Source organism: Neltuma alba, unplaced genomic scaffold (assembly GCF_004799145.2).
Source record: "Neltuma alba isolate B1F8T4 unplaced genomic scaffold, ASM479914v2 tig00004508_pilon, whole genome shotgun sequence".
NCBI lineage: Eukaryota > Viridiplantae > Streptophyta > Magnoliopsida > Fabales > Fabaceae > Neltuma > Neltuma alba.
Window position 1 is genome coordinate 144,180 of NW_021633738.1, and position 104,294 is coordinate 248,473.

Here is a 104,294-nt window from a genome sequence, read left to right on the forward strand (position 1 = left end):
CTTATGCTCACAATTTTGAGAAATTTAAAAACTTTAAAGCATAAAAAAAAATCATCAGTGTCATATGAAATTTAGGCATAATTTTATAAATCATAAATCGCATCGATTCTCCTAAATTGAGTCAATTTCTATTCCATAAATCTTAAGCCTTATGCAACTTTTCATTCATTTAACTCATTTACTGATTTCAACCCTATTTAAATATTAAGAATAAATATAATTTCTAAAAAAATATTTAAATTATTGTGAGGACAGTTTATAAAATATAAATTAAAAAATTCATGTCATACAAAAAATAAAATACATATAAAAATTATTCTCTTTCTCCATATATATATATAATATCTTTTTAGGCTTGAGTAAAGCAAATAAATATTCATTTTAATTGGAAGAAATTAACTAAAAAGAAGTTGAATTTTTAATTTTTTGTCAGATCAAAAAATTTAATAACTAATTATCTCATTCTTAATAGGCGAGTTGCGCTAAGGCGGCTGATTGAACCATTAATTTACACCATAAATTGAGGAGAATGACTTTATTGGTTTATTAATTTTTTAATTAAAAAAATAATTTCTTCATGCTGGCTAGATCTTGGCAAATATCTCTGACCACGTGAAAAAAGGACGAACACAATTTAAAAAAAGAACTAAAGTAAACCAACAGAAATCAACAGGAAGCAAACCTACCCAAAAAATAAAAACCGACCCATATGATCTTTTTGGCATTTTTATGTGCTTTTGAATAAATTTATAATTTATAATTATAATACAAAATGCCTCATGTCTGGTAAATAATATTATGATATTCACTGTATTCTACGACAAACAAAGGAATCTAAATCACCACGCAAAGTGACAAACCAGGCATATTCTCTCAATAATAAAGTTTTTGAGAAATTATATATTCTAATGTTGTTTTTGGTTCAAATAAAGTTTAACCCTAGTTATTATGGCCCTTATTAATTATATGGTAATACGATGATTAAGCCCTTTACTGTATTGATAAGGATGTTCGTGGTCCGGCTAATTCCACTTTAATCAAGTTGGATTAGTTCAAACAAAAAAATATTTTAATTAAAGGTAAGTTAGGTGGAAGGTTGATTCTGATATAAATAATGTTAATTGAACCCAATCATTTTTTTTCTTTAATTTTAAAAGTTATCAAAATTTATATGAAAAGGTTTATTTTTGTACGTACAAATCAAATATAATTTTATAAAGACTGATTTTTTAAAATGTCAGCAATCAACATCGATATATATACATATATCCCAATATTTTATGCCCCCTACATGACCCAACTAAGATTTTTCCCTTTTGTATATATAAAATATGAAAATACGTACAAATTGGAAATGCCATATCATCCTTAAGTACTTTTGTTGCATAAATAGATTTAATATCCGTATATATTTTTTTAAAAAAGGACTGAATTAAAAAAATTAAATGAATTTCAGAGGAATATAAATTTTCCCTATTTTTGATCTCTGTTAATCCTTCCAAGCGGTGAACTTCCCCTAATCTGAAAGAGATTGTTTGAAGTCGGCCAAATAACAAAAGAGATAATTTGGGGAAATTTTCCTTGATTGGGCCGAAAAGTGACACTTAAATTTGATTCTTCCAAATTAAAGAAGGTATATTCTGAATTTATAAATGACTTATATAAAGCAAGAATTGGTTCTGGGGCCAAGTTAGTTCATGAATTAATACTATTTCAAGAAATGATATATATTGTCAGTATCTTCAATCTTTTTAACTTTTACGTCGTCTTTATCGGCATATATTAATCACCATTATTATCAGTTATTACTATTAATGATCCCAACAAGATTAATTTCCCTGTTTCTTGTGATTCAATTTGTTGTCCTTTATCATAATTAATTACGTCTACAAACGTTATCTTTATCAAATTATGGTCTATACATTATCATTCTATTTTGTCCTATTTTGCTACTTTTTGAAAAATTATAAACATTATTGTTGGGCATGGGACAGTATTATATATAGATTTGACATCCTATTTTAAGTTCAAATAATCTTAATTTATTAGAGTTATTAGTCTCTTTTAATCACATATATATTTTTTATAACTCAACTTTTTATCTAATACACACAAAAGTTCTTTTCTTATCAGCTAACACGTCACCCCCAACAATTACATGTTAACATTTTTCTTATTTGAATACATGAATGAAAATGAGATGGTGTTAAAGCCAACCTGGGCTGATCACACCAGTGAATTGGTGCTAGTTTTCTAACTACTCGAATCAAGAGTTTTGAACAGAGTTGATTGGGTTGGATATTTTATACTCCTCTGATTTTTAATATAAGACTTAATTGTTAAGTAGATTTTAGTCCTAAATATAAGACTTATTTATCATATTTATCAACTTTTCCTAAATTACTTCCATGGATCTCCCTCAACTATAATCAAGTAGAAGAGGGAGAGAGGATATTAAGGAAAATGATTGTGGTGTTTTAGAAAAAAACACGTCATATTTCTTATAATTAACTAACTTACCTAATTTTTTTAATCTAATCAAATTAGTTAAATAGGTTTTATATTAAAGACCGATGAGTACCTTTTTTCCGATCTTCTTATTATTGAATTTAAAACATCGTTGATTTAAGGGCGGAGGAGAAGTTTAAGAAGAAAAGGAGAAAGAGGATCATAAGAGGAACTGATTTGCTAATAACCTGTTCAAAATAACCAAACATAAGTAACTAGTAGTATATGGTACTCTCTCCGGTCTTAAATATAAGACCCATTTTATAGTGTAAATATGTCTTATATTTAGGACTGAAGAAGTATATGATATGAAGATGCATTGATTATAATTTATAAATATAAATTTTACATGTTATATCAATATATTGATTTTAATTTTTCTCTTCAATTAGTTTTTGGATGTTGGTGTTAGGGAAAATTAACTATTTATTGATTCGCCTAACGACTTGCACTGCTAGTGATTTTACTCACCCAGGGGCTAATCAATTGACAAGTGATATGCTTAGACCAACTTACAAACTGAACTACTTTTCCCATAATGAAAACAAATTAAACTACAGTTTATCATCACTGTGTGAATTTTTTTGTCCAAATTCAATTTATCTTTTTATAGCGCATGCAAAGTCATGTACAACACCAATAATGCATGATCTTTTAACTCATTTGAAATCAACTTTGCCTTTATTTTGATTTTAGTCCATGACATTTTAAATTTGATAGGTTTTGATCCTTCAAGTTTCTTTTTATTTAAAATAGTGGTCCTCATAATTTAATAAAAATATGGACTATTTTGTTTCTTGAGGGATCAAAACCTATAGTTTAAAATTTAAAAGACGTTTTTGTTTTTGCGTTGTTTTTCTGTAGTTCCTTCCTGTTGTCCTGTTTCATTCAAAAAAAAAAATTTAAAAGACTAAAACCAAAATGAGGACAAACTTAAATAACCAAAAATTACATTAACCCCAAAAGAAAAGCACATTTGAATTGAAACCGGCATGATTAGATCTAATGAATGAGCTAGGCCTTCATGATGCGATGAACCAATAGGAGAACATACGCCTTTGAGCAAAGGAAAAAACAGCACATTTGTGTCACAGGTACATAGAAAATATTAATTTTTTTATTTGAATTTGGACTGTTTATATTATTTTGTAGTTTGACCTTATTAATACTTTATAAAATAAAAAGATATGTTCAATTTCAAATACAAATATCCTTAAATTTAATAAAAATAACCACACAGATACTTTTTTTGCCAGATTAATCCATGTAAATATTGAAAAATGATTTGTTTCTGAATTCTTGCTATTAAAAGTGACATAAGTAAATCTCAATAATACTCTCAAGTCTCGAAAGGCCATTAAATTGTTTGATGTATAGGTGAGATACATTTCATTACTGTATAAATTATTTATTATTAGCACATCCAAAATTAAAATTAAGAATGAAAGTAATGAAACTTCACAATAATATCAATTCGCCAGTAAAAAAAAAGAAGAAGAGAAATTCAATATGAAAATAATAAATTAATTAAAGAGAAACGTTAATTTGAATCTAATTTATATGTTTTCACGTTTATATGGATACGGAGCATTTTTCACTAGCAACTATCTCAGATAATAAAAAGCAAACAAAGATATTCCTTTTAAGTAGGCTTGCTCCATTCACAAGTATTTAGGAATCAATTGTCCCAATTATCGCGTATATATATATATGATTAAATGATTAAATAAAAAATTATTTTGGTCAAAACATCACAATACCTTTGGTCTTTCATATAAAAGTTCATTTGACATTTCATTTGATCCTAATTATAAGATCATAATCCATTTTTCCCCTCATATTTATCCATTTTTTCAAGGTAATCCTTGTAGTAGTTGCACATTTTAAATGTTTTATCAAATAGTAGTTATAACTAATATATATGATTAGCAAATATATTTTAGAAAAAAATAACACTAATTTATTATAAATAATTAACTTAACTAATTTTTTAATCTATTCAAATTAGTCAATTAGCTCTTATATTAAGATCTGTAATTAATATACTCCTCCGGTCCTAAATATAATAAGGGTCTTATATTTAGGATCAGATGAGTATTATAATTAAAACAAATCCTCTGAGCAGGTGATTATAAAAACAGGAAAAAAATGGTGGGCATTGTCATCGTCAAAGCTTCAAATTGGCGCAGAGAAAACTGGCAAAAGCGGACCACGACCTAAAAGCAAAAGAAAATAGCCACAAAGAAAGAGATGTGAGGTAATGAAGTGAAAGAGATGTGAGGTAATGATGACGTGGATGCCTGAAAGTAATTATCTGAGGGTAGACAATGAATTAAAAATAATTAAAGAAAAGGTTTATATATGGGTTTGGATATTACTATTTGACTATTTTGCGATGGATGGATGGATGGATGAAAATTTATTTTAAATAAAGAAGTATTTTTTGAATTTATGCTTTTTTTAATAATAAAAAAGGATAATTTGTTGGAATATAATAGAGCACATATAAATAACCACTGTTTTGTTAAAACTTAAAAATAATAAAATTATGAAACAAAACTTCGCTTTTTTGAATGGGCAATAAACTACGCTCAGATGGAAAAAATAATATTTCTAATAACTCATACCCCCAGTAGTATTAGATATAATCATATAAAGGCTTCTTAATTAATTTGTCAAAATAAAAAAAAGCTTGTTATTTATAACTAATATGTGACACTTTTAGAAATATATCCGTGCCATTTAATGAGTAAAATTTAATACGGACAGAAAAAATCCCAATAAATTGGGGGATTATCAAAATGAAAATTTTAATATAGGAGATAAGAGGAAATGAAACTTTATAGTTAAGATCGAATCAAAATCCTCAGATAATCAACCTCATAGTTAGCATCAAAGGAAGTAAGTACCAAGTATATTTATGAGTTTAATTCACACTAGTTAAAAGATATTAATATTTATAAATGATTTATTAATTTTAATTTAGAAAATCATAAGTAATAATACGATTTATTTTTCAAACATTAATATAATGCATAAAACCCAACTTGATCATGTAGCCAGCAACCTAGTACTGCTTCATCTTGTTTGCCCAAAGTGACTCTGATAATGGTGGCATCTTCCCTCATCCAATATAGGAGAAACATAAACAATGTGTTTTTCTTTTGGTCAATTTTTATTTCATTAAACTAACAACACTTAGGGTAGGTGGCCTAATATTTAAAAATAATTAATTAGAAGTTATAATTTAAAATATCGAGATACCTTCAAATTAAAAGCATCAAAATAACCACTGAATGTTGATAAATAATATAGTAGTACTCCCTTGTCTCTGGAATATAAATAGCTAATGGCTAATAAGTACACATGTAACAAGAAAATAACTACAGTAATTAAATTTGTACCAAACAAAGTATAGTTAATTGCTTTCAAGATTTATCCTTAAATAAGTACATGACCCATCTCACACGGTAAATTAAATTAATCCAATGCCTTTTCTAATTTATCTCTCATGGTTTCATGAATCCCAGATATCACTGAGGCGTACTTAAGGGGGAAAAAAATTAGTTACCTAGATGATTTAGAAAAATAAATTATTTTGGATTAAGAAAACTTTCCAATAAATTAATTATATTTGAGATCATGACAACAACAAAATACATACTCCTCCAGTCCTATTTATAAGGCACTTCCAATATTTTTCACACAGACTAAAGAAAACCTTAAACTGTATTAACTCTTCGTTAAAATATAGCAACTTTCTAACTTTAACCCTATTTAATATATACACCTCTAAAAAAAACCATCTACACTATAAAATGTAAGGGACAAAATAGTATATTTATGGTGAAAATTTAATGAAGTGACTTATAAATAAGATCCCAAAAAAACTTTTCTCTCTATCTTATAAATAGGATCAGAGGAGTAAACCACAACGTTAGTTGAAATCAAGGGCAATTGATATGTAAAAAACAGTAAGAGTTAGTTAGAGACTGGATTTGGTCATAAATATAATATTTTTTCAGTTCTAAATATAAGACCCATTTTGTAGTGTAATCCACTTTGACTTTCAAATTTATAATATTTTTTCTAAAATACCCCTATTGATTTTAAGGAGCTCCAACCAAGAAATAGTTCCAATGCATATGATTAAAAAGAATACATAGTTTAGGAAAGTGAGCACATATTTGTTACAATTAATTACTCCTCTAGTCCTATTTATAGGACAGAGAGAGAAGGTTTTTTTCATCCTATTTATAAGTCACTTCATAAAATTTCAGTATGAATATATTATTTTGTCCTTCATTTATTATAGTGTGGATAGTTATCTCTTTTGAAAAGGCATATATTAAATATGAGTAAAGTTAAAAAATTATTATATTTTAATGAAGAGTTAATGCATTTTAAAGTTTTTTTTTAGTCTATGTGAAATATGCTGGAAGTGCTTTATAATAGAACCAGAAAAGTAACTAAGCTAATTAATTTTTTAATTTTCTCAAATTAGTTATCTAGGATCAGATGTGGTTTAAGATCGGAGAGAGTATTTGTTTAAGCAAGCAAGACACTATATTACGCATGGGATCTGATTGATCTGATCCTACATGGGATTTCAATCTCATCCTATTATGCGCATGGAATCTATCGTCATGTTACTTTGAAAATCGTCATACTTGATTAATGAGCAGCTCATAGGTCAGGCTAATTGGTTGATTAATGATTATAAATGCCACCTAATCCTACATTAATCATGTGATTGTTGATGAGATTTTTGCATCCCAAGACGTTTTGAAAGCTTTGAAGATGGATCTGAGGTTGTTTTCACATGCACACAGACACACAAATAATCCGACGTAGATTCGATTCACACACACAAACACACAAACATTAAAAGCAGTCCCACGTTAAAAATTAGTTTCACACACAAAGCAATCCAAAGTTGATTATATTCGGCCCTAACCATTGGCTTCACATGTCATGCTTAACAATGACTTCAATTAATAATTCATATAGTACATTACTCCCACCACCTCCATCTCTTATCACAAGACTCAAATTTTTGAATTACTTCGTGCTTTTTCGTAAAATTCATTTTGACCTGTCTAAACGTTAATGTATTTTTATTTATTTTATCTTAATTAATAATTCCCTATCATTATTCTCTCCCATACATTCTCTCTCATCTTTCTTCTTACTCTTACCTACCCCCTGATAAATAAAGGCATATTTGAGGAAAAAATTATATACCTCCGGTTCTTAATATAAGAGTTTGTTTGACTTTTATTTTAATCCTAAATATAAGATTCCAATATATTTTGTATTTTATATTTATCTATTTTTTCTAAACTAGTCCTTGTAATAATATTTCTAATTAATACACTTGATTAGCAAGAATATTTTAAGAAGGACAACACTTATTTATTACAAATAACTAACTTAACTAATTTTCTTAATCTATTCAAATTAATCGACTAACTATTATATTCCGGATCTATTTCTTATATAGTTTTTAGCTAATTTTAATTTTTTTAATCACATAATTTGATTATTTGGATCTTATAATAAGGCAGAGAGGGCGTATTAATAATTCTCTGTACATTGTTTATTCAAGTACATAGGTTGTTCTATTCAGAAATTGAAAATTATCTAATTCATAAGGCATAAAATTGTTTATATTAATCTGGATCTACTTCTTGCTACAGAACAATCATTGAAATCTATATAACACGCTATGGTACATAGGCCGCTGTTGTTAGCGCTGAGGGAAATCAATTCTTTTTTATTACACAATAATCGGCGGAATATTTATTACTCTGCTGATCTTTAATATAAGACTCATTTAACTAATTTTAGATTAAGAAGTTAGGTAAGTTAGTTAATTATAAGAAAAGTGACACATTTTCCTAAAATACCATAATCATCTTTCTTAATACCCCCTCTCCCTCTTTCACTTGATTATGGTTGAGATAGTATTTATAGAAGTAATTTAGAGAAAATTGATAAATATGAAAAATGAGTCTTATATTTAGGACCAAAATCAACTCAAGAATTATGTCCTATATTAAGGACCGGAGGAGTATATTTATATAAGCACTACTTAACAATAATAATTTTAATTCAATACCTTTTTACATTACATTCTATTCCATGGGCTAAACATTAATCATGAAGTGTGCAAGAATAAACTATGACAATAAAAATTATTTTAGCTTGGACAAAATTTAAAATGATCGTGTCAATGAGATTAAAAAAAAAATGAAACTTTAAATAATGCAGTGATTATCTGTGAATATTGTCTCCAGGCGACATCATTAATTTTAATATAAAACCACTTAAATCATAGGGAGCCATCCAATTATGAAAGTATGTGAATAATTCAACGAATATGTTTTTGGTATACCATGGTTTTGCTCCAAAACAATGGATGGATTAGCATTTTTCATTTAATTACAAATAACTTATCTTCTGGGCCAATACTAGGAACTATTATTTGTGACTTTATTTACATAACTATACTAAATTGCAATGATTTTAGCCATTCACCTAGTACAAAAGTAGAAACTGCTGAGGAATCATTTTATTGCTAGAAATAGTACGAATTATGTTTAGTGACTAGGGAATAAAATAAAGAAATAAAGATACGTACGTCAATGTGAAATTCTGATGGGAGAAAGGGGAAATTACAGAAAAATAACTTTAAATCACCAAAATCCCACCATGATGGGTTGAATTTGTATATTCTCACTCAAGTGCTGTGTTGGCTTATCTAAGTGGGATTTTGAAATTCTCTGAAAAAGGCGAAAATTAGCTTAGTCACCCGCGTGGGGGTGACCCCCATCGGTGTCCCGCGGCCAACCACTTACATTTGTCGAGTTTTTGTGGCAAAGTGAGATTCAATCCCACCATCTATTGAATCCCCAGAAACTTTATGACAATTGAGCCATCAAACCATTTTCTTAAAATAGTGTGAAATAATATATGTAATGAATCACGAAGACTCACATTGATAAAATATTTAATATGTGTAACTACTATAAAGGTTATCTTTAAAAAAAATAAACAAATATAAAAGATAAAATAGATTGAGATTTTATATTTAGAATGAAACTGAAAGTCACACTAGTTTTTATATTAAAAACCAGAGATAATATTTTTATAATATCTGGTCAAACAAAATTTTAGGAAAGTTTATAGATGTTTTCAAAATAGAGATGATACTTTTATAGTTTAAGTAAAATAGAAGGATGTTAATGTAATTTCTCATTTTCTTGTGTCTTATAGGTTCTCTTTTTGATGTTTCATTGGGTCAAATACCAATCGCTTCCCAATCCCAGGTTTCATATTGCTTGAGAAAATCCTGGGCTAATGTTGGCCCAAAAAGGGCTGGGCTGATGAATGTATTCAACCAGCTAGTGGTCTGTTTTTCGTATTGTGCCTTCAATGTTTTCAAGCCTCACAGTGGGCCTCATACACAAAGAGAGATTGTTAGGTTTCTACTTGGCCCGTTGCCTTCTTTATTCGTTGCTTTTTTGGGGAATAAAACGTAGCTCAAAAGACCAATGAAAATTAGTTGTAGTAAAAAAAACTAGTCTCTCACAACATAGTAAACAAAGGTTTGAATTCTTACTGAGAGAGGCGCTTATATTTAGTGCCCGACACTACTTCAATAAGATTACCTCCAATAAAAAGATACTTATGTTTTAGTAAAAAAAAAAAATGTAGCTCAAAAGTAACCAAGAATGTATTACCAAAGAAAAAGGATAACCAAGAATCACGTCAGCATTCTCCACGGTTTTCTACGAAACCTGGAAAGTAATAATTAAATAGTGTTATCGTCAACCGCCCAATAAACAAATGAAAATGCCTTCTCTTTATCATCAAAGAAAGACACTGGTTTAACCAACAAAGGTTTCCTCAATCAACTCTTTATCTATGAGGTTGAGTTCAAATCATAGTGTTAATATAAAAACTTTATTAGCAAGTATTCCTCCGGTCCTTGATATAGGATCCAATTCTTGAGTTGGTTTTGGTTCTAAATATAAGACCCATTTCTTATATTTATCAATTTTTTCTAAATTACCCTTATGGATACTCAATCATAATCAAATAGAAGAGAGAGAGAGGAATATTAAAAAAGATGATTATGGTGTTTTAGAAAAAATATGTCACTTTTCTTATAATTAACTAACTTACCTAACTTTTTTAATTTAATCAAATTAGTTAAATAGCTCTTATAGTAAAGACTGGAGGAGTAATATGTAAATATCTCTATGAATGTTTTTTTGAGTATAAAAGCATATTCTGGTTCTGATGAGTCCTGAAGCACAATTTATCTGATTTTTTTTTAATCCACAAAAAAGAAAGGCTCTGACTTGGAAGCTTCTTATTCATAATTTAATGTTCTTAATTACTTTTTCTCTTTTGTTTTGGGGGGATAGGGGAGAGATTAGACTGAGGCAGCATGAGGCAGTTGGCAAGGATGAGATCCTGCGACGGAATCTCCGAATCTGTGATAATTGCGTTAGCACAAAAAGAGTACGTGTCGCAAGGATAAGCAAGACACGACATTGTATGAGTCATCGTATTTGGGACCGACCTCAACGGGCAATTTACAATTCTATCTCAATACAGGTAAGCTACTACGTCCACACGTGGTCCAATCACCTTCTTCCATGTGCATTCAACTCATTTGATGTGCCTGTTTGTAAGTTTGAGAACAATTAGGAAAATCTATCCTTCCAAAAAGTGAACCCAAAGGCATATCTTTCTTTGCCAGCAACATATCTTCTACGTACCCTCTCCTCATGGGCCTATTAAAATATTTTTTGATCTTATTTATAGGATATTAAAAAAAAATTTCATATAGATGTACAATTTTACTTTTTATTTACTATTATGTTAACTTTGTTTACATGAGGTATAATACATATTAAATAGGGATAAAGTTAAAAGTTGTTGAATTTTAAATAGAGTTAATGAAGTATAAGACTTTTCTTAGTTTGTAAACATATTAAAAGTGACTCACAAATAGGATCAAAGAGTACATGCGTTTGTGTGTGTATATATGTGCAGTAAAAAGACAAAAGTAATAATGTAATTAGACAATAATACAAATTGAATTTGACTTAAAAACATATTCAAATGTTTTTTTTAATCTAAAAATTAGTGTGAGTTGGTCCCCAAAATTTATTAGCGTCAATATATCTCCCCAGCTCAAATAACACTTTAAAAGGTTTTTTTATAGATCGTCCGTGAATAAAGCCCTCACATTTGCAGTAAGATTAATTTGAACTCATGATTTTGTGAACTTTGAGTCAACTCATTATTAATTAAGTCAATTTTTGTTGGGGTATTGAAATGTTATTAACTAACATTAAGGAAAGCAGTAATGGGAGGCACAAGAGACGTCTCACTTTTGTCTCGAAAAAGTGTATCCCAAAAGGCGTATACCGTTGCCAGCAACACATCTACTGCGTTCCTATCCCTCCACATGACCCTATTTAAGGCCTCCTTCTCCTTCTTTTCCCTGTTCAAAGCCTCCATAACTGCTGATTATTATCAAGTCCAAGCAACATGAAGCCTCTCGTCCTCCTCCTCCTCCTCCTGATCGACCCCCTTCCCTGGCCTCCGGCCGGCGGAGTTTTTGTGAGCGCTGGCAGGCCCATCACAATGAAACCACTCAATGCTGCAGATTACAGGTACACGAAGTTGAAGCCTGATATAGGCCATGAGAACGGCAGGAAAGGAGGTGTGGAAGCTTGTTTGCCAAAAGGGTATCGACCCTCTTCAGGTCCAAGCCGATACATTAATTATCAACCTCTTGGTCTTGGATCGACCACTACTACTTGTTATTCAGGAAAGGTCGTCGTCAAGAACGCTCCTTGAAGAACCAACAAGTTACTGATCAGCAAACACTATATTATAGACACACACACACACGTAGAGGCATATACTATAGTAATATAATGAATGATGAATATGTTGCGTTTGGTATATGTAATATAATATCAACCAGTTTGTTTGTTAAGGATTATGGGACGATATAAAAAGGAGTGGCAGTATCTGTTTAAAGCGTGAAGCTTTGAGCTATATGTGATCTGGGTCTGATATTATCAATATCTACTAGTTTTATTAAAGGATTAATATAATTTTTAATCCTTTAAATTTGTCTTCATTCTGGTTTTAGGTTCCTCAAGTGCAAACTATAGGTTTTAATTCTTCAAGAGGCAAAATAATCTAGTTTTTATTACATTATAGGGACCAATGTTATAAAAAAAAAATTTAGAGAATCAAAACCAAAATGAAAATAAACCTGAATAACTAAAAATTGTATTAACTCTGTTTGATTTTGATCTCTCGAGTTTCAGACCATTAGTTTTAATCCCTAAATAAACAATTTTTATTAGATTATAAAGACCAATGTTATGAATAAAAAAAAATTAAAAAATCAAAATCAAAATAAGAACAAAATTAAAAAACAAAAGATTATATTTACTCTATTAAATGCAAGTGTGAATAATAAAAAAATTTGGTAAGATCCACCGAAGTGGGTTGCCTTAACCGTAAGTGTGGTAACAGGAAAGCCCGAAGGCTGTTCCCGTCCCTGTCAGGGGAGATGCCAACCATCTCTCCTTTCAAAGAACACGAACGCTGCCCCGTGCATTTGAAATATAAATACTGCGACAAATAGTTTCTGCTCGATGTGGGACTAAAAGTGGGTTCACTGGGCCACCGCAATGCAAATTGGCCCAAATGAAAAATAACACCTGCGAACATTATATAAGGAAATAAAAGCATTTGAGGAGCACTGGAAGTGCCATGTCATTTAATTTTTTTTAAAAATTAAATCCAATTGGTTAATAATAATTTTATTTGCACCCTCCCTGTCTGGTCTAAGGGAGTTACATGCTCCAAGAATTCTAAGTCGCACGCTCCCCCTAATAACAACAATGCATATTTGAAAACTGAATATGAGAGGAAGGCCTTTTCCCTCTATGACGAAGAGAGAGAACATATTGCATTAAAATTTAAAAAAACAAAAAAACAGAGAGTTAAACTATACATGATTCTCATAAACTTTGAATTATATACACATGACTTTCTTAAATTCAATATCTTTTAGATGAGATTGAGAATTTAAATCTCTAGAATACTACTTCTAGTTATAAATATAAAATCTAGCTTCTATTACAAATTACGTTACAATCCATATCTTATATTTAAAACGGGAAGTAATATTAAAACTATTCTTTATTTGAGCACAATAATACCTATGACAGTTCCCTTAAAGCCCCTTATTTTCTCCTTGATATTCTTATTATATCTTCTCTCTAACTTTTACTGGCTATTTGATTAAAATGGGATCAAATTATACACAACACTTCTGAACTTTGAACAGCATACAAATAATCTACTAATAATATAGAAAATTAATTGTATAACAGTTATTTGCATGAATATTAAAGTCTAGAGAATTCTTTTTCAAATTTTAAAAGTAAAAAAGATTGGGGGTTATGTTTTTTTTTTAATGGTTAAAAAGGATATTGGACATACCACAAAATACTTTAAGATACTAGATGTACTTGAAAAAATATTTTGGGATATCGACGTACTTTAGCCTTACCTTTTTTTTGGCCAAAAAGATTTATACATACATTCAAATTTCATATTTTTAAGCACACCTTAATTCTGGCAAATAAAAAACACCTGTTAACAAATTCTTAAATTTTGTAAATGAAATAGGTATGTTATAAAAATATAATTAATTATTTAGCCTACGACAAAATATTAAACCTTTATATTTTATGAGAAACTCATTTCAATTTTTATCTCAGTTTTGAAAATGATAATTAATAATTCCATTAGCGAAGCATACGTATTTTAGTATTATTTTATATATTAGTGTTATATTAACTACATCAAATTTCTTATATTCATTATGTAAATTTTTTTAATCACATGTGACCATGTATCCTATTTTTAAAATATAATCATTCAATTTTAAACTCAGATGAAAAAATAGAACACATCAACATGAGTGATTTGGAATCTTGACATGATTATATTAATATGAGTAACCGGACCTAAGTACTACCTCTATTTTTTAATATAAAAGCTCATTTGGTTTTTATCTCGGTCATAAATATAACACCACAATTTATTTTGTCTCTTATATTTATTCATTTTTCTCAAGATAGTCCTTAAAATAATAGTTGTTTTAGTCAATACAATTAATTAGTAAATATATTTTAGAAAAAACAACACTTATTTATTACAAATAACTAATTTAATTAGTTTTTTAAATTTACTCAAATTAGTCAACTAACTGTTATATTAAGGACTAAAGGTAGTATAAGTATTACCTCCATTCCTTAATATAATAGCTTGTTTGACTTTTATTTTGGTTCTAAATATAAAACTGCAATATACTTTGTCTCTCATATTTATTTATATTTTTTCAAAAAAATCTATCCAATAATGATAGTCTAGCCAATAAATTCGATTGGCAATGATATTTTAGGAAAAACAACACATATTTATTACAAATAACCAACTTAACTTATTTTTCTAATCTATTCAAATTAGTCAATTAACTCTTATATTTAGGATCGGAATTAGTATTAAATACAACATATCTAGAAGTACTAGGGAGGATTTTTGTCGATTTTTTTCATATAAATAAGCATACACACGTAATTTCTAAATATTCTAAGGAACATGTATTGTACGATGGAGTGCACACGCTTTGGCACTCTAATTAATATGTCCATATATATTCTCTCAAATAATCACACATGCTCCGGAAAAAAAGAAAGGTCATGCCCTATTCTCTTGCAACTAAATTCATGATTTATGTTAGACCCCAAAAACATATTACTCCTTATAATCTTAAATATAAAAATTAATTGAGATGTTTATTTTAATCTTAAATATAAAAAATATACTCATCTGATCCTTAATATAAGACCTATTTAATTAATTTAATTAAATTAAGAAAGTGAGATAAATTAGTTAATTATAATATATATGACATGCTTTTCCTAAAACACCATAATCATATTTCTTGATATCCTCTCTCCCTCCCTCTTCTACTTGATTATGGTTAAGGAAATATCCATAAGAGTAATTTAGAAAAATTGATAAATATGAGAAACAAATCTTATATTTGAGATCAAAATTAACTTAACAATTAGGTCTCATATATAGGACTGGAGCAGTAAAATTTTAGTCTACCTTATCTTTTAATTTATAATTTTTTTTAAAATTATCCATATTTATTGCATATAATACTATATTTGAAAACAACAATATGGCATTTGCTCAAAAAAAAAAAAGCACTAAAGGAGGTTTATGTGGGATGGGATATTTTAGGAAAGTTAATATATAATTATTACAAATAATAAATTTAATTAATTTTTAAAAACATATTTTTAAATTAGTCTTTTTAGCTCCTATATTTAGTATTATTTTGTGTTCTTAATATAAGAGTTAGTTTAACATTCAATTTGATCTTAAATATAAAATAATAATTTATTTTATCTTTCATACTTATCTATTTTTTTTAAAAATAGTTCTTATAGTAGTTACACATATTAAATATTTCATTAAATAATAGTTCAAATTAATATACTTGTTTAGCAAGGGTATTTTTAAAAAAACAATACCTATTTATTATAAATAATTAACTTAACTAATGTTTTTAATCTTCTCAAATTACTTAATTAGCTTTTATATTAATCAGCAAAGGTATAGCGTCAAGGAAAAGTATATCTAATTAAATCATATTACCTGGAGATTCTTTTGTTAATATCAATTATTGATATTCTCTACCCACGGACGCGGACGCACCCAAAGAAAAGAAAGAATCGACTTGTAAAATTGGGTTAAAGTTAAACGCGTGAATCATACGAACAGAAGATAGCAAACCTTTACAAAGAAAGTTGGAAAAAAAAAATTTGAACAAATTTATGCAATAACTTACAAGTTACGTAGAAACTGAAGCTCATAGTAAATCAAATTATTTGCAAATTATGGCTTATTCTTTAACACCTTTTTGTCCTTTGGGCTTGGGCACGCGTACTTTGCAAGTTAAGGTTAAATTAACTTTTAATATTATATTATGTTCAATTATTAATATAAGAGTTCGTTAAAAATTCAATTTGATTATATAGAACTCTAATTCATTATGTCTCTACTATTTATCCATTTTGTTCTTATGTAATCATTATAATAATTGTACATATTAAGGAGTTTCTGTTAAAGGATAATTCAGCACCTAATTAATAAGGATATTCTAAGAAAACAACATCATTTATTATAAATAATTAACTTAAACTATTTTTCTATATATTTATTAATTAGTTATTTAACTCTTATATTAAGCATAGAACTAGTATAGTATTTGATATGATAATATTTAACATAATATAGTGTATAAGATAACAATAATTTGATAATGGAGAAGCAAAATTGTTCTAATTTCTAGACTTCGGCAATAAGAATTTTAGAATGACCAATACTCTTGAACAAAATAGCATATAGCCCATAAAATTAAAAAAGGAAAATTTCAATTAAGGACCACAGTAGACAATTTATTTCAAACAGCTCCAAAACATTCTGAAATATCATTATAAGACCAAAGGAGCAAACTGAAATTAATTTAGAAAAAAAAAAACATTTTTACCCCCCAAAACTTTGTGACCCTGAAGGTCTTCCCTCTCTCTCTGTGGAAATATTCGATAGTTCCAACTCTTCTCTTTCTCACTCTCTAAAAAATATGCTGTTGTGTTGAGAGAGATCATTCACCATCGTCGTCATTTCGGTAAGGAGAGCATTCATCATCATTGCTATTCTAGTATGGAGTGCCTTTGCTGTCGATGCTGTTTTGTAACAAGAGTTTCGCTGTCATCATAGTCTCTCTCTCTCTCTGTATGTGATCTCTTTCACTTCCTTTCCTTTCAAATTTTTTGTATATAATACTACAAATTCTTCTCTATTTCTTCTATTGTAGATTTTATGGGTATAGTTTGGGCTGTCATGAAGTTCTAAATCAGTGAGAATTTTTTTTACTACTTAGATCTGAGATAAAATTATACTATGGTTTGATTTTAGATTTACACCGTTGCGTGTTGAGAGTAATCTTTTCAGTTTCTATTATGAATTGTATTATGAATTTGCAGATTCTATTTCTCCAGAAAATTGGTGATTTGGTATTGTGAAAACTCATTTTTGTTGTGAATTCGCAAATTCCCGTTGTGAACGTATAGTGTGTTTAATTATTGAAAATTAATCATATATGGCTAGAGGCAATGGAATTAAATATTTATAAATTCATTGATTATTTTGAATTTTTATTATTATACCTGTGCGAATATATTGATGGTTCTTATCCTTGTGCCATAGGAACAACACACTGTACTAAAATCTAAGTTGTTGTGGTGTTTCATTATTTACAGAAAAAATACAAAGTCAGGCGTTGTTGCGAAACTGTTTCAACGGATAAAGACACAACAACAAAAAAGACGATGACATAGTAATTGTTATATTTCTATCCAAGATGTCATTTAAACTACTTTAGAATGTGTTCAAATTTGTGCATAGAGAATTTGTACAATTTCAGTTTCAAGAAATATATATTATGAGTATGTTTCATATCAATTAATTCTAATCTTATGCTTATCCCACTAGCTTACAAGTACATGATGTACTATTGACATATGAAGTTAGGGAATTGGCAATAAGGATACATTGTTTTACACGGTCATGTTTTGCAAATGTGGCTGTCATATTGACAACTAAAATTAAAAAATTTGCAAAAAAGACACGTATATTAATAACAAGAACATGTCCATTTGTATGTGAACTAGTTGAATTGAAGAAGATGAACATGATAATTTACAAGTTTAGGAGGGACTGTTTACAAGTGGAATTAGGCAATTTTCAACATGGATATGCCTATTAATAATAGAAATATGTCTTTTTGTAAGTAAATTTATTTAATTCATGAACACAACAATTCACAAGTCAGGAAATGATAGTTCACAAGTGGAATTAGAAAATTTGTGACACAATTACATCCATTAACAACGTAAATACGTCTATTTGCAAGTGGATTTATTTCATTCATAAAGTTGAGCAGAACAATTCACAAGTTTGAGAGCGAGAGTTCACAAGTAAGATTAGGACATTTGCAACACAGATACGCTCATTAACAACATAAATACGTCCATTTATAAGTGGACTTATTTCATTCATAAAGTTAAACAAAACAATTCGCAAATCTAAGACCAATGGTTTACAAGTGAAATTAGGACATTTGCAACACAGATATGCCCACTGACAATATAAATATATCCATTTGCAAGTAGATTTATTTCATTTATAAAGTGAAACAAAACAGTTCACAACTCTGGGAGTGATAGCTCAAAAGTAGAATTAAGATATTTGCAATATGGATACTCTTATTAACTACATAAATACATCTATTTGCAAGTGGATTAATTTGTTCTGCATTTACATAGTTGCCAGCCAATTTCAATACAGTACTTCATCTATCATTTTGCTTTCTAAGGTATTCACATATTTGCTTCCCACATGGAAGATGCAAAATAATTGTTTTCCATTGCCGCTAGCCATATATAATATGTTGCTGCACATGATTCAAGTATTAACTTCAATCAATTTTCAATAATTAAATACAGTATACGTTCACAATAGGAATTTGCGAATTCACAACAAAAATACGAGTTTTCACAACACTAAATCACTGTTCTTCTGGAGAAGTGGAATTTGCAAATTCATAATACAATTCATGATAGGAATTGAAAAGATTACTCTCAACACTCAATGGTGTGAATCTAAAATCAACCACTAGTATAATTTCATCTCAAATCTGACTAGTAAAAAAAATTCTCGTTGATTTAGAACTTTACAAGATCCCAAACCAAACTCATAAAATCTACAATAGAAGAAATGGAGAAGGATTTGCAGTATTATATGTAGAAAATTTTGAAGGGAAATGAAATGAAAGAGGTCACATACACAGAGAGAGAGAGACTATGATGATAGTGAAGGCTCTTGTTGCAAAATAGCATTGATACAAAGGCACTCCATACTAGAATAGTAGTGACGATGAAGGCTCTTACCGGAATGATGATGACGGCAAATGATCTCTTTCAATGCAACAGCAGATTTTTCAAAGAGGGAGAGAGAGAAGAGCTGGAACTATCAAATATTTTTAGAGAGAGGGGGAGCTTCAGAATCACAGATTTTTGGGGGCTAAAAAGTCTTTTCTTTTTCTAAATTAATTTCAGTTTACTCCTTAGATCTTGCAGTGATATTTCAAAATGTTTTGGAGCTATTTGAAATAAATTGTCTACTATAGTCCTTCATTAAAATTTTCCCAATTAAAAATTGTAATAAACAAATATTTAAGTTTCAGGTAAACTCCATACGACACATATAGAATTGTGACTTATTTTACTTTATTTTATACAACTAAACACACCATGCACAGTGTATAAACATGTCAATATTAAGTTTAAACCTGAGACCTTATTTAAACATGACTGAGTAATACTAGCACTAATTCAATTTGCCATTTACACGTAAAATTGTGACTAATACTCATTAGAATATTTATAGGTACATGATATTTTTGTCGATTGTATATTTATATATATTGATAATATTCCCTATGATTTGTGGGGGTTCACACTTGGGAGGTCAAATTAGAAGATAGATATGGCCTATAATTGGAATCTGTGCGGCCGTTGAGGCGACCTCTACTTTATGGTGTTCTCATGAAACAGGAGTTTGAATCCATTGCTAATTCATTCCACTGAACCAAAATTAAAAACTTAACGCGTGAGAGAGACATGCAGAATCACAAACGGATGGTATCAGATTCTGCCTAACTGAAGGCTGAGGCACCAAATATTCCCATCAATCAGCCGACCAACTACACTTAATTTAATTGCCTCGGAAATTTGTTTTTAAAAAAAAATTACTGAAAAATTCTTAGAGAAAAATACATTTTGGGCCGGTATTATTTTTCTTTAATTATGTGCAACACATCCTCAATTTCATGTAAATATTCTTTAATTTACATATAATTAAAAATATGTTGACACGTCTATCAATATGTATTGCAATGAGAAATTTTTCAATAATTTTTCCAAAACATAGAGTGAATTTATTATTGCTGGGTACGTTGGTACAAAAAAAGAAATAAAGAAACAATAAAATTAACCTACAATTCTTATTTGGGATTTTAACATTTTAATTTGTTTACTACTTTAATTAATCTTTATGACCTTGTCGATATCAATCTAAATTAATATATCAATATAAAACACAAAATATATAATGATTTGTATTGATTGTATGAGCTATAAATTGTACAACTGTTTCAATATTTAAAACAATTCAATCCATATAATTATAAAGTTATATTTTCATTTTTTTGGCCAATAAGTTATATTTTCATTTTCATTTTATTAATTATATCAATTGATGTATATTATACTCCTCCGGTCCTTAATATAGGACCCAATTCTTAAGTTGGTTTTGGTCCTAAATATAAGACCCATTTTTCATATTTATAAATTTTTTCTAAATTATCCCTATGGTTACTCTCTCAACTATAATTAAGTAGAAGAAGAAGATAGGGTATTAAAAAAGATAATTATGATATTTTAGAAAAAACATGTTATATTTTTTATAATTAACTAACTTACCCAACTTTCTTAATCTAATCAAATTTGTTAAATGGGTCTTATATTAAGGATAGGAAGAGTATTATTTTCTCCGATAAATGACAACCAGTCCAATAACTTAAACACAAATTATATAACTACAGATGACTTGACTTGAATGCTCAATATTCAATATTATTGACTCCAAAAACAATGTTATGTTTTTTTTGGCTGTTGAAAATAAACATTGGGGAAATCCAACTTATAAAACCTAGCCAAAGCATCTCTCTTCACCGTCGCTAAACTCGTAGGAATATCTCTTTATATATCTCTCCACCTCCCAAATCCTCCCTTGTTCCTCAACCACTCTTTATTCAAGTTGAAACAGCTTTTCCGTTTCTATCAGCGAGTTCGTCGATCAAATCCATTAGCGAGCGAATCGATCTTGAGGAGAATTTCTCGACGACGATGAAGCAAGAACAGAGCACTGGATTCCGCAACCAGAATTCTCCTCTCCGATCCTTCCGCCGGCGATGCAGTTTGCTGGTAAAGGAGCAGAGAGCCAGGTTCTATATCCTCCGCCGATGCGTCACAATGCTTGTTTGCTGGCAAGATTCCGCCGATTACTAAAACTATATATATATATATATATATATATATATATAGCCAGAGAGAGAGACAGATAGAGCTCTGTGCTCTGTATTAATGTAAGAGTATAGTAGAGGAAGAATTTGAAGGAAGGTCATCACTAATCGCGCTGTCTTTTAAATACAGGCATAGTGGAAGTGATCGGAACTCGATCTGGTTAGGTTTATTTTAGAGTTTCAATAGATATCGATTTAGGAACTTTGATGATAAGTTTGAGAGGTATAAATGGTGTTGCCTCGGAAATCTTGAGAGGCTTTGATTATCATGAATGTATAGTTAGAGAGTGATAATCCAGGTATGTATAAGAAAATGAAAGAGTCTTCTTCTTCTTCTTCCTCTTCTTCCAATGGAGTTTCTGTCCCTGTTCCTGCCCTTTCTTTTTTTTTTAGTTGCCCAGAGTATCCTCCCACCCGAACGGTAAGAGACTAATCTCTCGGGTACTGTCAGGTGCCGTAGCGGGGACTTTTCCCAACAATGTTTTTTCTATACACACCGTCCTAAAGATCGAACCCAGGACATGATGTTTAAGGGGCCCAAGTCCCTTCCACTTGGACCAACACTTGTTGATGCCCTTTCTTTTGATTAAGGGGCTAGTGATGAGTAGTAGATTTGGTCCATTTTATGTTGTTGCCTCTCTAAGTCTCACTGGTTTTGCAAGTTCCAATGAATTAAGTGCATGTTTGGTTAGTATCAATAATTTCTAACATGCAACTAAACAAATGGGCGGATGGGCTTCTTCTTTTTGTCAATTTCTATAATTTTTTTTTGTCTTTATTTTGGGTAAATATGACATGTTCCATGTTTATAAAACAAGATGAGGAGATTTGGCTCTGTTCAGTGTTCATTCATGATTTTCTCATGGGAAGCCATGGTTTCTTATTGTTCGGAGTTATTTATGGTTAAGATTCTTAATGGAAAAAAAATGACGATTTTAATTCCCTTCATTTATTTCACATAGTCAGACGTCAAAGTAAATTCTCAGATTGTGATGAAAAATATTTAAAAAATATGTTTAACTTGTTTATAGATATGAAATATATGTCAATATATTCACAACACCCCCCTCTCTCACACACACACATTTTATGAACCTAGGAGTGCAATTTTCTCCCCTACCCCCCCCCCCCACCTCATAATGAAAATTACATAAAGCATATGCTAATTTCTCCATCCAAACATAATGTTAATTTCGTATTCTCTCATCTTTTAAACATAAGATCTGGTTAGTCAATGATATTTGGTTTTAAGATAACATCTTTGATTCACTTTATCTCCCTCATTTAATATTTTTTCCCCCACACTACGTCTCATCATTCAATATCACAATTTTTGTCACTGTTTATTCTTCCACATTTAACACTCTCATTTAAAAGGCGGGTATTTCCCCCTTAAAATGACACATTTTTTACATGATAGTGATAAATAATAAACTTAACTAATTTTATTAATTTCTATAAATTAATATTTTTTCTTTAATATAAAAGTTAGATAACTAATTTATGAATATAAAAAAATTTGTTAAATTAATTATTTATAATAAATAAGTATTATCTTCTTTAAAATATCATTGTTAATCATGTATATTAGAAATAGAACACTCTTGATAGAAACCCTTTAACACGTAAAATTACCATAAAAATTACTCGAAGACACAATCGTTAAATATAGGAGACAAAATCAATTAAGATCTTATATTTAAAATCATATTAAATTTATAAGTAGTTTTTATATTAAAAACCGAAAGTAGGAATTAAATATATGTTTTATTCTTTGTATCAGCATGTGTGTGTCTCTGCCTCTCTCTATAATTTATATGCTTAGGCTGCTTATTTTGGGCTCAAGGAATGCCTAGACAGTAGTTTTGCAGTTACAGTTCTTGGTGACTGAATTCATACTTCACTGCTGCATTTGTCATGACGAGTTTTGGTAGATGTCTTTTGAAGGAAATAGCAGATAGTCTTGAGTACAAAGTATACTAACTATATATTTGAGTAACTTCAAAAAAATACATTATCTCAGTTTCAAGTCTAGTCTACGTGTTCTTGTTTCAGTGCATTGATTTGTCATTATATTATTTGGAAGAGTTATATTACCGTCGGTTTTAATTATAAGAACTAGTTGACTAATTTGAAGAGATTAAGAAAATAAGTTAAGTTAGTTATTTGTAATGAATATATGTTATCTTTTTTAAAATATCCTTATCGATCAAGTGTAGTCTTTTGTGCTTTGTGCTGTAATAAGAAAGATGTTGCTATTCTATGATGTGGCGTTCCAGAAAGACTCACTTATTTCTCATTCACACCGACCAGCTGGTGTGCTGTCACTTGGTATCGGATCTTTTCTAAATTATGAATTTGTCCTATTAGCTAGAACTACCATTATTAAAAGGATTTTCTTGAAAAAAATGTATAAATATGATAGATAAAATGGATTAAGGTCTTATATTTAGGATCAAAATAAAAATCAAATAAGACTTTATATTAAGAATAGGAAGTAGTATATTAGAATATAGAAATAAAGGAGAGAAGATGGTATTGTTCACAAACCAAAGGCCTACGTTCGTTCCTTAAAAAAGAAAGATTACATGTTTCTTAGCTTTTTATGCAAAAACTTGTGATACGGAAGTAATGGACCATTTAATCTAAAAATCAAACTTCTCTTTTAATGGGCACTATGATCTTATCTTTCAAACTTTTACGTTGATTTGCGACAGAGAAGTGAGAACACAATAAATTTTTTAATTATTTTTCAAACACATTATTCACAATATGGAATTTTCATTCACCCCCGTAATGTATTACTACCTCCGGTTTTAATTATATAATTTTGTTTATAGTCTATAAATAAGTTCTTATAATTAGAACAGGAAGTAGTAGTTTCTTTTAATATGGTATCTGATTTATAATGTTATCATGTGAAATTTAAATATTGTCAAACCTTAAATCTTCTAAGCATTAATGTAGTATTATTTTCGGTTCTTAATATAAAAACTAGTTTGGCTTTTAATTTAGTCCTAGATGTGAGACTCCGATTTATTTTGTCTCTTATATTTATCTTTTTTTTCCTCTCAAAGTAGTCATTGTAATAATTGCATATGTTAAATATTTTATCAAATAGTAGTCACAGCTAATACACATTATTAGTAAGCGTATTTTAAGGAAGATAAAACCTATTTATTACAAATAGCTAATTTAACAAACTCCTTAATCTACTTAAATTAGTCATCTAAATTTTATATTAAGGATATGAGTGCAATATAATTTTTATTCTTTTATTTTATATTTTTATCTATATTAAATACATTATATGCTCCCAGACGCTACGAATTTTACCCAATTTTTTTTTTAAACGTTGTAATATTACCATTGTCGTTTAAAGGAAACAAACGCCCGTTAACTACTAGTACTACCTCCGATCTTTAATATAAGATCCTATTTGATTTTTATTTTGGTCCTCAATCCCAATTCACTTTGTTTCTAATATTTATACATTTTTTTTCAAAGTAGTCCTTCTAATAATAAAAGTTCTAGTCAATATATTTGATTAGTAAGGATATTTTAGGAAAGACAATACCTATTTAGGACAAATAATTAACTCAACTTACTTCTTTAATCTCCTCAAATTAGTCAACTAGCTTTTATAATTAGGACCGGAAGTACTACATGGTATGAGAGGGACCGCGGGAGCCAAATAGGCAAATATAACAAAACTACATGGTATGAGAGGCACATATATGTCAATCTTTCTTTGTTTGGATGAACTTAAAAGAACACCTTTACACTGTATGAGTTAAATACGTGAGGGACCTTTATTTGGTAAAACACAAAAGTAATTATTTTAAGGATTTCATATTACCATTTGATAATTTAGAGCATGATTAAGGTGTAAATTTGTTCTGAAAATTTTATCAGAAGTGCTAGGCATTTAAAATTTTTTTGTGCAAATTTATCTTAAAAATTTAAAATCATAGTGATACTGTTATAAATACTAACAATCAATGTCATTATTTAAATGTTAATGTTGATATTTTAACAGTAGAGAATAATATTGTTATGATTTTAAATTTTTGGGACAGATATGCATAAAAAAAAAAAACTTTCAGATAACCTATACTCCTAAATAAAAACTTTTATGATAAAATTACACTTTAACCCTTAACTTTTTAGAATACCCAAGGCTCCAATAAGTGAAGGATAAAAAAACGTTTTTTTTTTGGGTGCGGAAAAAAAATTGGGTTAGTTGGATGCTCACGTGAGCGGACGGGAAGAATTTTTTATTCCTGCACACTTGTTTTAGGTCCCCCAAGTCCACTGAAATCAAGTCCACAACTTTTAACATATTGTGGGCACGCACCCGTGCTGCAAAAAATCTTTGGGCCTTTTTAATTTTGAGAATAAGTCAATTGAAATCTATGTTTTTATTCACCATTATTACTTACATAAAAATATTATTTTTTTCTACCAAAAAATCTGATCTTTTGTAAAGTTTAGTACTTTTCATTATTCTTTCCAGTGAAATCAACAGTAATTTTTCATTTTTATACTACTTATGTTCACTTTTTTAATTTTTTTTGGCTCTGTATTTCCCTTTTCTTCTTTTTTTTCCTTTTCTTTCTGCCATTTTTGTTTTTAAATTATAGGAATAAATAGTAATAATTTTATGTTATAAATAGGATTGAATCTATGGTCTCTCACTTGCAGGAAACATTCATACTACTGCTTCCAATCCTAAAGAGTTAGTTAACTAATCTGAGTAAATTAAGAAAATAAGTTAAATTAGTTATTTGTAATAAATATGTGTTATCTTTCTTAAAATATCCTTATTAATTAAGTTTGTTAGCTAGAACTACCATTATTAGAAGGGCTATCTTGAAAAAAAATAATATGAGAGATAAAGTAGATTGTGGTCTTATATTTAAGACCAAAATAAAAGTCAAATGAGGTCTTATACTCCTCTGGTACTTAATATAGAATCTAATTGTTGAGTTGGTTTTCGTCTTAAATATAAGACTTATTTCTCATATTTATCAATTTTTTCTAAATTACTCCTATGGATATTCTTTCAACCATAATTAAATAGAAGAGAGAGAGGGGGTATTAAGAAAGATGATTATGGTATTTTAGGAAAAACATATCATATTTCTTATGATTAACCAACTTACTTAACTTTTTTAATCTAATCAAATTAGTTAAATGGGTTTTATATTAAGAACCGGAAGACTATTAAACTATGAGATGATTGGCTCTTTTTATCCATTTTGTTGTTCACCTCCACATCCTTTTAAGTGTTTGAAACTTTTTTTTGCCACCATTTTGAGCTTTTTTTTTTTTTTACCCCGACAGTAGTATTTTTTCTCAGGGAAACAAGATCATTTTATATTTTATCCTTGGTTAGTGTTTAAAACCCCTTATGAGTCTCTAATTAATTAGGGGCATTTTCAGGAGTTTGCATTTGAGGAGAGAAAATACATTTTAATAATCGAAAGAATGACATCACGGAGTTTATGGAACATTAGCATGAATGGTAGGTCGCAGAGAAGTGAGTCAAAACCATGTAGTCTGACAGCTCTTATAATTTGTTGGCAAATAAAAAAAAAGACAACTCTTATAATTTCTTAAAAAATATTTTTACTGTAAGTCAAGAAATTTTTTTCCTTGTATTCTTATACTTATTTTATATACCATAAAATTACTTTTAAAATGAAAAGTCTTCCATGTTATTTTTCTCTCCTTATATTTTAAAATGTTTGTTGCTTTTTTTAAAAAATAATAATCACATGTTTGATAGTTTAAAGTTTGTTATTCTTGTCATTTTCTTCTCTATCTATCTTTTTCCAATGAATAAGAAAGAAAAGTCTATAAGATAGTTTTTTTTTTTTTAAATTAGATTAGCGTGAGAGCATTTTTAGTAAAATTTTATTACATTTGAGGGTGATATTGGTGACATAAATTTTTTTTCAGATACTCACATTTTCTTCGTAAATATTATTATTCCCAAGATTAAAATGATCTATAATACTCCTCGTGTTCTTAATATAAGACCAGTTTAATTAATTTGATTAAATTAAAGATGTTAGATAAGTTAGTTAATTATAAAAAAATTTGACATATTTTTCCTAAAACACCATAATTATCTTCCTTAATATCTCTTGTCCTTCTTCTACTTGATTATGGTTGAGAGAGTATTTATAAGATAATTTAAAAAATTATAAATATGATAAATAAGTCTTATATTTAGATTAAAATTAACTCAATAATTAATTTTTATATTAAGGAGGTTAAGCACAGGAGGAGTATTTTTTTTTTTGGTCAAAGAATCTATAATGCTGAGAGATTAGTTTATTATTCCTCATTTTTTATAATGAAATAATTTAATCAGGACGAACAAGAATGAAAAGGTGCATCTCAAGTCATCAGCCATTAATTTAATATAAAGCATGATTGTAGACAACGTAATGGATTTCTCAAAAGTTTCCAAGAACATAGGTTCAATTCTACCAGATTGTGCTTCTAGTGTAGAGCAAGGTAGTCCAAAATTGAAGTCAGCGCATCTGCCACTAAACATCCTAATTCCACCCCGAGAAGGCGGGCATTGAGATCCTTTTCTGCTTCAATTTTTATTTTTTCACTGTACTCGTATTTTTGTTTGCACTCCGAAAGTCTCGGCTCGCTATGGGTTGCTCTTCATCCGTTCCTGGTAAATTTCTTGTTTATTTTTATATCTATGCATCTAAGTATACTTGATCATCTCATCCAATTCTTTTTCCTTCCTGGAAACGGACGAAATTATCCTGCAATTTACGAAATTTGATTTTGTGAGCTGAACAACTGTACTTTTGTTTGATTGTGGGGTTCGATTGCTGATTTTATGGTTTTCATTTGATAGGGTTTGGTCCTTTGTGCATTAGCTGTTCATCTAAAGCTGTTGTCGGTTTGTGGTTTTGATTGAACTTTGGGTATATTGATTCTTTGTTTTACAGAGAGGAGCTCCAATCAACTGGGTCGAGCGAATTCGGAGAATGGTGGAGGGCAGGACGCAAAGAATCTACGTGTTAAGGTACTTATGGGCAAATTTTGGCTTTCTTCATTTTCACGAACATGGAACCCTGACCTTTTGCAAAGAGTTTTTATCATCTTATGTTTTGTAATTTAAAATTCATTGTTGACTGAGGAAGTCAAAGTGAGGAGAGGAACAATGCTGATCTGGTGATCTTTCGTGCATAATTAGGAAATATCCGTATCCTGGCTTTCCATTCAGTTAGTTCTGGTTTAATTGGAATTATTTTCATTGCTATTTCAGTCATTAAAATTATAAAATCGCTTGTCCTGTACCGTTTCAAACTTTTCCTCTATAGGGCAGACTCTATTTTCGGGGTGGTTAGCTCTGATTTGATTTGGAATTTGGATGCAATCATTCATTTCCCAAGATTGAAAAATACAACCCCCCCCCCCAAAAAAAAAAAGGAAAAAAAACTACTGTTAATTTTAATCCTTCGAATTGAAATATTTTGTACGCTTACTTTGCTGACTCCAACATGCCCTGTTAGGCTTTAAGAATGTATTGCTGTTGCTAATAGTAATGTGGCCTTTGAAAAATAAAATAATAGAAATATGATAACAGATGAAAATGAATTATCCCTTATAACTATTGTAACTTCATTTCTGGCTGAAACCATGAAGGCACGTAAGTACTTGGTTATGTACAAGTGCTGGCCTGCTGGGTGCATGCTGCTAAAACACATCGCATTCATGGGTCAGTAACTTCCACCCTATAGGAAACCACTCCCTCAGTTTGAATATGAGAGGTCATTGGTTGGAGACCACTAAGTGCTTCTTAATAATATTGAGAAAGAGAGATGCAAGGGTTTCATAACTACATGCATTACAGTCTCTGCATGTGGGATGGTGTTTAGCCATATATCAATTACTTAAGTGGTTCCTTATAAATTACTTATATAAATAGTATAATAGCACCAATATAACAATATTTAACTTTCCAAGGACCCAACAACTAACCTTTAATGTCACTGAATACAGCTTGTTTTGTTAGGTGATTCTGGTGTTGGTAAGAGCTGCATTGTTCTACGATTTGTCCGTGGTCAGTTTGACCCCACATCCAAGGTAAAGGATATTTTACTTTTCTTACTGACTGTTTATGTCATTTTGAATGATATGAAGTAATTCTTTTGTGCTGCTTTATAAGGTTACTTTGGTTCATTCATTTGTATGGAGATATGCTTATTTTTTCTGGTTTATATCAGGTAACTGTTGGGGCTTCATTTTTGTCTCAAACAATAGCTTTGCAAGACTCTACCACGGTCAAGTTCGAAATATGGGATACTGCGGGTCAAGAGAGGTTTTTTCTCTTATTAATTATCCCGTCCCTCCTTATTTGAATGACAGGGATAATTGAAGTTGATTAAAACTATGCTGCACAGGTATGCGTCACTGGCACCATTGTATTATAGAGGTGCAGCTGTTGCTGTTGTTGTCTATGACATAACCAGTCCAGAATCTTTCAACAAAGCACAGTACTGGGTCAAGGTATATTTTCAGCTATCACAAGGTGTTTATATCACTCTTTATTTTGTTAGCAGTTATTTCTCTGGTATGGGGACAATTTACTGGGTTGCAGTCTGGGCACTGAAAGTGTTCAGCATATTATAGAGTACATTTATTCGTTGATCCACTTGCTTGGTTTCTAATTGTCACAGATGGAATCCGTGAGTCACTTAATACCTGACTACTTGGAAACCTATGAAGGGGTTTGATTTCTGTGAACTGATTAACTGAATAAGGAAAGGATCTAACTGTTCTGTCTCTAACCATGCTTTGGATGATTACTTGTGCTGAGGAGAGTGCTAGGATATGTAGGCCCTCGCTGCCTGCTTATGGTATGATAGGGTATGATAAGATAATTCATTCAGAGGGATATGACATGTGAAAGAGAACCAGACTAAGCTTTGTGAACCTATCATATGTGATTTAGAAAGTGTGGACTGTGAAACGCTAATGGAGGCTGAAACAAACTTTGTAATAACCATAGAAAATGTTAAAGAACAGCAGAAAATATAAACTTATTGCAGGTATATATGAGCGTAAAAGGTGGAAGTCAATTGTTATACAATAAACTGATGATAACTTGATGCAAAGGGCCAATATATATGAAACAATTGCTAGCTAGATCTGTTTTATAGTCCACATCTCGCCTGTTATTTAGTAAAGTGAAACAGTATCAATTTCTTTCTTTTCCCGCACTTGTGACTTGTGTGTTCTGTAATGATTTACCAGCCACTTACAGAGATTAAAAAACGTGCACTTCTTCCCTTTTGACATAGTGCCTTTGTTGGCCTTTGTGGGCCATTATAGGTGATAGTGTTGCCAAAGGAATGAAAAAAAAAAGATCCCTGATAATTTGATTCATGGAACTTACAACAGCCATGAATATCCAATATGGTTTCAATGCTCACCTGCTTTTATGCACCATGCCTGTCGGGTCTTGCTATGACTTTTTTCCTTCTATCAGGAGGATCACTTATGCCAAAAACTGTTTTGATTGGCTCAAAACTAGGGATAAAACAATTTACCTCCTTGCCATTTGTAACTTCTTCTTTCAGTGTAAGATTCAAATTCTTGTTCCTCATACACATCAAAGAATTGAAAAGGGAAAAAAAAGCTTCTGCTGCTCCATCAAAAATGATGTTTCTTATTGGTTAGATATAATCACAGTTATTGAAATAGTTTTTATATTTGTTAAATAAGTGCTTGACTGCGCAACAACATGGCTAAAGCTAAACAGTCCTAGGTTCCTACTTTTTCTGTGAAATATTATTACTTTGATATTTTTAGCAGATGATATGTTCACCATTTGCAGGAGCTGCAAAAGCATGGAAGTTCTGATATAGTTTTGGCATTAGTGGGTAATAAAGCTGATCTTCATGAGCAGCGGGAAGTGCCTGTTCAGGTAGTACGGTGTTTTCTCAATATTTTGACTTGTCGAATGAGATAAAAGTTAACACTTGTTATCCCACGTATTGTGCTTGTGTATTTTTCGTACAGGATGGCATTGACTATGCCGAGAAGAATGGAATGTTCTTTATTGAGACCTCTGCGAAGACAGCAGATAATATAAATGAATTGTTCGAGGTACTGTTGACATTTATCTGCTTCCAATTAAAGTTCAATGTCAGAATGAATTATGAAATGCGATGCTATGCTGCAAATCAGCATGTTGTTAAAAATTATGCTTCAGTAAGTGGTTATTATGATCATTTAGCAATGGCTATGTTTGCACTTCTTCATAATATCACCATTATTAGGGACTATATTAGCAAATTCTTTGTTTGCGTCAGAATATTTGTTGCTAGACTTTCACTAATTATATGGTCAGGGATTCTCAAGGGTTTGTTTGGCTTGAGAAAATTGGAGGAGATGAGAAGGAAAAGGAAAATTTAAAACTGGACATTTTTCTTGATTTAGATTTAAATAATTAAATCTAACATTCTTTTGTTGGTATGTTTGAATTGAGGACACTGGATGAGAAAGTATATAAAAATAGATTTTCTGAATCACAGGAAAAGTTTAATTTTTTCCCCTTTCCATGTCCTTTTCCATGAGCCAAACATCAGCTGATGCATCTATGAAATCAATGTTCAAAGGTGATGAATTTGGAAATTCTAACTAGCTTTAGAAAACTAACAAGTTGCTCCTTTCTTACAGGAAATTGCCAAAAGGCTGCCTCGTCCATCCACTAATTGAAGCGGCCCGAACTGTGCTAAAAGATATGCTTTGGCTTTGGGACCTTCTAAGTACAATAAAATGAGTTGTGTAAATTCTGATATGCTATTTTCTGGTTTCATATGCGTTGTGTTAAGTTGAAGCAGTACAATCACGAAGAAATTATACATTAGATTCTAGCAGACTGAGTCTCGTCACGAGAACCTCGTGAGACCCTCAAATGCTATGTTTTTTCAATTAACTTTTTTGTCTTTTCTTTTTTGGGTTGGTGCTGAGATTGTAAAGTGGGGCACAATGTAGCAGTTATGTGAGAAAATGAGTCCAAGATTTTTGTCATGCTCAGCTAACCCGGTTTCCTGAATATTTCATGCACTCAGAGTTGAACTCCGAATAGTTTATAAAGGAAAGTTAAGAATAATGAGAGGTTCAAGACGTGGTAGTTTTTATTAGGGAGAATTACAATTAGAATAAAAAAAGAATTCAATGACCTTAAATGGGTTTGGGTCTAATATACCATAATTAACCCATATTCCAACAATAATCATCAATAATAGGACAAGGTAGAAAGAGAGATGGGAAGTAATTTTGAAAACTAGTCACATTTAAGTTATTGATAAGTTTAATAAAATTATCTCATTTTAGCTAAATTTCTTTTCTAATTAAAATGAGATATGTGTAAAGTGGTTAAATCCCGAGTCCACAATCGATGAGCACCTAATGTTCAGCATTGAAACGGCGCCGTTGCGCCTCATTTTACCATTCATGTGGCCCCCCACTCCCCCTGCGGTGGTCCCACTTCCGCATTTCTCCATTCTTTTCTTCAATCTTTCAATTTCCTATTTTAAGCATCTTGTTTTTCTCCAACTATTTCATCTTTATAATTAAAAAATAAACATTGCATTTTTTTCTTTTATAAATAATCATATATTCCTCTAATGATTATATATAAGGGAGAAAAATTTTATCATCTTAATTATAAATGACATTATTAAATTTTTTTACATAAATATCAAATTTATCCTTAATTTTTTATTATGTAGACTTTATATTGTTGGGATAAAGTGTATATTGAACCAGATAAAAATTATTATACATTTCTTTTGTCCTATTTGTGAGTTACTTTAACATGTTTTACTAAGAAGAAAAAAACTGTAAATCATTAAAATTTTCATGTAAATGTGTAATTTTACTATATTACAGGATAATACTTAATCAAGTTCTCTATATCTGGTATGTCAAGTTTTCCAATCACATATTAACATATGTCATATTTTTTTAAATATTAGCATTTAGTTACAAAGTCATATGAGACAAAAAAAAGAAGAAGCACAAGACTATGTATAATTAGAGAACTTGACATAATAGATAGAAGAAACTTGTCTTAAGTTTTTGGAAAAATGACAAATAAAGACTCTTGAATTACCAAAATTACAAGAAGGTCACCTAAATAAGCCAAATTGCCATGAGGGACCCAATCTTAAATTGCAAATAGCAAATATTGGTGAAAAGACAAAATTGCCTCTTAGTAATTTGAACAAACTGAAACCGCGACATGTAGTCCCTGCACTATTGATAACTTCCCACTCTTCTCTACATTCCCCCCACTCTCTCCATTTTCGTGCACTTGCTTACCGCCATTTTGCCATAAGAGTAATGTGGAGAGGAGTGTTGTAATCGCAAAGTGCATATTTACTGTGACAGAGGTGAACAGAGTAGTGGTTTATCAGCATTGTGGAAGGGTTTAGAGAAGGCGAAGGCATCATTGAACAATGGGGCAACAATCGTTTTTGGTGACAGAGTTAGCAACTACATTAGACGACTGATTGTGGGAAGTTTGATGGCTAATTTTGTTTTGGTTGGTTGCTGCAAGAATCTGTGAATCATTGGCGAGAGGAAAAGAGTTTAGGGTAGGAAAGTAGAAGTACCCAATTGTGATTGAGTGATGAAGAATGTTTTACTATGAAAAATATATGTTTTTTCTATTAAATAACTTGTGGGAATGGTGTTTGTGTGGGGAGGGAATGACAATATCAGTTTTGTAGATGACAATAATAGTTGGGGAAAAAACGACACAAGATTGGGTAAAGTGTAAATTGAATTGAAGAGGTACTAAGTGTGTTTTGTTGTAAATGAAAGATGGACAGTGGGATTTGACAAGTTTAGTTATAAAAATAACAACTTGAGAATAGTAAGTGACAAGTTATTGATTAATTAGGAATAAGAAGATGTCAATGCGAAATTGACAAGTTGGTAATAGGAAATAACAAGTTTATAATAGTGAATAACAAGATTGCTATGTGGAATTTAGAAGTTGATAATAGGAAATGAATTATTTGAATAACAAAGCTGAGTATGACAATTTGATAAGTTTATCATTTCAAATGATTAGTGTATGATTAGAAATAACAATTATGATAAGTAAGTGGGAATAACAAGTTGAGTTTAAAGGTTTAACAACTTTTGTGGAGAAAATAACAAGTTTATCATAGGCGCTTGATTGACAGAACGAGTGACAACTTCAATATGCCAAATAACAACTTCGGATAAGTAATATATGAAGTTCATTTTTTCTATTGAAATGAAACTATTTCCACTTATCTTTAATGAGTGACAACTTCAATTTGCCAAATAACAACTTCTGAAGTGGAATTGATGAAATTCATTTTTTTCCTGTTAAAATGACACTATTTCTACTTTTCTTTAATGAGTGACAACTTCAGTTTGTCAAATAACAACTTTCAAAGTGGAATTGATGAAGTTCATTTTTTTCCTGTTCAAATGATACTATTTTCACTTTTCTTTAACAAGTAACAATTTCAGTATGCCAAATAACAACTACGGTTAAGCAATATATCAAGTTTATTTTTTTTCTATTGAAATGATACTATTTTTACTTTTCTTTAATGAGTGACAACTTCAATTTGTTAAATAACAACTTTTGAAGTGGAATTGATGAAGTTTATTTTTTCCTGTTAAAATGACACTTCTTCCACTTTTCTTTAAGGAGTGACAGCTTTAGTTTACCAAATAACAACTTTCAAAGTGGAATTAATGAAGTTCATTTTTTCCTATTCAAATGACACTATTTCCACTTTTGTTTAACGAGTGACAACTTCAACTTATCAAAAAACAACTTTGGTTAACCAATTGGCAATATCAGTATGCCAACAAACCACAAACCACAAACCACAAGTGGTTTGATAGCAACCTGATTTTACTAACATAAAAATAAGTAGTGTGTATTTACAACATAAACAAGAAAATTTACAGCAATACTATGTCAATTAACCACAAACCATAAGTGGTTTGATAGCAACCTGATTTTATTAACATAAAAGTAAGCAGTGTGCATTTACAATACAACTAAGGGAATTTACAACAACACTATGTCAATTAACCACAAACCACAAGGGGTTTGATAGTAATCTGATTTTGTTGACATCAAAGTAAGCAATCTACATTTACAATACAACCAAAGGAATTTACAGTAATACTATGTCAATTAACAAAAAGTCAAAGGTCCGTTTACAACAATCAGAGTTTGCAATAGTCAATGACAAAAGGACATTAACAATACCTATAGACTTCATTTTCTCTTGTCACCAAACATATTACTTGTAAAAATAGCTGTATAGCTATGCAAATTTAACAATGCCCTTCTCCTAAAAAAATTAAGAAGGGTGGAGCATATATACACAAAAAAAATTGTTATCTCTTGTAGAAATTAATTTCAAGATGGGTTAGGATTTTTGCAAGCCCTCCTTGTGTGTCCAAGTTGGTGGCATCTAGTGCAATAGTAGACTTTTTTGTTTTGAAATTGTGATTCTCGTTGTTTAGTTCCTGGTCTTCCAGGAGGCCTAGTTATGTTTAGTGATAAAAACAGGATTTGTTCACCAAGATTCTCAAACATATAGTCATTTGGGTTAGGCATATTGATTGTCACCATTGGAACCATGCTCATGCCATATATTTTCTCCTGTGCTGAAATTCTGTAACAGTATTCAACATATTCATATACATTCCCCCCCACAGTCTTAATGGCTGCACAAGCATAGCAGCATGGAAATTCCTGACATTTGCCAACCAAGACAACTACATTATTGTAGATCAAGGTCTAGTTTTTGGTCTCCACGAGATGTATGTATACACAGTCTTCTGCCTCCATAATTGTCACAGCTCACATACCTACTGAAATACACATTCTCTAGAACCTTTGACTCGGTTTTTGGCCCAACACAATTCCTCCACTTAGTCATTGCCACATATGATACATTCATCTTCCTTGCTACTTTCTTCCGATGCTCATGGATCATTTGGACCACATTATGCTTTCTCTCCTTCACCATTCAAGCATTGAAAGACTCAGTTATATTGGTTGTTATGTTATCCCATCTTTTAAATGGGAACTTGCTCATTGCTCACCTATTCACATCACCCTGATTGATAACCCATTCATGTAACTCGGGAGACATAGTTCTCAGCCCTACCATTGTATGATCAAATTCATTGTCAACCCTCACATAAGCTACTCTATTAAGAACCTTTAATGCATCTTTTTTTTGAACATTGGCTTATCCTTTTACCTCTGTTTACTTTCACTTGTTCAGCACTGAAGTTTTCCTTCAAATGCCTATAACAATACGTATACCTTTCACCTCTAAATATTGCTTAAACATCTCCTATTATGGAATTGTGTCGGTCTGATACAATCGTCAATTGCACCAAACCAATGATTTGTTTAATTTTGTACAGAAACCAAGTCTAGTCATTAAGATTCTCTGATTTCACCACTGTTATTGCAAAAAGGAACAAGTCATTATCTGCATTATATCCCGATGCTGAGAGTAGTGTCCCCTTATATAGACCACTTAAATGAGTTTCATGAACATATAATATAGCCCTTGCACCATTCAAAACACCCTCAATACATGAACTGTATGCAATGAAAACCTGCTCAAATGTATTACCAACGGTAACCCATTCAATACTGTTTTATCATCAGTTTCCTTCAATCTTTGGCATATTCATGGTATGAACATATAGGATTCTTTTGCTTTCTCATATATGTGTTCCATAGCCTCTTCCTTTGCTTCATAAGCTTGAGCATATGTTAGCCTCACACCATACTCCATTTCCAGTGTCTTCCTTATTTTAGTAGGACGCTTTTCGGTATGGTTTCTTATCTCCTCAAGTCTTATTGATGACATCAATGTAGCATTGCCAGCATAAGTGATATCCAAATTGTCTGGCGCTGAATGAATGTAGTCATGCGTAATAAAAGAGTATCCCTCCTAACAGCATTTGCACAAATCTTTAATGAACACCCTTCCACTTTACACTTCACATTCATCTTCTCCCTACTGTTTCTCCCTCATGTTGTTGCAATCTTCTGTGCAATACTAAATCTATACACAACCTCCTTAAAAGCTTGGGCATGTGGAATATATTGTCCCACTCCTGCAAAAAAACTCCAACCTATTTCATGCAATTCAAAGTACCCCTCAATGTCCCTTTACTCTCTGAACCGTTACACAAGTTTGTTTGACTTAAACCCCCCTTCTCCATACGTTAGGCATTCACCATCATTGTCAACATTGAGTGGCTCATAGTTATTACCAAGGTTCACCGCATCTTTAGTCATTTCTTCTGACAGCCCAAACAAATTCTTAGTCCTACACCCATAATAACAACATTCAAATGGAAATTAGTAATAACTCATTGGGAAATAACAACTTCCTACTACAACAGACTTAAGCATAATAACAACATCTGTATGAGAAATAGCAATAATTCACTACCAAATAACAACTTTCTACTGTAACAAAGTTAGCAGAACAACAAGATTTGTATGGAAATACTAACAATTCATTACCTAATAACAACTTCATACTATAATAGAATAAGCATAATAACAAGATTTGTATGGGAAATATCAAGAATTCAACTTACTACTACAACAGACTAAGCAGTATAACAAGATTTGTATAGAAATTAACAACAACTCATTACCAAATTACAACTTCAAACTGCAACTTCATTACCTTAATAACAAGATTTATATACATATTAACAACAATTCATTACCAAATAATAACTTTATACTGCTACACAATATGTAACATAAAAAATAAAAAAAAGTCAAAAATTAATTATTAAATTAAATAAAGTAATAATATTATATTATTATTAAATTAAAAAAAAGAAACAGCTTTCCACTACATTTGGTGGAAAGCTGGGGCAATTGACTTAAGGAAAGATTTTTGGGAGAGGGTAATAAATGAGAGAAGAAAACAGAGGAGGGGTAATAAATGAAGGGGAAAAAAAAGAAAGAGGAAAGGACAAATGGAGGAGTAGTAAAGGAAGTTGAAAAACAATGGAAAGCATTAATTGAAGAATGAAAAGAAGGGATGACGTAGATTAAAAAAAGGGGGGCATATAGGTTGAAGAAAAAGGAAGGGAAGAAGTAAATGCTAGTATTTTAAATACCTTGGAGAGGTAGAGAAAGAAAAAGAGAATGAGCAGAGGAGGAGAGAGTGAGAAGCAGAGAGGAAAAAGAGCGAGAAGTTGAGTTGCACAGTACATGGTCTAACGTTTATGATAAGAATTGGAGATAATTTAGGTACACAAATATACTTCTTATTATCAAATTTTCTTTATGAGTATTTCCTATATATTTAGAGCTTTATATTATTAGCTTCATTATAATGTTTAGAGAAAATTTTATCGTTTGGGTATGAAGTATAAATATAGAGTTTTGACAATATATGACCATGAAAATTTGAAGATATATTATTAAGAAATTTTAATCAGTTTATATTTGTTTAATGATTGTTTTGAGAATTTTAAATTAAGATTTTAGTTGAAAATTTTGTTATTCAAAGATGTAGGATGTTTTTACCTACTAAATTTAAGTTAAACATTTTATTTGAGTTATTTAATATATTATTGAGGTTTTAATTGGTTTGAACATTGAATAAGTTAAAGATCTATTGTTGAAATAATTTTTAAAAGCTTGAAAAATTGTAAATCGAGAATTTTATGAAATTAAATAAAGTTACAATTTATTTATAATTCAAAAGAGTTATTTGGTTAGAGAAAAATTTGAAATGAGACTATAATAAATAATTGAGATTTTGATATGAAATATTTAGATTTTTGGGTAATAAAAATATATTTACCTAAGTTATTAAATTTAAATAGTCTTACATGTAAATTGTATTTTCAAAATAATATTATATCCATTATAAATAACAAAATTTGGGAGAGTTAATATATTTATGTAATTTTAGTTTAAAGGGTTGTCTTAGAATTTTAGAATAGTTTTGGAGTAGTTTTAAGTTTATATTAATAAATATTTGTGTGCAATATTATAGACTCTTGAGAATTTTGAAGTAATCTTTATGTGAATATTTGTATGCTAAAGAATATTAGATAACTCTGAAAATTTTTTCTTGTACACGTGAATTGTGTATGATTATAGTGTGGATTTACTAATTTCTATATCATACTGAAATATAATATTATGATTTTTCAAATAAATATTTTGATATGTTACTTGATTTTGTTAAATTTATTGCTATTAATTATGATCAATATTTAAATATATTGATAGCTATGGAATTATCTTGAGTAGCTGTTAAATGACATAAAATTTTTATTGCTATCTTATTTTTAATAATATATTTGAGGACATATTTATGATGTAATATTTTTTGCATCTGGCATATACATTGTTAGGTTAAGAATAGAAAGGGATTTGTATAGATGTAAATTACCATGTGGTATGCTATCATTCGATGTACAGTGAATAGAACTTGTCAGAGCTCCTTCTTTCATGTTTTCCTTTGGCTAGGAATTTATTGGAGTCGTGAGACATATGACACCTCCTTATTTTATTTACAAAGGAAGGGAGCCATAGTCTGAACTTGAGCTCTATATCTTTGACCAGATATATCTCTAGTATAGGTGAGTTTAGAATAATTTAGTAAAATGGATTAGTTCCTATTAGACTATATGTTAGCTTATGGCTCCAGTTAGTGGTACAAGAGTGGACAGTGATATAAGGGAGGCTGCATATTGCATTATTTTTAGATATATTGAAAAAATGATGTTGTTACAAAAATGAATTTAAGTTGAATGTATAAATTCGTGATTTTCATACATAAAAAATACACACACACAGACAAATGAATTTTTGTTTATCATATATGGTTTGCTTGTACATGTTAGAATTTCAGTAGTTACTGAGACATTTGATCTCATCCCTTATATTAACATTTTCAGGTAAAGGATCTATTAGGAATCAAGGGAAGGCAACGATGGAGTGAGCCATAAAGGCTTCTGTGCTCTTCAAGTACATGCTATATTATATTTTTATTTGCTATGACTATAAGACTTCAATATTCTATTTTGTTATGTCATGTTAAAAATATTTTGAAATTATGACTTGTTGAAGTGTTAGAAATACGTGTGGACTTCTAAATGAAGTATTTTATCGTGTATGTAGATATAATTATATGAGGTGTTACCAATACACATAATAACAATATTTCTTTGGATATTAACAATAATCCATTACCGAATAGTAAGTATCAACTGCAAAACTTTAACCACTTACATTTCTCCATCATTCATTGCTCCACCTTCTTTCTGGTTCCCTTTCGATGCTACATACAAATGAGCACTACTATCATTATATCCAAACATATTGCAAATATCACCTTCATGATAAAGATTAGTAAGTGTGCTCTCAGCAAACTTAATCGTGTCCTTAATATCCCACCTTTTAGTATCATTGTGTATCCACTATGATATTGTCCCCATTAATTCCTCCAGCGTTATCCCTTCTTTTATGCTGCTTGCTGTCACACTCCCTCCAGCATATTTAACTTCACCTTCATTGTTTCTTTCAAAATACCCACCAACATGGAAAAAACAAAACAAATCCTTCCTAAAGCTTGACCCATTATTACAATTCATTTTCTCATGCTAATCTGGAACAACAATTTACATATAATAAATATATCAGCTTCAATATACTTTTATTCAATCAAACGAATCGTTTGCATTTAGAAATCAAGGCTAACTACCTCTTCTTTTCCCCACTTGACATTAGGCTTTTACAAGTTTGACATTCTAAATAACAAGATTTTCATTCCCCTCCCCCCACCGCACCACATTAAACTTTACACTCAAACTAACAATTATTACCTCCTTCCATTTCTCCTCCCCCACTCTCCTATTTGTGACATTCCTAACACAGATCAGTGGCAACTTGCCTCGTAAAAGTCACAGGTCAACAATCTGACTATAAAGACAAAAATTTTAAAGCTGAACCCAACTGAAACCTCTTCAAACAATATTATTCCATGATCAACTCCCCCTCTCATTCCCTCCATACCTATCACCCAACAACCCATAACGCCACTCACCACATTCAAGAACAACATAACATTCCTCAGTCTTAGTGGGTAGAGAAGAAGAGTTTACTTAAAAACATTAGAAACATTACTTACTTGATTCTCAAGCTTGTGTAGCACCAATCTTCTCCTTCAAGCACTCCATCGATTATATTGTTTGTCTCAGCCTTCATTAATGAAGCTGATTTACTGAGGGGTAATTTCATCTTTTCACCAATATTTGCTATTTGCAATTTGAAATCGGGTCCCTAATGACAATTTGGCTTATTTAGATGACATCCTTGTAATTTTGGTAATTCAGGGGTCTTTATTTGTCATTTTTCCTAAGTTTTTTCATATATTAAATAGAAGTAAAATTAAAAAGTTATGAAATATTAAGATAGGGTCGACAAGTTTTAAGGCTTTTTTTCTTTTATATGAAACATGTTAAAAGTAACTTATAAATATGACTAAAGAAGTATATAACAATTTTTAACTAGTTCAATATACACTTTATTCCAACAGTACAAAGTCTACAAAATAATAAATTAAAGATAAAATTGATATTTATATAAGACAATTTGATAATGTGATTTATACTTAAGACAAAAAATTTTCTCTATCTTATAAACAGAGTACAAAAAACCGGACCAGACTAGCTGGTTCAAACTGGAAATTGACGAACTAGACCTTAGTTCGGTCTGATTCAATGGGTAAATCGGCTCTTAATCAGCCCGTAATAAAGCGAGACAAACCGGTTAAAATCAGAAAAACCAGACAACCCACTGGTTTAGGTGGGTTGCTAGTTGTTTACCTAGCCTATCTTTCTCCCTTGCTACTCACTGGAGAAGCTCGTGCTCTGCTCATGGAAGACTGGAGACAGGAAGGTAAGGAGAAAGAAGGGGGAGAGAGAGAGAGATGGATGAGCCGATGAGGCATAGAGAGAAGTGAGGAAGAAAGAGATATGAGAAGGCTTAGAGGTAGGGCTGCACATGGGCAGGGTTGGGCAGGGCAAGCCCCTTGCCCGATGCCCAGCTTGAAAGATGAGCGGTCTGCATTTTGCCATTTTGCAGCCCGCTGCCCGGCTTTGCCCAGTAGAAGCCCTAACTATTTTGGGCAGGACAAGGGCAAGCTGGGTAGGGCAGGCTTTTCTGCCCAGCATAATGACACCCTGCCCTATATCATATGTAGAAAAAAATTCAATTATCGTGTTTTGAGACAAATGAAAGGAAAAAAATTATCACGAATGAGTCTATCACTCATACATATATAAGGCTTATGTAGTCTTATTCTTTAGCTTTCGATTTCTTATGGGAGGTAAAAAAATATATTTAATAATTAGAACAAATTAATAATTAAGCTAAATCAATAGTTCAATTCCTTAGTTTATTCATATAGTTGGCGGATTCTTATAATCATATGAAAGCGCAAAATTTGAAAGGTGGTTTTATTTTTCTTTTTTTTTTGTTTTAAAAAATTGGATGTAAGAGAAAAAGAAGGAAATTTGACTTGCAGTAATTTAGCATATTGAATCTTATATTTTGATATTTAGCTCTTTTATATAATTATAATTTTTATGTTCTTTTCATTTTTTCTAATTTTACCTAATTTTTTTAACCAAAATAAAAGAGATAATTGCTTAAAATAATATTATCTTATATATATAATTATATATATTTTCAGGCAAGCCAAATGGGCAGGGCAGCATATCCTGCTCGCGGCCCTACCCTGCCCGTGAATCAGCCCAACCAAAATATGCCCATTTTTGCTTGGATAACTTTTTACTGGGCACTTTTCTTGCGGGCTTGAGTGGGCTTATGGGGCATGCAGGCCTTATGCACACCCATACTTAGAGGAATGAATGAGGTGTGTTCAAGGAGGAAATATTAGTTGTGTTCAGTATTAAAAGTAGGAAAGAGAAAAAACAAAAAAACTAATGGGAATGACCGAATGGGAGTGCTCACATGGGTAGAAAAAAACACAAAGAGAGAGGAAAATGAAAAATAATTTAAAAAAATTATTGGGTCAGGTGAAAAAAAAGAAAAAAATAAAAAAAAAATTCATAGCATAAATATTTTCTAGATGAGTGCTCATTAAAAATTATATAATATTTTTATAATTAAAATATGAATATTTTTATTCATTTTAATTAAGTTATATTGTTTTAATTATTGCCTATTTGATTCCGAGTTGACTCTAGTCTGACCCATTGAATCTTGAACCAGTATCTCAACCGGTTTACTGACTGATATAATTTTTTGAACCTTACTTATAAATAATATTAGAGAAGTACTCCTCCGTCCTAATTATAAGACCAATTGACTTATTTGAGGAGATTAAGGAAGTAAGTTAAGTTGGTTATTTATAATAAATAAGTCCTAAAATATCCTTGCTAATTAAATATATTGACTAAAACTATCATTATTAAACGGATTATCTTGGACAAAAATGCATAAATATAAAAGAAAATGGATTGGGTCTTATAATTAGGACCAAATAAAAAGTCAAATTGGGTCTTATAATAAGGACCGGAAGAGTATATGATTATTTATAAATAAAACTGCAATGCTTAGCTTTTAATTATAAAGATGAAATAGTTGGCAAAAACCAAGATGCTTAAAATAATAGAAATGGAAGATTGAAGAAGAGAAATGGAGAGATGAGGAAGTGGGACCAACTGATGGGGAGGATGCATTTTCACCAGAAATTCTTAGGTACTGTATAAGCACCATGTCACTTGAATACTGTCCACTAAAAACACACCATCTCAATCAATTGCAAGCCTACTTGTCATGGGTTTTTTTAATAGAAAATATTCTTCTAGTATTAGATATAAAATCTCTTTTTACAATATAATTTATACTATAAAAAATTTTATATTTAGGATCAGAATAATATTTTATAAAAAAAAACTAATGCTACAATTGTTTCTCTCTCCTCTTGTTTAATACGCGTCTCTCAAATTTTCTCTTTCTTTTGCGCTTCTCCTCCTCAACTTTCCCATCTCCTTTCTCCTTTTCATCTTCTTTCTCATCATCCTTCCCTAGTGTCTTCCTCCTCTTTCCGGCATTCCTATCCTAACAGTCCATTTGGCCCTTCCTTTTTTCCCCCCTTCTAAAAGCCCTCTTACTCAGCTTCTCCCACTTTCACCATCTCTCCACCGCCACAATGCCCTGCGCCGCCGTTGGCATTATGTTAGCCAAGGTTAGCTCGTGCTCAGGCCATTTGAAGGGTGCCATTACTTCCCGGACAGCATCTTATCCATGAGCACTCCATGAATCTTGAGATTATGAGAGCTATTTTTGCTAGCCCAAGCTTCAGCTCCTTCAACAAATTTAGCAGCCGCAAAATGGAGCCAGAGGGGTTTTAAAAATTTTGTGCAAGTGCTGTACTTACATCTGGACTCAGCTCTTTATTTTTCAGCAAAACTTGAACTCCGTTGTGCTTAGGAGCTTAGCGTGCCACAATGCAATTTTTCATCTAAAAAAAAAAAATTGGTGAAAAGAAGAATGTGGGAGAGAGAAACCGGTAAAGAATAATAAGAAAGAAGATGAAAAGGAAGGAAAAAGAGAGTCAGTAAAGACAGGTAAAGTAGGAGAAGACAGAAAAGTTCAGAAAAGTATTTCCATTAAAAAAAGCCACATATGCTGACGAGCAGACCTACAATTCACTGAGTTAGTGCTTTTTTTTTAGGTGTACTCCCAGAGCTAAGTAGCTCGCCACACAAACCCACACAACACCAGTCAACGCCGCCTTGAGTCGGCTAATAATTCCTCGATTGTGACTCGTCTAATAATTAATTAGTTAAAGATAATGGCTCACAGTTTCATATTGATGATCCACTTCTCTTCTGCTCTACACAGTTCAAATTCCACTTCCCTTCCATGGCTCTAGAACTTGTCGGTGCTCCTTTCATGAGCGCCATTTTCAACGTGCTGCTTGAAAGGATAGCTTCTTCCGAAATAGCTGACTCCTTCAGGAAGAATAGCTCCGTCAAGTTGCTCAGAAGTTGAAGATAACCTTGTTGTCTGTTAATGCCGTACTTAACAATGCGGAAGAGAAGCAGTTGAGAAATTCAGCGGTGAAGGAGTGGCTCGATGAGCTTAAAGATGTCGCATTTGATGCTGATGATCTCCTGGATGAGATTTACACCGATTCAAAATCCAACGCGAACGAGGTAAACGCCCTAGAGTCTGCTACTACGAAGTTTTTTGATAGAATAGAGGTTGAACGGAAACTGGAAGATATTCTTGAAAGATTAGAATTCGTCATAAAACAGAAAGAAACCCTTGATCTAAAAGCTGGTAGAGAAGCCCAAATGGGCCAGAAGACACCAACTTCGTCTGTAATAGAGGCATGTGATGTGTACGGAAGGGACACTGATAAAGACGTCTTGGTTAAGTTGTTGTCGTCACATGATAGTGATGATGAAACTGTGGGTGTCATTCCCATAGTGGGAATGGGAGGAGCTGGGAAAACCACTTTAGCTCAACTGGTATACAATGATGAAAGAGTACAGAAGGAATTTGACCTCAAAGCATGGATTTATGTGTCTGAAGAATTTGATATCTGCAAGATTACCAAAAACCTTTTGGAGACTATCACTTCTTATAGCTGTGGTTTTGAAGACTTGAATTCACTCCAGCGCAATTTAAAAAGTTTTTTGATGAAGAAAAAGTTTTTGTTTGTGTTTGATGACGTTTGGAATGAGAATTATGATAACTGGGAAAAGTTTAGCAGACCATTTAAACACACAGGTGCCCAAGGAAGTAAGATTATTGTAACTACACGAAGTGGTTATGTTGCATCCATCATGCAAACTGTTCCGGCTTATAATGTCAGTGTGTTGTCAAATGAAGATTCTTGGCATCTTTTTGCAAAACATGCATTTGGTTACAGAGATTCAAATATCAATCATAGTGTGGAGAAAGTAGGTAAAGAAATAGTTAGAAAGTGCAAAGGATTGCCTTTGGCAGTGAAGACACTTGCGGGGCTTTTGAGAGCTAAAAGTGATAAGCAGGAATGGTTGAAAGTATTAAGAAGTGAGATATGGGATCTGCAAGACCATGAGAGTAATATTCTTCCAGCTTTGAGACTAAGTTATCATTATCTCCCCGCACATTTGAAAAGATGTTTTGCTTACTGTTCAATTTTTCCAAAAGATTATGAGTTTGAGAAGGAGACATTAACTTTGTTGTGGATGGCAGAAGGTTTGCTGCAGCAATCAAAACGACATAAAAGGGTTGAAGAAGCTGGGTATGAATACTTTTTGGAATTAGCATCTAGATCTTTTTTCCAGCAATCAAGACGTGATAAGACATGCTTTGTAATGCATCATCTTGTAAATGATTTAGCAAAATTTGCATCAGGAACCTTTTCTGTCAGAATTGAAGATACCAATTATAATGAAATTGGAGAAAGAACTCGTCATTTGTCACATATTATTGCAGATAGTTCCTCAAATCTAAACATGAATGATGTTTGCAAAGCAAATCGCCTTCGCACATTTCTGCAAATACAGTTGTTTTCTACATCCATTGACTTGTTCAACAACATGCCAAATGATATGTTGATGAAGCTAAGCCGCTTAAGGGTGTTAACCTTGGTAGGTGGGTATTTGTACAATTTGCCAGATTCAATTGGTGAGCTAAAGCATCTTCGGTATCTAAAAGTATCTGACACCAAGGTTATCAGGTTACCAAAATCCGTCTGCAGCTTGTACAACTTACAAACACTGAAGTTAATTCGATGCTGTAGTCTCATGGAACTGCCTACAAGATTACATGATCTTGTTAACTTGCGTTACCTGGATATCAGTGGCACCTGTTTGGAATGGATGCCATTGCACATGAGCAAGTTAAGAAACCTCCAAAAGTTGAGTGACTTCTTTCTTGGAAATCAATGCGGATCTATCATTGGTGAATTGGGTGGACTAAATGATTTACATGGATCATTGTTCATTCATGGCTTAGAACATGTTGTTGACGACAAGGATTCTGAAAAAGCAAAGTTGAAGGAAAAGAGCTGTCTTGACAGATTAGCTTTCAAGTGGTGCGGGAGTGGTGATACTGATGATTCACAGCTTGAGAAAAGAATACTGACCAGCCTACAACCAAATACAAATTTGAAGGAGCTTGTTATCCGTGGTTATCCAGGCACAGAATTTCCCAAATGGTTGGGGGACAATTCCTTCTTCAACATGGTGTCTTTACAACTAAAGGGTTGTAAATATTGCTGCAAGTTGCCAGCACTTGGACAGCTCCCATCGTTGAAAGAGCTTCGAATCAGTAGATTTGATGGATTAGTCAGCATTGGCCCTGAGTTTTTTGGCAATCCTGCTGGAGCTATAAGCTTCCCTGCCCTTGAAATTCTAAGATTTGAGCATATGTCAGCATGGGAGAATTGGAGTCCTGAGGCTAACACTGGTTGCAAGGCTCTCAGTCAACTTCGAGAACTTCATATAGAGAGTTGTGCCAAGCTGACGGGGGATTTACCTAGTAACCTTCCATCTTTGAAGCTACTCATAATCAGAGACTGCCATCAGCTCCTTTGTTCACTTCCCACTGCCCCTGATTTGCGTGTATTGAACATTCAGAGTTGTGGGAATTTAGAATTCCCAGTTCATGGTCCTCAGTGCTACGGGTTACTCACATCCATGTACTTACTTGATAGCTTTGATTCACTCAAGTTCTTGCCATTAGATCTCTTCCACAACCTCAAGTCTTTAGATATAAGGGGTTGTAACAATCTGGAAGCTCTGACAGTTTCTGAATCAGGTGCAACTCCTCCGAATCTCCCATCACTCAGATCCTTGAGCATTAGACATTGTCCAAAATTTGCATCTTTTACCAAGGGAGGATTATCAGCCCCAAAACTCACTTTGTTGACAATCAACTACTGCCAGAAGTTGAAGTCTCTACCCGAGCAAATTCACAATCTGATGCCGAGTTTGAAGGAAGTCCAGCTTCGAGGTTGTCCACAAATGGAGTCATTTGAGATGAGACCCCTCAGAGTTCGGATTTGTAATAAATTGAGAGAGGAGAAACAGAACCTATCTGATCCTGTATTTGCTAGTTTTGAGGGACTTTCCTCTATTTGTAGCCCCTCATCAAGGTAGACAACTTGAAAGAGTCAAAGCTTTCCCTGGTCAGCAATACAGTTAACATACGTGACTTTATAATTGGCATGTAATGATGTTTTGATTATGTGCTGTCATTGCTGCCCTATTGCTATGTACATCGCATCTGTCATTTAATGGCTTTTAAATTTATAGGCTTTCTGTGATATGGTCAGTGATGGTATCATTTTTCTTTTCAAGAAGTTGACAGAGTAGACAAACCATGGAAGCCCCCGTTCTTGCTTTCTGAGAAGCAGGGTTTACTTGTAAGGAGTGAAATGCCTTTGGTTTATGTTTTTTTTTTCCTTCTGATGAGCAAAATGACGTTTTTTTTTTGTTGGTTATATGTAGCAATTTTTATTTGCTTCTACGGAAGTTGGCATTAATTATGGTGAAGAATGGATTGTTCTTTATGGAAATAATTGCAAAAATAACAAAAATGGGGAACTTAGGAGCGCATAATTATCTGAAGTTCCCCCCCCCCTGCCAACAATTATCTGAATTCCGTTAATAACGTTATTGCATGTCAACAGGATATTGAAGTAGAATGTAAATTAAAATTTCATGATATTTTTTAAAGAAATTTTGATGACAGGCTCCATTGTCATCGTGATTTAAAATGTTCTTGTGTTTTGGCCCCAAAGAAATATGAGTTCTTGGGCCTGAGCCAATTCAATTTGACCGTTTTGCTGGCCAAAAAAATCAAGCAGATCGATTTTTTCGGTAGATGTGATTAATCAATTTTAATTCTGGAAAAAACCTCAATGAAAATTGTTATAGACTTATAGGTATCGTCAATAATATTTCATAAAAGTGATTTAATTTTGTATTAAAAAAGGATCCATTTTACTCCAAAACAGCAGACGGGCAGACTTCGGTTAACATCCACCTAGTTTATGGACACCATCAATGAAAATTGGTTCACAAATAATATGGAAATTAAAAAAAACACTTTTGACTATAAGTTAAATAAAAAATTAAAAAAAATTAGTTAAACTAGTTATTTATAATAAAGAGACGTTATCTTTCTTAAAAGATTCTTATTAGTTACTCCTCCGTCCTTAAAAAGACCCAATTGACTTATTTGAGGAGATTAAGGAAGTAAGTAATAAGTTGGTTATTTATAATAAATAAGTGTTGTCATTCCTAAAATATCCTTGCTAATTAAGTATATTGGCTAAAACTATCATTATTAGAAGGATTATCTTGAAAAAAAATGCATAAATATAAGAAACAAAATGGATTGGATCTTATAATTAGGACCAAATAAAAAGTCAAATTGGGTCTTATAATAAGGACCGGAGGAGTATATGTATTAAATTTTTTTTTTGTGAAAACTTCTTACCAATGTTTTAAAAGCCGGACCGGAAGTTGAGCCGGAAAGATCAACGGGTCATGGTTCAATCGGTCGGATCGGTCGGACCGTTTGGTCAGACCGGTGATGCAATAATTAATTTAAAACAATATTATATACATATAATTAGTATATATGAAAAATATCAAATTATTAAATAATTTAGAAATTCATTTAAATAATCTAAAATTATAATGAAATCATTGAAAATGGACTAAAACCTTATATTTAAATTTATGTATGTTTAAAATATTTAATGATATTACAAATTATCAATTCATTCAAATCAAAATATTTTTTTAAACGATAGACCAAATATCAAAACAAAAAGACTAGCGACTTACGATTTTAACACCACAATATATGAAATTTTCAATGAAATAATACTCTATGGTTATAAATAGTCTAAAAATATATTAGGATACTTAAGGGGATCAATTTTTTTATTTTCTTCTATTTTTTTTAAATTTTTAGTATTTTTCAGTCAGGCTAAAAAACCGTCCGGTTTTCTAAAAACCGTTCCGGTTCCCGTCCAACTCCGGCTTCCGGCTTAATAACGGCTCAACTCCGGTTCATCCGGCTCAACTATATGAACGGTTTTTTAGTCCAAACCGAGCCGTTAACGAGTCCGGGTCACGGTTCAACCGGTTCGACCGTCCGGTCCGGTCCGGTTCTTAAAACATTGCTTCTTACAATAGACAAAATAGATAAATAATAAAAATAAAGTAGATTGAAGTATTTCCGTTCCTTTTTATGAGAAATAATCCCTCTTATAGTAATATCCCTAAATACAAGATACAAATCCTCTTTGTCTGAAATTTTAAACCAGTATTTTCACTCTTCCCCACAGTAAATATAATTCGCTTATTATTTTGGAAAAATTGGGGATAAATACCCCATTGAAAAATCTATTGGCAAATGGGACCTAAGGATTTTGTGCAAATGAACTTTTGTTGGGTGCAAGTGATCTTCTGTTTTTGTGCAACTGATCTTTCATGTGTGTGCAATTGATTTTCCCTCTACATGCAACTGATTTTTCATGGTGTGCAACCAATCTTCCGTATGTGCAACTGATCTTTCTAGGCCCCATTTGTCAATTTATTTCTCAATGGGGTATTTATCCCCAATTTTTCCTATTATTTTTACATCTATTATCTCTCGTACTCTCTTTACAAATAAGGCTATAATTAAAAAAATATGTATCTATCTTATACATTTATTGTTTTAAATCAATTAAGCAAATATTTTCAACAATGTGATTTTAGTAGTTGTTTTTTGTAACAATGAAGGAAGGGAGTATTATGCTTAGTAGTTAGTACACCCTCCAGTTCCATCTATAACCTTCAAAATTAGAAATGTGTATAGTCTATTTTATAAGTTTCAATTTAGATTTGTCTTAATATTTAATACATTTTAATGTTATCTTTAATTATTTTCTCTTATCACAATTTCTTACACATTATCTTTTATCTTTTATATTTATTATAAGGATATATTTAAAATAAAAATATTTATAACCTATTTGTTATTTTGAATTAATTGTAATTAATTATTTAAAACTTATAATAAAAATACAGGAGAGTACCAAATTAAGTCACAAAATATTCAAAGGCAAAAAAGTCTGGCAGTAATCCAAGCGCTGGGGCGCCAAGTCGACAAGGTCAAAATCGAAGTGCTCTGTATGCGAGAGTCATGATTTCACTGTCGCCGCATTACGCTTCCGATTAGGGCTCCGTCGCAAGTTTTGGTTGAGATCAGAAAATGGCAACCTGCATCTCCAAGGTACTTTATTTGCAGGGTAATTTGGTCTTTTTGTATGGCTTTCCCAGTGGGAAGAGCAGTGGAAAAAAAACTCATTTCCCCTTCCTCCGAACGGGACCTGTTATGCTGTTTGTCAATTATCAATATCATTGATTCTCAATGCAATGTGTTATTATGCAGGTAGGGAAAAAATATCCTGCAAGCCGCAGCCTTCTTTAAGGAAAAGGTCCAACCTTGCGTTTAAACTTAAAACCACGGAAGAGTGAACGAAAACGCCGTTGTTTCTTTGCCGTATCGCACTCTTCCTCCATTTAGGGTTTCAGATAATTTTGCCTTCATTTCTTCAAATTTACCTTTCTCACTCCTGTCTATTCGTTCATCTGAGCCCAATATAATGCGATTCTTCCGCTCTTATCTCCACATCCAATGTGGCAGCAGGATATCGCATTTCCTCCTTTCCTTTTGGTGACTCTCGAAACCGAAATTTGAATCGAGCTATTTGATGTGCAGACCGTATTGTTGGGTGAGTAGAATCAAATTCTAAATTAAAAACAAGTATAGGTTGAACTCCTCTTTCCAATTTTTTTTTTCATTTGTTTCTTTTTTTTTTGGTTGGGGGGGGGGGGTGGGGTGTAGGTGGACTTGATGCATGACGGCGTATATTAACTGGGCAGGAAGCTATAGTGGAGCTCTCAGTGTAGGGGTGAACTTCGGGTATATAGCCATTAGTCCTTTTTCATGCTTACGTTGGCTAACACTAAAAGAAATTTTATCCTTGATCTAATTTGATTACTTGTGTTTGGTTAGAATTAGAATGGTCACTCTGTCAATAGTAATCGGTTGCTATTGCTGGTTGTATCATTTGCTGAACATTTAAGTTGGTTGGCAATGCATTGTATCGATGTGAATGGAAGTTAAAAAAAATTAATTTTATCGTACTGTAAACTGGCTTTTACTTTGGATTGGAACGAGACATAAGCAGATAATACTTCCCTGGACTAGCTGTCGATGTAATTTATTAGTTTGCAATTCTATTTTTTGGTTCCCTTTGGTTCCTATATTTGTTGACTGCAGTGTGTAAAGAATTATCTGTTAATGATACTTTGCTTGCTCTTCAGTTATTCTTGTTTGCTTAATGGGAATTTTTTCACAGCCAAGTTTGGAATGAATGAAATGATGGTCCCGGCAACAAGCAATTCCTGCACCTTTAGATTACCTAGCGTTCTCCACAAGGCATTTACATTACCATTAGAAAGGAGAACATGTGCAAAAGGAGCTTTACGAAAATTTTCCACATATGCGTCGCCTATGATCTCTTCAACAGCTGCTCCCATGCATCGGCCACCATCATCTATGGTATTAGCTTCCCAGCTTTCACAGTCTGATGTTCCACAGAGATCAGAAGAGTGGTTTGCCCTTCGTAAGGACAGGCTGACTACAAGCACCTTCAGTACTGCATTAGGATTTTGGAGTGGGAACCGTCGTCTTGATCTGTGGAATGAGAAAGTATTTGCATCAGAAGCGCAAATCTTGGAATCTTCTAAGAAAGGTGCCATGGATTGGGGTGTGCTGAATGAAGCAGCAGCTATAGATCAGTACAGGCAAATCACAGGTCGTGAGGTGAGCTCAATGGGTTTTGCTGTTCATCCAAAAGAGCGGTTTGATTGGCTTGGGGCCTCCCCGGATGGTCTTCTTGGTTGCATCCCTGGAGGTGGGATACTTGAAGTCAAGTGTCCTTACAACAAGGGCAAGCCTGAAACTGCCTTGCCTTGGTCTGCCATGCCTTTCTATTACATGCCTCAGGTGCAAGGTCAAATGGAAATATTGGATCGTGATTGGGTTGATTTATATTGCTGGACGCCAAATGGAAGTGTGATATTTCGCGTGTGCAGGGACCGTGAGTATTGGAACTTGATATACGGGGTTTTACGTGAATTTTGGTGGGAAAATGTGATTCCTGCTAGAGAAGCTGTGCTATTAGGGAGGGAAGAAGAGGCCAAGTCATATGAGCCTCAATCTAAACACAAACTGAGAGGGTTAGTAATTTCTAAAAGCATAAAGTTAGCTAGTGCATCAAAGCTGTTGTGTAGAGAGATTGCAGGTCATGTTGAATTTTACAGCTGACAAGAGGTCACAAGAAAGGTCAAGCAAATGGCTTGATGGTGTAATCCTTATCTTTACATTTGTAATCCATTGTTTCCATGTATTCTTTAATTGCCTTTTAATTCCAATCCCTTTGCTTCTATTTTAAATATAAACAGAACTTCTGCCATCTATGCTACATGCACATGACCCAATCAGAGATTTTGATTGGTCAGCATCACGGGCAAGTGCAGTATATTAGCTTATTTTCGTACATAGATATTTATATTTTATACTCGCAGTCCATCCAGTTTATCTCAAACAAGGCCTATGGTTCCCTGAGCCTTCTGGTTTGGGTTTGTTAGTTAATTGAATCAAGATGGACAAGCGCTTGCGATGTAGAGAGGTTCAAGAGTAGGCACCTTCTTGCTTTTTGAAATCATATAATGCAATTCAGTTGTGAACCATAAGCGTATTGTGATGACCCTAATTAAACGATCCATATATTTACTAGAAGTTTAATTTAAAGCAAAACCATAAATGATTATCAAGCTAAAATAAGCATAGAAAAGACGGAAAAAGAAACATTATATATACACGCATAAAGAAAACTCTTGTACAATGAGATAGCTTGTTGGATAAATTTATTTATAATTTATATAATATGCTAAAGATTATAATATACTTCTTTGATTGATATTTGTTTTGATTTATGATTATTTATAATCTATTTGTTATGTTTCAAAGTAAATGTTTTTATTTCCATATATTTATAAACTAGAAAATAATAATTATGATATAAATATTGTAACAAAATAATAAAGAAGTCTAAATAAAGAGATAAAGATGTATTTATTAACTTATAATTAGCTCCCCTCTTCTTTTCTCTTGAACCAAACAAGAAACCTCCCATTTACTCCGTTCTCCTCCAACCAACTAATACTCATGACCTCCCATCTCCTCTTTTTCCCTCCCCTTAATTAACCTCCTCTCCTGTCCCCTCTATTGAACCAAACAAAGCCTAAGATATTACTCCTCTAGATTTAAATATAGGATTTATTTTGTAGTGTAAATTATATCACAAAATTTCCTATATTTAGGATGGGAGGAATACTATATCTTTTAATCATTGATGATGAAAATTTTCTCTTAATTTTTAATTTGGTACATGTTTTTTAAATAAAATAAATCATTTAATTTTACTTTTTTAGTAGCATTAACTCTTATCATTTTGTTTTATTAGTATTTTTAGTCTTTATACAAGGATTAGCGATGATAATATAGCGACATTAAAAATTTAATTAAGAGAAAAAAATACATAGGTACCAAAATAAAAATTGGAAACAAAATGTAAGTACCTCCAAAATAATATTTCCAAAATATTATCAATATGGCATATGCATTGTATAAAAAATTAACTATAAGAGCGATTTGAGAACAAATAACAAATGAGGGATGAATAAGATTATTATTATATTTTCAACTAGGAGAGATAAAGGAGATTTATCTTACATTTAGTATAAAATATAATTAAGGCATGGTGTTATTCTACTAGTTTTTTATATACTCCTTTAGTCTTTAATACTTTATGTACGAGATTTTTTTAATACAATAAATATAGAAGTTATTTTAGATATATGTTTAAGATTTCAATATCTTTTTTTTTTACCCAAAATAAAAAAAGATTTCAATATCTTTTCAATGTCGTAAAAAGACATCAATATCCTTTGACTCCTATATTTATGATAATAATTTTCTAAAGTAAATAATTGACGGGAGAGATATAAAATCAGCATAAATGCTTTTACAAATAAGTTATTTAATTTTCTTAATATACATGAATTAGATATTAGGGAGTGTATTACTAGTTTTCGTTTTCTTTAGAAGCTTCCACGTTGCTGCCGACTTGCAGGCATTAATTATCCCCCCCCCCCTCCCCTAAATACGTTGATTTATGATAGTACTCATCAATAACATGGACAAAATGGAAATAGGGATGAAAAGTAATTTTGAAACCAATGACATTCAAATTATTTATAAATGTAATAAAATTATCTCATTTTAACTAAATTTCTTAGTTACGTGTAAAGTGGTTAAATTACCATGCAAATTGCAATACAATATATTACCTCTCGTTTTTAATATAAGAGTTTAACTTTCGATTTAATCCTAAATATAAGACTCTAATATTTTTTGTCGCTTATATTTATTTATTTTTTTTATAGTAATCCGTATACTAGTTACACATATTAAAAGTTCAATTAAATGGTAGTCCTTATACTAGTTGTACATGTTAAAAGTTCAATCAAATGGTAGTTTTTATACTAGTTGCATATGTTAAAAGTTCAATTAAATGGTAGTTTTAGCTAATATATTATTAACAAGGGTATTTTAGAAAAGATAATACCTAATTATTATAAAGAACTAACTTAATGAACTTTTTAAATTTTCTTAAATTAGTCAACTAAATTTTCATATTAAGGATATAATAGTATAAGATTATATCCCGTCCTTAATATAAGAGCTAGTTGACTAATTTGAGTAGATTAAAGAAATTAGTTAAATTAGTTATTTGTAATAAATACGTATTATCTTTCTTAAAATATCCTTACTAATTAAGAGTATTGGCTAAAACTACCATTATTACAAGAACTATTTTAAAATAAATAAATAAATACAAAAAATAAAATAAATCAGGATCAAGATTAAAATAGAAGTCAGACCATCGACCGCAGGCAGTAAACGCGAAGGTATGTGCTATGCATGTTGATGGCATACAGCTATACAAATTAACACAACAGCGGTCAAAGGCGCACAGCTTCATATTGATGAATGATGATCCAGTTCTCTTATATGCTTCTTGTTAGGCTCTCATTATTCTTCCACATTTCACCTTCCACTTCCTTTATCCATGGCTCTAGAACTTATCGGCGGACCTTTCATGAGCGCCATTTTCAACGTTCTGCTTGAAAGGATAGCTTCTTCTGAAATAGCTGACTCCTTCAGGAATAATAGCTCCTTCAAGTTGCTGAAAAGGTTGAAGATAACATTGTTGTCTGTTAATGCCGTACTTAACGATGCGGAAGAGAAGCAAGTGAGAAATTCAGCTGTGAAGGAGTGGCTCGATGAGCTTAAAGATGTCGCGTTTGATGCTGATGATCTACTGGATGAGATTTACACTGATGCAAAATCCAATGCGAACAAGGTAAAAACACTTGAATCCGCTCCTATGAAGTTTTTTGATAGAATAGAGGCAGAACAGAAACTGGAAGACGTTCTGCAGCTTGTACAACTTACAAACACTGAAGTTAATTGGATGCTATAGTCTCAGGGAACTGCCCAAAAGATTGCATGATCTTGTTAACTTGCGTTACTTAGATATTACTGGCACTTGTTTGAAATGGATGCCATTGCACATGAGCAAGTTAAGACACCTCCAAAAGTTGAGTGACTTCTTTCAAGGAGATCAATGCGAATCTGTCATTGGTGAATTGGGAGAACTAAATGATTTACATGGATCATTGCTTATTCATGGCTTAGAACATATTGTTGACCACAATGATTCTGAAAAAGCAAAATTGAAGGAAAAGAGTTGTCTTGACAAGTTATCTTTGGATTGTTGGGGGAGTGGTGATACTGATGATTCACAGCTTGAGAAAAAAATACTGGCCAGCCTACAACCAAACACAAATTTGAAGGACCTTGTTATCCACGGCTATCCAGGCACAGAATTTCCTAATTGGTTGGGGAACAATGCCTTCTTCAACATGGTGTCTTTCCAACTTAAGGGGTGTAAATATTGCTGTAAGTTGCCAGCACTTGGGCAACTCCCATCATTGAAAGAGCTTCGAATCAGTAGATTTGACGGATTGGTCAGCATTGGCTGTGAGTTTTTTGGCAGTGAAACTCGTTATTCTGCTGTAACTAAAAGCTTCCCTGCACTTGAAATTCTAAAATTTGAGCACATGTCATCATGAGAGAAATGGAGTCCTGAAGCCAACACTGGCTGCAAAGCCTTCAGTCAACTTCGAGAACTTCATGTAGAGGGTTGTGCCAAGCTGACAGGGGATTTACCTGGTAACCTTCCATCTTTGAAGCTACTCAAAATCACAGACTGCAATCAGCTCCTTTGTTCACTTCCCACTGCTCCTGATTTGCGGGTATTGAACATTCAGAATTGTGGGAATTTAGAATTCCCAGTTCATGGTCCTCAGTGCTACCAGTTACTCACATCCATGTACTTACTTGATAGCTTTGATTCACTCAAGTTCTTGCCATTAGATCTCTTCCACAACCTCAAATCTTTAGATATCTGGGGCTGTAAGAATCTGGAAGCTCTAACAGTTCCTGAATCAGATGCTCCCCCTCCAAATCTCCCATCACCCAGATCCTTAAGCATAAGACATTGTCCTAAATTTGCATCTTTTAGCAAGGGAGGATTATCAGCCCCCAAACTCACTTTGTTGACAGTCAACTACTGCGAGAGGTTGAAGTCTCTACCTGAGCAAATGCACAATCTGATGCCGAGTTTGAAGGAAGTCCAGCTTCGAGGTTGTCCACAAATGGAGTCATCTGAGATGAGACCCCTCAGGATTCGGATTTGCGATAAATTGAGAGAGGAGAAACAGAACCTATCTGATCCTATATTTGCTAGGTTTGAGGGACTTTCCTCTATTTGTAGCCCCTCATCAAGGTAGACAACTTGTAAGAGTCAAAGCTTTCCCTGGTAAGCAATATAGCTAACATATATGAACTTATAATTGGCATGTAATGTTTTGATTATGTGCTGTCATTGCTCCCCTGCTGCTATGTAAGTCGTATTTGTCATTTGATTGCTTTTGAATTTATAGGCTTTATGTGATATGATGGTACTCCTCCACTCCTTAATATAAAACTTATTTAACTCATTTGATTAGATTACGGAAGTTAGGTAAGTTAGTTAACTGTAATATGACAAGTTTTTTCTAAAATACATTAATCATCTTCATTATATCCTCCCTCCCTCTCATATTTGATTATGATTGAGGGAGCATCAACATGGGTGATTTGGAAAAAAATTGATAGATATAAGAAATAGGTCTATTTAGGACTAAAATTAACTCTACAATTAGGTCCTATATTAAGGACCGGAGGAGTATCATTTTTCTTTTCAAGAAGTTGACATATGGTAGACAAACCATAGAAGCCCAAATTCTTGCCTCTAGTTTATGTTCTTTCCCCTTCTTATGAGCAAAATAACGTTTTTTTTTGGGAAAACTAAGGAGAAGGACCTAAAAAAATTAGTAATTATTAAGAGGGATCTTAAAAATTGTAATTAATTTGAAAGACCAAAAATTAAAATAAAATTTTACAATTACCAAATTATCCCTTATCAAATCCCTACATTATCTCCAACACCCTCCTATCTCAATTTGACGGTTAGTTATCAATTGAAATTGATTTCTCTCTCTCTGTGGAGCTTTTTTTGATGCACGCAAAGTTTTCATCAATAGCAATTGTCTTTTTGTAAATCCAGAACAAAGAAGACAAATTAAAAGGAACCAACTATTTATTGGACCGTACATGTATTCTGAATATTATTTTCCCTCCTTTAGTTTGTTTGTACTGAATGTTTTTTTTTTCTCGTGGCCTCTATCCCACTGTTCAATATGTGAACTGTAAACATCAGTAATATACTTACACTATTTATATGTATATGTTTCGCACCCAATTTTATTACAATATATTGTATGCAAATCTGGATGAATACCCACTAATGATAATGATAAGGTAGGTAGTGTCATGGAATTCAGGCAGATATGATAGATATTTAGTTCATTAATAACATAAGCTCTTGACTGAAGTCAATATTATTGTGCTATATATGCATAGATATTCTAGTTTGCATTATGATAAGCTATTTGATTTGCTCACGGTATTTTGTGCAATTATATATCTAGGTTCAAATTGAGTTTTATGGTGATGGAGACAATGTAGAAGACAAGATTCTAGGTAGCTTCAATGGTTGGCATCGTTCATAGGATATATTCTTTGCTAAAGTGAAATTTTAACTTTTTAATGTTTTCTTAGTTGCTTGATTTACTTGATATTAACCACATATCTTTGAAACCTATAACCTTTGAGCATCAGTTGATGTCATAATATTCGGTTCAACTTTCCTTAGTAATGCAATGATATTGTTCAAATTTCTTTATTAAGTTAATGAGGAGTTATAATTACTTAAATTTTAATTCTTTAGCATCTTGGTTTGCTAATATTTGATTAAAAGCATCCCATATAAAGACTTCTTGGATGAATATAAAAGTATATATTTGTAGCTTCATTCAATCCCAACTTACGTATGAACACAATCGCACTACCTATACAAAGCTTCTTAGATAAATAAAAATATAGTTATTTCTATTAACCAAAATATGAAAATCAAGTAAACATTACTCCTTTGTAACCTAAGCTTTACTAATAATTTTTTTAACCACATCAAAATGAAAGAGAAAATGGCAATCGTGCAAGCTGAAAATTTGTCCAACCATATTGGAATAAAAGACTAATAGCTGCTGATATGAATGGCTGAAAAATAAGACTCTATTTTTTTTTGGGTTAATTGCTGTATTCAATTTTAATTTTACATGGGTGGCAATTTTATAAATTTATATTCCAATTCATAACTAACAGTAGATAGGTGTTGGAAATAATGTAAGGATTTGGCCAGAGATAATTTCATAATTGTAAATTCATATTTTAATTTTTGATCTTTCAAATTAATTACAATTTTTAAGATCCCTCTTAATAAATACTAATTTTTTAGGTCCTTCTCCTTAATTTTCCCTTTTTTTTCCCTTTGCTGTTATATGTAGCATTTTTTTAATTTGCTTCTATGGAAGTTGGCATTGATCATGGTGAAGAATGGATTGTTCATTATGGAAATAATTGCAAAAATAACAAAAATGGGGAACCTAGGAGCGTGTACTTATCTGAAGTTTATTAATAACGTTATTGCATGTCAACAGGATCTTGAAGTAGAAGACTAGAAGGTAAATCAAAATCTGATGATATTTCCTTAAAAATTCTGATGACAAGCTCCATTGGCATCGTGATTTAAATATATGTTCTTATGTTTCGGCCCCAAAAGAAATATGAGTTCTCGTGTGACATGAGCCAATTCAATTAGACCGTTTTGCTGGCCAAAAAAATTCAACCAGATCGATTTTTTTTGGTAGATGTGGTTAATCAATTTTAATTTTGAAAAAAGCCTCAGTGAAAATTGTTATAGGCATCATCAACAATATTTCACAAGTGGACCACGTGTTAAAAAAAAAAAAAATTCTAAAGATGTACTCAACATCTCAAAACACTACCTCCTATCTTTAATATAACAGCTTATTTGACTTTTAGTTTGGTTCTAAATATAAGACCTTAATCTACTCTGTTTTTCGTATTTATTCTTTTTTTTAAGATAATTTTTATAATAATAGCAGTTCCAACTAATGTACTTGATTAGCACAGATATTTTAACAAAAATAATATCTATTCATTACAAATAACTAACTCAACTATTTTTTTAATCTATTTAAATTAATCAATTAGCTCTTATATTAAGGATAATAAGTAGTATTTTGTGATTTAATTTTGTTCTTAATGTACTAATAAAGGATCACTTCTACTCCAAAACAACAGACCCACAAGCGTCGGTTAAAATCCACCTGGTTTACGGGCATCATCATTGAAAATTGGTTCACAAATAATATGGAAATTAAAAGAACACATTTCTCTAAAATTAAACAAAAAATAGTGAACCAATAAAAAACAATGTTATGGCTTATTTTTCTCAACAAATTTGGAGTCATGGAGGTCAGAACTGCATAGACAGGAAAGGTCACGTTATAAACAGGAAAGGTCACGTTGTAGAAGTACGCAGTGCATGGGAAAAGTGTAAGCAGAGGACAAATAGATTCACTTTTTTAAGGTGTATTTCACTGAATTCGTTTAGGTCAAGAATAAGTTTTATTTTGTGAGGTAGTTCTTACTAAACTTGTTCTCGGTTTGAATGAGTTTTGTTGTTTTGTGATGTGAATCCTACTGAACTCTTTTTCGATCTAAACAAGTTTTGTATAAATTTAAATCCCATCACAGTCTAAATGATTTTTAAGTATAATATCTCAGTAAATATTTTTGATCTTATTATACCAGAGTAAATTTTTTTTAAAAACTTTTTATCATATTTGGGTGAAAAGCCCCAAAATGTCTGGTCATCTTAACACTGGGCGCCAAGTTGAGGGGGTGAAAACTCAAAATCCAATTGCTATGCATGCGAGAGTCATGATTTCATTGTCGCCGCATTACGGTTTCCATTAGGGCTCCGTCGCAAGCTTTGGTAAGAGATCAGAAAGTGGCATCCTGCATCTCCGAGGTACCTTACTTGCAGGGTAATTTGGTCTTTTTGTATGATGGGAAGTGCAATGGAAAAGAAACTCATTTCCCTTTCCTCCGAACGGGACCTGTTATGCTGTTTATCATTACCAATGATTCAATGCAATGTATTAGTATTATCCAGGCAAGGAAAATAGTATTCTGCAAGCCGCAACCTTCTTTTGAGAAAAAGGTCCAACCTTTTGTTTAAACTTAAAACCACAGAAGAGTGAACGAAACGCCATTGTTTCTTTGCCGTATCGCCCTCTTCCTCCATTTCTCCATTTATTCAGATAATTTTGCCTTCATTTCTTCAAATTTTCCATTCTCATATGAGCCCAATATAATGCCAGTCTTCCACTCTTATTTCCACAGCCGATGTTACAGTAGGATATCGCATTTCCTCCCTTCGTTTTGGTGACTCTCGAAACCGAAATTTGAATTGAGCTATTCGATGGTGCAGACCGTATTGTTCGGTGAGTAGAATCAAATTCTAAATAAAAACAAGTATAGGTTGAACTCCTCTTTCCAATTGCTTTTTTCATTTTTTTTTTCCTCGGGGGTTGGGTGTGGGTGAACTTGATGCATGACAGCATGATATCAACTGGGGAGAAGGGTGTGGTGGAGCTCTCAGTGTGCAGGGGAACTTCGGGTATATAGCCATTAGTCCTTTTCCATGCTTATGTTGGCTAACACTAAAGGAAATTTCATCATTGATCTAATTTGATTACTTATTTTTGGTTAGAATTAGAATGGTAACTCTGTCAATAGTAATCAGTTGCTATTGCTGGTTGTACCATTTGCTGAGTATTTAAGTTGGTTGCCATTGCATTGTATTGATATGAATGGAAATTTTTTTTTTTTTTTTTTTAAAAAGAATGTTTCGTACTGGAAATTGGCTTTTATTTTGGATTGGAACGAGACATGAGCAGATAATACTTCCCTGGACTAGCTATCGATGTAATTTATTAGTATGCAATTCTATATTCTGGTTCCCTTTGGTTCCTATATTTGTTGAATGCAGTGTGTAAAGAATTATCTGTTAGTGATACTTTGCTTGCACTTTAGTTATTCTTGTTTGCTTAATGGGAATTTTTTTCACAGGCAAGTTTGGAATGAATGAAATGATGGTCCCAGCAACAAGCAATTCCTGCACCTTTAGATTACCTAGCGTTCTCCGCAAGGCATTTACATTACCATTAGAAAGGAGAACATGTGGAAAGGGAGTTTTACGAAAATTTTCCACATATGCGTCGCCTATGATCTCTTCAACAGCTGCTCCCATGGATCAGCCACCCTCATCTATGGTATTAGCTTCCCAGCTTTCACAATCTGATGTTCCACAGAGATCAGAAGAGTGGTTTGCCCTTCGTAAGGACAAGCTGACTACAAGCACCTTCAGTACTGCATTAGGATTTTGGAGTGGGAACCGTCGTCTTGAGCTGTGGAATGAGAAAGTATTTGCATCAGAAGCGCAAATCTTGGAATCTTCTAAGAAAGGTGCCATGGATTGGGGTGTGCTGAATGAAGCAGCAGCTATAGATCAGTACAGGCAAATCACAGGTCGTGAGGTGAGCTCAATGGGTTTTGCTGTTCATCCAAAAGAGGGGTTTGATTGGCTTGGGGCCTCTCCTGATGGTCTTCTTGGTTGCGTCCCTGGGGGTGGGATACTTGAAGTCAAGTGTCCTTACAACAAGGGCAAGCCTGAAACTGCCTTGCCTTGGTCTGCCATGCCTTTCTATTACATGCCTCAGTTGCAAGGTCAAATGGAAATAATGGATCGTGATTGGGTTGATTTATATTGCTGGACGCCAAATGGAAGTACGATATTTCGCGTGTGCAGGGAGCGTGAGTATTGGGACTTGATACACAGGGTTTTACGTGAATTTTGGTGGGAAAATGTGATTCCTGCTAGAGAAGCTGTGCTATTAGGGAGGGAAGAAGAGGCCAAGTCATATAAGCCTCAATCTAAACACAAACTGACAGGGTTGGTAATTTCTAAAAGCATAAAGTTAGCTAGTGCATCAAAGCTGTTGTGTAGAGAGATTGCAGGTCATGTTGAATTTTACAGGTGATAAGAGGTCACAAGAAAGGTCAAGCAACTGGCTTGACGGTGTAATCCTTATCTTTATATTTGTAATCCATTGTTTCCATGTATTCTTTAATTGCTTTCTAATGCCAATCCCTTTGCTTCTATTTTAAATATAAACAGAACTTCTATCATCTATGCTACATGCACATGACCCAATCAGAGATTATGATTGGTCAGCATCACGGGCAGGTGCAGTATATTAGCTTATTTTCGTACATAGATATTTATATTTTATACTCGCAGTCCATTCAGTTTATCTCAAGCAAGGCCTATGGTTCCCTAAGCCTTCTGGTTTAGGTTTGTTAGTTAATTGAATCAAGATGGACAAGCGCTTGCGATGTAGAGAGGTTCAAGAATAGGCACCTTCTTGTTTTTTTTAATCATATAATGCAATTCAGTTGTGACCCAACAGCGTCTTGTAATGACCCTAATTAAACGATTCATATATTTACTAGAAGTTTAATTTAAAGCAAAACCATAAATAATTATTAAGCTGAAACAAGCATAGAAAAGACGCTAAAAGGAACATTATATATGTACGCATAAAAAAAACTCTTTATAAAAAAGGGATAGCTATTTACAAATTAATTTATAGACTTCTCATATTCACACAACGAATCACGAGTGTGAGAAGCGTTATTCATCAAGACTATTCTTTGTTTTAGTTGTGTTTTCTGATAATTTTTTCCGATAACACGTTTTCTGGTTCTCTTACAACTTGTGCAGCAATTAGTAGTGATCATAACTCATTGATGCTCCAACATATGTTTTAACCCAAAGTGATCAATCTTTATTGCAAAAATTTGTCATTGCAAGTATAATGTCCGTTGTTTGACTGTGCTATTGCCATTAGTTTCTTCCCACATGCTGACTGTGCTTGCGAAATGCCAATGTTAGACACATCAGTCCCAGCAAAATTTTTAGAAGAATTTGGAAGAATAGGTCTACTTCTGTCACTGTTATGGTAGATTTAAGCATCTCAAAAGCTTGATTTGTTTCCTCACTTCACTTGAAAGTTGCACTCTTCAACAAATCTGTCAATGGCATGCGCATGGTTCCATGACTGCTAAAAAAAACCTATATTATCCTGGCATGCCCCAAAAAATCTTCTAAAAATAATAATATGAAATAATCACTTGAAGAAATTATCACTTGAATTCTTTTTTGGATCTGCCCCTACTTCTCGTACAACGTTTAAAAGCGACATACGTAAAGACTTGAACCAAGATGGTATGAGTTGCACTAGAGAAGAGAAAAGAGAGAATCTTTAATGCATCGACTGCAAAAAGAAAACAAGTCCTTATCATATTTATAACTAGTAATAGCAATTACACATCAGATTAGGCTGTTATTCTTAACTTTCTTCCACGTCCCATTCTTTCAAGGCCACACACAAAAATGATTCTGGGGGTAAAAAAAAAAAAAAATCAAAGCAGTTACACCTATGGGATACCAAGTTCACTCATTAGCAACAAAAACTGAAAGAGCAAATAAAGAAGTATCCCTCTTGCTATTCATTTTGGATTATTCCCACAAAAGGACCACGCTCCTATTCTTCAGTTTTCACACGCCCACAAATCAACACAAAAAGATATTATAGCACCAATGAAGCTTTCAGCACTGCATTCCGTCAACAAACGCCTTGATGGTCTTGGTTTTCTCTGCCAAATATAGAGGACATATAGATAATAGAAAACCGTACTCACTCTTCAACCCATCTTCTCCATGAATGTTTCCACAACTGTGCGGCCATTGATTATTTTTGTTGTTCCAATAATCAAATCATACGCCATTCCTTCCTGCTAGGCAATCCGAATTAAGAAATGAGAAGATAAAAATTCCAAGAGAAGCCTCAAACTTGATCTTTAGTCACGGGGATAAGTAGGAAGATAAGGAAAGACTTGTTATCCAATGCAAAACACGCATGGGCTTGCTCAGTTGTGGGAAAAGTTGATATAGAATCATGAAAATTGCAACTGTTTCTAATATATCAGAATTTTAGGGCCCCAAATTATTTTGTATGTTAGTAAGTTCAGTATATATTATATTGTTGGACGAAGAAGTTGTAAGTGGCGTCTACGGTCAAAAACTCCACAGTGAGCACACCAGTTTATAAACAAGAGTTTCTAGTGTTGAAGGGTCTTCTCCAGTTGAATGGGTCATTTGTGTGACGTAATAACCATAACTATGCCTGCGTATGAAGTGTGTCCCCATTATATTCATGCAATTACAAAAACTTCCATGCTAATGCAGCATAAACCCCACACCCCCCCAACCACCGAAAAAAAAAAACCTCCTGCAGCACACCAATAAAAAAAAATTGTAGCACTGAATAATAAGAATCCTGAGATTTATTCACATCAGACTCTGCAAAGATCACAATTGCAAAAGGTCCAGAAAATTATCTGTTATTCCTCGTAGAACCACATGATTAAGCTGAAATAATTTACTAATTTACGAAAAACCCTCACCCATATAGTCCCTAATACGTCGTCCGAATATTAATAAGTGATATATAATAAAGATGCAGCTGCCACTACAAATTTTGGAAGACAAGAAAAGCTGCGCTAATAGCCAAACCAGAATTTATTTACAGGGAAAAAGTATGGGTAACCACACATCATCCGCAGTCCATGCTGCAGATCTAAAACTACACCAATTAACATACCTGGGCACTAAGAAACCGAAGTGCAGAAATTTCTGCAAAGGTAACCCCTCCAACAAAGACCACAAGCACCAGTGAACGCCTTCCATCAGTTACTCTGAAAAATATGGAAAGTGTCATAACAGGGGTGAACAAGCATATTTATTGGTTTCTTCAAGAACGACAAAAATCAGCAAATATATGAACACCAAGAGAAAATGGAAACACAATACTATTCATTTCAATCACTCCATCATACGTCTCCATCATCCCATATTCATAGGCTACTAGGGATTCAAGTCATCTGTCGGATTCTTGATATAGTTGTTTCTTAATAATTTCTACAAACAACTAACTAATCCCGAAGGACTAAACCTAGATAACACCTTTTGTAAAGTAAATCCACCAGTGTCAAATGTTACATTACTCAGGAAGCTAAACAAGAATGTCTACAAATCAATTAAACACACTGAAGACTTTTCTGCTTCAAAGAATTTTCTCAAGGGAACTAGCCTCAACTAAGGTGCTAAGTATGCTCCACAAGTGACTGACAGTGAGTGAAATACAATAAGAATAGCAGGAAATGTATGACATCATCTACTGCTAGAATGTTAAGCTGCAATGATTTGACATAGATGCTGACTACAGATGTAACAAAATAAGTTTCCAGGAATTTATAACATCTTCTGACAATTATAGAAGTACATCTTCTTCTAGGGGTAAAAGAACAGGGGATGCAAAATCCTAGAAAACTAGCACAGATGAATACATACTTAGCTATGTTGGTTGAAGCACCAGACAGAGTGTCATATGATGGGCTGTTTGAGAATCCACCCTGCATGAATAGGCAGAAAATGCAAAACTTAAGTTACAAGAAAGAGAGGCAAGGAATATAGTATTGGCATCACTTGAAATATTCAGCATGAGAACTTGGATATGAACTATGAAGCAAAATTGTATGTCCAGCAAAAGTAGAAACTTTGACAGTTACATCATGGATGCAAGATTTTGAGTAGGAAAACGCACTGACCCTCTTAGTTTCTAAATGAGGTCCGGGCAGCAGCTTCAGAATTTCTTCAACAGGACGCCTTAAATATCAATGATCAAATTTAAATGCTAAGAGAATGTTAATGAACTACTAAGTTTATATTCATCCACCACAGAATTCCCAGAAAATTCGATGCAACCACTTAACTCACAAATATGTCGTTTGAAGTAAAAGCATAGCAATACATGCAATAATGTGACAACTTTAGCATAGATAAAAGCTTAAAAAAAAAAGTATCACATGGCGGGAAACTATTTATAATCTAACAAGCAGCCGCTAAATTTTGAGTAACCAAAATAAAAAGATCATCACTAGTTAGCCTTGTCAGCTTTAAGCAGAAATTTGAGTTCACCCACTACAAGGAGCAATACATGCCAATTTTTATTATTGATAATTATATCACTTTGGACTTCATTACTTCAACATATCTAATGCATAGCTTGGACAATAAGAGCGGTCATAGCAGGTTTATACGCAATTACGTGCTAGGGCATAGGGTATTATTACAATCCGCAGAGCAGAGGTGTACAACAATTTGAATTATACTTGATGGTGTCCACATTGATTCATGTTTGCCTATGCTATCTAACAGTTAGGCATCTATACTAAGCCACGCCCAACAATTAGTTAGGATGGTAAGTTGAATTTTACAGTGCCTATAATTTAAACTTGTTTCGTGTTTAAAGGTAGACAATGATCCAATACAGTGATTTCTCCTGCTCAAAAATAACTAGGGGACATTTATCATTAAGGATTCAAATTTACCATCCAGATCGAATGGCATGGTGGATCAGACGAATACTGAGTGGTGCATATCCAGAGAAGACGTAAGCAATATCATTGGGGCTGCCATATCATTATATCATTTGCAATGTTAGTAAGGAAGAAGAAATAGAAGAAAAATGTGAATATAGAGTGCAAGAATAGTGTTGATAGTGAAGGATTTAAAAAGATAGAGTTGTTGTGAGAATACAACTCCACAAAACAGGCAATATATAAGCTACGTTTTTTTCCCCCAGTATAACACAAGCAAGACAAATTTAAGACCCAAAAGTGCAAGTGCCGTCTTTAATTGCGACAATGCAAATCAACACTGAAATACAATCAGTTCTTCTACTGACAGACCAAAAAGGCATCAATAAATGAAAGTGTCAGAGCTACAAAGGTCACAGTATAAATGATGACGGTTAATTGCAAGAACAAAGGCCCTAGACACTTGCACATCAATCCAACCAATAATCAAGTAAAGCTAATACTGCAACAACAATTAATTTTAAAAAAGAAGAAAGAGGACAGGTAAAGGGAAGAGGAAAGAGTTGTGGTACATAGCAAAAAGGACTCAGAATTAGACCTAGCACAAGATTATTAGGGACTCAAATTGAACAATGTCATCTAATCTGAAAAGGGTTGCCAAAGCATAGGCAAGCTGAGTAAGAAAACAACAAAAATAATTTTGATGGTCTCAATGGAAAGCATTGAACAAATTGTACAGTACGATCCCAGCATAACCTCTGCCATAGCATTCTCCCAGAAGTTTACCCCATTGAAAATGCAGCATATACCTATAAAGGTTCAACACACTACAATTCTACTGCACATCCCTCATCATGTTGACCAAAAACGCAGATCATGGTCACAACTCATGAACTTAACACAAAACAATACAAAATTTAGTCAAACAAATATTACTTCGCTGTGTCAGTGTCATCAACTACAAGCTGTAGAGCACGTTTTACAGTAAACCAGTTGCTTTTTGACTCCTGCAAGGATCATATGCAAAATGAGAGATTAAAAATGTAAACATTTAAATATATTTGCGTTTCAAATAACTCATATACCTGCTTTTTTAGGAGTCCAGATTTCTCTAAATTATTTAGTGTTGCCATATGCTCAAACCCATAGCTGTGAAGTAGTTCTCTCCTGAATTGGAAATACAAAGCAGGCAGACATCTTTAAGTCCTCCCAGAAAGAAAAGAGATATAAAATGCAAAATAGGGGGTTAATCTTATAAGTTAGTGTTGCCATGTGCTCAAACCCATAGCTGTGGCTAGTTCTCTCCTAAATTGGAAGCATAAAATATACAGACATCTTTAAGTCCTCCAAAAAAAAAAAAAAAAGCTATAAAATGAAAAATGGGGGTTAATGTTATAAGTTAAAGAGAGCCAAGATCTAATGTGTCACCAAATGGGGGGGAAAAAAGAGGAAGGCCATATTAAGCATGAAAATCTTGCCTCAAATAGTCAAAATGCTTCTTTGGCAACCCTGAATTAGTAACAGAAAATAATATAAGAAGGCGCAGGACAGTGGTAAGTGGCTCCTGCTTCTGGATCATCTCCTCAATGTACTCAAAGCATCTGCATGTATGAATCGAACAACATAAGTTTCACAGTTTTTAAGTGATGCACTTGCAGCATCCTTTGAAGCATATCACATCAAAAGCAGCAAGACGCTAATCCAGATGAAAACAATAGAAATGACAGTTTTTATAATACCCAAAAAAAAAAAAAAATCTTGTATACAGATCTAAATTCATATGATATAAATTCAGCTAGCATGCCATAAGACATAAAATACATAACATAAATCTATAATCCCACTAGGTGAATAATCATAACTGTAGCTTGAAAGTTTATAATAGCAGAAGAAATGACTGTGATGGGAAACTTTGACAGAACCACGTGTTAATAGCTAGGCAGTAGGTTGGAGAGCCCAAGGTAGGACTAAAGTCTCATGCTTCCAATGTAGGATCTCAAAATTACCTCAGCACTACACAATCCTGGTACAGTGTAGTCCGTCTTAGTAATAGCTTTTTAACCTAGGCTAACCCATTAACAACAATGCACAATTGCAATATAGAAACCTTTTAGAGAGCCGCAGCAAAAAGCCATCTCACAAGACTGGAAAGCCTAAAGACCATATCAATTTCACATAAAATCCTATACGTCCAATATAGGACTCAAGTCCCATACCTTGCAATTGGACTGCAACAGAACCGATATAGCAGGAAACCATTAGTCTTTATCTATTAATAACTCTTAGTAGCGATTAAGATTCAACTCAGTGTATTATTGACCGTAAGAAAAAGCAAAAAAGGAAAATTGAAATGACATATCCCAAAGGCAATGTTAAATCATGTCTCTTTGATGTTAGATTAGTTTCATTAAAGAAAAAAAGGAAAGACTAGGAACTTGGAAGGAGATTTGATTGTGGCTTCCTACTTATCATCTCAAAAGTTCTATTGATACAAGTATCTGCAGTCCACAAAGTTTCCCACACCTTAATATTTGCTATGAAAGAAATTGTAAATACAAAATGTTGCATTCAGCGAAAAGGTCATCAAATTTCATAGTGAGCTGGAGAAATGGAGAAGCATGCATTTATCAAACACAACTCAAATGACATCAAGCAGAACAAGTGCAAAGTCCACATTTTTCAAGCAAATTTTAAATTAGCAAGCACATATAAGTGAGTTCAATATCAAGTTGCTCTCAGTATACATTGGAATAAATATACAACTACTCACATGTCATAACTTTGGGACTCAATTATTGTGTGTTCCATATCAAGCTGCCCAAGAAATGATGGCTTTGATGTGAATTTTGACAAGTGTTGTGCCAGATTTATGTGTCTCTGGAGCAATAATTTAAAGAAAATTATTATTTTAAAAATCACGAGGCAAATCCTATTGATGAAATGTCAAGAACAGTAAAAATAAAAAATCTTACAGTCATTTCTGGCAATGAGTTCAGCTTTCTGACAAAATCCTTCAATTCAGAAACTGTCTGTGTCTGGATATGATGGAGACCATATGTTAAAAACCATTTGTGAATGCCTTTAAATTTTCCCAAACTAATAAAACTAGTATTACTGCAGCAGATAAGGTAAATGCGCTGTCATGAAGTAATCCTGGACTATTCAGGTTCTCATTTGTCAGGCACTTAATGAAAAACTCTTATAATCTAATACAACAACAAAAGCCTCACTTCACGTTATTAGACAATTTGACCACCTGTAGGCAGAAAAAGATATTAAAAAAAAATCTTAAAAAAATCACTAGGAACTTCATGAAAATTCTACATACATGCAAAGTGTATACAGAAAAATCAGCGTCCAAGGATAAACCTATCTACTTACAGTAGTTGTCATCTCTGTGTAGTCCTGCTTCATGGATGTAGCTTTTTGACGCAAAATCTGCAATACAGCTACTAAGAAAATAGAGCTCCAACATATCCAAATATCATATTTCTAATAACCCTTCGACAAACTCTCAAGAATGCACGCACATGCAGGTGCGTCACACAGAGAGAGAGAGAGAGATAGAGGGATTATTAATATATAAAAAAGAAAATGTTTAATGACTCAAAAGGTGGTAAAAATGAAGTAACCTGGACAACAACTTCAAAATTGAGATCCCGTATCTCCTTAAAAAGCTTGTCACTAACGTAAAAATGCAAGTGAATGTAAAACCAATAGATAAGCAAAAGGAAGACAAAATATAGAAAAACAGAAGAATAAAGAAACAGCATTTAAACATGGCCAAAAAGATAATGCTGATGGAGGCATAAGGAACCAGCGGCATTCTTTTTAACCACACTTTATGGAAAATTTTGAGATTTTTGCCAGGTGTTCCATCCATACCCTAAATTCTGATTCAGTTTCTAAGCATTGATATCAAAACCTAAGGATCTCCCTTATTTATATCTGCTGTTGTTCTCTTTTTTGCTTTATTCAGTGACTATTTGGCAGGGTTATACCACAACCCCTCCTTAAGTTATAAGCTTGAAGAGAGTTTATGAGAAAACATGAAATAAAATTTAAAGTTAATTTGGGGGAAAAAATCAATGATCTAGGAAATGCAAAACTTATTTGCGTAACTAACAAAATAAAACAAGTAAAGCGAATAACTTGCCTTGAATTAAGAGGAACTTTCATCTTTTTTCCTTCTTGTTGACCCATAATAGATGAATCAAGCTCCACAGCACCATTGTTGATGTGCAGAAACTACAATGATATGAATTTCCATTAAGCCTACACATACATTTTATCTTGTCTTATTGTGTACCGCTGGATATACAGCTTCACCACAGACTCACACTATGATAGAGTCAACGCTTTTGCTCAGACCTATAAAAGGAAAGTCTAGGGACACTAGAGCTAGAAGGATGACAGTTAGGGTGGCTGTAGACGTTGATGTTTCATTAGGTACTTTTTGTATTGTTCGCTGCTGCTTATATTAGGACCAGCTTTCTTTTGTGGGGGTACGAGGTTTTTCTTTTGATGCGGGTTATACCTGTTGGGACTGGTTCTCACGAGAGGCCAGTAGGACCTTGCTCCGGCTTGGTTAGTTATTTGCATATTCAGTTAGCTATTGTGAGGGCATAGGATTTTTGAACTGAATCACCGCTGGAACATTTGTAGCTCTGATTCAGATATTTTGATTTAATACCAAAAATCTCAGCATTTCCCTTTTACTTGCCTGCGTATCTTTTATATTTTGATTTGTTACTGGTGTTCTCTGGGAAAAACCTATCATTTGGTATCAGAGCGGTGAGAATCCCGGGCAACAGCAATGGAGAATGAGGTGCAGGAACTGAAAGAAACGGTAGCAAACCTGTCCAGGAGAGTGGACGACTTAACCGGCGGCATAAACGTCATTAGAGAAGTAGTGTTAAGGTTGGAGTCAGCCGGCAGAAAAACAAAGAATGCCGCTGAATCCCGCGTCCAAGGGGCCGAGGAACCGTCATCAGAGGACGACACAGCCAGTATGGGAGGTGGGGACAAAGATACCAGGAGGCATAGACGACTGGAGTTACCCCTGTTCGCTGGAGAAGACCCTCTCGGCTGGTTTTTCAGAGTCGAAAGATATTTCAACGTCAATGCTATAGCTGAGAATGAGAAGTTAGAAGCAGCCATCGTATGCCTGGAGGGAAAGGCATTAAACTGGTACCAATGGGTGGAAACACGGACACCTATTAGGAGCTGGGCAGAGTTCAAGAGGGAGTTGGTGCGTCGATTTCACTCAGCACATAAAGGAGGGATATATGAGATGCTCTTTTCGGTAAGACAGGAACGTTCGGTGCTGGAATATGTTGAGGAATTTGAGCGCCATGCTGCTCAACTCAAGGAGGCGTCCGAGGAATGCTTGATAGGGGCTTTCCGGAACGGACTCAAGGCGGACATTAGGGCGGAACTCCGATTAACTCATGCCTCAACACTTAGAGAAATAATGGAATGGGCGCTGCGCATTGAGGAGAAAAACGCAATACTGGAAGATGATAAATGGGCTAGGGCAAATCGGGCTCAACGTTTCTCTAATGGGCCCAAACCTGGATTGACCCAAACCCACTTCCCTCGGGTCTCTCATGTGCCGGAGCATGCCAGAGGAATTGCCACTTACTCGGCACACACAGACACCACGAAAAAGACGGAGCTCAAAACAGGGGAGGCACGGACCAGTCAAAGCGCTACTGGGTCTGCAGCAAGCAAACGGAACAGCTCATTCAAGCGCCTACCCGACTCGGAAATTGCAAGGAGAAGGGAGCAGGGGTTGTGTTTCAAATGTGGTGAAAATTATAGCCCCACGCACACTTGCAAGAACAAACAGCTGCAGGTGATGATTGTTGATTCGGACGAAATATTCAAAGAGGCGTTGCAGGAGTTTGAAGTCGAGGAGGAAGAGGAGAGAGAGGAAGGGTCAGCACCAGCAATGGAGCTTTCCATGAACTCCATTGCAGGCTTGAACAGCAACCACACGATGAAGGTCAAGGGCGAAATGGGGGTCCACGAACTGGTGATACTGATCGATAGCGGAGCCACGCACAACTTTATTTCAGAGGAATTCCTGAGCAGAGCTCGGTTACCCACTGAAGAAGTCGCGGCATACACAATCACTGTAGGAGACGGCTATCATTTCACGCGCAACTTGAAGTGCTCCAACGTAAAGATGGCCCTCCAAGGCATTGAGTTGAATCAAACCTTCTACCCTTTTCCATTAGGGGGTGTAGATGCGGTATTGGGAGTGGAATGGTTGAAATCTCTGGGGGAGGTTCGCATGAATTGGAGCCAGTTGACGATGAAGATAGGCGAAAAAGGCAATCAAATTTGCCTGAAGGGGGATCCTACGCTAACCAAGGCTCAAGTTTCCTTCAAGGCACTACTCAGATCGATTCAAAAGCAGGGAGAGGCTTTCCTGATTGAGTTTAATGGGCTTTCAGGGGAGGACAGCGAGGAAATTGATGTTCAAATACCGGAGATTCAGAATTTACTGAATCAACATGCCCCTGTTTGTAGGCCAGCCACCGGGTTACCTCCCGCACGGTTCAGAGATCACGCCATAGTCATTAAACCAGGTGAGCAACCCCCCAATATTAGACCCTATCGGTATCCCCATGCCCAGAAAAATGAGATAGAGAATTTAGTAAAGGATATGTTAAAAGCCGGGATTATTCAGCCCAGTCAGAGCCCGTATTCCAGTCCAGTGCTGCTAGTTAAGAAGAAGGATGGAAGTTGGAGATTTTGCGTGGACTATAGAGCGCTGAACAAGATTACGATACCTGATAAATTCCCAATTCCTGCCATTGATGAGCTACTGGACGAACTCAAAGGGGCTACAGTGTTTACTAAACTAGACCTCAAATCTGGATATCATCAGATTCGCATTAAATCTGGAGATGAGCCCAAGACAGCGTTTCGAACACATGAAGGGCATTATGAATTCAAGGTTATGCCATTTGGGTTAACCAACGCTCCGTCAACCTTCCAAGCATTGATGAATGAGGTATTCCGAGATTATTTGAGAAAATTTGTACTTGTGTTCTTTGATGATATATTAGTATATAGCTGTGATTTAACCACTCACCTCAAGCATTTGGAGGCTGTTTTTTCTGTATTGGGGAAGAACCAGCTGGTTATCAATCTTAAGAAATGCATTTTTGCTCAACCCAAAGTGGAGTATCTCGGCCATATTATATCCCGGGAAGGAGTACAGGCTGATCCGAGTAAGATAGAAAGTATGGTGCAGTGGCCGACACCCCGAAACATCAAGCAATTGAGAGGATTTTTGGGGCTTACAGGGTATTACAGGCGGTTTGTGAAGAATTATGGGAAGATAGCCAGCCCACTCACCGATTTGCTTAAAAAGGATGCTTTCAAATGGTCAAATGCCGCTAGTGAAGCCTTTGAAGCACTCAAAACAGCAATGACCTCACTGCCTGTATTGGCGTTGCCAGACTTTTCTGAGCCGTTTGAACTGGAAACCGACGCGTCGGGGACAGGTGTAGGGGCTGTGCTGATGCAGAAGGGCAAGCCCATTGCCTATTTCAGCCAGAAATTATCACAGCGGGCCCAAAGCTGTTCGGTATATGAGCGGGAACTCATGGCTATTGTCCTGGCAGTTCGAAAGTGGCGCCATTACTTATGGGGGCAAAAATTCATCATCCGGACTGATCAAAAGGCATTGAAATTCCTACTGGAGCAGAGGATTGTGGAAGAAAACCAACAACGATGGGTCTCTAAACTCATGGGATTCAATTTTGAGATCTTGTACAAACCTGGAAAAGAGAATAGAGCTGCAGATGCTCTCTCAAGGAAGGAGGAGAACGCTGCCATGTTTGGATTATCCTGGTGGCAGCAAGATGACATTGAAGAATGGGAACGGGAAGTCCAAGCTGATCCTAAACTCAACCGGATAATGCAGCAACTAATCACCAAAGCTGGGCCAGTCGATGGGTATAGTTTAAGGAATGGATGCCTACATCATAAAGGGCGTCTTGTGCTCCCTAAGGCCTCCGCTAGGATTCCACTGTTACTGAAAGAATTCCATGACTCTCCGGTGGGAGGTCATTCGGGGTCTTTACGAACCTACAAGCGACTGTCCAGCGTGGTCTATTGGGAAGGCATGAGAAAAGACATTCAACGATATGTGTCTTGCTGTGATGTGTGCCAAAAAAATAAATACTTAACCCAATCCCCAGCAGGATTGCTACAGCCACTTCCCATTCCACAACAAATATGGGAAGATATCAGTATGGACTTCATCACAGGGCTCCCTAAGGCTAAAAGGTATGATACCATCCTGGTGGTAGTTGATAGGCTCACAAAGTATGCCCACTTCCTAGCCCTCTCCCATCCCTTCACTGCAAAAGATGTTGCTGAAAGGTTTACGCAAGAGATTGTCAAGCTACATGGATTCCCTAAGACTATTGTGTCAGATAGGGACCGGGTTTTTATTAGTCAATTCTGGAGAGAGATGTTTAAACAAGCTGGAACTCAACTTTGCCTTAGCTCTGCCTACCATCCTGAGAGTGATGGCCAAACTGAAGTGCTGAATCGGGGGTTGGAAACTTATCTTCGTTGTTTTGTGAATGAAAAACCAAAGCAGTGGCTTTCATGGTTGTCTTGGGCGGAGTACTGGTACAATACCTCATACCACAGTGCCGCAGGGATGACCCCATTCAAAGCTGTCTATGGGAGAGAACCACCAACTTTTTTCAAGCTGCATGAAGAACCCTCTCAAATCGAGGCAGTCAATGAACAAATTCAAGACAGAAATCACATCATTACTATTCTCAAGGAAAATCTCAGCAAAGCTCAGGCACAAATGAGGGAGCAAGCTAACAAGCACCGCCGGGACGTCCAGTTAGAAACTGGTGACTTGGTATATGTGAAAATCAAGCCTTACAGATTGAAGACACTTGCGAAGAGGCTTAATGAGAAACTCAGCCCTCGTTTCTATGGACCATTCAAGATAATAGAAAGGGTCGGAAAGGTAGCTTACAGGTTGGAGTTACCCCCTACAGCAAGAATCCATCCAGTCTTCCATATTTCCCAGCTTAAAAAATCGGTCAACTCCACAGCACTGTCTTCCACTATCCCCACAGCCCTATCTAACACGTGGGAGCTCCAGGTTCAGCCTCAAGATATTTGCAAGGTGCGCAAGCTCACAAATGGTCACCTGGAAGTGCTGGTCCAATGGAAAGATCTACCAGAATTTGAGAACTCTTGGGAAGAGGCTGACACTATTGCCAAACAATTCCCAAACTTTCCCCTTGAGGACAAGGTGAAGCTTTTAGGGGAGGGTAATGATAGAGTCAACGCTTTTGCTCAGACCTATAAAAGGAAAGTCTAGGGACACTAGAGCTAGAAGGATGACAGTTAGGGGGCTGTAGACGTTGATGTTTCATTAGGTACTTTTTGTATTGTTCGCTGCTGCTTATATTAGGACCAGCTTTCTTTGTGGGGGTACGAGGTTTTTCTTTTGATGCGGGTTATACCTGTTGGGACTGGTTCTCACGAGAGGCCAGTAGGACCTTGCTCCGGCTTGGTTAGTTATTTGCATATTCAGTAGCTATTGTGAGGGCATAGGATTTTTGAACTGAATCACCGCTGGAACATTTGTAGCTCTGATTCAGATATTTTGATTTAATACCAAAAATCTCAGCATTTCCCTTTTACTTGCCTGCGTATCTTTTATATTTTGATTTGTTACTGGTGTTCTCTGGGAAAAACCTATCACACTAAAATTTCAAATAGAAGGGGCATGAAGCTTATGTATTGTCCAGAAATCCTTGCTGAAATTATGACATATGCCAAAAACCCATGTTTTGATCCATAATATCATAAACAAATTAAATTTCTTTTCACATAGGTACACACGCACACAACACCAAGCATGTTTAAAGAAAATTCTAAGGAAAAGACCCAATCGGATGACAAAATAACAAAATCTTTTGTGCAATAGTTGCTCATTTAAAAAGATATAGTCTGCTTCTGAGTTAACTTGCCTCGTCAACAAGCCCCTCATATGTTAACTGAGAACACAAAGGAGTAACCATGTCCACCTGCATCAAAAAGTAATCAGTTTCAATGACCAATCAACCTTTTATGCAAACATCAACTGTATCTGGCATAACAAGAACTCTAAAGGAGACATAAACAATGGCATAGAAAATAAACCCAAAGCATAAAATATATGTGCAATAATATTCAATTTTCAAATTTAGCAGCTTCAAAAAAGAATCTTGAATTAATTACTCTTCACAGACATCATGAAGAAATAGCCCTTAAACTAAAAATAAGTGAACTGAGTTACAATTCAAATGGTATGTAATAAAAAAAGAACTAAATTCATGAAAAACTAATATTAAGTGAACATAAGCTTAAACATCAAATCTCAACATTCACATGCTTTAAATATTCGAGTCTTCAGTAGACTGAACTGTCGATTTCACATTGACATATACTTCATTCCCCTGTTTTTCAATAATTCTTTACTAAAGGGAGAAAGAAAGTGTAAGAGCCTTTGCAAATGAAATCATAGCATCAACCTTATCACCACTTTCTATCCATAATCACTCAAACCTCAGTATCATCCTTACCACACTCATTTGCAAACATATGTCCATAATCATTCAAAACCTTAGTATCATCCTCACCAACTACTCAGTTTTTCTTTTCCGAAATTCCTCCCTCGCATTTTTAGTTCTTTTCTACATCATTTTGGCGTCAAGCCCAGCTTACACTCCATCTAATCTTATGTCAGGGTTCGTTATCCCAATAGATGTCAGAATTTCAATGGGCGATTATGTTGTATATAGGAGAAGCGATGAAATAGACTACCATACACATACATAATTTGGCTTACCTAATGTCATATGAATATCTAAGATGATATGGTGAAAAGGACTTACCTCCCTATCTAAGAGGATAAGAGTATTTATCTCTGGCACAAGCATCTGTACAAACAATAACGCAAGTGAATAGTTATAAGAAGCACTTTCATCAAGATCTCATAACTTTGTCGTCTTTGTTATCAACAATGCTAAGTAGTTTGAAGAGAAGCAGAGTAATGCAAAGTTACATCGGGTGAGCTAACTGGTTCCTCAGCTTGCATGCGGTTTAGAATGTCTGCTACACGCACAGATGCTTTCCCTTTTGCCCTCACATTTCGTATCAATCCAAAAGAAAACTGTAAAATATAGTGAAAGCATCACAGCTATGATAATATTTATATCAGAGAATATACAGACCAAATAATCGTATGAGATTTCATATTTGCGATGATATTCATAGAAAAGGAATTCTATTGATATATCCCCACTAATTATTCTTAAGTTGCATTATTACAAATCTATATAAATACTAATGTAATCTAAAACCTCAAGTTTGTGAATAGCTTTTGCAATATGCCAAAGTGAGCTTGTATCACCATCCACCAGGCATTCCTACCACAAAGAGATGGAAAAATAGAATAAGCCATTAGTCAATAGAAATAATAAGTACAAGCCAAGTCATGGCCAAGAAAACAAGCTAAAATAGATACGAGTCCCAATGGATATGTGTAACTACAGCAACATCAACCATACTTTGTAAGCAAGGTCTAGTTCAAACGAGAGCAAATCATCATCCATTGGTACAAGATACAGGGGATATTCCCCTATTGACATCATGTGATGTACTTTCTCTTCTTCAAGAACCTGCATGACAAAAATGATGAATTATATTGTATGCATAAAGAAACGTATTAATAAAAGGGACTTAGAGCAAGGAGAATGGATAAATTTCCCCTAAAAAAGAACTTACTTTCTCACAAACTACAGTGCGGCGAGGGACAAAATAAACATGATACTCTCTTTGCAGTCCTTTTGATACGTCATTGTTAACATTTGAACATATAAATTTCATCAAATTAGGCTGAGAGCGCACAAGGTAAACTATTTTGCTGCAGTCAGTTTGAACTGGCTCAGCTGAAAGATGCCGTAATTCAGCCCCAAGCTCCTGTTTAAATAGTTAAATAAGACCACTCAATATCATCAGAAACTAAATAAACTGCTTGTTGGGCAAAAAACCAAGATGAAAAATAAAAAAATGAATTCACTGAATTAGCAAGAGGGAAAAAAATTAATTTTTGATGGAGAGCATATTGTCACTCCTCTCTTCTTCTTCTTCTTCTTGTTTAATATAAAAAAGATAGCTATAGAATGATATTGTCCAGGATTAATTTTACTAATATCACCATAACCTTAGTCCCAAAAAAGACCTCAAAGGAAAGAGTAGTTTTAGGATAAGTGCCTTCAGAATTGATGTCTGTATAATTAAGGAGAGAGATCCCCCGAGCTTCGGATCGATTACCAAGCACTTTTTTCCTCGAACCTGCGAGCACTCCAAGTCAATTTATGAAACATTCATAAAGTCAAAATTTAGTAACTTTACCATATGCAAGCAAGAAAATCAAGTAGAATACTTGCATATGAAGTTATAGTGCAGAACGGAACTCAGAATTCCTTAGTTACATCTTTTTAAGCCATGGTAAGTAAGCCGAAATAAAAATTTTATTTTTCTATGGTTCATATTTCCATTTTTGTGAAATGAATAAATGGCGGGGATTAAAAACAAAGCACTTACATTCTTGAGGATATTGATGAGCTCCTTTTGAGATTGTTCCCTGAAATAAGCAAAAAAGGGAGACACAATGTCAACATTGCATTTGAAGACATACACTTCATAACGATCACAGAGCATTGGTTCTTACCTAACGGATGTGAGATTGACAGGAGCATTGTCGAGGTTGGGAATTTGAGCCATTGAGAACGATAATAATTCTCAGCGAATCCAGGAAGTTTCGTTGGAACTTATGTTCTCAGCAAAGCGGAAATCCGAAAGGATAATTCAGGCTCGACGCGTCCATGAGCATGGAGCTAGATGATCCTTGAATTGAACCTGCCAGAAGGCTTCGAGATTTCCAGGGAAGTTTGCAGTCAGTGAGATCAGTTTAGAGAAGTGAAAACGCAGCAGTAGCTTCTCATAATTTCATTAGCACGATAAGCAGAGGAAATGGTGTGTTCTGTGTTGGCAGGGAAAATAGGCTGGGAAGTTACATTACACTGCATTTAGTTTGAGAATATTAATAAAAGGGAAAATCACAAAAAAAATACCATAAAATTTAAAAACTTACAGATAAAGACCCATTCACAAAATTTTTTATCAAAACCTATGCTGTTATTTAGGGGAGTGCATGGTGTTACAATGTTATTATCAAAACCCATACTAATATTGTAACAAGTCCTTATTTGTAATTTTTCAAATTTCACAATCTTTTTTTGTGATTTTCTCGTAATAAAATTTGTTAAGTTAATTATTTATAAGTAATAAGTATTATTTTTCTTAAAATATCTTATTAATTATATGTATTAGTTAGAACTACTATTTGACAGAATTTTTAATATATATAATTATTACAAAAACTATTAATAGATAAATATAAGAGACAAAATAAACTAGAATTTTACATTTAGAATCAGATTGAAGTTAAAATGAATCTTATATTAAAGATTAATATATCTATAACTCATAAATATATATAATAACTAATAAATTCCAGCGGCGAAGGGAAAAAAAAAAAAGCAACAACTTATGAGCAAGGGCATTTTATACATTGGTATATATATTTAAAAACTTTTAAAATGATATTTTAATTTTTATTTTCAATATTATATTGTTTATTAAAATCTATTTTTATATGACTGTGATAAATGATTTTGTGTGTGTGCGCGCTCTGTGCAAATTTTGAATTTTAATCGTCCATAATTAAATTTCAAAAAAATTAAGAATAATAAAAAATTCTTATACGAATTAAAAAATTAATCATCTTAATATTAAAATTCTAAAATTTCAGGATCGAATCAAGTTAAAACTATAAGAATTAAAAAATTAATTATCTCAATAATAAAATTGTAAAATCTCCAAGAATGAAAATTTAAGATGATGTTCCTTCCACGAAGTTAAGCGAATGCCAACACATAATTGATTACTTCAAACAAAAACTTTTAATAATCTCTTAAACAAATATCATTTGCGAACTTGTCTTTGGTAATGCCAAGAACGATGAATCCTCTCTATCAAAGTACTCTATATTTTAACATATTCCCTTCTTTTATTTAGATAATTTAACACCCTCTCCCCTACATCCATCGTCACTACCATCCCTGTTTTGATAATATGAGATATAAACCACACAAACTTTATAAGAGGTGGTGGGAGGTGTCAGCTCTTAGCTATTTTAATATATGTTGATTGATGGAAAAAGAGAGAGATAACCTCGTTAAATAAATATTAATGTGATTTTATTTCAATTTGGATGTGAAAAATTATAAACTTTCATTGCAGACTAAAGAATCAAAGTGAAATTATGTTTTGATGACAAATGACCAATCCATATGTAAATTTTGTTATTATTAGTTAGGAAAATTAATTTAGAGGTCTTTATAGTTTCCTTTTATTTTAAATAATAAGAATTCTAAATGGTGTTAATTTTTATTTAATAGTTTTAAAAGGGAGTAATAGGTCTAATAACACTACGTCCAAATTAATTTTGCCTTGTTAGACGTTCAAATATATATCCATATCAGTAAACTTATTCATAAAATTTCTTTTATAACAAAACATGTGATTTTATAAATTGAAAATTTTCGTACAAGTTTTGCTATTGCTTGTTATGAAAACATGTATTTGTACTCAAACACTTGCAAAATTTTGAAAAATTCTATAAATTCAAACTTACAAATTTATGTATGTACTTTTCTGGTCCTAAATATAAGACCCTAATATATATAACTATAGAAAATAAACTAATGAATTTCTATCACTTACCGTTCAGACATAATTTCATTTTGGTCCTTCGATATTGCATTGAAAATTTTTTCATAATTTCGATATTGAATTGAAATAAAGCGACAGGAGCAATCCTCTATAGCTCGTTGGGTTTGTGAAATCAGTGAGAATGTGATGAAATGTAATCATGGGGAATGTAATGTAGTGCAATAACCATTACCATGAAGTTGCTTGGTACAACACTAAAAGTGGTAAAATGCAATTTACTATTTATATTTAATCAGATGCAAATAAAACTGAATGGACAGAAATGCCTTTACACACAAATAAAATTCCCATTGTTGCCCCTTGTTCATCATTCCTCATCCCCCTCTCCACGTCTTCACCTAGAAAAATCTGGACAACGAGTCCCTTCTTCAACAAAGAGAGTCCTGGAGATTCATATCCAGTAGCTCCCACATGATTTTATACATGGAATCACCCAACCATGATAAGGAGCTCAATATAGACAATGTAATTAAGTGATTTCTCAAAATCTGATAACTATTTCTAATTTAGAAGATAAATCCTGCCTAAAGACGCCATGAATGCATTCTATCCAAAATGGGGATCTCATTACATTGAATCCCTAAAAGTTCAAACGAATAAATGATAGAAGATGAAGAAACGAAGAACGAATAAGAACAAGGAACAAGAGCAAGAAATTAGGTAGAAATTTAGGAAGAAATAGGGGAATGGGGAACAAGAATGAAGAACAACCAAGAACGATGGAGGAGGATGGAGGAGGAAGGAATGATGAAGGTGCCCATTGGTGGAGGAAGGGTCTTTGGGAATGACGAGGGTAAAGCGAGATGATCGGGAAGCCAAGGGCAAGCAAGGTCTTTTCACATATTCTCATATGTTGTAACTCCCATTCTTCACCTTTAGTAGTGTAGTCCTTATTACCTCATATAATGTATTCTTGACATATCTAGTAATCACTTTTACAACCTAAATGTGCCAACCAAACACTTGGAAGGGGGCATTGCATTAGGAGTATAAAGAATCCTGATGTAATGCATAGAACCAAATGGGCACTTAGTAAAATTTTTCCAAAAAAAAAAAAAATTCCACATGATAATTTTGAAAGAGAAGCATCTATACAGTTCAATATTTAGGGTGTGTTTAGATAAAACCAAACCATAGTTTGGAGAATAGTTTCTGGAGAATAGATTCTGAAAAAAATAGATTTTGGAAAGAATAGATTTTGTGAAAAAGTGATTTTGAGAAATATGAGTGTTTGGATAGTTGTTATTAGAAGTACTTTTTATATATACAAATTGACATAAATTAATATGATAATTATAGAAAAAATATATTTTATGATATATTTTAATTTGAAGGAATAAAATTGTTAATAATATATTTTTTATTAACATATATTAATAATATATAAGATAATATAATTAATAAATAATTAATATGTATATATATTTATAAGATATAAGATTAAATATGTTTATAAAAAATATTTTTATAAAAAAACAACAAGATACATATCCTATAGGCTCTCACACTCTCCCTTTTTTCTTCAAAAGTAAAAAATTTCTGCTTTTCCCAAAACCATGGTTTTGATTTTTTTAAGGGTGTTTGGCTAACATTTTTCCCAAACCATGGTTTGGGTCCCAAAACCATGGTTTGGGGTGCTTGCCAAACACACCCTATCCACATATACCAACTGAAAATAATAGAGCCCCCAAGCTGGGCTTTAGAGCCCCTTTGGTTTAATTACAAAATTGTAATGCAATAAAAAAACTGAATGCAACGTAAGTATCATGGAAATCAAGCACGAATTTTTATTCTTTTTTTCCCGACAAGAAGTTAAAATCAACGTCGCCACAACAAATTTGGCATGACTACTATCAACATTCACTGCTGTCCCGAAAGATGTATTCTGGTGTTTCTTGCCTCCTTTGGGGGAAAAAAGAAGAGGAGATTATGCAAGAGAGATGAAGGGTATGAAATAAACAAGCCCCAACTTAACCTGCTCATTTATCCAACCCAAATGACCGTCCCAAAACCAGCCTGGTCATGACAATCCAACTAGAGAATTAAGGCTCATTGCGAAACCCAGTTACTAGATTATAAAACCTAGCGTTGGATGGTTCTTTTTAAAAACAAAAAAAAACAAAAAACTATGGATGCCTGTTCTTTGCAAAACGAATTTATAGATACATCATTTTTTACAAATTATTAGTTACACTGCAAAAATTACTTTGCACCATCAGATACAACTAATGGAGAGGCCAAAATGAATATTGGGTTGGCACATATTTACTTTATAAATGGCACACAAATGCAGAGAAAAAGAAAACATGAAGAGGAAAACCAAACAGGAATCTCCACCTCATGAAAAAGCATTCTACTGCATCACATAGTCACGCTAGAGTTGCCCTCTTGCCTTTTGCATCTCTTGACTGCACCAGAGATATGATAGCCGCATCAGGAAGGGAGCGGGATAAAATGTGGAATCTCTTTGAATAAAATACAGGCACATGAACAAAAACAGGAAGGGAGCGGGATAAACCTGAGCAGCAACAGATCTCTTTGAATCTAGGAACTGGCTGTAAATCCTGTAAAGTCTTCTTTTCTCCTCATCTGAAACAGATGGTCTAGCCCTGGAGGCTATAACCTTGAGAAGAGTGTCTGTAATAACCGGTCTTCTCTCAGGCCCAGAGGTGTTCGCATCATCCAAGACTTCATGAACTGCTGCAAGTTGGGCGTCTGAAAGGAGAGCTTGGAGATCAGCTCCACTAAATCCCTCGGTCATATGAGCTACAGCAGCCAAATCCACATCACTGGCCAGGGGCAACTGCATTAATTAAAACCAAATCATTGGGTTGGGAGAACATCGAGTTTAGAAGACAAAAAGTGGGAAATTGGTGCACATCCACAGCATAATTATTAGTGTATTTTAGGATATGTTGACGAACTTTCTCAATTAATGTGTTAACTGCTCTGCTTAACGCTGCCTAACGCATTATCAAGTCCAAGCTTAATTGAGTCTTGAAATTCACGTTGTGCTTAACATGCTAGTCACTTTGATTAATGTGAGAAGTGTTCAAGACAATAAATATCTTTCAAACTTGTTTTACGTGATTAACGTGTTAACTGACCAAGCTTCTGACAAGCATTTAATGCGTTTAGTAAAAAGCAAAAAGCATAATTTCAAATAACGTCTCCATGAGTATCATAACAGCTATATAAGTGTTTCAAGCTAGTTGACAAGCATTTAATGCATTTAGTGAAAAGCATTTTTTTCAAATAATGTCTCTATGAGTATCATGACAGCTACATTAGTGTTTCTAACTAGTTTACGAGAAAAACTATAAACACCACCACATTTAAGTTGGTAGCTATAAGATGTACATAAGATTACTTTGAGCACATTAAAATTCATTGAAAGCTCTCTTATTTTATTTCCTGAACTTTAGTGTCTGTGTCTACTCTTGTGAGAGTACTCATTACAAAAATCTTTATTCCATCGTATAGAAAGATTACTTAAGATGCGGGATTAAGTGAGATTATGGGATTCTAATGGTACTTAAGTGGGATAAGAAACTCTATTCCACAAGTTAACTGTTAAGGTGAGAGAACAATCCATTTAAATATCTTATTAAGTATCCCATTCTACCAAGTCTCCATAATTAGCCCCCCATGAAAAGTTAATGCACTTGTGGCTGCACTCCATAGCCCTATATTCAACCTCCTGCTAGTTAGAACCCTCCATGAGTAGCTCTCTCCAAAAACCCTCCATGACTCTTGATACCAATTGATAGGCACCTAAATGAGACAAAAACCAATTTATTTAAATACCCTATTGAGCATCCCATACTACTCAATGTGGTACTTAAAATTCCATACTACTAAGTCTCCATTAGATTCATAATCTATACATTAATAGACCTTGGGTTACAAGGCTAGTATTTATCTTGTGGATTGTAAAAGAGCTTGAATTACAAGGCTAGTCATTAAAGCAGGAGAACCAACTTAGGTAAACACCCTATTGAGCATCCCACACTACTCAACGTGAGACTTAGTATTCCATACTATGAAATCCATATGAGATTCATCTCTGTAAGTTAAAAGAGCTTGAGTTACAAGGCGAGTATTTGTCTTGCAGATCGTTTGTAAACTTGCTATCATAGTGGAAATACTTACGTGTAACCTAAAGAAATGGATGCAAGCCAAGTGATTTAGACCGAACTAGTATAAACCTTAAGTGCATTACTCTCTACTTGAGCTTCACTACTCTTGATGTCAAAGCTAATCTTGCACACTTTGCTTTATTGCTCTTCTCTATTTTATCTTTTTTCGGTGTCACAAAATATTTTTCTTAGTCACCCAATTCACCTCTCTCTTAAGTGTCAACTTATCTAAAAGATACCATATATTAACCCAGAACCTCGCGGGTTTTTCACAAGGAAATATTGTCTCTAATTGAACTCTATCCAATATGGGAAGACGTCAATTCTCATGTTTGACATCTTAACAATCTCTCCCTCCAGTGTGAATATACAACAACAACAATGAAATCTTCACAAAAGGCCTACACAATGAAATCTTTGAAGGATTTGTGCGCAAGTTAGATATGATTGACATTTACGATCTAACTTCAAGAGGAGCGTGGGAATTCTACCGGAAATTCAAGGATTTAAAGAGATTTTATTTGATTCTTCATTAATTGATTCTTACTGTTGTAGCATAGTCACCTATAGGATTATTGCTATTGATTACCAGTTGATTCCTTTCCTTGTACAGCTGTATCACTGCACTATAAATTCCTGTACATACTCTCGGTTTATATGAAATAAGAGAATAGACAGTTTGCTCAGATTTACTCTCAAACTCTTATCATTTTTCTTCATTTAAAGGGTTAGTACAAATTTTAGTCCTTCAAATTTACCCTCATTTTGGTTTTGGTCCCTCAAGTTTCTTTTCATTTAAAATATTAGTCCCTATAATCCAACAAAAACTTAGACCACTTTGCTCCTTGAGGGACCAAAACCTATGGTTTGAAACTTAAGGAACTAAAACCAAAATGAAAGCAAACTTAAGGGATCAAAGATTATATTAACCCTTATTTAAACCACCCAACTTGAATTTTATGATTAACATCACCATTAATTTCACCATCTTTTTGTTTGATCCTAAATGTCTAAACTTTTCCACTTATGGGATGATTTGATCTCCCAATCCAACCTCCATATCCTTCTCCCAATCCAACCTCCATATCCTTTCTAGCACAATCTGCATAGCGTATGGGCTTCAAATGGTATGCATTCTTTTTAATCTAGGCTTCCATCATCATCTTCACACAGGTCCTTGCCATAACCAAACTCAAGAGTAGGAAAACAATTTCTTGCGTTAGGAGCCCCTATTTATAACATTAGAAACCTCGCTTGTAGTCCATGCTATTAGATCCTATACAATCAATGCTGATAAATATTTACAAATCATATCCTATTAGTTAATCCTATACTTTAATTAGATATTGTCTTACAGCTTCAAATAAGTCTAGGCTCCAAAGCAGGCTCCCATCTGAAACAGTCTTCCAACTACTTCCCTAATCATTCAGCCCAGCTTTCTCTTGCTACCACTTTCTTTTTCTGGTTTTCCTCGCATAAACACGTGTAAAATTTTGTTGCATCATCAGTCACAGTCAATGTACCCTCTTTATCTCTTCTCACCCATATTCCTTGATTATACCCTTCTACTGAGAGTTTTCATGGCAGTAGGGGGTTGATGAAGTAGAGTAAACCCATCAGATATGCATGCACTTCAGTTGTCAGTCTATAAGATAGTTCAGGGGACTGATTGATTATATGGGCATATCATTAATTTTGTTCGCTTCCAGATGCATAAACATTAACCCAAGAAAAAGAAAAACAATACAGCATTGTCGCATTTCTATGCATTGAGTACCTCACTGTCAATATCCTTATAGCCACAAATGCACAACGGTGCACATTAAATGAAAAACACTACCCCCATACATAAAAGAAATGCTAAGATATTAAGCAGCGGGGGAAAATAGGATATGTATAAGCAGTGGGCAAGCAAGAAATTAATAACCAGGCAGTTTAACATACCTTTCTGGAAAGTACGGTAAGAATTTCAAGCCTTTCCTGCTGAGATGGAAAGTCACAGAACAGAAGTCGATCTAACCTGCCTGGTCTTAAAAGTGCCGCATCAAGCAAATCCGGTCTACTGCTTTACATGAAAAATAAGTCAGCATTGCAAAGGCATGAGAAAAGAAAATTTTCAATCATATCAGCAGTAGTCCGAATGGGTAGATTGATTTACTTAGCAAGGCACCTAATGCGTCTGTTATTAGATATAAACTACATTAAGCACAAAATTATAGAAAAAACTCAAGAACTCACTATTCTAACACAGCTACTCAAGCCAATAATTATTCAAAGTCCAACTTCAGCTGGTTACATAAAAATCCAGGAAAAATACAAGAATGTCATATTCAAACCGGGAATCCAAAACCTACACCAAACACTGTGCCTCAAATGATTGCATGCTTCCAATTCAAATGAAAAATAATGTTGTTCCCAAGGATCAATTGCTAAAATTTGAAGCAACTGTGAATGCAAATATAATGCAGAATCTTAAGCAATTCCAAAATCATGTCCTCAAAAGACAAATAGCTCAATAATCTTTATCAAATGAGCGAGAAAGGAAGCAAGAGTAGAGAGAATTCAAGTGATTATTATTGGTTGCATTAGAGTCATATTAGTATTTAAGTAGAGATTAGTAATAGCCAGTATAATCCTTTCTAACTCAAAACTCAATAGCGTTGTCCTTCATCTCAAGTTATGATAGCACCAGTTTTGAGCCTTTGTTCCTTCCCACGATCAAACCCCCTCATAGTAGTGGTAACCCAATTTTGCTAGATAAGCTAGTTACTCTCATCGAGCTTTATAGAGACTGCATGAGAGAACATTTGAGATGAAAGTTTGGTGGCTTGATTGAGGTTCTCCATTCAACCAATCCCTAATAACAGGATGAAATTGAGACTCAGAGGGAAGGGGAGAGAAATAGAATGTATGGGAGAGTGAACTTATATTGATAGATGTTGGGTACAAATATATAGGCATATCTTGTGGCACCCAAGAAACATATTCTAAGTTCAATTGCCTACTCTAAGATCTTCTTTGATCAAGAATCAAGGTCGTGGCATAGCTAAGAGATCAATAAACCCCTCAGGCCCATAAACACAAATGGCACTCCCTATTTGCTACTTCCATAACAAGAAGTTATTGTCATCAAGCTTTCATCAACATGGAGGGGATGAAAGTAATGACATCCTTCATCGATAAGAGGAGAGTCAGGTACTCTAAGAGTTGTCCACCTCCAAGCTTATAGCTCTGATTCCATAACAGATGTGTATTATTCATAGAATTTGAGTATATTAATCATAGCTAGCATTAGAGCACATATCAGTATTTAAAGTGTAGAAGTGAGTACAAGAGACACTAGAGAGCCTCATAAAAACTAACTCTTGACTACTATTAACTAACCATCTAACAATCTTTGATAGATCCCATGAACAGCCCCTCAGCATCCTTATTTCTAGCATCCAATATCTGAGTTGCAAGCCACGATACCCAAACAAACACAATATAGAGCTGAAATCTTATATTAACTCTTTCCTTTTCTCAACCAAAGTTCCAAAACACACAAAAACCTCACATGGGTAATCATAGAACAAAATCATGTTTGGAGACTAATGAGAGGTCAAACCCAGTTCCAATGCACGTTTTGAGAAGGCTCTGGGTCAGCAATGGTGGGCCATTGTGGGGTGTTTTGCTAGGCTCAAGCCAATAGGTAGCGAGAGTAAAGCTAAATTGTACATGATCCACTTCAATTCAAGGCCTTGTGACGGCTCTTTAAATTGTCAAGATTTCTATTTACAACGGTCAACGTGCACTATTACATGTCGCCTCATGTAGAACCATTTCTTTACCTAGTGTCAGTAACCCATTTTCCTCTTTCTACCACATTGTTGAAGCACCACTTTAAGAAAAATTGCCCCCTTTCTCCACATTATTGTCCTCAACCAATTTGTGCTCCACTTCAACTTGGAACGCCTTCTTTTACTAAGAGGTACATAACTTTCAGTTCTTGCACTTGTCAGTTTATCCAGTTTTTCCGACTCCTTAAACAAGTACTTTATGCTACTCAGCTTCTCTGTGATGGTCATGTCATTTTGTTGTATTATCTCCCACGCAGCACAAACATAGGGAGGAAAAATTGTTGAAATGGGGTTTTATTTGCAGCGAGTTGAGTCTAGAATAACCCTCAGCTTGAATGCCATAATAGTGAAATCTATCAAAATATAATTCCAAAGAAAATTAGGATTTTACCATTATTCAGGAGTCAGAGCTTATTATTGTCTAGAAGTCTCACAGTTATCTTCAGGAGTTTAACTAGCAATTCATCCATATTTATAAATAAAAATAATAGAATTAATAAAGAGGGGACTGCCACAATGTTTGCACGTGTCTCTCATTCATCATATTTCTGTTTTACCAAAAATTTAAACAAAAATATGTACTGATGAAACTAACCTGGTAGCAGCAAAAACAAATACCCCTGTTAAAATCTCAACACCATCTAACTCGGTCAGAAACTGTGAAAAGTGAAAATATAAATATCAGATTATAATCAATATAAGATAAAGTAAGAAGTGATGAACTAATCACTAACTTGATTCACAACACGATCAGTGACTCCAGTATTGTCATGTCCTCTCTTGGGGGCAATCGAATCGAATTCATCAAAAAAGAGTAGACATGGTGCTGCCGCAGCTGCTTTAGAAAATATATCCCTAACCTGAAAGCAACATTCAACATAGCACATGAACGAGACCAGCTTATAATGAGCCATTATGATAGCATCATTGTAATTTAAGTCTAGAAGCCCCTGTTGGAATTGGAAGTATATATTACTCATATGAATGAAAACCTTCTACACACAGAGGAATTGGCCATGTCACCAGATGGACACTCAAAAAAAGAAAAAAAACTATAAATCAAGAATTTTGGCTCAGCGAAGGGTCAATAAACTTCAGGAAAACTAGAATACATGTACATTAGGATGTCGGATGTCATGCTTTTATATTAAGCGAAGTTTATAGATTTAATAAACAAGTAAATGAGTTCAGAATAGCAGACAAAATTAACGCTAAAAGAAATCCATGCAGCCCCTTACAGCTTGTTCAGAAGCACCAATGTATTTGTTCAACAGTTCTGGCCCTTTCACAGATATGAAACGTAGAGAACAAGCAGCAGCAGCTGCACCAACTATGTGAGTTTTGCCACAACCAGGAGGTCCATATAAAAGGACGTTTGATCTTAACCTCAAAGGAGCTTGCGCAAAAGTTCTTGGAAACTTAGAAGGCAACTCTATCATCTGGAAATAAAACTCACAACATGAGAATCAATAACATAGGAAAAAGCGAACACACAAGATAGGGTAAACAAGTATCACAAGCAATCAGAATTAAGTTTTTGTTCAGCTGCTATGACAGTATTGGAGTATATAACACTTTCGATAATATACATTTATTTTGATATTCCATTATTTTCACCACAATTTATGCTCTCCATATTTTCCCATAATTTCCCATGCAATAAAAACTCTCATGCTTGAAGTGTAAACGAGGGAAACAATGTCTTATAAGAATATAGTACTTAAATATAACAGAAAGAAAAGAGAAATAAACTCCAAAGCTGTAGAAATTTAATTGTAAAAGGTATGTCACCTCCTTAATGGTGTTTTGAATGTCATCAAGGCCTCCCACATCATCCCAGCCAGAGCGTCCACCATCAGAAGAAGCTTTTGTAATGTCTCGCATTGCAACTGGAAGAAAATCATGCATTGCCTGAGAGAAATCTTCCATAAGTAAAGCAGGGCTCTCATGCTCATTAAGAGCAGCATTTGATGGGAGAAAGCGGGAAACAGCAGCATGGACAGCTCTATCAACCAATATTTCCTGAAAAGGGTAAAATTATTTAAAATTAGAATGCAACATACAACTCAGACATGGTCATAGCATTTTTGGCATTGAATAATATTCAACTTTCACAAACTAACAGTCAAACATCAAAGAAATTAAGTGGAGATTGTTAGGATGCAATTATAGGCATTTACAAAGCAATTTAATTAGGCAGAAACAAGAAGGGTCAAGACCATCCTGAAAAGTTGTCCAAATTCAAGCCAAAAAAAAAAAAAATCAAATTGTAATCAATTAATTTCACATCCCCCGCCACTAGCAGACCATTAATTGCAAACGTACAGGAGGAAAATTTTCCATTTCACAAACCCTACATAAATTCCGATCCCTATACAAAATGAGCTCTATGAAGATCATGAAACCAGCATATAATCCAGAAAGGGAAAAAAGGGCTTCCTAACTAGAACACCAAATTTAACACATGCTTCAAGAATTCTGGAATGGATGCTTTTATATCACGGCATCAACCCTCTTTCAGAGAGTTCAGGAGTTCAACAGCTTATCGTAGAACTGAGCAGGTCCATGCTTGGACCATATCTCAAGTCCAAAGAGCATCAGCATGAAGGGTCAATCTAGAGATATAACATAAAAAAATATGTGGAAACATAGTTCAAATACTTTCTAAAAACTAGGACTCAATAGTTCAAATACTTTCTAAAAACCAGGACTCTATTTTTTTCTAGGAAATATTAACTAAAATATTTTGGATAGATGACAGAGCAAAGGACTACTAAATAAAAAAAAAATAACTCTAAACATGCAAAACGAATCATCCCCATCTTTTACACCTAGGGGTGGGGACAGAGAGGCGAAACCTAAAACAATGTGAAGAAAGAAATGTTTAGTTCCCAGCAACTCATTTTCATTTCTCCTCACAATAGTGGTTTTTCTATACAATCCAGGCAACATAGGTGCACAACTACACATGTGGGTGCACATAACAAAAGGAATCACAAATTGATGTATAAGAAGCAGACATCCACTAGCTCTACGCCAGAAACACCTTATTGATGATTAATAGGACTAGAATTAGCAGAATACCAGATCATAACCATCATAGCCATCACATTTGACAGCTACGTCAAGCAGGATGTCATCAGCACATTGCAAGTGACGCCTTTTTATTTCATGCCTCAACATAGCCTCCCGCTCTGAAGCTGCAGGAGCTGGCAGCTGTATGTGAAAGTCAAATCTCCCTGGCAATAATAGAATCAGGGAATTATCACCCGAAACATGTAACAAAATGCAAATGACAAAAGAGAATCCTAGAGCCTTAGTTCTTATTGAGCTTCACTATACCATGTTATCAGCAAAAAGTAGCAAACCTGAAGAGCTTAAAGATTGTGGTATCTTCTCAAGAGCTTGTACAGAAGCTATGAAGGCTATTGGTCCAAACCCACATGATTTTCGCCTTCTCTCCTGTTTGATGAAATAGCATGAGAATAATTTTTCATATGATTATGGAGGAAAAATCATTAATATGCATGAGCACCAAAGTGAATATCTTATGTACATCACCTATCAAGTCCTACCCTTCCAAGTTCATATTTTTCACCTCAATTAACATTACAATCTCAGCAGGAGACTTCCACATTCTTTTCGTTGGTAAGAAGACTTCCACGTTTATTTCAATTGAAAGTGTGAAAATTCTCTCTGAATGTTCAAATAATTAAAAATCTAAAAATAATTGATGGTAGAGATGTAGGGTTCTTATTATAAACATTTTTTCGTTCCAAGACATTTCTTCTGAGAAAAAGTTTTGGAAGAAAGTGAAAGTGTGAGCAGACCATGCACACTCTTAACATATATTCTTGAAGGTAACAACAAAAGAAAGAAATGCTGAACAGCAGAAAATGTAAGGAAAGCAAAATTAAATCCACAAAAAGAAACCCCTGTGGGGAAAAGCCACCAAATGAGTATAACAATGCCAAGGCTCAAGATAATGTGTTCCACTCCACTTAAGTGGGTGCAGCATGGAATAATTTTAGGCACTTGCCCAAGAATGTTCGTCAAGAGGTATTAGAAATTCAGGAAAGCTTTGCAAGCTAAGGGAAAATAAGGTCAAAATTGAAATTTCATTATCCTTTCCTTCCCCTCAGTTGATACCCCACCAACTCTTAAGGTCCTACTACGAGCTCTATTAGCAACTTCCTTTACAGCAGAACCAACAAACCGACATACTAACATAATCATCTAGCAAAGCTCAACACCAATAACTCATAACAGGTTAAAAAAATATCTTCACAAGACTTTAAAGCCATGTCTTCCTAGCCCTTGCAAAATGCATTACAGTTATTCTATATTCAGCTCTACCCAATATTGATTGTTCTTTCTGCCATCTCTCTTTCCCTTGTCTTTCAGCTTGGATTTCTCTTTTTTATTCCAAAAGATACAAAATTATTAGAGATAATACACAGATCTAAATAAACCTCCTCTTTCTCTAGTAAACTAATCTGACACTATTAAACTAGACTTCCAATATAGTTAGAATATTCTGAAATGTAATTTCGCATTCTGGTTGCATCGACAAGGCAGGCAAATGTCAAACATGTAAGCAAGAATTTTCCTTAGCCAAAGACATTACAAAAATGAATAACCAGATTTTGTCTGTGACCTGGAAGTTCTTTAACTCCTAATATTATTATTTACTAATTGAACAACTTGACTATCTAAAAATTTTCCTTATCACGTTTCACTTTCCTGACATGAATAGTAAACTTCAATGATCATCTACAGCCATGTAATTCTAGTTAGAAATAACCTTTCCCTTCTGTTTGTCATCACTCACTACAATCATGCAAAACATATGACAGTGAATTCATCAAAATAATGGCAATGAAAATCATGTTAACATATTTGGAACTCAATTAAAAAAAAAAAAAAATTACCCCATATTCATCAATAATGTCAGTCAGAAAACTTGCGAGTCCAGCAGCAGACATTGAAAGTTGAGGCCCTTCCGACTCAGAGGTGGAAATCATGCTATCAAGATCATCAAAGATGACAATAGAAGGTGCATGATCTAAAGCTTCCATAACGTTGTTAGTAACTTCTTTCCGGATTGTTGGGACATTCTCCAAAGCTAATTTTGAACAAGAAACAAAAATTCTGCATAGCAATATATGCTGAATTCAACCTCAAATTCCAACAGTATTGATTGGTTACAGACAATGGAGGGAAAAAAGAAAACAGTAACACATGATAATTTAGAATTAATACATGTGTGCTAAGATGTCTCCATGTTTCTCAAAGTACTTTGCAACAGTCCTTGCTAGTGAAGTTTTGCCAGAGCCCTGAAAAATAAGATTTTGAATTTGTCAAACGTAATGATTATATTCACCCACATCAGATAAGTAACCTGAACAAAAATAACACCAACCATGATAGGAAGAGAAAGATTAGGATCAAATTTTAAGGATTACAGTGCAAAGTCACATTTGCAATAAGATCTTGCAGCCAAACTAAAACAATGTAATCGAAGTCACAGATAAGTGTAATATTATCAAAATTACTCAACCCAAAAAAAAAAACCCACTCCCACTTGAATGTCCATTGCTGTAGCTAAAACATTACTTCTTTTTAGACAAATGCATTTGGTTCTATATCTCATTCTCAGCATTCTCCAAATGAACTTGAAAATTGAGCAAACTAAGTGTGCAGAGGCCGTAAACAAGCAGTATTAATGAGGGTTTGGTTTGGTTTTATGATTCTCTTTCCATCATATTCAAAACAAGATACCATAGACCTAGCCACAAAGGTAAAAATAAGAAAACCCATAATGTCGCAAGATTGGTAAACCTAGAAAATTCAGAGCTTCCGCAGGGTCATGCTGCTAGGATTTAAACAAGATTTTGACTACCTGGCTCCAAAGCACTTGTAATCCAAAAAACTGTCAGTGCCTGAATGAGCTTTTATTGCATGACTTTTTATGCTGGAAACCACATGCAATAAGAGCTGATTCAGGATTTTTAATATCAGTTACATTGACACACTAAGTAAGAAATGCTTTTTCTGCTTAAACTAGCCGTCCGGTTTTTGTCCCTGTTATAATGACAATGAGGGATAGACTTTGCAAAATGAATAAGAGAACATCAGGTAAACTAAATATATGTTTCCAAACTACAGAGGAGTATGGCATCACTTTATAAAAGCAAAAGACACATGGAGGTTCAATATGTTGCCAAGAGTAAACAAGCATTTGCAGACTCTTGACATTGCAATGATGAGGACTTGTTGCCTGCTAATACCTTGGACTTAGTTAAATACTAGAAAAACAAAATTCAACTTACTGAAGGTCCATATATAAGAATATGTCCGGGGAGCGGCAAGTCATATGAATCAAACCACATACCAGAAGCAGAAGATAACAATACTGTCACCCCTGCAATCAGTAAGAAACAGCAAGTTATATCATTAGTAGGTAATATCATGAATATAAGAGATCCATTCAAAGCTCAAAGAGGACTTATCTTGCAACACTTAGGATTTTTTTCCTTTCAAAATAAGTAAAACTTCGTGGAAAAGAAATAGCAAGAAGGTCATAAACACTAATATGAATAAACTACCGCTTAGAAGTAGAAACAATTACAGAGAATAATTCATAAAATCTAAAGCTTCAAGAAAGGAACAAGGAAAATCGAATGGTCTGTAAAGAACTAAGAATGATAGAACCACCACAAGCAAAAAGCATTCAAGAATGCACAGCAAAACTGATGGGAAAAATGAATCAATTGAAGAGCAGATGGAAACTCCTTACAGAAAATACCTACTATTGATAACATCAGAAGCAGTTGCCCCCATCAAGTCAAGGCTTGTTACTTCTGAATTAATATGTTCTTCAGATATTTTATCTTCTAGAGATTGAATAGACACGGGATCAGTGAACTTTAGCCTTTTAAACAGCTGTTGATCTGCTGGATTTCTGTTCATTTTGTCTCTTTCACCAAGTGCAATTTCATATGCAGTGATTTTTCCGTGATGCAAGGAATCTTCACCAATAGTTAGTAAAAACAATAGTTCAGCTGTCTTGTTTCTGTTTTCTGATGAATTAGAAGCCAACTGAACCTTTCCATTAATCCCAAGCTTTATGTAACTGACTTCAAAATGAAGTAAGGTTTTACTACCCAATACTGGTGCTTTAACCTCCATACCAGTAAAGGAAGCAACCGCATCAAGTTGTGCACTATACCATAGTCTTAGAAGATGCTGTAGTCCATTTAGATTCTCCGACTGATTTGCAACATCTTCATCTGCTTGAGAATGGGATTCATCTGAAAGAACGTTAATAACTTCATTATGGATAGACCAATCCACAAGATCTCCAAAGACACCTGATGCAGTCCTTGTGAGCTTGTTTTTATCCATATGATTATCACCATCATTGTCTTGCCTTAACATTCGGAAGTGGCAAGGAGAAAGAGAGAAGGAGGGAATAGCTTTTTCCAAATTAACATCACATGCCTTCAAATAGACCCCTGCAAAAATATAAACATTGTGTTTAAAGGACAAACAAATTTTTCAACCCAAACAAACGTTGAAAAACAAAAGAAAAAAACAGCATAGCAGGCCGTTCAAACATTCTAAAATGAAGGAAAAATAGAAGCTATAGCACAATAGTAACCTTCTAAATTAACTTTATAAAGAGCCTACAACACAAAATAATACACAGGTTGAGAAGGAAGAACAAATGAAAAGGAAGAGGAACAATCCTAAGCAAAAGAAATCTACATATTATTATCTGATAAATCTATAGAAAGTCACTGTTAACAAACTATGAACAGTGTAACTTATAGCACCTCAGAATAAATAGCATAAGGAACGAAAGCAATCCTACCTCATTTAAGTAACAAAGCTCATAATCTGGTGTATAAAACTAGTATTGCATTCAAACCAAATACATCATACCCTTAAAGGGAGAACATGGCCCAGAACAAAAGTTTTTTTTTTTTTAAGCTATAACTCAACAAAACCTCACAATTCAAATCTGTCAAAACCATGAAAATTCATGACCAAAATTTAAACATCACAAAAAGTGCACCACACGTCAATATAGTAAAATGCAATTTCTGTTATTGTGATGAATGATGCACCATCAAAATGTTAAAAAACGCTACATTTCAGGCTCCAAACTATCAAGAGATTAAATGGCAAACACAATGAATTCAATAACAAATATTCAGTTTCAACATCAGAGAGAATAATTCATTAATGTGAAAGATACTTGGCTTTCATGGGCTTGCAGGTACGGTAGGTGAGTGTAAGACAGTTTGACATACATGAATGCAGACCAGCTCCTAAATACCGTCGAAGAGATTTAGAAACCATCACATGTCCCTTGGCCACTGACTCTGAAAGCAGAAGATAAACAATTGCTTGCCTACATCCTTTATCATCAGTTAAATTTCCAGAGTCAGCTTCCCTAGTAGCTGAACTGCCTTTCGTTTTCATAATGTTCATTTTGGAAGCACCATTGGCCTTCTTGTTAGCTATTCTTGGAACTACGTAGACCAACTGAAGCCTATTATTGAGTGACAACCGTTTGCTTGTTTCTGGGTGAACAAAAGCAGCAGAAGTAAGCTCCATATGAAGATCAACTCCTTTGACACAAGCACTAGTGCGACACAACTGGTCTGGATCCTGTATGCGAAGCAGCATCTTTGAAGTGTGTTGTCTATTATAGGAATCTGGATGCAAGTCCGCAAGTGAATCTGAAAACCTTTTACGTCTTTTTGGGGCAACTGCAACTTCAGTTCCTGGCATGAGTTGCACTGGAAAAATCGTATGATGTAATAAGAAACATCAATTAATAATTGATAAAACATCAAACGTAATTATTTGTGCCAGCATGCAAAAATTCATCCAAGAATAGAATAACAACTAAGATTGACACTTTCCTAACACACAGCATCCTTCTGCATGCTACAAATTTTTTAGTTTAAAAAAACACAATTTCATAATAATATTGAAACAGCATGTTCAAGAATCCTCTGGGCTGAAAAAATTATGATGTTCACATGTTTATTCTACCAGTCTAATAATGCACATGCATCAAAGTGTATTTCACCCTTGAATTTATAAAATTGCTTAAATTTTTATGACTGAGTCATATAAAATTTGTACATTAGAACTAGGACATTCATCAATTAAAACAGCATAAAATCAGCAACAAATCAACATTCTTTCTTTTACATACGCGCACATGCATGAATAAAGGAACAAAATAAATTAAACATGCTAAGGGAATCAGCCAATGAATATCAAGATATTAATTAATAAAATAAACTACCTCGGTAATGGGCCATTTAAGAGATTTATCTTTTGACAAATCAATTAACTTCTCCAAAGTTTTTGGAATCATTTCACTAAAAAGCTTGACTTTGTTTCAACCAAATATAATATTTGTTCTTTAATAGATTGTATATCAGCATTCACTTTCACTAGAAGGATGAAAATCGGAACAAAATCAAACTTTTGAATATTAAAGTGACCAAAGAAATCATTAGAGTCAATTTATACAAGTGGCATTTTGATTGAGTAAATGGAGTTTTACTCCACTGTTCCCTGGATTCTAGTGCAACCTGCTTAACGCTATGTGCTATTAATAATTGTTCACATTTGCCATCACAGTTCAATATATTACAAATTGAAAAAGAACGTAACCAAAAGTATCGTTAGTTAGCTTTGAGCTATGTCCATGTGTCTAGCAATATAACAAAAAAGGGTCGAGAAAGTATTTGACATCATCTTACCCACCGCTTTCTTGGGAATAACAGAAGCAACAAAGAACGTAATCATTGTGTGACCATGCAACCACAAAGGAAATCTCATTCCTTCATGGACAATCCTTACCTGCATGGACAAAGTAATGAGGAGCTTTTAATAAGTGCCCATGAGGCACACACATGAGGTCCAATACAGGTACAACACAGTAAAGATGAGATGAGGGGACAAAACAAATTCTACAAGGTCTGATAAGGTCAACTCGTCCACCCAGCAAAGTATAGGGTAAAAATGACAACCCCACACATGTCGCTGGTTTAAATGGCACACCTGGTTTAAAATTGCTGCCTCAGCTTGCTCAGAGTTCAGCTCCAAAATTTCCCAGTCGTCTTCTGTATGGGGTTCTATTGTAATCAGAGAAGCGTGTGGCACGTTAGAAGCAGCTTTTACTTGAACTCTAGCATGATCTGGCAAGGAAATGCATTCTGCAAAATGTTGCGCAACCTAAATTTTGCTATATTAGTGCTTAAAGAAATTGGGATGAAAAGATCACGCTGACAACAATTGACCAGAACAAAAAGGGTCAAATTTTAGTGTTCAACAGAACAGCAGAAGCATTTTCCACCCTGCAGAATACATACCCATTCAACCTTTCATGTATAGCTATGGCTATGCAACATAGATAAAAGGCTCAAACTATAGTGTTCAACAGAATCTCAGGCTTTGGAAAGAAGAGGGGCGATATATACAGCACAGCATTAAAGAAAAAAAGAAATCATGTAATGTAACCCTGAAGAAGACAACAGAGAGGAAAAGAAACAGTGTGGTATTCTCTAATGACGTTGGAAATTTTTAAATTTTGCACGGACCCTGGCCTTTCAAACTAAAATCTATGCTATACAATTCCTTAGAAACAGCGTGGTATTCTCTATTGACGCAGGAATTAAACCCTAAAATATACCATTCTTCTTTCAGCATCCCTTCCTTTTATTTTATTTTCTTTTTTTGTTGGGGCTCATAAACTGTCATGCAATTCGAAATACCTAAGACTTCAGTTGTCATCACCAGTGAATTGTCCACCATGTCAGCTTGTAGGCAAGGCCGCCGTTTCGCTAGAAATTGTCATCCCAGAAAAACCCAATTTCATGACTAAAACGATGACACGACTGACAAGGAGATTAAACGAAAAGAACAGTGAAGGTACCTACCTCTATGGCATTAGAGGTAGAAGTGGCTCCGGACCAAGCAACGAACCAGAGATCGTCAGAGCGAGAGCGAAGCTCGAGGGTGAGAATATGAGGGAGGGGCGTCGACCGTGTGGAATGCAGAAGTTGGATAAGAGGAAGAGGAAGAGATACGAAGCAGTTGTCTATGTTCCCCACCAACTTCACTTCCAACTCCATGGAAACACACAGAAAGAAACTCGACAATGTCGCGGGAGAGAACGAACTACGAGGCGCTCCTCTAAGGATCACAAGGGTGAACCAACCCAGCCAAACTTGACCATCATCGCCGTGCCGCCTTGGTCTTTTCGGATCGCTATTCCTTTTTATTTTCGGACATCAACGGTACAAAAGTTAAAAAAACACAAAAAAAAAAAAAGGAAGGGTGCTCAACAATCAACTAAAAGAAAATAATTAAAAAAGAAATTAATCAATCAATAAATCATCAATCAATTATTCAGTTGCCCTAAATTAAATTTATGAGAAATAGTGATGATTTCGTAGCTGTATCCAACGGCTAGATTTCTTAATGTTTAGATTTCTTTTAAATTTTAATTAAGGAAATAATGGGAATGGGCTAATCAATCAATTAAATTATCTAATCTGTCTAATCTCCATCTTCAATAATACTATGAAAGAAAAAACTAATAACTACTCATCGGCTCTAGGTCAGCCAAAAAAAACCACAAATTGTTTAACGTAACTTTTGTTTGATCCAAATAATAATTATCTAACATTAAATTTTTATTCTGTTTATTTTTATTACGGAAACCAATTCGTATGAGAATTACTCAAGAATCAATCAATTTTTTCCGGAGAATAGTTTAAGAGTAAAAAAAAAAATCAATCATCAATAAATATATAATCTATTGATCTATGATGATTTATGACAAAAACTACTAATAATAGATCACGAGCTGTTTCTTGGCACAAAAAACTTGCGATGAGCCGTGTGTTACGCTGGTTAAGAAAAGAAAGAAATTCATGAGCTGTAATCATCTAACAGTATTTTTGGTTAGACCTAGGTAACAATATGGGAGTGCGATCAATCAATTTTTTTGGAGAATAGTTGAAGGGAAAAAATAATAATCAATCAATATATAATTTATGTTTATTTATGATAAACGGTTAATAATAATTCATGGACTGGATCATACCTTAAAAAAAAGGAAACTCATGAACTGTAATTAA

General features: G+C 33.6%; 6 protein-coding genes, 1 non-coding gene and 1 pseudogene across 15 annotated transcripts; 5 read left to right on the plus strand and 3 right to left on the minus strand.

Moving 5' to 3' along the window:
* Positions 1-13,025: 13,025 nt before the first annotated feature.
* Positions 13,026-13,150, minus strand: LOC114745023 (U6atac minor spliceosomal RNA). The gene has a single exon (XR_003740159.1). It is a non-coding gene; the product is annotated as a U6atac minor spliceosomal RNA (small nuclear RNA).
* A 15,182-nt stretch (positions 13,151-28,332) lies between these two features.
* Positions 28,333-32,926, plus strand: LOC114744983 (ras-related protein RABF1). Its single transcript, XM_028933120.1, has 8 exons — positions 28,333-28,544; positions 28,828-28,904; positions 29,885-29,968; positions 30,109-30,203; positions 30,286-30,391; positions 31,722-31,811; positions 31,907-31,993; positions 32,567-32,926. Exons 1-8 carry the CDS (start codon positions 28,520-28,522, stop codon positions 32,603-32,605), a joined length of 603 nt encoding a protein of 200 aa, XP_028788953.1. The 5' UTR covers positions 28,333-28,519; the 3' UTR covers positions 32,606-32,926.
* Positions 32,927-45,881: 12,955 nt separating this feature from the next.
* On the plus strand, positions 45,882-49,274 carry LOC114744996 (putative disease resistance RPP13-like protein 1). Its single transcript, XM_028933134.1, has one exon. The coding sequence runs from the start codon at positions 46,301-46,303 to the stop codon at positions 49,097-49,099; it is 2,799 nt and encodes a 932-aa protein (XP_028788967.1). The 5' UTR covers positions 45,882-46,300; the 3' UTR covers positions 49,100-49,274.
* Positions 49,275-49,381: 107 nt separating this feature from the next.
* Positions 49,382-54,466, plus strand: LOC114744999 (uncharacterized). Of its 3 annotated transcripts, none has more exons than XM_028933140.1 (2): positions 49,382-49,386; positions 53,471-54,466. In XM_028933140.1, exon 2 carries the CDS (start codon positions 53,523-53,525, stop codon positions 54,336-54,338), a length of 816 nt encoding a protein of 271 aa, XP_028788973.1. In that variant the 5' UTR covers positions 49,382-49,386; positions 53,471-53,522; the 3' UTR covers positions 54,339-54,466. The 3 variants fall into 3 exon arrangements, with proteins under 3 accessions (XP_028788973.1, XP_028788972.1, XP_028788971.1); XM_028933139.1 differs by lacking the exon at positions 49,382-49,386 and adding an exon at positions 52,653-52,737 and having other exon boundaries at positions 53,368-54,445; XM_028933138.1 differs by lacking the exon at positions 49,382-49,386 and adding an exon at positions 52,852-52,928 and having other exon boundaries at positions 53,368-54,445.
* LOC114744997 (uncharacterized) lies at positions 52,674-64,818 on the plus strand. 3 transcript variants are annotated; one of them, XM_028933137.1, is made up of 2 exons: positions 52,674-52,737; positions 63,807-64,818. In XM_028933137.1, exon 2 carries the CDS (start codon positions 63,818-63,820, stop codon positions 64,775-64,777), a length of 960 nt encoding a protein of 319 aa, XP_028788970.1. In that variant the 5' UTR covers positions 52,674-52,737; positions 63,807-63,817; the 3' UTR covers positions 64,778-64,818. The 3 variants fall into 3 exon arrangements, with proteins under 3 accessions (XP_028788970.1, XP_028788969.1, XP_028788968.1); XM_028933136.1 differs by lacking the exon at positions 52,674-52,737 and adding an exon at positions 52,852-52,928; XM_028933135.1 differs by lacking the exon at positions 52,674-52,737 and adding an exon at positions 63,015-63,178.
* On the plus strand, positions 57,208-59,087 carry LOC114745012 (putative disease resistance RPP13-like protein 1; annotated as a pseudogene).
* Positions 64,819-66,074: 1,256 nt separating the features above from the next.
* On the minus strand, positions 66,075-82,292 carry LOC114745000 (vacuolar protein-sorting-associated protein 33 homolog). Of its 2 annotated transcripts, XM_028933142.1 has the most exons (22): positions 82,015-82,292; positions 81,888-81,927; positions 81,555-81,635; positions 81,066-81,260; positions 80,849-80,959; positions 80,642-80,707; positions 80,344-80,451; positions 80,174-80,218; positions 79,268-79,324; positions 73,396-73,487; positions 72,872-72,923; positions 72,621-72,677; positions 72,212-72,274; positions 72,010-72,116; positions 70,718-70,840; positions 70,325-70,406; positions 70,176-70,246; positions 69,252-69,332; positions 68,469-68,526; positions 68,212-68,273; positions 67,463-67,556; positions 66,075-66,593 (listed from the first exon to the last, which is right to left on the minus strand). In XM_028933142.1, the coding sequence occupies exons 1-22, from the start codon at positions 82,065-82,067 to the stop codon at positions 66,504-66,506; spliced, it is 1,788 nt and encodes a 595-aa protein (XP_028788975.1). In that variant the 5' UTR covers positions 82,068-82,292; the 3' UTR covers positions 66,075-66,503. The 2 variants fall into 2 exon arrangements, with proteins under 2 accessions (XP_028788975.1, XP_028788976.1); XM_028933143.1 differs by lacking the exon at positions 81,888-81,927 and having other exon boundaries at positions 81,505-81,635.
* A 3,955-nt stretch (positions 82,293-86,247) lies between these two features.
* LOC114745018 (peroxisome biogenesis protein 1) lies at positions 86,248-103,366 on the minus strand. Of its 4 annotated transcripts, none has more exons than XM_028933160.1 (17): positions 103,089-103,366; positions 102,211-102,384; positions 101,910-102,009; positions 100,437-100,928; positions 98,931-99,635; positions 98,451-98,542; positions 97,381-97,454; positions 97,050-97,269; positions 95,487-95,580; positions 95,203-95,357; positions 93,910-94,140; positions 93,357-93,557; positions 92,853-92,978; positions 92,714-92,775; positions 90,224-90,341; positions 86,659-86,943; positions 86,248-86,548 (listed from the first exon to the last, which is right to left on the minus strand). In XM_028933160.1, the coding sequence occupies exons 1-17, from the start codon at positions 103,281-103,283 to the stop codon at positions 86,510-86,512; spliced, it is 3,363 nt and encodes a 1,120-aa protein (XP_028788993.1). In that variant the 5' UTR covers positions 103,284-103,366; the 3' UTR covers positions 86,248-86,509. The 4 variants fall into 4 exon arrangements, with proteins under 4 accessions (XP_028788993.1, XP_028788995.1, XP_028788994.1 ...); XM_028933162.1 differs by having other exon boundaries at positions 102,211-102,365; positions 103,089-103,170; XM_028933161.1 differs by lacking the exon at positions 103,089-103,366 and adding an exon at positions 102,924-102,978 and having other exon boundaries at positions 102,211-102,365.
* Between the last annotated feature and the right edge of the window lie 928 nt (positions 103,367-104,294).

Bases quoted from the DNA above. Each gene is read 5' to 3' on its own strand.
- LOC114744983 (XM_028933120.1), top strand. From the start codon at position 28,520: ATGGGTTGCTCTTCATCCGTTCCTG. The intron at 30,204-30,285 runs GTTTTTTCTCTT...TATGCTGCACAG, and splicing joins GATACTGCGGGTCAAGAGAG to GTATGCGTCACTGGCACCAT. The intron at 30,392-31,721 runs GTATATTTTCAG...CACCATTTGCAG, and splicing joins AAGCACAGTACTGGGTCAAG to GAGCTGCAAAAGCATGGAAG.
- LOC114744996 (XM_028933134.1), top strand. From the start codon at position 46,301: ATGGGCCAGAAGACACCAACTTCGTCTGTAATAGAGGCATGTGATGTG.
- LOC114744999 (XM_028933139.1), top strand. From the start codon at position 53,379: ATGAATGAAATGATGGTCCCGGCAACAAGCAATTCCTGCACCTTTAGA.
- LOC114744997 (XM_028933135.1), top strand. From the start codon at position 63,157: ATGGTGCAGACCGTATTGTTCG. The intron at 63,179-63,806 runs GTGAGTAGAATC...TTTTTTTCACAG, and splicing joins GGTGCAGACCGTATTGTTCG to GCAAGTTTGGAATGAATGAA.
- LOC114745000 (XM_028933142.1), bottom strand. From the start codon at position 82,067: ATGGCTCAAATTCCCAACCTCGACAATGCTCCTGTCAATCTCACATCC. The intron at 68,274-68,468 runs GTCAGTGCGTTT...CTATTCATGCAG, and splicing joins CTCATTTAGAAACTAAGAGG to GGTGGATTCTCAAACAGCCC. The intron at 66,594-67,462 runs GTATGTTAATTG...ATTGCCTAGCAG, and splicing joins TTCGGTTTCTTAGTGCCCAG to GAAGGAATGGCGTATGATTT.
- LOC114745018 (XM_028933160.1), bottom strand. From the start codon at position 103,283: ATGGAGTTGGAAGTGAAGTTGGTGGGGAACATAGACAACTGCTTCGTA. The intron at 99,636-100,436 runs GTATGTCAAACT...ATATTTTTGCAG, and splicing joins AGGAGCTGGTCTGCATTCAT to GGGTCTATTTGAAGGCATGT. The intron at 90,342-92,713 runs GTTAGTTTCATC...CATGTAAAGCAG, and splicing joins TTTGTTTTTGCTGCTACCAG to TAGACCGGATTTGCTTGATG.